The following is a 129,674-nucleotide window of genomic DNA, read 5'->3' as shown; positions in this document are numbered from 1 at the left end:
TCCTAATTATGTTATTTCCTTAATTTACGCCATAATTATACTTCTCTAAATTAAAAAGATTCAACAAAGATTTAAATCTTGCTGACTACACCATATTATGTTTGAATTTTAAATTTCAAGTATTTATGTTAATTGCATATTTTTGACATTTTAACAAAATTAAGGATATTTTTTTAAATTACATGTAATCCTTTAAAAATAAATTGATTTATTCATACTCAAAATAATTGTTCTGTTTCCAAATTACCGATTAACCCATTAAATGAATCATAATTCTATAATGTTATAAATACCATAATGTGATGACAAAAACATATAGGATTAACTCTTCTGCATCTTTTGGTAAAACGTTTTTACCATCCAAGTACGTTTCTCTTTTTTCCTGCATTGATCATCATATTTTGTAATATTTTATTAATTACCATACACAACAAATTAGGTAATTAATTCTTCTATCAATGTCTCAAATACGTAATGGAGCTAAAAAATTTTGATTACATTGAGAGACTACGAATAAAACCAAACAACAAATGTGCTAACGAAATTTGGTAAATTGGAATGATTTTAATGATGAGGAGCTAACTATTTAACATCATTTTTTATTTATTTAATATTCAGCTATCACAACTAAGTTAAACTTTTATGGAATGATGATCCAAGTAAGCGCGTTCAAACCTTACTTTCCTAAGTTTGAAGAACATCTCCAAGAGAATTCATGCTACTTTATTTATAGGCTCGCACTACCTGACAACAACGCAAAGCCCAAACATTACTTTATTTATAGGCTCGCACTACCTGACAACAACGCAAAACCCAAGCATGTGAAGAATGCCCGGAAAATCTTCCGTTGGCAAAAAAATCTACAAAATGCACCAACTTTTAAGGGTCTAAGTACGGTTTCATTTTAGAAGACCTTCTAATTCAATATTCTAGACTTGGGTTGATTATGCATTATTGTATTTGTTATTCACATTTAATTTTTTAACAAGTATTTATTTTGTGTTCGTCCATTTAATATTTTGCATGCTTTGTGATAAATGTATTATTAAAAAGTTATATATTATTTAACTAGAATGTATAATTTTACCTTTTATAATTAATACTTAAATTTGTCTATCAAGACTTTTTATTATTTATATTTCGAATGTTTTTAACTTATAAAATTAAATTTGTTAAACCCGTGTTTTACACGGGTATCTAACGTAGTTATATATATAAGATAAATAGTGGCTATCAGTGCCACATTACATTTTCCATGGACTTCACCTAGACATTAAATGAAATTATTCCGGTCATTAACAAACGTCATTTGTTACTTTGATGGCTTGGTTATATATATATACATGTCTGAAATTTTTCCTTCCTCCGAGGTCCGACTCATGCATGTTTGCTGGTCAGAAGTTCCTTTTCTTTCAATGAATTGGTGGACCCATGAGCTTAGTGGTGCTAAAAAACAGAAAAACAAAACTAGATTGATATGTTGTTATATATATATATTATTGAGCAAATTACCAAAATAACTCATTTCATGAGAGAGAAAATACAAAATAGCACGTGAGATTTCATTTTTTCAAAATAGCCCTCGAAATCCAACTTCCACGTGAGATTAGGATATTCCCCGTGAGTTTTCGTGGATCAATCAAAATCTGCCATGTGTCAAGCATCCTTACCTACCACGCAAGTTTTCATCACAAATCCGTCTTAAACGTTACTTTTCGCATCAAATCTAACATTATGAAAACCAACTTTAACGTGATGTTTCAAGTTGTTTTCGTCTCCAACGTGAGTTTTCAAAAAAGATGATTTTTGAGTTTTTTTTAAATTCATCTCCGAAGATGAATTTCATTTGAATTTCGTCTTTTTTAAAATAATTATATTCTTCATCTTCTTCATCATCTCATCTTCTTCATCATCTTCATCCTACCGGACACCACCACCACCACAACCACCCACCACCACCATGAAATTTGAGCCGAACCATGTTCCACCGCCGCTATCACCGCCACCACCGCCGCCATTAACAACAATATCGTGGATGTATGTGGTGGCAGTGACGGTGACCGGAATAATCACTGGCGGTGATAGCGGCGGTGGTGGCGGTGGAACATGGTTCGGCTCAAATTTCATGGTGGTGGTGGGTGGTTGTAGTGGTGGTGGTGTCCGGTAGGATGAAGATGATGAAGAAGATGAAGAATATGATTTTCTTAAAAAAGACGAAATTCATTTACATTTCATATTCGGAGATGAATTTCAAAAAAACTTAAAAAAACATAATTTTGAAAAATCACGTTGGAGACGAAAACAGCTTGAAACATCACGTTAAAGTTGGTTTTCATAAGGTTAGATTTTATGCGAAAAGTAACGTTTAAGACGGATTTGTGATGAAAACTTGTGTGGTAGGTAGGGATGCTTGACACATGGCAGATTTTGATTGGTCCACGAAAACTCACGGGGAATATCCTAATCTCACGTGGAAGTTGGATTGCGAGGGCTATTTTGGGAAAATAAAATCTCACGTGCTATTTTGTATTTTCTCTCTCATGAAATGGGCTATTTTGGTAATTTGCTCTATATTATTTTATATGTTTACGATTAAATGCCAGTATCATACTAACCATATTCGGGTCGATTCATCGCAGTAATGCACGGATTAAGTTATTTTTCTTGACTCGTCACCAAAAAGTATAAGTTTTTTTTTACCGTCGATACCGACCTAATTCGTATCGGTTCGCCACAACATTGATTTGTTGATGCTATTATTTGGGGTTTTTTTGTCTGTTGATTCCGGCGAATTTCGCATTAGTTCACAAGTTTTCATCGCAGGATTTTTCCTTTTCGTTATAAACATGTTCATTTGTTGCATTTGAGTATGGACAAAAGTATAACACCTCTTTAACTGAACTGAAATATGATGTTGTCGGCAGTGGCGGGCCTACCCTTGTGGTAGGGGGGGGCGACCACTATGAAGAAAAAATAAATAGTGTTATTGTAGTGTTAAAATCCTAATAGACCCCTGTGAAATTTTGATACAAACCCTGTGAAATTTCTGAGAACCCAAACCAAGTAAGTATAAATCCTGAAAGTATGGTTAGTTGTTTTTCGGTCACGACACAACTGGATATGGGTGAGAGTGAGACGTTGATGATGAAGATGCGAAATGACCTAATAATTTAATATCAGTATATTCGGCTTTTAATTGGTAAGTATCAACCCACTAAAAAATAATAGACAGGTACATCACAATTCAAAGCCACACTATCTGACCATCACAATCAAAGGTGTATTAAAGTTCTAAGTAGTTTTAACTCAACCTTATTAGTGAAAAGTATATATTAACTAGTTTCAGCCCCGTGTATTACATGGCAGGAGCGGACTTACATGAGAGGGAGGGTTACCACCCGCTACCCCTCAACTTTCCGGCGAAGTGAAAATTTTTAACCTTTTTTTTACGTTTTATGTATTTCGTTACCCCTGAAATTATATTATGTTACCTATGAAAAAATCTAAACCTTTCAAAGTTCAAAGAAAACCTGCATTTAGCTTGAAATTCATGGAGTATGGATATCTTGGAAGATAGAGAAAGGGGAGTGGAGAAGATAAGAACCTGGGTTTAATAAAATAAATTAAAAGCAAATTTATAATTAACCCCCTTCTAGTTGAACACAATTATAAATATTACCCTTTAGTTTGATTTGAATTTTAAATCACCTTATAGTTAAGCATTTCACATTAGTTATTTAACAGATATTCTAGTTAAATTGAACAGATAAATATAATATGTTTAAATGATATGATTTGTTGTTAGATTAGTTAACTTATTTATAATTTTTTTATTTGTTATTTTTGGTTTACAATTGTCTTTTTTATTCTTATTTAATTAAATATTATGTTTATCAATATTTTTGTTGAGTAAACTTAAAAATCACTCATTAACAACATATGTTCGATATGATCAAAAGATATCAATAAAATCATTGTATTAGTAAGTTAATAAGTTTGAACAATTTTACAAAATATCATTAATCTAACAAGTTTGGGTTATTTTGGGGTGACCCATTGTAGGCTAACTTGCTAACTTGTTTTGATCCACCATTGCAAATGGGTTAATCAGGCGGCGGTATACTTGTAACACGAATCCGGGCCTAAGACAAGCCAAACGCGTAACCAAACACTTGTATGAGCAAAACGCTATACTAGGCTCCATTACACGCGAAAAGCGTAATCAGGACATGCTTAACGTGAAACCGGTAAAAAAAAATTTCTTAATGTACGATAAATTTTTTTACGTTAACCCTAAAATTATTCTCTGGATCCGCCACTATTACACGGGAAATTGGTGAACATTTTAAAATTTGAACATTTATCAAAATACAATCGACAACACAATTATCATATATTGTTAATTAAATTATAATTTATATTAAAATTATAGAAATTACTAAAGAAGCATTACGCAAATATTTTATAATAAGAAAAAATTACTTGTACAATACGTTTGCGGTTGTGTTGATCAGTATACATAGTTTATCAATAGTCAAAATTAGTCAATGCCTGCCTGTAAATCTTGACAAAGCGATATAGATATCCGTGTGAAAACAAGGGTTCTTTTATGTACAAGCCAACCATATATTACAAAACAAGATTATATATTAAATCTTAATCTTAAATATATATATAAACGACATCTTCTTAAATTCTCTCAAACCACCGGATTGCTTTATTTGTAAATGAAGGTTTATCATGCATTTAAACTGAATTCACGGGTATGGGTCTCACCAAACCCAGGTAGCCTTTTAAACCGGTTATAACATCACATTATATTAAAAATTAATCTCATCAAATATTTTATATGAAAATCCTATAAAATACGGATATACTAAAAATTAGTATCCGTTTTTTTAAATATACTATTTATAATTAAGAAACAATTTTATAGTAAAAAAAATGGGTCATGGGTCTCACCAAACCCATATAGTTTTTTAAACCGGGTTATAACTCATTTATTTGTGAAACCCTTTCATTATCAAATCCTAAGTATATTAATAACTTCCTTACAATAAATAAAATTAAAATCCCAAAAAATATATTAATATTAGAAATGAATAATAAAAAACAATCTCGTATTACAGGGAATAAAAGCTAGTTATATACATATATATATGATAGCTAAGAAAAGAAGAATATGATTCTAGCCTTCCAAAACAAACCAAAAGAATAAATTTAAATGGTTAGTATGTCGATAAACAAATTTATGATATTGTAGTCAATGTATATAATGAAAATTTTTAAAGAAGAAAGTATTTTAATTGACTTTTATTTTATATACCTGAAAATACTAAAAAATAATAAAAAAAACAATGTTCCGACCACTTTAATCTCATTTGGCATGTTGTTTTTTATGGCTAAATTGCTTCATATTATTACTTAAAGATAAACATAACGTTTAAATATAAAATGAAAAAAAAAGAAATAAATAAACATTAACACACTTGCTTTATATATATATAAGAATAAGACTATTTTTGGTTAGGTAATAACCCACATGGGATCCAAATAACAAAATGAGTTTAAAAATGTAAGAATGGTTGAGAGAGTGATTTTTTTTTAGAGTAGTAGATATTTAATGATAAAAATATAAGAGTTCTTTTTTTCTTTTCTTTCATCACCGAGACCACCGACCAGGTAAGGGTTCCGTTACCAGGTTCGTCCTCCTAATAATTTCATTTTATTGATTGATGTCTTAGGTAGTGTCCAGTTATTATCATCGTGATTCGTGGAACTGATTTTGATACTATAACAATCTTAAGGGACTTACTTTTGTTCATGTGTGGAAGAAACATAAAATTATGTGTGCCGTTATTATGAAACGATTAACCTAAGTATTATTTTTTTAATTTTTGTATACTCCTCTTTGTTCAGTTCTGATAGTAACCTCTGTTCATCTTAATCAAATTGGTTTCTTACAATAATAAAGGCTACTTTTATTGAATATATGCTACTATCTATCGAATTAGTTTTATGAATTTTTTTCATATAAAATAACTATGCTTTGGTTACTGTTTTATTGTTATTAACATCTTACAGATGGAGCAGAACCACATTTCTTGTGGCTCAATATGTGATCAATTGCCTGCCCTGTCTGAAAACTATCCATGGCTGGTTACTCAAAATCTCGAAGGCGAGGAAGACGATACGAAACACCAGATTTTCTACACCATGCATGATCCACCGTCTCATTATCGTTCTGAGTTACTCGGGAGATGTATCCGAGGGTACTTCCATGGATGGGTGATTCTCTCGAACCACCCACACAACGTCACGTGGTCTCTTTGGAAGCCTGCGACTTCTCATACTATACGTCTCCCTCCATTGGTTTTAAAGGATGGAGATTTTGAATCAATCAAACAATCTTGTTTGTCGTCCCCTCCCGATGAAGATCCTAATTCAGTTCTCATGTTAACGAGAACCAAAACACATACCATTGTTTTTTGCCGGCTAGACCGTAAAAGAAAGAGGTTAAGATGGAAGGAAATGACATATGCCAAACAACTCAATAGCATAGTTGGTCACACTGGTAATTTCTTAGACCGCCTAACTTGTTGCAATGGTAAAGTATATGCCTTAGTTAGTAGCAGTCGTATTGTTATACAAGTTGACATCATGGTTAATGATAAAGAAGTTGTGATAAGTCTATTGGCATTTGGCGAAGTCCCTTCTCCTTTCAATTATGGTTGTTACGCCATGAAGCCTTTTCTAAGAGGGTATTGTAAAGATTTGTTCTTCATCAATTTAAGCTTCGATGGGATGTCAAAGGAAACACCTGGTGCTATATACTTGTTTAAATTCGACACGACTAGTATGATCTGGGAAGAAATGGAAGATCTCAAAGATGCAATATTATTTTTAGATCTTGCTCGTGATTGCGTAGTGTTTTACCGTGATGCAATCGCCTCAAAGTTAGGGAGGTACGTACACATTCTTGGCAAGATGGGCAAAGTATTATACTCATATGATGTCAAAGATAAAACCATCTCCCTATCTTCTATGTCATTTTTAGAGCAATCAACCAATTTGTCATTGTGGGAATGCAGGTATGCATTTGTATATCTATCTTACATGTTATATTTTTAGAATGAGAAAAGATTTCTTCAAAGTAATTTGATTTGTAGGTTACACGGTGATCAGGGAGAAATCGAGTGTGGAACTGGTTTTAAACCAGCAGCAGATGAGATCATGGTAAGGCCAGTTCGGGATTGTAAGGTTGATATAAGCTTTACAAGGAATGAAGAGCCACACCTTCTCAATATTCCGCTTGATGTTTTGGGAATGATTATGAAGTTTTGTGTTGGTGTCGAATACCTTTACTTGCGTGCCACATGCAAACATTTTCAATTAGCTGCACCTATAAGGAGATTGCAGGCATATTCATTATATTCACCATGGCTGCCAGTGATAGACAAACATAAAGGCATCATTACTTTTACAGATCCCATGTTTGATGGCAAGTACTATATAAAACTGCCTCAAAAATTGATTGGTGATTTGCGAGTATACTGTTCAAGGGATGGTTGGTTGCTTTTGTATAAACTCAATGGACCTGGAGAATTGTTCTTATTTAACCCCTTCACAAAAGATATCCGTGAGCTTCCAAATGTGCCTTACCTCGATAGCTTATACTTCCTAGCACCACCAACTTCCCCTAACTGTAAGATTTTTGGATTATCGGCATCATTGCCCGTGAATTTTTTCATCCACTCTTTAACCAAGGAATTTTGGGCTAGGTATCCTATGGATTTTGGTGGTACGACTCCGCATTCTTTTCTTTTTTCAACTGTGTGTGGGGTACATATTTTCGCCTTGAACCAAGGAGCGCTTAATCTTGTCTTGCCAAATGATGCAAGAGATGCCTATTGGAACACTGTTGTAGCTGAAGCCCCAAGAGGAAGCTCAGCACAATATTTTTTAGTAAATCGTGGTCTACACCTTCCGCTAGTTGTCATGGATGATTTGGGAGAGTTTGTTGAGGTATTGAAGCTGAAGGCATCTACGTTAGAATGGGAGAAAATAGATAGCTTAGGAAGGGATATGGTCTACATTTGTGGTGCTACGTGTCTTCGCATGGAAGCCAAAACACCTGAAATGAAGAACAAGATCTATTTTCCACAATTAGATTCCAAGTATGGGAAAATAGTGTTCTATTCTCTTGAAACACGCAGGTATCACACTTTCAATGGCAAAGACATCCAACTATGTTTTGAGGATTCATTGGAACTAAATACCATGTCTCCCCTCATGCGTGGATTCAACCAAGTTGGTCTTAGACACTTAACTTCATTATTAGTACCAGTAAGATATGTTGTTCTATGATACTTTGGGGCATTTTTGTACATGTAATTACTCTCATCCTTTTTGACTGATACTAAAGCATAAATAAAGTTTGCTTATGTGTGTGTAAGTGGTTTCAGTTTAGAATGCAGTCTTTGTGTTAGCATTACAGGCTAAAGAGGTACTTCACCTAAAACCTTACTGCCTAGAATATTTTAGCAGTGTCATTTTCCGACTTAGCTTGTGTGTGTGTGTGTGTGTGTGTGTCGTGCATAGGATTGGCAGACAGGTCCGGTCATGGGTCAGAACGGGCTAGGGTCGAAACAGACCAAATTAAGAAAGGGTTTTTTTAAGTCAAATCCTAAACAACCAAACTGAAACAAAAAAAAACAAAATGAATTCGAAAAAACCGAAACAGATCAAACTGAAACCGAAAAGAAAGACGAAAACTTAAACCTAATATATATGTTGAGTACATTTAACTGCTCCATCTCATCAAAAAGTTCCAAATTCTCGTGCAAATCATCCTTCATACAAACCAATAAAGGTTTATTAATATCAAAGTTAATATTCTCAAATCATGCAGCATGTCTTGTATCATATAGTAACAGATAACTAAAAACATCTGACTTCTCACATGAATTCGATACAATTACGCCTCAATAACACATCCTGCCAACATCCACACAACCATAAATGTTAAAACTCAACCTACATGTATCCATTCACGTTTTTTTCCCCGAAAGTCAATTTTTTTTAAAAGAACACCCAACCGAGGTATGGAAAACAACGCAAACAAATTACAACATGCCTAAAAATACAAAACGAGAAATTATGCCAATCAGATAGACTTGTGTTTAGACCTATTATTTATCCATAGATATCCAAGTGATTTAATATCTTATTTGTTTGAGATTGAACATCGTTTCTTATCTCCCATATGCACCAACATCCAACAATATTATGATTTGCGATATAGAATGTCGTTTTGACCAACGTCTATCCACCTTGGGTTATGAAATTTCAATAAGTCTCTAACCATGAATGCAAAGATTTGATTTATCTTGCACCAGATATTGATTCCTTTATCATACAACCAAAGTGATATAGCACGAGGCAATGATACGATCCACTGTCTCGAAACAAAATTAATATGTGCGTTTCTTTTTTATAAGGCCGTTAAATTTGGTAACCTATCCATCTCCCCTCTCCATCCGAACACGTTACACTTGCTCGGCATCCACTCACACCATTTGAAGTTGTAATATCTTCCAAAACTACCTTCTTTAGCAATCAAACATCTAACTTATTTGACCAAAAACTAGTTCAAGCCATCTCCCGTCCACATCCATTACTCCATTTATCACTTTCCATCTTTACATGCACCTGTTCAATCAAAGAAGAACACGGTTGCCATTCGTTAAGTTCAATTTGATTAGTGATTATCTCATCCACCTCCACTTTTGCCTTATTTTGCAAAGAGTTAATGACCATTTTCGTCCTGGTGATTTGCTACTTTCGCCACTTCAGTCCAAAGTTTGAAGTTTGTCAATTTAGTCTCATAGTTTTAAATATTAGCCAATTACGTCCCATCTGTCTAATGGTATCCAACCATGCCGTTAGTTTAAGGGTATTTTTGTCTTTCTTCTTTTTATTTTGAGTTAATGGTCATTTTAGTTCATGTGGTTTGATAGTTTTGCAACTTCAGTCTAAAGTTTGAAATTTTATCAATTTAATATCTCGTTTAATTCAGTTATTTATTTATTTTTTCGTTTTTTTTCTATAACCCTGAAGAGCATAATCCAAGCCCAAAACATCGAGCATCAACCAAAGCAGGTTTGCATTTACCATGTCGACAATAGTAATCATACCCCCTCCATATTTAGTTTCTAGACGTTTCCTAGGCTCTCCCACATGGTGGAATTCAACGGTAAAGTGGTCAAGGCAAATTCCCTGAAACCGGATTGTACAGGAAAAAACTAAAAATCGTTTCTTTGATTAATGTATACTAGTTGATTTCGACCCATATGTTTATTTCGACCCTGATGTTCGCTATGATATGTTAATCTCTAAACCCTAACTATTATGCATTCATCAAAGAAACAATTTTTAGTTTTTTTCTATAAAATTCGGTTTCAGAGAATTTCCTTGACCACTTTATCGTTAAATTCCACCATGGGAGAGAGTTTAGGAAACGTCTAGAAACTAAATACGAGGGGTGGGGGTATGATTACTGTTGACAACAGAGTAAATGCATACCTGTTTGGTTGATGATCGATGGTTTTGGGCTTGTATTATGCTCTTCAGGGTTATAGAAAAAAAACTGAATAAAACTGAACATTAAATGATAAAATTTCAAACTTTGGACTGAATTGGCAAAAGTATCAAACCACGGGGACAAAAATGACCACTAGGTCAAAATAAATAGAATAAAGACAAAAATACCTTTAAACTAACAGCAAAGTCGGATGCCGTTAGACAGATACGATGTAATTGGCTAATCTTTAAAACTATGAGGACTAAATTGACAAAATTTCAAACTTTGGACTGAAGTGTCAAAAGTAGCAAATCATAGGGACGAGAATGGCCATTAACTCTTTTGCAAATGATAACATGTATGTAAAGTTGTAAACATATGCATTCAATTTCAAACAAACCCTAAACAAGATTCAACTCCATATATATTCAATTTACAAGTTTGATGCCGCAAAGCCCCTATTAGACCACTTTGTGGCACCCTACTGGTAGTCCTTTTTTTAGTTACGGTCCGTAATGAATGCAATGAAGACCTATCGTATGTGAATTTTGTTTTTGTTCTTTTTTTCATTATTTTGTTTAAGTTACGGTATTGCACGTGTCGAACTTGACGGAAACCGGCCGAATTCACGTAGACTCACCGCGTTTAGCTTTAGTTCCAGTACCGTAACGAAAACCGACCGAATGCTGATTTCTGTTTTTTTAGTCCCGGTACAGTAACGAACATGACGAAAACCGACTGAATTCGCGTAGACTCAACCGCCTCAACGCCCGGGATCGATAACAGCCGGGTTTTACCAACTATCGAATTTTACCTACCGACGCCACACAATTGGTCCACCCCAAATTTTATAATTGTTTTTGCTTAGCACACGTAACCGAAGCCAACCGAATTCGCGTTGACTTATTGTATCAACGCTTCAGCTTTAATACCGCCCGAGTTACCATAAAAATCTAAAGACCAAAATATAAAAATAGTCAAGGACAAGTTACAAAATAAAAAAAAGACAGAATTACAAATTTTGTCCTTTAAAATAAGACGAATTACGGTTCGTGTCATTTTCTAAGTTTCCTTGCAGGCGGTGTACTTTAAACTTTTTTTTCCTACAAGTTTTGTCCTTTACGCTAACTGGGTTAGAAAAAGTCAGTTAAGTATGACATGTGCCATACATGTGATGGGCATAATTGTAATTTTAATAGAGGAATGTATTATATATATTTTCTTTTCTTTCTCTCTTCTTTCTCTCTAAGCCACCACCATCACCATAAATTCCGGCCACCATAACAGCCACCACCGTCGGCCGTACAAAACAGTAAATAATAATAATAATAATAATAATAATATCATGTCCTAATGCCTCCTACTCCGGCCATCTCATCTTCCTCCTCCCTTCTCCTCATCGCCGCCGGAACCCTAGCCTTCGGCTCTCTCCTCTTCCTCTCCCGCCGCCTCCTCCCACCACCAACCTCCAACAGCCGCCTCCACCGCCAGTACCACACCAACCTCCCTCAACGCCGCTTCAACGTCCGCCGCCTCGATCTCAGCTTCCGAGTCGGCCGCAACCGCCGGATCGTCTTCCTAGTTCAGGCCGCCACGTTCTTCGTCAACGAGAACGGAAGCAGGTCGCAGCTGTGGTTTTCGATTAGAGTTGGAGGAAGCTCGGTTGAGAAAGAAGTCAACGCGATGATGGCTTTGATGGTGATACGGTGGCTAATGATGCCGGTGGTTGTGGAGATGATGGAGGATGTGGGTGCGACTGATCTTGGTCAGTGGGTGGGTTAGGTGAATTGGGTTTTCGGATACGGGTTTTGGAAAAGGATGGGTCGGGTTCGGGTGATAGGGATCGTTTGCGTTTGTGAACGGAAAGTGTGGTGGCGGTTTGTGAGATGGAGAGGAGGTGGTGGTGGTGGGTTGAATGGAATCTGCAACGAGGTGGCCGGAATTTATGGTGGCCGGAATTTATGGTGATGGTGGTGGCTTAGAGAGAAGGAAGAGAGAAAGAAAAGAAAATATATATAATACATTCCCCTATTAAAATTACAATTATGCCCATCACATGTCTGGCACATGTCATACTTAACTGACTTTTTCTAACCCAGTTAGCGTAAAGGACAAAACTTGTAGAAAAAAAAAAGTTTAAAGTACACCGCCTGCAAGGAAACTTAGAAAAGGACACGAACCGTAATTCGTCTTATTAGAAAAGGTCAAACATTATGGCCCAATGTTGATTTGGGGTCATTTATACTTTTACATCTGATGATACAAATAGGATATGAGAGGCTGTAAATGTGACTTAGATTTAGACTTAAAAAAGTTTTTGACAGTGGCTACCTCAACTCAACTTCACCATCTTTTAGACTTCATTCCAAAGTTTCCTTTTTTGTACTTATTTTGTTTTCTTTTTTCTTCTATATTCATGATTTCATTCCTTATGGCTCTTAGTAGATATCGGGGTTTCATAAATCGTTAAAACCGATGACTGTACTGTCCAAATCAAAGCAAGTTTGGTCATTTTGAGATTTGTTCGGTTTGACAGCTCATCTGAAGATGCCGGTCAGACGTTTTTTTTACTATTGGACATCCCTAGAAACATTACAACAAGGTGCTTAGAAAAAATCAATCTAAAATCCAATTTGAACTGAAGGGCCAATCTTGTAAATACCCAAAAGTTATCTCTTTCACAAATTTACATCATATCCATTTTGGGCTCCTCTCAGTCAATAAATATCACCTCTCTTCAGTTCATTTATAAAAACATTAATTTCCAATCCTACAACAGTTTTATTTATAAAACAAACACCCTGTATAAATTCATGTATAGAATGTTTGAAACCAATCATCTTTCAAGCAGCAGTGGTCCAGAACCGAAATTGAGACAGCAAAATCTGTGTTTTTTTCTCTTTTTCTGTGTCAAAGAACTTTCACCACTGTCCTTAACTTCTACATTATTAGCATCATTGTTTTCAGCTAATGTTGATGTTACACCCTCATTTATGGCAACAAATGAGAAGGAACTCCGGTGGGTCCCACGTGAACTCGACGTGTCATCTTTTTCTTTGTGCCTGACAAAATAAAAATGTGTGACATGTCAGCATCGTGTTATAAAAATGATAACTTTTCCAAACTTCTTGGAGATTTAGTATATGTATTATGTACCTTGCGCGGCGGCTTGAAAAACTGTTTCTTGATTCTTGTGAGTTTCTTATCTCGTTTACAAAATGTTTAGAGCCGTTTGATTTGTTGTCTTCAAGATCAGTAAACACGTCGTTGATGAACCGAGAGAAAGATAATGAACTTGGATTGAATCCAAATTCTCTAAAGACGGAAATGACCTTTTCAAGTGTTCCTAAAGCTTGACTCACTTCAGGACTTATAATAATTTCCTTTTTACCGTCGATAAATAATCTGTCACTGTTATCATTGTTGCTGTCACCTTCATGTGAACTTTCTGTTTCTTCAATTTCTTCGATTTCACTAACTGGCCTATGATCGTTGACTTCTTTTTTGTTTGAGGTACAATGCTTTTCAGGTTGATCAATGTTGACTGTTTCTTGTTCCGAAACCTCATCAAGAATCTTGATTTCTTTTGGAAAATTTTCATTTTGTAAGTTGTTTTCAGAGTAGAGTGCCTCGCGAATTAGACCATAAAATGGGTCCTCTAAAACTTTGTTGAAATCTGCATCGCCATCGGTCACAGAGGCCACTTTCTGTTGTTTAATGTACAATTAGCATATAAAAGAAATGCATTTTGACCTTTAAGGTCAAACCAGATTCTTTTTAAATACAATACTGGTAATCTGTTTTTTTTTCAAGCTTGTATGCAATAGCAAATCATGAAAAAACAGTTCTAAAACTGAATTATTCTGAGCTTGGAAATAATACATTTGACCATAAAAAGTCAAATGTATGATGTGTGTGCTATTAGCATGAAAGAAATGCATTTTGACCTTTGAGGTCAGATCAAATTATTTTTAATACAAAACTGAGACATGTTTGTATGTAATTCATTTCGTTTAGCCAATCACGACAAAAGGGTTCTAAAATATGCCATTTTTTAGCTCGAAAAATAACGCACTTGACCAAAAAAACAGTCAAATGTATAATGCGTGTGCATGCTTTCTGTTTTGAAGTGACCAAGATGTACACCTTTTTATAGAGCTTGAAGCCGCTACCTATAAGTTGTCTTGAAACAAAGTTGATAATCGCCGGGGGAACAAAATCAAGTTTTACATCTATGTTTGCAATCGCCCTGCAAATATTGAACTTATTAAACTTTTATAAAAGTTCCTCAAATAATTTTTTTTCCCACAATTAAAAAAAATCTTTAACCTGAAGTAGCTTCTGTTGGCACTCACTTTTTGTAAAGCAAGGCCTCCCACAACATCGATCCTTGTCACATTTTCCACATCGGGTATGCCATCTCTCGTGAATCCATGAGTGCTCATATCGATGTTTTCTGTCTCAGGAATCTGACACAAGATCGTCATCGTCTAACTTTCATTCCCGAAAGGATATTTTAGACTTTTCACAAATACCCAATCAAACAAAATGTATAGACAACACATTGAAAGTTTTCTTGAAAAAAGTTTAAATTCTTGATAAAGTGACTAAATTTTGAAAAAAGGTAAAATTTTAGACACGGGACCATCTTACTTCTTGTTCCCAAAAGGGTATTTTAGACATTTCACATAAACAACATATTGAAAGTTTCCTTGAAAAAAAGATTAAAATTTTCAAAAAGATATATAATCTTGTAAGTTTTCTTAGAAAAGGATAAAAATTTTAAACACAAGACCGTCCTTACTTCTGATTCCCGAAAGGGTATTTATGATGTTTCACATATACCCAATCAGACAAAATGTATAGACAACATATTGAAACTTTTCTTGAATAAAGATAGAATTTTTGAAAAAGATACTAAATATTGAAAGCTTTATTGAAAAAGATGAATTGCATAATAATTAGTTTTATCATTTTTTACCGTGTTCAAAAGAACTATAATCAGATCATCTTGGAAGTAGTCGAGGCTAACAAAATGAACTAGTGCCTCTCTTGCGGATACGGGCCATGAAAGCTTCATCCTTTCTTCCACATATGTAAAAATGTAGATATCAACATCCATAATAACAATCTTATACAAGGTTCAATAATTGATGTGATTTAACAAATTGCAAACCTCACTAACGATATTTGTTCGCCCATCCTGACCTTCTTCACACATTCCGAAGATATAATCCTAAATGTTGGGATATTAAATTGAGGCCACCTGTAATAAACAATAATCATAACGGTACTTCTAAAAAGTACAACAGGTTGGGTTGACTTGCAAACACTTTTTGTCATTTCTTTTGGGTGGCTTTCAACCTTTTTGGCCCGTTTGACCCATTTGGCTAATTCACCATTTGAGATAAAACAAATTTATTACAACTTTTGAAATAATTCAGAAGGTCAATAAATCAAGAATTTCCTAACCATTTTTGGAAAAGCCCGGCCTCCCACGATAAGCACATGCCTGTATTCAAACATATTATTTAAATGAAAACGTGTGAACAAACGCAAGAAATGATATTAATTGAGCTTACAAACATCTAGAGGTCCATCGACATATCCTTCCACAAGTAATGTATGAAAGGGGGTACCACTTGGTCCCTCCCTATACATAACACGAAAATCTTGATTATCATGTTTTATCTATAAAACACAGTTAACAAGCATAAGCATCATACAAAGATCATTACAAACAAACTTTGGAATATTAAATGGATGAAACAAATCACAAAAATATATACATAATTGTGTGACATACTTTCCAACCACCATGTGGTATTTCATTAGTTGTTGACCCTTCAACCGCGTTCCCGGAAGCACTTCTAAGCATACTTAGAGAATTAGCAACTTCCTTGGTTCTTTTCTGAACCAAATTATCCAAAATTTCTGCAAGATCCAAAATATTGTAATTAATATATATACCGAAAATCATAATCATAATTATAATCAAAATCAAAACTTTGTGCTGCATTATATCTAGAAATGAAAAAAAAATTAAGAAACTAAACAACCTTGATCTTCACATTGTCTTGACTTTGACATTTGACTTTCAACTAGGACTTTTAAGGATTCCACATTAACAAGATCATGAGACATTAGCGTTGTGTCGAGTTTATCTCGGTACTGACGTATATCCTCTTTTTCATCCTCCATTTGTAAACTTCACAGCTCCAATATAACCAACCTGCTCCTCTTTAAAACTATACAGTTTAAAAAATAATTAACCTTGAAATCATCAAGAAAACTCATGTGATGCCACATTCATGAAATATGAACCAAAAAATTATAAATTTTGTGTCTTTAATCAGACCCATATGCCAAAATCCATAATTTCAATTAATCAACACAAGGGGTCATCCTAAAAATGACAAATAAATCAAGAAATAATAAAAATCCAATATATGTGACAAAGTTCAAATTTTTAGTCAATGTATACCCTTATAAAGCTGAATAAAACAATACCCATAATCTGTAATCTCAAGAATCATCCAAAAAGGTGAAAAAAACCATGAAAAAAATGAACTTTCAGAATTTGGGTTTGTTCAGATAAACTGTAAGCAGACAAATCAGAGGGTTTTTATGAGGAAACAGGATTGAAAATCTCAAAAAAAGAGTGAATGATTTGGGAAGATGAAAAGGAGACAAGATTGATGGAGTTTAGATTGCCAAGATGGGTTAATATTTTCTTGAATTAATCGATGATGATTAAATCAAAAGGTTGAATTGGTAATGGTTTGAATAATAATAATAATAATAATAATAATAATAGTAATAGTAATAGAATGCGTGCTTGTCAACTTAAGAGAATGGGAATATGGGATTGTGTCTGGTTACAGTTAATATTCGCTGCTGTTATAAAACACCATATATTCAAATAGTTATGACTTGTGAGGCGTTGTTTACTATTTATATCAATCAATAAAAGAATCTCCAAAAATGTATTTTCTTTTATAGTTTTTATTATTTTTTCTATTATGCATGATTACATAAGATGTAATAATATATACTCTCTCCGTCCCATTTTAAATGTCCATTTTTTCATTTTTTGTTGTCCCAATTTAAATGTCATTTCTATACATATAAATTTAATTTTCAATTGTGCTCTTACTATTACATATACTAGATGTTTCATTTTACAAAACAAGTGGTTTTTAACCATAATAACTTAAAGGACAATCAATCAATCAATCAATCATACCCAGTAAAATCCCACCGACAGCAAAGCTATAGGTAGGGTCTGGGGAGGGTGGGATGTAGGCACACCGTACCTCTATCCAAAGGAATAAAGAGGTGGCTTCCAGAGAGACCCTCGGCTCTAAGTACATGTGTATGAAGCAAAATAAAGGAAATCAAAGTTTAACCGTTATATAAAAACTACTACTAATTATAATAATATTAATAATAAGGTCACAGTTTAACAGCAATATAAAAGCTAATAATAATAATAATAATAATAATAATAATAATATATGTAAGGGAAATACCATTATGGTATGTGACCTAAATAAGTTAAGTCTAAGCCCTAAGTTATTCAATTCTCTCTAAAAATCCTTAACTTTAATTCTACTTCTCCACGAATTCCTATCCTCAACCATGTCCTCGGAGAGGTTTAGGTCTATCAAATCATGCCTAATCCTCTCATCCCAAGTCAATTTAGGTCGTCCTCTACCCCTTCTCCCCTCTATAATAACTTAAAGGACATTATTGTCATTTTACAGCTCATAAAATAAAATGATCAAATATTTCTTAATTTGTGTGTTTTGGGTCTATGTCATTTAAAATGGGACGGAGGAAGTATTTATTAAGTTATATTATTAAGTATGTAATTTGTGGTGTGCAAATCATTTCTTTCGTATTTATATACAACAAATCTAGTCAAACAAGAAAACTTTTATGTGCTAATTAAGTATAAGTTGATCTTGATATTTTTTGTGCTAGTGTGTCCAAGTTGACTAATTATAACGTTTCATTTAGAATAGATTTAACCTCGCGTTTAAACCTATTAAATTAGTGTCCAACGTATAACGGTGCTTTCAAATCGACTAGGCTTGACGCGTTAATTGACTGTATTGTGTGAACATATTGATTTGTCCAAACTTTTGCAACGATGTCTATGAAAAAAGTAAAATGTATATAGCTCATTAGCTCTCCTAAAGTGTGCACTTTCTTATTAATGTAAAAGGGAGAAAAAGAAAATTGTTATGAATATATATTATTATTATGGTTATCAACACCTAAAATAGACTAGCTTCTTCTACAAGTTTTCCTCTCCTATATATACATTGTATCTTATTGTAAGAGACACATTATTAATCAAATCTCTCACTTTCTCCATACATCTCATTCTCATATGTTTTAGCTATTAGGCTTGTTTCACAACACGTTATCAGCACGAAGCTGTCCACTAAGCTTTGGCGATCAAAGTTGCTATAAGAGACTTGTCCATCAAGTAGGATCGTTTTCCAATTCATGGTGACAAAATCAATGTTAATGCTTTAACCATATCATCAGGTATTTATTTAATTTATGCTTAAATCATTGAAGTTTAATTTACAGATTGCTTTCTCATTAATGGTTGTCTTTTAAGGTAATCTATAAAAATCCTTTGTTTATTAAAATAAAAAAAACTAGAGTTCAATAAGATTTTAATTATTAATCGCCAGCTTTGTGATTAGTAATACATTATGATATTGGTATTTAATGTTTGCAATATTAGAGAATTAATGTTATTAACAGTTTGCAAACTACAAGTATAAATCAAAGTTTAATTTATTTAAAACGATGCATTCTTTAATTGATTATTTGTTGATTCCTTTTATGTGTATTAAACTTTCTTTGATTATTTTTTATTATATAAATTATGGCTTAAGTATTATGTAACTGTATTCTGTAGTTAATTATAGTATTGATATTTTAAAAGATGTATCATAATTATGGTATAAATATGATAGCATGGTATTGTGTATCTTTGGTAATGTATATTGTAAAATAATATTGATATTTTTTTGTAATAATTTTTGTTTTTCTAATAAAAAGCAAAGAAAAAAGGAAAAATGTGCTACTTGTTCATTCATAAATAATATTGATTGAATTATTGTATTTACCTCATTTGATGTGTGATGATCAGTTATGCTATTAATATGTCTGATTAATATAACACTTAAAGAATTAGAAAGTATTTGGGGTATGATGATTTATATTTAAAGAATTAGCAACTATTTGCATATCTTTTGTGTGAATGCTTAAATAATGAACAAAATAGTGATTTGAATAATAAGTAACATGAATATCGCTACCTTGTTACTTTTAAGTAAAGTAAAAGAAATTGAAAACTAGTTAAGAAAATAAACTTAACGAAAATCAGAAAAAAAATGTTTATCCGCTTATTTTCCTTTCTACTGAATTACGCGTACGTGCATATAAAATTTGTCTATATGGCTATTTGTTTGTTTATTTGGTTTGTTATTATGTGAGCCAAGTTATTATGTGAGCCAAATAAAGCTGAGTAGCTATATTCCATTAGTTATACATCAGCAAAATATAAAGTTTAAATAATGTATAAATTATTTATTTGCGTGTATTAGATGAATCAAAGAACATCTTTTTTCATACTGTTTTAAAACTTGTTTTATATGAAGACATCTTATAAGATCATGCATTATTTATTTTTAAAGAATGAACTATGTGTATGTTATCAATCTTTTATATATATATGCAGTATTTAATGGAACAATTAAACCATCATGTTAGTTGTTATATAAACATACGTGAAACTTCAATGCATACTTTAGTTATCTATAGAAGTTATCAATTGTATTTTTTTTTTTTTGAAAATTGACTTTCATTAAAAACAAACACAACCAACAACTATCACCAAGACGGAGATAGACGCCGAAAGCCAAAAACCAATAACAACAATCACGTTACATCAAATAAACGTCATCTTTTCCAATCCACTACCCCTATCTTAGATCTATTTTTGTACCAAAGAAAACCCAAAGATTTTATATCCGCAACCATTTCTACCACCTTAGTGTTCTTGCCCGAAAAAATCTTTTCATTCCTAGCCCGCCAAATCCTCCAACAAGTAATGATGACAATGCCATGAATAATCAATCTCTTGTTCCCCGTCGCACCACTAACCTTATGCACTTCCACCAAATCATTGACATGGAAAACAAAAGATCTAGGGATGTTGCACCATGAACCAATCGCATTCCAAACGGCCATAGAAATGAAACACCCGGTTAACAAGTGCTCGAGCGATTCCACATTACTCTCACATAAAGCGCAACTATGATCATCACAATGCAAATGACGCCTAGCTAAAGCCTCCTTGGTTGGAAGACAATCCAGAACGGCCCTCCACATAAAAATATTACATTTTTTCGGGACCGAATCGCTCCATTGAAAACCGAAACTCCCAGCATCCACAACGGACCGCACCATCCATCTTTTAATCGACGAAACCTCGAACTCTTTGCAGCTACCAACCGCCCAAAACCATGAATCTTCACGGTCAACCATCACCACCCCTTGAAGGAGATCTTCCAACTCTTGCTTCTCGATCACCTCCTGTTGGAAGCAAGGAGCTCTAAGCCAATCCCACACAATGCGACGAGAGGATCCAGTGACCACCAACCGATCTGCTAACAAGACATTTTTATGTTTTTCTACCGCATATAAGGACGGATACTTGTCCATAATCGGCGCCGAACCCAACCACAAATCCATCCAAAACCGAACTTGGCGACCATTCCCAACTGTGGCCCGGATCACTCTATTAAAACCCACACCATCAACCTTAAATTTGTTCCAAAACATAACACAATTCTTCCAAACCCCGGGAATCCCATTATTAACCGGAGCAAGCCCCCAACAGCGCGAGGACCCGTGAATAGACAACACTACTCTTCTCCACATCGCGTGATGATCGTTTAGAAATCTCCCAAGCAATTTAGTAATCAGCGCTTGATTATTAACCTCTAAACGAGCGATACCTAAACCCCCTTCTTTTATAGGTTTGGTGACTACCTCCCAAGCCACCCATGACATCTTCCTCATTTCATCCGAACCACCCCATAAGAACCTTCTCATCAAAGCTTCTAAATCATTGATAACCTTCTTGGGTGCCTTAAAAAGCGAAAAATAATAAGTGGGAAGACTATCCAGCACCGATTTAATAAGGGTTACCCGACCGGCAATAGATAACGAATTAACTTTCCATTTAGAAAGCCTCTTCTTGAACTTGGACACAACCGGTTCCCAATTAACCACCCTATTCATGTTAGCACCAACCATAATCCCTAGATAAGAAAACGGGATTCTACCCGGCTTACAACCCATGAAACCAGCTTGGATATCAATCTCACCATCTTCTACACCTACTCCAAATAACACTGATTTATGGAGATTAATCTTTAGCCCTGAACACAAGTAAAATATGCGAAGAATACGTTTCAAGTTATCAAAATTAAAAGAAGACCACTCTCCCATAATCATAGCATCATCCGCATAAAAAAGATGGGATAAAGTAGGACCTTCATTAGGAAGAGTAATACCATGAAACGCACCTATATCACATGCTTGTTTCAACATACCTGAAAAAGCCTCCATCAGAATAATAAAAAGAAAAGGCGATAGCGGGTCACCTTGACGAATGCCTTTATGACACCCAAATTCGAAAGTAGGAGATCCATTAACAAGAACAGATGATCTGGTTGCCAACAAAATACCACTAATCCAATCACACTAGACCGAAGGAAAACCCATCTGAGAAAGAACCGACAACAAGAACTCCCAATTCACATTATCATAGGCTTTATCGAAGTCAATCTTGAACATAAAAATTCTTCTCTCCCTCTTCTTAGCCCAAGCAATAACCTCATTAGCCACCAAAGGGCCATCAAGAATATATCTTCCTGATAAGAAAGCCGACTGATGCTCTGAGACAATTTTATTCATAACCGTTTTGAGTCGATTCACTAACACCTTCGACACAGTCTTTAAAATACAACCAATGAGACTTATCGGTCTAAAATCCCCCAAAGATGACGGATTGTTTACCTTAGGAATTAAGTTATCAATTGTATGCCATAATATTTGTGCATGTTATCATATGCATTTGTATTTTAAACTTCATTAAAAGTCTTATCAATTGTATAAGATTTAAATTTAAATATTTAAAATACTTTTATGTCAAAAGAATACTTATAGCATTTAAAGAATATCTTGAAATAACTATTTAGCCATAAGTTATTTAATGCTATTATTAAATCATCATGCAGAATTGATGTAGATATTTGTTTGTATACAATGATGAAAATAAGTTTTATTATAATTAGTTTTATATGGCGAAAAGTTATATCGTTTTTATTGTTATCATTTTTTTATAAAGATAATTCTGAGTAGAACAACTCAACTAAAGTCTGGATGTATTATCACTTTTACAAAAAAGTACAAATATGTTTAGACAAATTTATAAACGGTCATAAGATTCAAGACCGAGACATCATACGTGACTTGGTCATGTAACCACTTCTCACTTTATATTATGTGCAGAGAAGATTACTTAAAAGAAAAATATGAATGGTGTTTGTCACACCCTAAATATGCTACCGAAGTAGCATATTATTATAAAAAAGAAGTGTACAAGGTGTGAATAATTTAATATCCATATTTCTGTGAAAAGTTTGAAGTGATTTTGTATTCATTCTTCAGAATGGAAATGGTTTGGTTTTATATCATTCCCTGAAGTGAATGTGACTATAATTGATCGTTGTGATCATGGATATAATTTAGTAACTGAAATGATGGTCATGTTAATAATGAGATCGACCATCAGAAGTTTAAAAATATTTACGTAGATAATGAGATCGTCCACCAGAAGTGGCAAAGATATTGATCATATATGAGAACAAATTATGACAATAAATAAGTGAAACCACAAGATCACTTGAGAAGATGATACAGTGTTCTCTCATAAATATAGTCATGTATTAAAGAAGCATGATACATATACAATCATAAACCTGAAGTTTATTGATCATGTATATATTTGGCATGATCGTTTTGACCACACCGAGTCAATGATGTGAAATTTGTTGAAGAACCAAAAGATTATTCCTAATAACTATAAATGTAATTTTGCTCTCAGTGGATTTATATATTTACCAAATGAAGGAGGGTGTGAACCCCTAAATGTCATGGAATTGAGAAAAGGATACACATATCCTAACATGATACCATTTAGTGTTTTCAAAATTGATGCATCGTCTAAATGGTTATCAATTTCACAACCTAAAATTTGTGTAATTTGTGGCTTAGCTAATGAGATAGCAAGCACAAAATTCTAGATTTTCATATTTATTTTTGGTTATAATAATGAATTCGATTCCCAAGTTATTAATAATCATTGGGATAATTGTTGAACTCCATATATTTTATGTTTACAAATAAATTGCTTTTGTTGTGAGACAATTATTGAACGTCTACAATTGATTTCAAAGCAAGTGATTATAAGAGCAACAATTCATGTTTACATTTGGGTACATGTATGTTACAATATCATAATTCACATCAAGCCAATAAGTTATATTAATTACTCCCCATTAAAGTTGGTTTTTGGTCAGGAACCAATTATTTATCATCTAATATTTGGTGTGTGTTATATATTGAAATTAATCCACCATAACACACAAAGATGAGACCACAAAGGAAGTTGAGAATTTATGTTGGGCATTAAATATTATCTTTGATTAAATACTTAGAGCCAATTGTGAGATATTTGTTTAAGGCTCGTCGGTTTTCACTTTAGTGAATCAACTTTCCCAGAATTTGGGGGGAGATAGAAAGCAGTAGTTGGAATGAATTATCATTGATCCTCAAACTAAATTATATGAACTAAAAGTTCAAAGGATAATTCATGTATAAAGATTAACGAATCATCTACCAGACGATTCACTGACCAAAAGAGAGTGTCTAACTAAGACACCTATATGAACTGCTAATGCTCCAATTAATAAATGTCCCAAATGGACAAACACGTATTGATAATAAGTCTAACGCACGCGTGTAGCGTGGTAGACTGATCGGTTCCAAATGTAAAATTTCCTAGATAATTGGAGCAAGTAATGAAGATGGTCAAGTCGAGGTGCAGTAAAAGGTCTCTTGAAATGTATTAGACATGATGGTTCTTGAGGAACCTTAGGTACCTGAAAACAAAGAGCTCTCAATAAATTATATTGTATCATGTCTACAAATATATATGGAATCGAAATAAAGTCGACTTCGCTATATATAATCAGCGCTTGAAATGATGACGATGAGGATCAAGATTTTGAATCTGCCTATAAAAATGATTGGCCAAAGTGAAAAGACGCAAACATGGCAGAGTTTAATTCTCTAAATAGCGGAAAGTGTTGGACCAGCACTCCGTACAACTAAAGTTGTAAAATGTGTTAGATACAAACGGGTCTTGTATATGAGTTATAAAAATTCATCAAGTGATATAAGGCAAAATCGATGACATAAGGATTTTGCAACGACCCATGATTAATTATGAGGAGACACATTCTCCAATGGTGGAATCTATGATTTTCCGATAACAAAACAGTCTAGTAATATAAAAAGAGAAATGATATGCGTCTAATAAATATTGTTATTAAGTTGATACTGAAAGTTTACAAGAAAATCTATGAAGGATTTGAATTATTAAATAATGTAAAGTAAGTTCTCGAGAACATAATGATTATTGTTGTGTATAGAGTCATATTTGAAAACGTTTGAAAACGTTACGATTATTGAATATGTTGAACATTAATGGAACTCCAGAAGAGTTTCCTAAGGTTGTTGTATACTTGAAACGTTACTTTATACATATTAATGATGAAATTCTTGTGCATCAATAAACATATACATAGAAGAGAATGCACATGATAAGTACAATATCTCAATAAACAAAGAAATTGTACAAAATGGATTTTTGATATGTGACACAAAATTATGTGTTAATAAGCAAGTTTATGTAGCAAAAATCCCGAAAAAGTGAATGTGTATTTATAATTTGTCAAGTTGACAAGAAGTCTATGATGGATTGGTGAATGCATGGATTTATGCATATTACGTATGGACTAAATTATTCGAATTGAGTTTGGCACAAATCAAGAGATATTTTGATAAAGGGGGAGAAAAGTTAGATATAATTAGTCATACTTTTATCAAAATGTCACTCTTAAAAGGTCATTATAATCACAATTTACAATGATTTCATTGTACATATCACCGAGAGAAACTTAAGAGCTTTTAAAGAGATGTTTTTTTTTTGAAAGACATTGACACAATGTGATTATTGTTCGACTTATAGTTCGAGTATATGTTTATAAATCCATTAAAGTGCATCTAGAATATGGTGAGACATTTTACCATGGGCAAATTTAATCCTTTTAGCATGTTAAAGGATGTCTAACAATGACTCTATATCATTCTCTATCTGAATATGAAATATTATTGGTTCGGAAGTACCATAATTAAATTCATATGTGCATTATGTCGTACTGTTGGTTATATATGATTATTATTTTCTTTATTTATTTTATCGGCATGTGCCCAGCTAGGAGACATCAGAATGGGTTAAAACATATATTTCAGGTATGAAAGATATATGTTTATATTTTACTAACCCATCAAACAAGTTTGGTTAGTCTTAATTATGCAGAGAAACACAACAGGATCATAGTGTCTATCAGATGAAGTAATAGAAGTTTTCACCTGAATTCATACAACATTACTCAACTTAAGGATTCGAATGTCAAGAGACGAAGACGTAAATGATTGACTAAAAAAAGTTTTGGGCAACTTTCACAGAAGATCCATATTTAGTTTTTTTTAACTGATATATAAATCAGGGGGAGACAATACGCGCTGCACTCTTTTTCCCTTAGCTATGGTTTTGTCCCACTGGGTTTTCCTAGCAAGGTTTTTAATGAGGCAGCATCTCCAGGCGTATTAAGTTGATAACCAAAGGGGAGTGTTATGAATATATATTATTATTATGGTTATCAACACCTAAAATAGACTAGCTTCTTCTACAAGTTTTCCTCTCCTATACATTGTATCTTATTGTAAGAGACACATTATTAATCAAATCTCTCACTTTCTCCATATATCTCATTCTCATATGTTTTAGTTATTAGGCTTGTTTCACAACAAAAATCACCATTGATTTGTTATATGATCTTTTGTAAACTTGGAAAATTTTTATATCGAATTCATAATAATTTTAGTGGATATGATTGAAAAGAAAAGGTCACGTTTGACTTATTTATTGAAAAAAAGTTGCTCCTACTTAATATGAGCTACACCTATTTACTTCGAGTCCCACATCTGTGTTTTTTGGGTGGTGAAATTATTAGATATAATAAATTGATTTAATTATTGATCGGATGAAATGATTATGTGTAGGCTACACCTATTTACTTCGAGTCCCACATCTGTGTTTTTTGGGTGGTGAAATTATTAGATATAATAAATTGATTTAATTATTGATCGGATGAAATGATTGTGTAGGCTACACCTATTTACTTCGAGTCCCACATCTGTGTTTTTTGGGTGGTGAAATTAGGCTGAGGGGCGTGGGACGCTAACCTGGGCGCGTGAGCCCCTCCGCTCGCGCCCCCAGGCGCTAACCCCATACCATCGGGGCGCGAACCGGGGCGTGAACGGGGCGCGAGCGCGAGCCCCCAGGCAGGCATGAGTGTGATCGCGGGAGAAGAGAGAGAAAGAGCCGTTGTGGAGGCAGGAAAGAGCCGTTGAGCTCTAATATTTAAAAAAAAAAACTTTAAGAACCTCTGTATAATACCCCAAATTACTCCCATTTCAACCATATCAAAACACAATTTCACCTTACAAACTCCTATATAATATCCCAAACTCCTATATAATACCCAAAAATGTCTGGAAATTGGTACCCAAACCTAGATTCAGATTATATTGACGACGATTTATGGTCGTCACCAGACCAACCGATGTTTTATTCGGGGCCGAAAGAAACATCCGGCTTTCAACCATCCAACATACAACCGTCTCCTAACTTTGTTGTTCCAGAGACACAAGAATCACACGGTGATGCTACGGGAGCAAGAAGACGCGTCCACCGGAAAAAACAACTTGCAACGGACGGGCCGGAACCGGCTTCGACTCCGAGGACGAAACGGAAAACCACTCCGTGGTTATCGGATGAGAAGGAAGCCTTGTGTCGGGCTTGGATAGTCATTTCTGAGGATCGGCGTTGCGGTAATTGTTTTAACGTTTTTAAAAATGATTTTTAATAAAAAAGTTAAATAAAAAAGTTAACTGGAAATCTAATTTAATTATTCATTTTGCAGCCGACTACCAAAAAAGCAAGGTTTTTTGGACAAAGGTTAGGGAGACAATCTATACGCTCGTTGGGAGTACAGAGCGAAACGCCGATATGATTTCGGGTCGGTGGTCCGAAATCAGAAAATTTGTCGGCTTGTTTACTAATCTTTTCAACAGGAACGCCGGTCGTATGAGACCAAGTGGCAGTGATGATTTGGCGGTTTACAATTTCACGGTCGAAGAGTGGAGGCAGGAGTGTTTGCGGAGGTATGGGACGGTGAAGACGTGGGACGATTTAAAGTTGTGGGAGAGGTTGAAAAGGTGTTCCAAGTGGGTTGAGCTTGTGGCGCCGGACCATGATGCGGAAGTAGGGCCGAAACGGACTAAAACTAGTTCGTCTGGAGCGTATAGCACTTCTGCCGGGTCGGATTGCCGCGTTGGATTCGACCTAAACATTGCGGGGGAGGAAACGTCTTCACCGCCGAGGAGGCGGCCATTGGGACGGGACGCCAAGGGGAAAAAACCGGCTGAGGGGGGAGCCGTAAACATCGTCGATCTTGTTGAATCCCTCAATAAATTCAGCAAAACCATGGAGGTGGTCTCTAATGACAAAAAGGAAAAAAGTCGAATGAGAGATTTGGACTTCCTTACTAGAGACTTCAGTAACCTAAATCCGGTCGATCAAATGCTGATGGAAAAGCAAAAGGAACGTATCCGAAAGAGGTTGATCGAAGAAGACCAAGCCGAAGAATAAGAATAATGTTTTTTTTAGTACTTTTATATTTATTTTATTTTTAGATATTAATGTATTTTTTTTAATGTGTGTTTTTTTTAATAATTTATGAGTTTTTTTAATAATACGTTTTTTGAATATATTTATAAAAAAATAAAAAAAAAATCCGCTAGAGCCCCTGCTGGAGCCCCTCCACACCAGGGCCAGGGGCTCCAACGGGGGCTCCAACACCCCCCTTATCCAGTTTCTCTCTCTGTCACACGTTACAATATTAATGGCTGGAGCCCCCACTCGCGCCCCCATTAGAGCCTCCACACCCCTCAGCCTTATTAAGCTGAGGGGTGTGGGGCTTCAACGGGGCGCTAGAGCCCCTCCGCTCGCGCCCCCAGGCGCTAACACCACACCACCGGGGCGCTAACGGGGCGCTAACGCGAAAAACAATGCAGGCGTGAGTTGGTTAGCGGGAGAAGAGAGAAAGGAGCACACCTTTTGAGGTATTTTGGACCGTTGGGAGCCGGAAAAAACAAAAAAAAAATATATTTTCTATATAGGTTTACGGAAAAGAGCCGTTGAGCTCATATTAAATTAAAAAAAAAATATTTTCTTAAACTATAAATATATACCTTTATAAAATATACTTCATTTTACAATTATACACCTTTCCTCCTAAAATCCTCTCAAAACTAACACAAAAAAAATGTCGTGGTACTCGTCTGATTCCGACCCGATGATCTTGTATTATATTAGTGTTATTATTAAGTATTATTGTTTGTTTAATTTTTAGTATGTTTTTTTTTTGTAATTTGAATTTTAGATATTAATGTGTGTTTTTTTAATAATTTATGAGTTTTTTTAATAATACGTTGTTTGAATATATTTATAAAAAAATAAAAATAAAAATAAAAATTTTCGCTGGAGCCCTTGCTGGAGCCCCTCCACACCAGGGGCCAGGGCTCCAACGGGGGCTCCAACAACTCCCTTATCCAGTTTCTCTCTCTGCCACACGTCATAATCTTATTGATTGGAGCCCCCATCACTAAAGCCCTCACTAAAGCCCCCATTAGATATAATAAATTGATTTAATTATTGATCGGATGAAATGATTATGTGTAGGCTACACCTATTTACTTCGAGTCCCACATCTGTGTTTTTTGTAAATAAATTTTTGAAAAAAGAATTAAAAAAACAGATAAATATGTCATTTTTAGCTAGGTTTAATACTTATTTTGGTGTATATATTAGGAAAAAATATAAATTTTGCTCAAGCTTTTACAAGTATGATATATTTATAATTTGATTAATGCTGACCAAATTAAATAATTACACGACCAAATTAATGCAAAAATTATATATCATTTTAAGTGAATACAATAATACTTGTGTATTTTTGTTACATACTATTTTTTTTTTAAACTGTCAATCCTTTAAATAGGTCACTGGCTAAATTCACCACATCGAGATACTAGTATGATCACAGAAAATTCATCTAATTCTTTCTTTTAAAAACTGTTAGCCTTGAGCTCCACATATAAACTTAGTTTTAGTTTATTATACGTTCAATATTAGATCCAGGTTCGTTTATTAGACAAAACTTCAATCTAAGCTTGAATTCTGACTTGAGCCCGTTTGATCTCTGTTCGTTTTAAACTCTTAACAAGTTTAATCTCGAGTAGATTACGAACAGGCCATTACGAAGCTACCCAAACTCATATAATAGCCAGTTGCATGGATTTTTAAAGAAATAATCATGTTTCAGGTTTTACCCAAATCACGCAAACTCTTACGTATAAATGAGAGCAACTAAAGAGACGTATAATTCAAATAAACGAATATTTTCATTATATTTTATCATCGCTTAAAATCACGGACCAATGACGAAGCTCATCCTAACAAATACAGTGCAATATCGTCCATTGACGAAAGCAGTTGTTTAACAAAACTTAGGATATGTCGTGTGCTACACAACAGAATGTTTGGTCATGCATATCATGTGTGCCATTCATTCATATTACTTTCCTTATACGTAATACCTTTATTTTTTCAGCTTTCCTTATTTTTCTAAATCAGTATAACTTTGTTAAAATTATAATTAAACTTACCTGCAATCAATTCTTATCATTTTTAACAGCCCAAAGTTAAAAAATATACTACTCGAACCACATGTAGAACAAACCTCGCAGAGGTCTTAAGTTCAAATCCAATTTTTAGTCCTTTTTTTGGTCATTAACCCCTTACATGTCACCTGTCTTTAATATAGTATCAGTGGGGTTATTATAAAGGTTGCGGGCGGTATGCAAATTGACATAGGGTCTGAATGGTAAAATCTACAGAACATACAATCTTAAATGGGCATATCGGTGCTTCGATATCTCATAATCTCGACACCCAAATAGTCTAGAGGGCCAGGAACCGCAACATGAGGCTTTCCGACAACAACGCGAACAGCAGTGATTTGTGAGTGATTGTTTAAGGTTGCTGTTGCAATCAGCTGAGCCACCGATTCTAGTAGGTTTTGAGATGGACCCTCTACAACGCTTTTCGCAATGCTGTAACACAATAAAAGAAACAGAAATTATTTCACTTTGGTAAATAAAGGACAATTGCAAATTGGTCAAATCTAAAGTCAACTAAAATATAGAGAGTGAAATACAGGAAGATCGAAAAAGGTGGAGCTTGAGCTTAGCTCGTTTCAAGCTCTGCTTTATAAGCTAGAGCTCAGTTCATGAATAGGTTTACAAGCTCAAGCTCAGCTCGTTTACTATTTATTAATTTATATAGGTTTATAACTATCTTATAAATATTACTCAAAATTTTTATATATAATATCATATATATTATTTAGTCATTTTTATCATAATTTATATATAATAATAATAATTATTTAATATATAGATTTAATATATTAAAGAATCATACAAATAATAGGCTCGTTTATTAAAAATATTTATTTTTAAGCTCAAGCTCTTTGAGCTCGGCTCAATTTGAGGTTTTAGCGAGCTTGTCTAGAGTAGTTCAAGAGCAGCTTGCCTGGTTTACACCCCTAGGTAGCAACTAGGGGCATGCATGGGTCAGTTTGGGGCTCAAACCAAACCAAAAAAATAAATTTTGGGCTTTGAATTCTTGAAAATGGTTCAGCTGGGCTTGAAAATGGCATCAACAGTATTACCCGTTAACTAATTTTCAAGCCAAAATAATATGTGCCTATTACCTGATTTTCAGTTTGGAACTTTGAAAGAACACAAAAAGACCTATAAATTATGTGTGTTTGTTGCAAGTTGTTGCAAGTTTCTGCCTAGAACTAAACGTTTCTTCTGGGATTACCCCATTGTAGATTCCTTGTATCCCAAGGCATTGACACGATAGAGATACTAGTTTTAAATATTCATCCAAGTCAATCATTGATTATTATTACGCCTTGCTCAAAATTTCTGATGTTTACGTGACTAAAAGGTCATATATGATTGAAAAGAAAGTTGTACAATAATAAAACTTTGGCTGCGCTTTTGGTGTAAGGAACTCTTAATTTTACTCGGGTAACTTTTTTAACTTTAAGAAACATTATGCGGATAAATGTGGCAAATTAACTGGTACTGACTTTGAAGTTGACTTGAAATTAAAAAGTAAAAGATAAGTATTACCGGTAAATGTCGGCGTAGCTGACTGTATCAGACATGTTGTCAGATTGACCAGGTGTTCTAAGATCCATCCAAGCATCTACATCAATCAAGAACTTTTGACCAAGTTTTTTTTCCTCTTGTTTCACTCCATGATAACCATGAAACATTAGCCCCCTTAGTACCAATTTGTCTCCTAACTTTGACAAATCTGACGCCATTGCTCTCACAAAGTTCAGGATGTTCATGCATACATTATTCCTATGTGCAATGGTGCATTATGTGTGAGTACTAAGAATAACTAGACATTTAGTTGTCATAAGAGATAACAAAGATGCTATCCATGCGCCCCGTCTTACTTATATATTGAGTTCCATTAGTAATCAGTTTTGGTATTCACTAGCCAACCAAGCAAATGAAAAGAAGTCACAAAAAAGAAACTAATAACTAACAAATAAAAATAGCCTGGACTAGTTAAGTACAAATCTAAGTTATAATATTTATAAGTTAGACACTTAAATGAACAGAAACACATTAGTATTGTGTAAACTTTAGTACACGACAAAATGATCAAGTTGAGCTACCCGCAAACACTTCTATTGAATGTTATTAGAATCTAATGTATCGAATATGATAACACAAGTATATTAAGTCAATAAGAATATGAACGTTTTTGGTAAAGCAATTTACATAAGCTTTATGCATTTCAAGACCATTCTGGATGACTTGCAACCTGTTTGACCAGATTGACTCACTTCCTTTTTTAGTTATATCTTTTAGCATGATAAGTGTAATCAGAGAACAAATTCTGAATGGTTTTGTATTTCACACAACTTACATTGTACAAGGTGTATATGTATAGCGAGGAACCAGCTATTTCTAACCTAAACCCTAAGCTCATTGAGCTACATATGACATAAATAAAACATATAATTTAACAATAAGCATATAACATAAAGTATTTTTTTATAATATGACTAAGCACTAGGCACTGATTCGTCGACTATAATCAGTCCCATGCCCTCGTATTCAACTAAGCAACAGAAACATCAAGTTGACTAATTATAGAATTCCAACTATTTTTAAGCTAAACCCTAAGCCTATTGAGCTACATATGACATAAACGAAACATATAATCTAATAACAATAAGCATAAAACATAAAGTATTCCTTTATAAATAATATAATTTAACTTAAATGGATATACTCTTTCTCGACTCAGCACTAGGCACTTAGATTCATTGACTATAATCCATCTCATGCCCTCACACTAAAAAAAGTAACAGAAACATCATGCACAGCAGGACAATATCCGATGGCATCTCAATTATCAAAATAACAGAAAATGATGTGTTAGTTAATATAAACAATATGCATCTAGCTCATTGAATTGAATACAAAGTTCAAAGTTAAAACCCCTAGGACCAGTACTAAGTAACACAGTATCAATAAACCTAAGGAGATAGTGATATAATAAGTCATTCAGCAACCATAGCTTGGATTCGGTTAGTAATATACTAATGCTTTCATTATCGAACACTTGGTGCTCACAATATAGACATAATCAATGGCTATTCATCTACATCTAAATGATGCAGATCCATTCATTAAACAATTAATATGCTAACAACTTACAAACTGAACACGGAAATTAGCATACGAATCTCGAAGAACTTGCAAATAAACCGAAATGGAACGTACCAGAAAGTATCGCCTCTCGATTTGAGGCGTCAGTAGAAACAGTGGAGACTAGTCTACTGATAAAAGCTACTCCGTACTATTTCCCTTGATATTTTTTACCGTGCTAAAAAGTTTAACTGACATTAGCCCTGCAAGGGTCATGCCACAAGACTTATAATATAAATTGCTTGTCTCAGCTAGTCATGTGACACGTTACTAAAAGTTAATGATTCGATTTCTGGTCCTTTGACGCATGATTTAAAATCTACTAGAGTCAGTCCTATAAAAGTCATACCACAAGACTCGCCTAGATGGATGTTTATCTAAAAAGTGTTGAAATAAATAAAATCATTTATAGTCAGTCATTTGACACATGATTAAAAATCCACCTGACGCCAATCCTATAAAGGTCAACAAGACTGGCCTAGATATTGACCTAAAAGTTTTGAGATAAAATCATTTTAGATCATTTGAATTTTGACACATGATAAAAAGTTTAGATAATTAAATTGTACATTTTACATAATTATTATAAATTAATTTAAACAGTTGAACCCTTCTGTTGGGTTTTGGGTAATTGTCACCTCATATTTAAAAACATTATGGTAATTCTTGGACATTGTTAGAGTTGTATGAAGATTTAAAACCAATCAATCACAACACGCACAATCATTTCAATCGTAAACAATTCGGGTAATGGAACCTGGTTTGCTATGGAGATTTGATAGGGGTGCCTTGGAGATTGATAAGGACCAGCTCTATTGACCAACGCGATCGTGCTCCTAATTACCGACCAACTCTATTGACCAACCCGATCGTGCTCCTAATACCCGTATATGTGTTAAGACTTAAGATATAACCTCTAAAACCCACACACATTTATATTCGTGTGGCATAAGAATTATAAACTTAGATTTCTCAATATTTATATTTATATGATGTAATAAATAACTCAATTTATTGTTATAATTAATATGTTTTCTACTATAGTTGCATGTTTATAATTTCACAAAACCTTTTACAAATTAGTAGTAGAAGCATATGTGTATTGGAGCGAGTTCAATCAAATGTAAAATTTATTCTACAAATTGTTTGAACAGCTACAAGCATTACTTAAGTTGTGGCTTGATGGTTTCTAGCTTATTTCTATCCCGTTGAACTTAACATTGCCACTTTTATCCAAGTAGTCCAACTTTCGAATTTGGAATCGTACCAGTTGTGTTCACAATCATTATGCAACTTAAGAATAATTAATATTTAACCTATACTACATCAAACCCATATATAATCTCCGTCAAATGAATAGCCCCATGTCTAGGTGGCATAAATGCGTTTAGCATGTCCACGCCCAGATAAAAGAATAGAGAGGTGTAGCATTTCTTGAAATTTGGATCGGTTAGTACCCGTACCGAAAATCAATAAATCTGGGTATCCGTACATCTACCGAATTTCATGGTAGAGGCGCGGGTACTTTGGGTACAGTGCTCGCTTTGGTAACACTTTGTTTTTTTTTAAATCTCCATTAAACTTGGTATTTATACAGGTACGATACCGACAAATAATTATCTATAATACCCAACCCGTAATTCCACTACCTAATCCATAATAATATAACCAAAACATAATACCAAAAATAAAAATGAAACAAATCAACCATAATACAAAATCCATTTATAATCGACTGAAACCAGGGATAAGATTTTTCTATCGATCGATCGGAAGATTGGAGACACAAGACAATTAGATTTTGAATAGCCCACTTGAAACCTTGAACTACCTTATGATAAAAAAAAACATGTGTAGTTAAGCCATGAATGTTAAAAACCTAACAAAAATCCCTACAAATTTTAAACGAGTACCAAGTACTCGTAATGCCCGTACTGAACACTGAACAAGTACATTATCATCCATATTTGAAATTAGGGATGTCACTTTTATTCGAAACCCAACTCGAGAAAGCCCATACCCGAACTAACCTGATCCGAATAACCCGAACCCGAATCGAAATAATTCGGGTTGGTTCTCACGTTTGATTTATAAGTTTCGGGTCAACCCGAATAAAATTTTAGTTTTGAAATTAAATATAACTTTTAGATATAATAGACCTAGTTTTTACCACTTAAGTTATCATAATCTTGTTCAAATCAACTGTTGTCATCACAACTATTATAGAAATCGTAATTGAACAACCAAATCACGTCTAATTGAAGATGATTATGGTTCAAATTAGTTTTACTCTCCTTTTAGACTGTTTTATCAAATTATTTTGGTTTATTATGTGATTATTTGCATTACAAGCAAATAATAATATGTTGTTTTATTTGTAGTAGTGTAATTTTTAAATTATTTATTTTTTTTGCTTTTTGTTTTGTTTTCCGGAACACTCGAAACCCGATTAACTCAATCCAAAAAACTCGAACCCAAAACTCGTAAAAGATTTGGGTCGGGTTTCGAGTAAAGATTTAAAACTTTGAAACCCGAAAACCCTGATCGAAACCCGAAACCCGAATAACACCCTATTGAAATTGCAAAGTAGAAACTAAACCAGAACCTCTTACCGCTTTTGGCATGTAGAAGACCTGCTTTGCTTTAGGATCAATCTCAGAAAATGTGGAACACACTAATAATCAGAACACCATTATCAACCTTCAGTCGCAAAACCCTAACTCTAACTCTAACTCAATCAATTACCCTCCAATTACTCCAACAATCCATCCATCAATCACAAAATCAACCTCATTTCTCTACTCTCTACACCTTCAACACCAACCAACCACCTAGGGTTACTAAAAACCCCCAATTCCACTCCATTCGGACCTCCGAATTTACCGGAAACAGTTATGGCTTCTGCTCTTCAGTATCCGTTAACCAAACCAGCTCCTGCTGGAACTGTAATGCTCAGAAGCCGTTTCTGATCTGTCAATCATGTGGAAGCGTTCAGCCTGTTGATCATTCAGTTGATTACTTCATGATATTTGGTTTGTGAGTGTTGTTTTGAAACCCTAGTTATAAAATTTGTTAGTGTTTTGTGATTTTAATTGTGATTGATTATGGTTTTTTATGTAACAGAGAGAGGAAGTTTGATATTGAAGATGGGAGTTTAGAGGGGATGTATAAAAACTGGCAGAAGAAGCTGCATCCTGATTTGGTGCATACAAAGCCTAAGGTTTGTGAGTGTTTGATTATTAATATGGTGTTGGTTTAGTTTCTGATAGTTGATGTATATGGTGTTGATGTTATGTAGGAAGAAAGAGAGTATGCAGCTGACCAGTCTGCTAAGGTTATTGATGCTTATACTACACTGCGTAAGCCGTTATCAAGAGCCATTTATCTAGTAAGTGCGGGCAATATTTTCATGTCTTGTAGATAAAAATGGGGTGTAGAAAATAGTTCTTGAATTCACTTGTGCTGTTTGAAGTTGTGATTATTATGATTATTATATATAATCAGCTGTTTTCAGTAGTTTGAGTTTAGGAAAGTTCTGATTGTTTAAGATGAATATACATGCACAATTAACATACAAACATTTGTGATACAACTTGTAGTCTTGTACCATAACTTTAGCCAATTTGACAAATATATATATAACTATTCTTTATTAGCGCTTATAGGAAATATGACGTGACAGACAATACAATTAAACACTTTGTTATTACAAAAAAATATTACCATTGTTGATTGGTTGAGTATGATCTCTTAGTCAGAACCCTTTTTACATCAATGCTTGTTATCTATACGTTTTTAAATTGTTTTGGTATTTATGAGGTGTGGTTCTACCATCTTAGATGAGGCTTGAAGGTGTTGAAGTAGATGAAGAACAAACTGTCTCAGAACCGGAATTGTTAGGCGAGGTATTATATGTTTTTTGCATTTTTTTTAACATCTATTTCTCATTGTAGGGCTTTTTTTTCATATCATCACATCAAACCCGTAGTCAAATTTGCATTTTTTTTAATATAAACAAAACCCATGAAGTTGAACCTTTTAAGGGTGATCAACTAATTATACATTATTCTTGCAGATCATGGAAATTAGGGAAGCTGTGGAAGAAGCTACTGATTCTCAAGCACTAAAAAAGATCCAATCGCAGGTACGATCGACACACATATGCATCCAAACTTGTGTGAAAAGAATGAAAAAGATTGATTCTTGGGGTTAATGATGATTAATTAGTGATGACTAAGAAACTAGTGAATATGTTGTGAAACTGTATTTCTTGCAGATGGAAGAAAAACTGAGGCATTGGTCCAACTGCTTTGCAAATGCTTTTGGAAGTAAAAGTTTTGATGAAGCCACAAAATCAATTCAGAGAATGACATATTATCATCGTGTGAACGAAGAGATTGTTAGGAAGCTATGATCCTGTTACACATTGACATGTACTAACTTCCATCTTAATTTATTTTTTATTTTCTTGATTTATATAAACCAATTGAAGGCAATAACATGGATGTTGTAGCCGTTTGCTGGAAGCGATCAAGTGAATAAAGAAAATGTTTGTGTAATTCTTTTTGGTTTAGACTTATTGTTTGGGAAGTTGTTCACTTGACTGGTTGGTTATTTAATTATACTTTATGTGGTTATCAAACTATTTATATAATTAATTGCATATATAAGCCTAGTCAAGCTTAAGCTAGGACTCGAATATGTTTCTTAAATGATGTCTGTAGGGGTATGGTACTAAACCCGGTTTACGACCCTAATTTATTATGTTTGGCTTATTTTATTATATGGACTAATACAATGTTATTGGGTTGAGGGGGTTTTGTGGAGGTAACCCTAACTGGGCTAGGCCCATTAGGGTACTATGATGGTGGCCATGAGGCTCCCTATATAAGGAGGTCTCCACCTCCTTATCATGGGGGTTTTTTGGATTGCTCTCAATAAGAGCCACCATCATACTATTTTTGTGTCTGTAAACAAGAGATCCTCAGGATTTCTTAGCAGTCACCTCCACACCCCCGAAAAGCCATTGCAGGTCTCAAGCAATCGGAGAAGAAGATCAAGTTGTGGTTCGTTCATCTCGAAAATCCGTGGGAACATCGTCATGGATCAGGTCAGATTCATTTCATGCTTCGACATTGGCGCCATCCGTGGGACGGCAACGAACTACCGATTTTCGTCTCGGCTCTCAGATCTCTCCCAAGAAAAACCCAGATCTGGAAGTTTACAGAAAAAGGCTTCAAGGCTTGTTCTATTAAAGCTCAAAAAGATCCATAGATCTAAAAGAGGCTTCCAGATCTGTGCAAAAAAGAAACTACCTGATTCGGATGATCAAGCCTCCGGATCTATGATGGTTTTAAATTCTCTCCGCTCCGAGCTTCAGATCTATCTAGATCTGATTTACAGATCTAGATCTAGATTACAGACCTGGATTTTAGGTTTAAAGTTACAGATCTAACTCTCAAATTGCAGATCCAAAAATTACCAGACTTCCGCCGCCATGCACGCGCGCCCGCGGATTCTCACTCCGCAGCCATGCATGTGCCACCGCGGGAACCACCATGTGGGTTTCGCACAAAAGACCTCCACCATGTGGGTTTTGCGCAGAAGACTGCCACCACGCATGCTCGCCAGCGGGTCACCATTCCGCCGACATGCGTGAGCGCCCGTGGAAACCACCGCGGAAACCACCATGTGGGTTTTGCGCAAAAGACTGCCGCCATGCACGCGCGCTCGCGGATCCTCACTCCACAGCCATGCATGCGCGCCCGCGAAAACCACCATGTGAGTTCGAAAGACGACTCCAGGCTTTTGGTTTTACGTAAAGTCTCCAACGCCATGCAGATGCGCGCAACCCTCTACCATGCGTGTGCGCAACTCTCCGCCATGCACGCGCGCCCGCAAGTCACCACTCTGTCGCCGTGCATGCGCACATAAGGCCAAGCGCCAAACTAAAAGGTTGGGAATCCTCATAAACCCATAAGGCCACGCGCCAAACTTAAAGGTTGGGAATCCTCATAAACCCATAAGGCCAAGTGCCAAACTTAAAGGTTGGGAATCCTCATAAACCCATAAGGCCACGCGCCAAACTTAAAGGTTGGGAATCCTCATAAACCCATAAGGCCAAGCGCCAAACTTAAAGGTTGGGAATCCTCATAAACCCATAAGGCCACGCGCCAAACTTAAGGGTTGGGAATCCTCAAACCCATAAGGCCAAGCGCCAAACTTAAAGGTTGGGAATCCTTAAACCCATAAGGCCAAGCGCCAAACTTAAAGGTTGGGAATCCTCAAACCCATAAGGCCACGCGCCAAACTTAAAGGTTGGGAATCCTCATAAACCCATAAGGCCACGCGCCAAACTTAAAGGTTGGGAATCCTCATAAACCCATAAGGCCAAGCGCCAAACTTAAAGGTTGGGAATTCGCATATCACATGTGCTCACACATCACATATGCTCACGCATCACACGTGCTCGCATGACATATGCTCACGCATCACATGCTCACGCATATCACATCAGCGCATGCAACATCTGCGCGTGGTGCATGACACAAAGTCTACGCGCAGGCGCATGCAACGTCTGCGCTTGGCGCATGACAAAAAGTCTACGCGCAGGCGCATGCAACGTCTGCGCTTGGCGCATGACAAAAAGTCTACGCGCAGGCGCATGCAACGTCTGCGCTTGGCGCATGACAAAAAGCGCATGCAACGTCTGCGCTTGGCGCATGACACAGCCTATGCGTAAGCGCATAAAACATCTGCGCATGACACAAAGCCAAAACCTATGCGTAAGCGACGCAACAAATGAGAATAGTCTAATCCAAATCAGGATAAGGACAACATTATTTAGCAGCAATGAACTAGGGGACTATCGTGGTATACCACCACTACATTATCGCGATGGAAGACATCCGAATCTTAGGGCGGGAGCCTAACAATATCCCAAACGGCCACGCGCCAATTTGATATGTTTTTGCAGGTTCGGCTACGAGTCGCACAAGCACATTTGACATTATTATTATCTGGCCGATTGCGCCTCCATTATTATTTTGAAAACAAACGGGGATAGTCATCCTGCGTAGGAGAGGCCCTTGTGGGCCAGTCATTATCATCATATTATAGCTCATAAGCCGCAACTCGCGCATGCTTCATAGCTCGTAAGTCGCCTCGCGCGCAAGCTTCATTATTCTTATAGCTCATAAGCTACCTCGCGCGCAAACTATTAAGCATCATTATCGAGATGCGCGCTGTATCTTTTATCAGGCCTCGCGCCACTATCGTAAGTCGACATCGCGCGCAAACTATTAAGCATCATTATCGAGATGCGCGCTCTATCTTTTATCAGGCCTCGCGCCACTATCGTAAGTCGACATTGCGCGCAAGCTTCATTATTTTATAGCTCGTAAGTCGCCTCGCGCCACTATCGTAAGTCGACATCGCGCGCAAACTATTAAGCATCATTATCGAGATGCGCGCTCTATCTTTTATCAGGCCTCGCGCCACTATCGTAAGTCGACATTGCGCGCAAGCTTCATTATTCTTATAGCTCATTAGCTACCTCGCGCGCAAACTATTAAGCATCATTATCGAGATGCGCGCTCTATCTTTTATCAGGCCTCGCGCCACTATTGTTATGGTGCGTGCTATATCTTATTCATGCCAGGGCACCATCATCATCATAAAGATCACAACATGTCACCATCATGGAGAAAACCTCCCAAAACTCAAAGACAATAAAGACAAGGCCGAAGAAAAGGGTAAAAACCGCCTCGTGTCCTAACATACCTTATAAAGTCCAGCGCTCCACCTAAACGCTTGCACGCCTAGGAGCAACACTGGACTTGGGGACTTGTAGGGGTATGGTACTAAACCCGGTTTACGACCCTAATTTATTATGTTTGGCTTATTTTATTATATGGACTAATACAATGTTATTGGGCTGAGGGGGTTTTGTGGAGGTAACCCTAACTGGGCTAGGCCCATTAGGGTACCATGATGGTAGCCATGAGGCTCCCTATATAAGGAGGTCTCCACCTCCTTATCATGGGGGTTTTTTGGATTGCTCTCAATAAGAGCCACCATCATACTATTTTTGTGTCTGTAAACAAGAGATACTCAGGATTTCTTAGCAGTCACCTCCACACCCCCGAAAAGCCATTGCAGGTCTCAAGCAATCGGAGAAGAAGATCAAGTTGTGGTTCGTTCATCTCGAAAATCCGTGGGAACATCGTTATGGATCAGGTCAGATTCATTTCATGCTTCGACAATGTCACTGTTAGGTTTGAGCCCGGCTTAATATAATTTTTAGAGAGCCGATCCCAAGTAGCAGACGAGTGCCTTCACTTGTTTACATTCAACTTTTGAGGGACATTTGGGTGTTTTCCACCATCTTGAAGAGGTAGGTCCCAGCAGGGCTCAGTTGGTCCCGCATGACTCACCTTGAACAGGGATGCCTGCGCAAAGACCATCTACTCCCGCAGGACCCACCATGCTCAGAGAAGCCTATGCGCAGTATGCAAGCTGCATACGCAGGGAAAAGCCTCCCAATGGTAAAGTAACCCGCCTGTTCCCGCAGTTGCGGATACAAGCCATCAGGGAAGGCTACCCGCACAGCATAGCTACACGCATAAGGCTTAACACTTACAAATTCAGTGTCACCTGAAAGAATGAGCAAAGGCGGGAGGGGGAAAACTCCCGCCAAAATGGGCCAGTCCGTATGATGGAGGATCTTTTGCGTGATACCTGACGAGGTAAAGACAAAAGATCTGACCAAGAATGCGACAGCTCACTGACAGCAGCGTGGCAGACAGCACGCCACAGCACTGTGACCAATAGCCGCCGCCTGCCCACCAACTCCTGCCAGACCACGTGCCTAGCCTGCAGTTGGTAGAAGACGAAGAGTGCACGGCACGCCTGCTCTGTGTCAGCCGCTACCTATCCACCACTCACAGGTAGGGCACGTGCATAGGTTACAGTTGGTAGCGTGTTGGGCCGGCTAAACCCCTTGGAAACCCACCTTCGGCTATAAAAGACAGCAAATGGTATTATCATTTCATCATCTACTATCTCGTATAACTTACTTGATAACTGCTCTAATAGTATTCACATACTTTTATATTCAAAGAGCAATATAGACTGATTCTCACGCCGGAGGGTGGTCACAAGGAGGAACCCCCCCCTTCTCAGTGACGAGCTTACGGTGTCTGTTTTGCAGGTTCCCTGAAGTACAACTTACTCTGCTGGACCTAACCTTCGTGGGAAACATTACTTAGCCCCCAGATTACCTATAATCTGCCCGGGGTCACTTAGTGTTTCTTCATTGGCGCCATCCGTGCATAAAGCTAGAACTACATCTTTCTCCAGTTTTTCAAAAACTTCCAAGATGACTAGAGAAATTCCGGTAACCACAACCCCAGCCACTGGGGTAAACACCGGCAACACAATGTTTACAAACACTACCCCAGCCACCCAAGCTGGGGCAAGTGAAGTACATTTTACGAACACTACCCCAGTCACTCATGTAGGGGCAAGTGGAGTAAATATTCCACTGGGATTCACTGATACCCAGCTGGAAAAACGAACTCGAGCCCCTCGCCAAACACTTGATCAAGTGAAGGCATGGGCCGAGGCACGTCAACGAGAATTTCAGGCTGAGTTGGACGAACGCTTGCGTTCAGTCCAACAAGCTGAGGAATTCGGTAGTACTCGCCAGCACCTCAACATGAGTAGTGAGTACGAGCACTCGGACGACGAGAGGGAAGACTCCGACACCGACGCGAACCCTCGCCATAAGGCGAAAGGGAAGCGTAAGGAAACGGATCCCCAGCCAAAAAGGAATTTCGGGGAAGCATTCCAACCAGTCACGGAAAAAAGCTCGCGTGACTTCTCCAAGGCCTTTAGACCTACTGCTACAAACGCAGGAAGGTCAAAATTTGCAAGGGACATTGCAGAAGCAATCGCCCCGAGGAGTGCCAAACAAATGTCCAACATTGGCACATACGATGGTCTATCCGACCCAGATGACCATCTGAACAGGTTCATTGCGGGGGCAACCGTCAGTAACTGGACGGAACCCACGTGGTGCTACATGTTCCAGATGACTCTGGTAGGAGCAGCCAGAGCATGGTTCGACCGTTTACCGGTCCACCACATTTATGACTGGGCAGACTTCCAGAACAAGTTCAGTCAACAGTTTAGTCAACAGAGGAAGCACACTGAGGAGCAGTGGACGATCCTCAACTGTGTGAGAGAAGAGGATGAATCCTTACTGGACTTCATCACCCGCTTCAACTCCAAGAAGCTGAGTCTGGGCAACATCAGCGAAGACCTCGTTCGCGCCGCTTTCATTCAGGGCGCTGAGTACCCAGAACTTATCCGCACTCTGACGGGTAAAGACGGCATGCCATCCACATGGGATGCCATAATGACGGCAGCCAAGCGCTTCGCCGAAACGGAGAAACAGCTAGGAAGAGATCTCCCCCAGAATACAAACCTCTACACACAGAGGACAAGGGAGAACAATGTGAGAACCGCCCGGCTAAACAAAAAGAGGCGGCAAGGTATTTGGCAGTCAAGGATAAACTTTGACACCCCCTCAAGCTCTCGCCCTCTGGTTGGCGGAAGGGACAACACGCACCCTTCGAACCGGAAAAACCGTTGGACGCCACTCACCAAGAGCGTCACGGAGATATTTGCCACGGAAAAACTGCCATGGCCAAAAGCCCCAGCGATCCGACAGAAACCCAATGCGGATCAGAGCAAGTCTTGTGACTTCCATGGGACAAAGGGCCATAGCACTGAGGAGTGCACATCCTTGAGGGACATCGTCGAGACATTCGTCAAGGATGGGAGGCTCGCACACCTCGTGGCATCTATCAAGAAGGGAGGAAGGAACGACAACAGGTACAGGGGTAACGGACGAAAGCCCGTCGACATCAGCATCAACATGGTCCATGGTAAGGTCAGAGGAAGAAAGAGACCGATGACCGAACCATGCGCATGGAAGGAAGCAGAAGTGCGCTTCCCGCGAGTGCCGGGAGGCCCAAACAAAGAAGGCCCCATTATCATTAAAAGCCAGCTGGGGCACTACATCACCTCCCGCACCCTCGTTGACAATGGCGCATCGTCGACAGTGATGTACAGGCAGTTCTTCGACAAGCTCGATGATGAAGACAAGGAACGCCTGGAGACGGTCTACGCTTCAATGGAAGGGTTTGACGGCAGCATGAACACTCCCTTGGGCATCCTATCTTTCCCCGTCACTCTCACCGATGGGAATTATTCACGCACGGAGGATGTGGATTTTGTTGTGATGAAAAAACCACATCATACGTATGACATCCTATTCGGGAGAGACGGGATGGCAAGATTCAACGCCGTGGTATCCTCAGTCCACGGCATGATGGGATGGCCAACAACTGAAGGCGTAGCGATGATCACGGGCATTCCCCAGGTATGCATCGCATCTGTCTCCTCTAAACCCAAACCGAAGATGGCCAAACAAACCATCACTGAACCTGAACAGTGGGCATTCAATGGGAAATATCCCGATCAGGCCGTTACCATTGGCCCGACAATTGTTGATCCAACACGCACCTTACTCAAGCGCTTACTGCAGCGAAACGCAGACATCTTCGCGTGGACACCAGCCGACATGACTGGTGTACCCCGGGGAAAGGCAGAGCATAAGCTCAAATGCGATCCGGCCGTTACGCCGATCGTACAAAAGCGCAGAGTAATGGGGCCCGAGCAAACCAACGCGTGCAGAACCCAAGTCAAGGAACTCCTTGATGCGGGCATCGTGCGCGTCAGCAAATATCAAACATGGGTTGCAAATCCCGTAATGGTACCGAAGAATAACAAACAATGGCGCATGTGCATAGATTTCAAAGATTTGAATAAAGCATGCCCCAAAGATTGTTATCCGTTGCCAGAAATTGATCTCAAGGTGGATTCGGTGGCACCATTTCGCCTTAAATGCTTCTTGGATGCGTATAAGGGGTACCATCAAATCCACATGGCTGTAGATGACCAGGACAAAACCGCCTTTCGGACGCCCGATGGCACATTTTGTTATAAAATGATGCCGTTCGGACTTAAGAACGCGGGGTCCACGTACCAACGACTAATGGACAAAGAGTTTCACGCCCAAATTGGGAGAAACTTGGAAGTCTATATGGATGATTTGGTCATCAAAAGCCCCGAGCCAGAGGTGATGTTGAAAGACATTGAGGAAACTTTCAACACGCTCAGAAAGATAAACATGAAGCTCAACCCGAGCAAGTGTTCATTTGGGGTGGAAGAAGGGAAGTTCTTAGGAGTCATTATTACTAAAGATGGCTTCAGAGCGAACCCTGAAAAGGTCGAAGCCATTGTCAAAATGGAATCACCTACCACCATAAAACAGGCTCAAACACTTAATGGACGACTAGTCGCGCTTAACCGCTTTTTGGCAAACCATGCGGATAGGTCGTTCCCTTTTGTGTCAACGCTAAGAAATTGTTTAAAGAAAACGCACTTCCGCTGGACACCAGAAGCGGAAGCAGCTTTTCAGGAGATTCGATCACGCCTGATCGAACTCCCAACACTCACGGCACCACAAGCGGGGGAGGAGTTAATCTTATACCTCTCCGCAACAGATAGAGCAACCGGGGCAGTCCTGCTTGTAGAACGAAAAGGCATCCAGATGCCAATCTATTATGTTAGCCGCGTGCTGGCAGACGCGGAAACCCGGTACTCTACCCTGGAAAAACTGGTCTTGGCACTTATACACGCTTCACGCAGGTTGAGACGATATTTCCAGGGTCACCCAATCACTATTCTCACCAACTTCAAACTCTCAAATGTTCTAGGCAAACCCGAGTTATCGGGACGTCTAGCCAAATGGGCAATTGAATTGGGAGAATATGCGATTCAATACAAGCCGAGACCAGCCATTAAAGGTCAGGTCCTGGCTGATTTTATTGCAGAAGTCCCCGCTTCACGGGAGAAAGAGTGCCAGGAGGAGGTTCAACCCTCCCCAGCACACGAAATCGATGAAGTCTGGCGACTCTACACTGATGGAGCAGCTAGTAACGAGGGTTCAGGCGCAGGGTTAAAATTAACAAATCCAGCAGGCCAGGAATATACTTATGCTATTCGGCTGGATTTTCCAAGTACGAATAACGAAGCTGAATATGAAGCATTCCTGGCCGGATTGAGGATTGCGCGAAAGATGGGTGTAAAAAATTTGGAAGCCCACGTAGATTCCATGCTAGTGGCAAACCAAATAAACGGGACGTGCACGGCTGTGAACGACACAATGGCCCTGTACCTTGCCCAAGCCAAAGCCATCATGCGCGATTTTAATGATTGTAAAGTGATACACGTCAAGCGCAGCGAAAACAAATCTGCGGATGCGTTAAGCAAGCTTGCATCACTGGCCTTCACCCACTTGGGGAAGGACATCCGCGTGGAACTCCTCGAAACACCATCAGTCCCGCACAAGGAAATTTGTGTCATCCAAACCGGTACAGAAACATGGATGACCCCAATAATAAAATACCTTGAAGCAGGAACGTTACCAGAGTCGAAGTCACAGGCAAGAAAACTACGCTGTAAAGCACTGAATTATCAGCTGGTCAATGACACCCTTTACAGACGTAACTTTCTTGGCCCATTGTTAAGATGCGTGGACAACCAAGATGCTGACTACCTCCTAAGGGAGGTTCACGAAGGCATCTGTGGAGTACACGCAGGCCCCCGCGCTGTGGTAGCCAAGCTAAACAACGCGGGATACTTCTGGCCGGGGATGCATATGGACGCGTTGGCATACATCAGAAAATGCAGATCTTGCCAGCTTTACGCACCCAACACGCATCGCCCGAAAAATGAACTTGTTCCTGTCACTTCCTCGTGGCCATTTCAGAAGTGGGCCATTGACGTGACAGGCCCATTTCCAACAGCAGCTGGGAATGTTCAGTTCCTAGTGGTAGCCATTGACTACTTCACCAAATGGATAGAAGCGAAACCTTTAGCCCAAACAACCGCAAAGCATATCAAAAAATTTATTTGGGAATTTATTATTTGTCGTTTTGGACTTCCACAGAATTTGGTAAGCGACAATGGCACCAACTTTGCTGACAAGAAGCTACAGCATTGGCTGAAAGAACTTCAAATCACCCACACCTTTACCTCAGTGGCACACCCGCAAGGTAACGGTGAGGTGGAAAGAGCAAATAAGAGCATCGTCGAAGGCATAAAGAGAAGACTCTTGGAACATAGATCCGGTTGGGTGGACGAGCTTCCACACGTCCTTTGGGCAAACAGAACGCTGAAGAAGACCAGTACGGGAGAAACCCCGTTCAGTCTCACTTATGGCACTGAAGCCATGATCCCAGTCGAAATCGGTTTACCCTCACCAAGGGTCTTAATCCAACCAGAAGACAATGATGCGGAAAGACGGTTAGACCTTATGCTAACCGAAGAGCGCAGAGACTTAGCCGCCGTGCGTGAAGAAAACTACAAACGACAAATGCAAAAATACTACAACACGCGGGTAAAACTCTGCAACTTCAAGGAAGGAGACTACATACTGCGTAACAACGAGGCTTCGAACCAACAACGCCCAGGAAAGTTGGCCCCGATTTGGGAAGGGCCATACATTATCAAAGAAGTTCTGGGAAAGGGCGCGTACCGGCTCGAAAGGCTCGATGGCACTCCCATCCCTAGAACATGGAATGGAGCTCAATTACGCAAATGTTATATGTAGATCAATTCCAACTTGTAAAGAAAAGGCCTAGAGCCACTTCTAATGGAAATGATTCTCCTTTCATGATGTATTAATAGCTTGTAACCTATGAACTTCCCTTACGGGAAGAAGTAGTTGCGTGTGGAAGGCGGCAATACCCGCATAAACACAACGCCAAAATGTTAAAAAGTTCTAAGAAAAACCTACACGCAGGTCAGATGTAGGTAAAGTTTAGCCATCCTTGTAAGTGCAAGTGACGGTCTTACCCGCACAATCACGAACAAGGAAGCCAAACTTAACTTACCGTCTACCACGTTAAAAGGTTAACTTATGAACACTTAAAAGGATAAGAAAAACCTACACGCAGGTCAGATATAGGTCTAAAGTTAAAGCCATCCTACTAAGTGCAAGTGACGGTTACACCCGCACAATCACGAAAGAGGAAGCGAAAACTTTAGTCCATTATCAACCACGTTCAAAGGTTTAACTTAATGCCTTAGAAATTTCGAAAAGGAAAACCTACACGCAGGTCAGATAGAGGGTAAAGATTAGCCATCCTACCAAGTGCAAGTGACGGTTTTACCCGCACAATCACGAAGGAGGAGGCGAAACTTTAACCCATCATCAACCACGTTCAAAGGTTCTTATTCTAAACACTTGGGAAATTGCTAATTTAAACTAAGTATGCAAGTCATAAGTTTATAAAGCAAAGAACCCAAGGAAATAACAATCTTATACGCAAAGAGATTAATATTTCACAATCAATTACAAGAATGGCTGGGTAACTACCCGCCTAAAAGAAATCTATACAAGGCTGTCTATCCTAGCAGGGGGAAGGGATCTTCAAGATCAGGCTTCAGGGCCACCTCCGCTTGGACCAGCACCGTCAGAGCGCGGCTGCCCAAGGAAAGCCTTAAGGATGCTTAGCCCATCATCAGCAGCAGCAGCTTCATTCACCTTCTCCACCACTGGATGCGGGAAGGCAGCGTACTGATTCACAGCTTGGTCATAAGCAGCTTCAGTATTAACATTGAATAAAGGGAAGTTGGAGGGCGGAAAGCCTCTCTCAGCAAACCCTAGACCAAGCAGGAAGCCAGTCTTCTGCCCATCCTCATGAGAAGCGTTGAGGGCTGCGCTCATTGCATCGTCGTAAGAGGTCTCTGAAAGGACCCGACGCACAACCTACAAAAGAATATTACAAGTTAGAACATTTTCTAATTACGAGCGGAAAGCGTAAAGAAAAAGATAAAGATACCTCAGGCAACGCTTCTCGAAGCAGCCATTGGAGGGTAGCTTGACTTTCTTTGTAAGCACGTTCGGCTCCGCTTTTATCAAGGTTGGCAAGTTGAACTTCCTTGGCGGCAGCTTCTTCGACGCTTTTGAGTTTCCTTTCAGTACGGTCAAGCATCCCCCTCTGGTCAAGGATCTCCTGCAGCTTCTTGGCATCTTCCATTGCCAAGGCGTCATGAGCATGCTGAAGAGCCTTTAATTTGCATTTAAGCTGCTCATTCTCTTCGCGAAGTGGCTCAGCAACAGCTTCAGCCTTGGCAGCCCTCTCAGTTGAGTTTCGCGCAGTCTCCTTGGCCAGCCGAAGCTGTTCATTCACAGCTTGGGCAGCCTTGGAGCGGGCCTCGAGTCGCGCCTGGACTTCAACCTCGAGGGCCTTGAATGCCTTCTCCTTCTCGGCTGCGGCAGCGGCCAACTGCCGGTTCTCCTCCCGAAGAGCCCGCGCTTCAGATACATCTTTGGCGCGAGCTGCTTTTAACTTGTCGTTTTCACGACAAAGCAGCTCGACGCGGGGCTGCGTTCGGGCCTGGAGAACCCGAAGCTCATTGGTTAGCCTACCCTCTTGGTAGCTAGCCATGGCTTCCCCCAACGCACCATGAGGAGCAGCGTGGCGAGCCCAGTCCACGCACTCCACAGGGGTGCGAAGGGTTGTTCCTCGGCGTATGTTCCATCTTGGAACATACACTTCATTGGAATCCGACACTGCAAAAGAAACAAAGGCAGTTAGGAAAAGATGACAAAAATATACAAAGAAAAAAAGAACCCTACGTACCTGTAGGGTCAATAACAGGCCGATAGCCGCCAAACCCATCACCTGAACCTAAAGGAAATCCATCCAACAGGTCAGGCAGACGGGAAGGTGGCGTAGATCGGCGGGAAGCCCGGCGCGTACCTGATGGTCCGGCCGTCGGTGCCGGTGGCGCAGGTATAGTGGCAGCCGCCGTGGTAGCCATTGTTGGCGCCGTCTCCTCAGCAACAGTAACCGCCGGCTCCGTGAAAGATGCTGTAAAAATTGCACTCACGGCCGGCGGAGACACCTTCTCAGCTGGAACAGCCTCAGGAAGGCTGGAACCAGCGGAAGCAAGCGTAGACGCCTGGGTCGACGCCTCGGGAAGGCTGACCGAGCCTACCGTCATTGGCGGGGGAATACTTACTCCAACTCCACCCTGGAATGCGTCAACATCCACACCTGCACAAGCAAAAGTGTTAGAAAAATTTATTTGAAACAAATATAGACAGGAATTATGGGGGTACTTACGGGGTTTCTTGAGCTTGAACGCACGGACGAGCGGGGGCGAACCCGATGGAGCCGGCCTCTTGACACCGGTAACCGTCGTCGTCGCTGCCTCCCCGGAGGTAACACCTGCAGCCTCCGGAGCGGTGGTCTCCTCACCACCGGGCTTCCCCGCCACCTCTGCGTTATCTGACTCCGAGTCAGATAGGACTACCGGGTCGGCCGTAGAGGCCACTTTCTCCTTGCCTCTCCCGACGGCAGCCTTTTTCTTCCGCACCAGTGGAGGACCTTCTGCGGATTCCTCAGAAGAAGAAATGTCATGAACTCCAGCAGCAGGCACAGCATTGAGAGGTTCAGGGTAGAAGATAGGCTTACCTGGCCGTCGGTGGCTCAGGATCTCTTGGCCTGGCGGGTAAACCTCCACGAACCGACCCGCAGTCTGCTCTAAGATGGGCAACTCGTTCTCGTCCAGAGCACGAGTACCCATCCGCGCAGGACCATCTTCCTCCCGCGGATTCAGGAGCGACTGAAGATCGTTACCCTCTGAAATCAACAAGAAAGTTAGAAAAAATCGTAGTCAGCAAAAAAGAAACAAGACATACCATAAGGGGTAGAGTTCGAACCATATTCAAGGACGATCGGAACCTTATCCGCATTCGCCGCCTTCCACACCCGGCTCATCCCCAGCATCACCATCGCCGACTCCGGAAAACGGAAAACCGGGGACTGGACCCGGGATATCTTCGCGAACCATTCCGCCTCCTCGTAGTTGATGGCGGGAAGGTTCGGAAGCGGCTGGCCATTCTTGAACTTCATGGCAATAGGGATGGCTCGAGCGGATATAAAGAAGAACTCTCTTCTCCATGAGCGAAGACTCCGCTCGGTGGTACAAATCTTTAAACCCTTGATACGGGTTGTAAGAGTGTACCACCCTTGGATGCACCTCCAAGTATAGAAGGTCATCAGGCGGTCAACAAGGGGCTCAAGGCCCAGTATCCGGCACACCCACTCAAAGTGCCGGACCTTGGCAATGGCCATGGGGTGCACCTCTGTCAGGTGCACACCGTGCCTCTCTAGGACACGGTACACAAACTTTGTCAACGGAAACCTAAGGTTCCCGTAGACAAAGAATGCAGCATAAACCCCGATTTTGCCACTAGGGGCATCGTACACAGTATGGTGGGGCTCAGGAAACTCAGGCTCGAGAGACTCGAGCATGAACTTCCTGACGATATACTGGTACAGCTCGACAGGAAGATAACACTGGCATTCGCCAGCAGTCTTCTGATCATCAGCATCGTGAGAAGACATGGTGGAAGAAAGGAGATTTCAGAGCAATGCTTTACTGAAAAAGAGAAATTCGCCGGAAATTACTGGAGAAGAAGAGATGAAAGTGGAAAGTGTGAATTGCAAATAACCTTCTCCCCCTTTATATAGCAATCGCAATTAATGCGATGAATTTAATACGGAAGAGAGAGAAATCAAAGGTGCAATGAAACTATGACGCGTGGCAAAAGCAAACTGGCAACAGCTGTCAAAAAGGACGTGTGCCAGAGATTTCGCGGCTACGCGCCCGAAATCCCGTGCCCACGCGCCTGAAAAAGCAACTGGAATGACCACATAATGTCATGTCGCCATAACTTCTGGCACGTCCTGACACAGTCAGAAGAAACCGTCGCACGACGTTTGAGGTATTGGGTTGTTATCCATCCAACTCTTCAAATTTCAAAATTTAAAAAAATTTGAAGACCAAGGTTCAAAAAAGTAAGCGGGAAAATATCCCTTACCTTGGCAAACAAGTAACCATAAGCCGGGTGTGGGTACAGTGTAAAGGCAAAACCCTTCACATACCTAACACCCGCAGGGAATTGAAGCCAAAATATTTGGCAACCAAGTAACCATAAGACGGGTGCGGGTACAGTGTAAAGGCAAAACCCTTCACATACCTAGCACCCGCAGGGAATGGACGCCAGGAATACCTTGGAAGTAAAGTAACCGTAAGACGGACGCAGGTACAGTGTAAAGGCAAAACCCTTCACATACCTAGCACCCGCTGAGAATTGAAACCAGGAAGGATCTTCTGGGCAATGCTTGTGAAAACGGAAGTAATATCCCCGCATTGCGGGAACATCGAGTACTACGTTGTTTGAGGCTCCAAGATGGAATTGGTGGTTTAAACATAATTGATCACTATGTTCAAAAACTACCAGAACCACAGGGAGAATCCGCACAACTAAGACTCAATGCTCCTGACTTGCGAGGAGGTTACAGACCTACCCGCATCATACCCAAAGACCAAGCAGGAAACTCGGGAATTTCTGCAAGTGACAAGGACTTCCGCGGGAAGAACCCCCATGGAAAACCTTACAAAAACCCCTTTTCAAAACCCTTTGCTTAAGTCCAAAAGTTCACCTCACTTTATTAGACATTCGTGAGAAGAACATTGGACTGGGGGGACTTGAAGAGGTAGGTCCCAGCAGGGCTCAGTTGGTCCCGCATGACTCACCTTGAACAGGGATGCCTGCGCAAAGACCATCTACTCCCGCAGGACCCACCATGCTCAGAGAAGCCTATGCGCAGTATGCAAGCTGCATACGCAGGGAAAAGCCTCCCAATGGTAAAGTAACCCGCCTGTTCCCGCAGTTGCGGATACAAGCCATCAGGGAAGGCTACCCGCACAGCATAGCTACACGCATAAGGCTTAACACTTACAAATTCAGTGTCACCTGAAAGAATGAGCAAAGGCGGGAGGGGGAAAACTCCCGCCAAAATGGGCCAGTCCGTATGATGGAGGATCTTTTGCGTGATACCTGACGAGGTAAAGACAAAAGATCTGACCAAGAATGCGACAGCTCACTGACAGCAGCGTGGCAGACAGCACGCCACAGCACTGTGACCAATAGCCGCCGCCTGCCCACCAACTCCTGCCAGACCACGTGCCTAGCCTGCAGTTGGTAGAAGACGAAGAGTGCACGGCACGCCTGCTCTGTGTCAGCCGCTACCTATCCACCACTCACAGGTAGGGCACGTGCATAGGTTACAGTTGGTAGCGTGTTGGGCCGGCTAAACCCCTTGGAAACCCACCTTCGGCTATAAAAGACAGCAAATGGTATTATCATTTCATCATCTACTATCTCGTATAACTTACTTGATAACTGCTCTAATAGTATTCACATACTTTTATATTCAAAGAGCAATATAGACTGATTCTCACGCCGGAGGGTGGTCACAAGGAGGAACCCCCCCCTTCTCAGTGACGAGCTTACGGTGTCTGTTTTGCAGGTTCCCTGAAGTACAACTTACTCTGCTGGACCTAACCTTCGTGGGAAACATTACTTAGCCCCCAGATTACCTATAATCTGCCCGGGGTCACTTAGTGTTTCTTCAACACTTTAAACGTACATGATTAAAGTAGTATATGTGGTAAGATATCCTCAATAGGTAGTTAGGCAGGCGCAAGACTCTTTCTCCGGTAGTCCGGTTAATGCCATACCATTCGCCACTGTGAGCAGTGACTAAACATAAAATGCTGGCAAAATAAGGGCAATGTCGTACCCTACCATGCAGATATGGACACCTCACATAGGATACGTCTTAAGCCGGTGAATTGACCAGATGTTTCACGCTTTCCTCCATAAATAAAGTATTGTCATGTTTCCAAAATCGACTATTCCAACACAAGTGGCTTAGTTCAACCATGCCGGAGTGAAAACTGACAACTAGCATACTGCTCAAGAATAATTACAATATAACACTATCAATCACCTAACACAGTTTGATATTGAAGATGACAATCTAAATAGATAACTGTGATCTGATACAACACATGATACTCTGGATCAACCACCGTGATCCGATGCCATGAAAAATCTAGTATGACTTATCCACTTACCCTACCCTGCATAATCAATGTTGATATTAACTAGGTAAAGCACGAACGACATTGACGTATCGTAACAACTAGCATTTATTACTATAGATACGATATAACATCCAGGTTTATGGCATTCAGTCATCGCTCGTCTAGATAGTCAACTACTAGTGGGCTAGTGGCAATATGAATGGGCTGGGTTGGATTGGGTCATGGGTCAGAATGAGTTTGGGCCAGGATGAGTTTTATAAAAAAAAAAGGTTACGATGAGTATGGGTTAAAATGGATAAAGTTAAGTAGTTAACCAATCATGACCCAAATAAAGGTTAGGATGGAGCTCGTTTTAGTCCCTTCTAAATTTTAACCCATAACCAAAAGTCATTAACATTTTCCCAACCCATCTTGACCTCCTTGAAAAATTCTTTTGATCTTATCCGGACTCATTTCAATTTTAAAAGTCATACATATTGACCCAAAACAATCCATTTGGATTTGTTTTGCCACCCATATTAGCAGCGTTGCAAAAATCCCGACTAGGCGCATATTAATCCTCGAATAATTGATAGTCCTCACTTCACTGATTAATTTTGGGTTAATAGGCCAGTTAATCGATCAATGGTCAAATCTGGCCAAAATCATGATTAATCGGAGTTGATCAGCCTTTTCTGATGAGGTTCCGACCGAAATCAACTGCTTCCAATGAGATTCTAGCAAAATCAGCGGTTTCCAACGAGATTCCAACAAAACTCAGGGGTTTCCAGTGAGGTTCCAGCCAAAATGTATTTGTGTTTGTATAAAACTAAAAGTTACATATAAAAATGTGTGTTTACTGTTTATATATAAAATTAAAAACCATACATTAAAGTCCGATTTAATAAATCGCTAGTTTTCACCCCACCGTCTGACTAACGACGAGTGATTTTTACAACATTGCCTATCAGTAGGGGTGGCAATCTTGACCCATGGGTTGAATGGGTTGTATCAAAATGTATAAGATGAGTCAGAATAGGTCAAACTAAAAATAGAAAATGATTGAAACGGGTCAAAACGGGTTGACATTTCTCGGGGGGTTTTTTTTATGGAACGAGAAAAACGGAGGAAACTTTTTGGTATTTTTACTTTTTAAGTTTTTGATTTATATTTCGGGTAATAATTTTTTAATTATTTTTTTGAATTTTTTGGTGAGGGGTTTTGAAATGGGTTTTTAAATCTCAACCCATTTTGACCCATTTCAAAACCCCTCATCAAAAAATTCAAAAAAAATAATTAAAAAATTATAACTCGAAATATAAATCAAAAACTTAAAAAGTAAAAATACCAAAAAGTTCATCTTGTTCCATAAAAAAAACCCGAGAAATGTCAACCCGTTTTGACCCGTTTCGATCATTTTCTTTTTTTAGTTTGACCAATTCTGACCCATCTTATATATCTTGATAGAACTCATCCAACCCATAAGTCAAGATTGACACCCCTCCGTGTGTGTACAACTATCCAATCCATAAATATATTTGAGGGTGCAACCAATCACAAGAAGAGAAAAGTAAAAAAAGGTTTCTAAAATCAAAATAAAAAACCCGAAGGGCCTGTTTACAGTCAATATACACAAATTAGGCCTTGAGCAAAAAGAAACACATTCTGTCTCGATAAAAACCGACGTTTCTGGATTCCTTGAGAAGCAGCAGCATCACCAAAACCGAAGAAGAAGAAACCATGGGTTGGGTATGGCAAGACGATGACGATGATCATAACAATAATAATAATAATAACGGCGAAATCAATGAATTTGAAGACGTAAGCCCTAGATCTGAAGCTCGATGCTCCACGAGGAAGATAATTTCTTCGCAGTGCAAAACCGAGGAGGTGGAGCCTGGCAAATTCATCAAAAAGTGTGAGAGAACTGAGCAACTTCTTAAAGACTGCGTTGGAAGGTAATCAATCTGTTGTTTTAATTAGCTTTTCTCTTCATGTTTTTGCTTTAATTATTGATTCTAGGGTTTAATATGATCATTGAGTTTGGTATTATCCGTTTGTTAAGCTTTTATCAAACAACATGAACAGCTAATTGAACGGAATTTGTTGTGTAACTTGTGTTCATTCGTTAAGGAAATGAATTTGTTCGTGAATGGTTCACCAACACAAATGAACGCAAACAATGTTTTATTTGATTTGGCTAACCGAAAGTGTCAAGTTTGCGTTGTGTGTTTTTTAAATTCATATTCATATGTTAATTTTACATATAAGTTAATCACAATAGTCAAATATATATTTTTGTTATTATATAGTTAATATGTTTGCTTATATTTATATGATAAGAATATAAGATTATAAAAGTCATTAAAAAAATACTAAACAGATGAACAAACATTAACGAGCACATTATCAAACATTCACGGACACAGTTAAACGAACATGGCCTTTGTTCGTGTTCATTTAACTACTTGAACGGAATTTCTTGATCATGTTCGTTCATTTATTAAACGAACTTCCGGCCGAATGTTCGGTTCGTTTACAGCCCTAAAATTGACATTAGGTATAATGCATATATAGCTTACAACTTACTAGATTTCTTTTCATTTTAAGAATTCGTATGATCATATCAAATAAGTGTTAGGTAATAAATCATTGTTTTCACCTGTTCAGGCAACCAGAGGTCATTCAATCTAACAAGGAATACACTGAAGAAGATGTAACCGATCAGATGAAAAACGGTTCTTTACCATCACAAGCTACACCGTTTGATTTCCCGGGACTAAGAAGTGATATTGAAGCAATTGAAAGAAACTTGTTTGGCAACATGAACCGGTTCTTTGAGGCTGCTGAAGATATGAAAAACGAGTTTTTGAATATGTTTGGGTCACCTCATTTGTATGATAGAGATTTGAAGTCATCATCGCCTTCTTTTAAACAGGGTGTACCCATTGAACCGCCTTCGCCTCCACTTCTAAGGTGATTGAACCCGAGACGAGTGATGGTCATGTTGACCTTTCGGGGTTGGCTCGAGATGTTTAAACTTGTGTGGACAGGTTATGAAACAGTCTTGATAGTTATTACTGAGGTAGAGTAATGAACTTGGATATGAAATATATATGCTGGAAGGTTTGATCTTTGTTTATGAACCAATATATGTTTTGATGCAAAGTTTGAATAGCTTTAATTTTGTGAGTTGTTGAATATTTTGTACTAGATTAGGGCACTAGGCAATAGGCATAGCGTGCACTATTGGGCCAAGACTTTTATTTATGGGTTGCTTTAGAGCATGGTGCAGAGGTAAAAAAAAAACGAACAAGTAACTGGACCTAAAAAAAATCAAAACCGGGTTTTTTATACCCGGCATGTACCCACTATACCCGTAGGGTACAGATACGGTATGCATTTCAGTACCAAAGCCCATACCCGGAACCGGACCTGGTATGTACCCGAAAACCAGAAATTCCATACCCGAACCGGGTTTTACAAATGACCGATATTACCCGGAAAAATAATCCTAAAAGGTGCAAGCCTTTAAAAAATCCAATATATATCCGAATAAACTCGAAAATAAGGTTTTTCCAATACCCGAAATAGTGTATTCAAATACCCAGTTTTAAATATTCGGTTCTATACCCGACCTGAACCCGATACTTTGGGTATGGCTTTAAAGACGATACATGGACCAAAACCCGCCCCGGGTATTGCCAATACTTGATTTTTCAATACCCGGTTCCATACCCGAACCCGGGTATTTGAAAAACCCGGTTTGTGTACCTCTACTTAGGTGTAAATGGGTCGATTTTTGGCATTTTGAGTTTTTAAAGTTGTTCGATATCGGTTTTGGGTTTTCTCATTTGAGCTTGAAACTTTTTGGTCCGAAAAAAAAAACCCAAAATACTGAATTTAGGTCGTTTGTGTTAATTGACAAGTAATTGATTAATTTCATAAATTGCTTAAAATTCAAAATTAGAAGGGAAAGTAAACAAATTCTATTCGGTTGGAACATTTTTTTTGTTTTAGTTATATGTAAAAGTGTAAAACTGAATCCGACCTGAATATATGTTTGTTTTAAGTTTTTAATATAACCAAACTGTTGGTTTTTGTTTGAATTAGATTATTCAAGATTTTGATTTAGTATTAGTTTTTCCGGTTTAATACACACTCGATTGTCTACTGATCTACTCTACCGATAATATCTTCGCCTGAGTGGACGACCCACTTAACCAAAATATGTTTTGAGTTAGGCCTATTTAACACGTGGTGTGGAAGCTTTTTTAGTGGAGAAACATTTGATGGTCAAAAGTTAAAGGCATAAAGCGTTTTTAGTCATATGATTCTTGAACCCCATATTATGCAAATGAAGATTACATCTATATCTGAGTGACAACCCCTCGTTTTTCCCGCGTCAAGTTGACATTAGTTTCACAAACTAGACACATATCTAACTTTATTCATTTTTATTAATTTTGAAACTAATCTTTTTTAAAGTTATTTTAACGCGGAAATGTCTACTTAATTACTTTTTGATGCAAAAACAATTTTATATGATTTTGCTTCTTTTTTTTTCTTTTCGTGTTTCCTCTATAAATAAAACCAAAAACAAACGAAATCTTTTTGATTTTAAGGAAAACATAAAGCGAACCTATGAGAGATGGCTTTTTTTAGTTTTAAATTTCGGTAAATGATTTAAAGTATTATTTTGTCCTATATACCCAATTGCATGTATATGCATGTGTTATGGTTGTTACTTGCCTGTTAGCATAATAAATACAAAAAGTTAATAAGAATAGTAAATTTATCATAAATTTTATGAAAGGAGATTATATTAGAAAATAAAGTGTCATACAAAACATGTTGGTAAAATTTTGTGGCTTTAACTTTTGAGTAAAGTGTCATACAAAACAAGGAGATACTATTCGACACGGAATTATTATACTAACAATATACTATTGAGTAATTGAAATTACCTCAAAAATTGGATTCAAATTTCCGAAGTCGATGTACTTAGGGTTTGATATTCAATCATTATACGAATTTCAAAGCGTTTATCGACCGATTTAGTTTAGAATATTAATATTTGTTTAAGTTTATTATCAATGGGTAAATTAAAGATAGTCACTTATTAAGTTAGATTCTCATAAGCATATCCTTGCCATTAATCATTAGAAGCATAATCTTATTTTTCAGTGACATTTGTGGTAGATACATCTCTACAAAAAAAAATATTATACAAAAAAAAATTATATTGTATTATGGAGTATTTAAGGTAAACAAAAATACAATTAAGTTTTATAGAATAAGAGATATTATAAAGAAGTACATTAAATATATGGGAAGTGTGTATACACATACATAAGAATTAAATATCAACATTATTTAGTTAACAGAAACCATTGTAACAAATACAAGAATTTGGCTATCTACGGCAACGGCCGGCCAGCCAGCCAGCGGCTGACTTAGCTGGACATCCAACACAAATTTTTATCGTTAATTGTATAGATAGATTATGTTTTAAAATATAAATAAATGGTTATTAGTTGTGGATTATATCTAGGTAGTGTTAAGAGGGTTTGTCTTTATTACTATTATAATAATTTTATTTCTATTTGTATATATCTTTTTTATAATTCGATTAGCAGCCGTTTGTCAAGCACCCATGTCGTGAAAGTGCACCTCCACTTTGTAAGTCAACTTCCTATTTATTAATTTATATTTTTATTAAATTGATTCATAAACAGTTCTAAACTTATAATCAATTTCGAATTCGATACTATAGTATATATCGCCTTCAAAGATACTTAGATATATACATAATATATTATGATCAGTAGAAATTTATAGAAACATATATACAAAAAAGGTAATAAATAACTGACATGTAATATAGAGAGTGAGATTCACAAAGTTATTTATTTATTTATTATTTAAAATTTGATATGTTATGTTAAATTCTTTAAACATATTTATTTCTTTTACATTAAAAAACATATGTTTTTATAATGTTTTTTAAAACTTTTTTTTTTAAACGTAATTGGTGATTTTCCACTGGCATTTATGTTAAGACATTAATCATCTCAAGATTTTTACACATAAGGAAACTTTTTATAAAGTCGTGATTTTGATATAATATAGAGATTTTATTCACTAAATTCATGCTAAAAGATCCTTCAAAATATATTAAAATTTTACAATATTCCCCTTTAAAAATGTATTCCACATTTTCTTTTTTATTTGTCCCATTACAAATGTCCATTTTCAAAATTTATTAGCCAATTTTCAAGTTTACCCTTAAACACACACAACTAACATTTCTTAATTTGAGTGTTTTGGGTCCCATGACATTTAAAATGGGACGGAATGAGTAAATATTTATGGACTCATTTTTCAAGGACATTATTGTCATTGATAGGAAAAACAAATAATCATTCAATCCGCCTTAAACTTTGTGTTTTTCAAACCCGAACACTTATAATAGGACGGAGGGGGTAATAATAATAATAAAGTACTTTACATAGTTATAACATAATTGAATTTGCTATTTAAAAGTGGGTTATCGCGTGGCTTGTTGCTTGTTTATCGCGTGGCTTGTTTATCCGTCCGTTTATTGTAATGTAATATATATTACTAAAAAAACGAACTTTACGTCTTTTGGAAGATATGTGTGCCTAACGCGTTTGAAAACCATCGTCAATATCCGCGAATCCACTCGGCTCATTACTGTCATCCTCTGTATCTATATATATTAACATACATTCAAATGGAGAAACATTCAAACTCACCAAAAGTCTTGTTTTTTCTCTTTAAAGAAACGTATACTAACTTACAATTTGTCTGTCGATCATACCCACCAATCTCATCTTCTATCCTATGTTCTGTGTGATTTGCACACCAGGTGTTTGTTTAAATGCCTAAAAGAACTGCTTTGTTCAATTGTCATTGAAAGTTGCTTTGTGGGTGGTGAAATTGGATAACAATAAGATGGGGAATGTATGTGTAGGATCATGTTACTCGAAAGATGGATTCTTTCAGTCAGTTTCGCACCCGTACTGGTGGTCTCGGTCACCCGATTTGATCGATTACAAGAACAAAGAGTTTAACAAACAACCACAGTCAATAGACCAAGATACGAAACCACCAATCCCGATTCATAAACCACCTCCACAGTTAATAATTATACCTCAAAACAACATTAAACCATTTCAAGAAACAACCCAAGATGTCAAACAATCTGAAAAGATTGTAGTTTCACATGTGAAAAAGCCGTATAATGTGAAGAGAATGTTAAGTGCAGGGTTAGAAGCCGACACGGTTTTGAAAACCAAAACCGGGCATTTAAAAGAGTACTACAACTTGGGTCCGAAGTTAGGTCATGGTCAGTTTGGTACAACTTTTTTATGCACAGAGAAAACCACAGGCAAACAGTTTGCCTGCAAATCAATCGCTAAACGGAAACTATTAACCGAAGAGGATGTAGAAGATGTAAGAAGGGAAATTGAAATAATGCATCATTTATCTGGGCACCCGAATGTGGTCTCGATTCAAGGGGCGTATGAAGACTCGGTTGCGGTTCATTTGGTTATGGAACTTTGTTTTGGTGGTGAATTGTTTGATAGAATTACCAAAAAGGGTCATTATTCGGAACGAAAAGCAGCCGATCTTATTAGAACCATTGTTGGAGTGATCGAAGCTTGTCATTCTTTAGGAGTTATGCATCGCGATCTTAAGCCCGAGAATTTTCTTTTTGTTGATGAAGATGAAGATTCACCTCTCAAAACTATCGATTTTGGGCTGTCGGTTTTCTTTAAACCAGGTACTTTTGTTTTTGTCTTTTTGATTATACATTTATGAATTGTTATCAATGATGTGCATGAATCTGTAAAAACCGACAGTTTGGGTTTATATATTTGTAAAAACGGAACTTTCGGTTATGTTGAGGGTTCATATGTAGTTAAAACCGAAAGTAGCGAACCAAATGCATGGATGTTCATTTTTAATTCAGAACGTTAGGCGGTTCATAAGGATTTAATATTTAATGCAACCCGAATATATGAGCCTAGATATAAGATAATCAACTAATCATTAATTAACAAAAAATTTGGCTCCAAATTCATTATTTTGAGCCAATTTTTTTTTTACACAAAAATTTCAAGCCCAAATGGTAAAACCCAAAAAAACACAAATTGAACTGTTTTTAAAAATCTCATAAAACCGAATTTCCGGTTTGAGTTGGAAACTGACCCAAAGTGAAAAAAAAGGGGAACCGAACGGTTTCAAACACTCAAAAGCCAATTTTTTGGTTCGGTTTGGCCCAAAACTCGCCAAACCGAAAAAACCAAAACTGAATCAAAAACTCAAAAGCCAATTTTTTTGGTTTGAGCCCAAAACCGACCTATACACACCCCTTGAACTTATTGGTTCGATTTGATCTGATGAATTATTAAATTTTGGTCTAAATTTCAGGGGAAACTTTTTCTGATGTGGTTGGAAGTCCTTACTATGTTGCACCCGAAGTTTTGCTAAAAAACTATGGTTTAGAAGCCGATATTTGGAGCGCGGGTGTAATTCTTTACATTCTTCTTTGTGGGGTGCCCCCATTTTGGGGAGGTGAGTCAAGAAACTATTATAAGTATGTAAAAATTAAATTATTTTTCACTTGGGTCATCAAAATTTACAATCTTTATTTCATTTACAGAGTCTGAGAATGAAATCTTTGAAGAGGTTTTGAGGGGTAAACTTGAATTTTCCTCTTATCCATGGCCTAGTATTTCTGAAAGTGCTAAAGATTTAGTTAGGCAAATGCTTATTAGAAACCCTAGAAAGCGGATCACGGCTCATGGAGTTCTTTGTAAGTCTTAATATCCCATTATTTATAATTGTTTCGAGTTTACATTATTATTATGTTTGTCTGATTAATGTTTTTGTCATCATAGGTCACCCTTGGATCAGTGAAGATGGTGTTGCTCCAGACAAACCACTTGATTCAGCAGTCTTGACCCGGTTGACTCAGTTTTCTGCCATGAACAAGTTCAAGAAAATGGCTCTTCGGGTACTTATTTCAAAAAACAAGATGATTATCTAACAATCTCACTGAAAAATGTCAATTTTACCCTTACACGTCTGACGTGACGTCTCGTACTTTCAACAGGTTATCGCATCAAAACTCTCGGAGGAAGAAATCGCGGGACTAAAACAAATGTTCAAGATTATAGATACAGATAATAGTGGTTATATCACATTCGACGAACTTAAAGCTGGACTTAAGCGTTTCGGTTCCAATCTTAACGAGTCTGAGATTTATGATCTAATGCAATCAGTAAGTTTTCCTTTTTTCAAAGTTTTCAGTTTCTATTTTTCTTGTTTCATTTCATTGATTTTTGATGGATTAAAACTGAAAATGCAGGCGGATATTGATAATAGTGGTACCATTGACTATGAAGAATTTGTTGCTGCAACTTTACATATTAATAGAGTCGATAAGCAAGATTACTTGTTTGCCGCCTTTTCATATTTTGATAAAGATGATAGTGGTTATATCACTCTTGATGAACTCCAACTAGCATGCAAAGAATTTGGAGTAGATGATTTTCATTTGGAAGAGGTTATAAAAGAAGCTGACCTTAATAATGTATGTCTTGATCACCAACATATCATTTATATGATCCAGTTAAGACCTTTTTAATAAACTTTTTGTGTTGTTGACTTGCAGGATGGCCGTATAGATTATAATGAGTTTGTAGCAATGATGCACAATGGGGGTACTCCCAAGAAACAATTGAAGGATGAATTTAGTGTCGGGTTAAGGGAATCGGTGCCAGTTTGTTGATATGATTCGTTTTCATTCTCTTTATTATTTCATCGAAATGTCGATGATTGCATTCTTAACAATAGATGTTATTAGATTTTTCCTCTTGAAATGTCAAAAATACTAAGATTTAAGCTTTAAAGCAACCGTATATAAGAGCATTTTTAGTATATAATCAATTTAAAGTAAAGGTTGTGTGCATGTTGGTTAAAGAAAAAGATATAAATGTTTATTATCACACTTGTAAACTTGAAATTGTTGTAGATTTTTACTCCCTTGGAATATACATATTCCTTTTTAGTGAACTAGTCTCCTTTGTTATGATATCCATTTATAATTTTAAATGATATTTTAAGCATCTGATTGAAGTCACTTTCAAGTTCAACACTATGAATTATTAACCTTTTATGTTATAGTCTTATCATGCTTTAGTTAATTTACATAATTGCTTTATATATCATCATTTTAAAAGTTCAATTTAGTTGGAAAATTTACATATACACTGTGTACACTATTTGGACACATTTGTTCCACAACCAATAACAAGAGGATAATTATGAGGACCGTATAAAGAATTTGTGTCTAAGTGTTACAACTAAGGATGCTAAATGTGTCATTATCACGGGTTAGAGGGCCAAACCTAACATGAACCCATGAGTTCTATACGAATTTGAACATGACACGAACCCAAAAAACGTCACACATGAACACGAACATGAAACGTGTATTTTTGGGTTTAGGTTGGAGGGGGCACAAACCGCAACCACCCGCCGGACCACCAATCACCGACCGATAACACATCACCTCCCCAACTACCTGCTGGAACCTGTTGCCACTGGCGTCCAATCATCCAGAAAAAACTGTTATCTTCTCTACACACACAAACATGTCTCTCCTCTCCTTTGTTTAGGTGTATCACCCGGAATCGATACCCATAAAACAAAATGGTGAGGGTGGCAATGGTGTATATGCCTGCGGTGGTCTACCCGTGTGCCCCCACCACCCATACACAGTGGCAAAGCTTGGACGTGAACGCCGAGGGGGGGACTAATGTATAAAAAATTTCACAAACTAGAGGGGACGGGCTTAAAATTTTGGTCGAAAACAGGTAAATTTACACTACGTATAAAATACTTCGGACGAAAAACAACTAAATTTACACCAACGCGCGAAAAAACAGGGGGCCGGGGCCACCTCTGGCCCTCAATATCATTCGCCTCTTCCCATACACGAGTGCAATCCGTTTATTCTTATATATAAAAAAAAAACCTTGTGCAAATTAATACATTAAAATTCTATAAAATTTCATATATTAATTTTTAGTTAAAAAACTATAATAAAGCTATTACACTTTTTTTTTCTAAATATAAAGGTCATGGGTTTTTTACCCTTGGAAAAAAGAAGCTAAATGTCACTCACGGGTTAAAACCCATGAATGTTCAAATTAACAGTTTAACACACTCAATGATGGATACAGCAACCACCATCACCCCATGCCTATATAAGTTAATAACCGTAAATTGGAAGCCGTTGTTGATGTGACAGAAAATACGGTGCAAGTTGTGACAGCTCACTTTGTAGTGGTTGTTGGGGCACAAGACGTGGGCCCAATCATATCGCTTTGCTGTGCCACGTTGGCACCATCACCCCTCACGTTCCTTCATTCTTTTCTTTTCCATAAATAATATATATTTCAACCATAATTCTTCTTCTTCTGATCATCATCATCATCATCATCATTATCACCAGTTAACCACTAATTCCATTAATCCAGCAGGTACTTCCTTAGCCTAATTACGTTAAAATAATAATAACTGTTTTTTATATTAATTTGCACCGGTTTTATTACTACTTCATTTTCTGTATTTGCACCGGTTTTTATCCATAATTAATTTTGTTAGATCTTTGCGATTACTTGATCCTTTGAATGTTAATCCACTAATTATGTTACTTATATTGATTAAAATTTCAGTTTGTTTCGCTGTTATAAACTAAACCACTGTTCGATCTTCAACTTTCATAACCGTTTTTTTTTATTATTATTATTTTAGAAACCCTAGTTTATAAGTTACTTCGATTTAGGTTTTGTTTAATATCTCTAAATCGATTTTTTGTTACTGAAATGTTATTATTATTATGTTTTTAAACAGGAATGGAGTCTGGAAATGAGGTTCCTTCAGAACCAGAAGTCTCTGTTGATCAAGTTAATGAAGGTGTGACAGATCCAGAGAATGTGAACAAAGTTGATGAGCAAGTTGATTCATCAACAACAACAGAAGTCAATCAACCTACTGAGAATAATAATATTGTTGATAAGACTAAAACTCAGAATCAGGTTAAGGCTTCTTCTACTTCTACCAAAGGGAATGCTTTGAAGAACACTAAATTGAGTAAAAGCAGTCCTAATATCGGCACATTTGGTCGAACACAGAGACCGGGTTTGTCTCAGAGCTTATCTTTCCCTGCAAAGACCCGATCGCTTGACTCGACGTCTAAACCGGTTGTGGAACCTACATTATCCACGTCTCGGTCACACCCTGCGAGTAGAAGAAGTTCAAGTGGTTTGAAGCCGGTTAAAACATCGGTTAAAGAAGATGATGGCACCAGTTCTACTGGCTCACCGTAATTTTTTTTATCTTACTTTGATTCATTCATTGTTTAAAATTTGTTTTTTTATTCATTGTTTGACTTGAATGTTGACCAGAATAACCACCACCCCTGGCGGCCGACGAAGGACCAGTACCGGTTTTACTTCCAGGTTGGATGAGCGGGCCGAAAGGCGAAAAGAGGTACATTTTTGTATTCTTTAGAATCATTTTTCGAAATATAAAAAACAACAGTTATTATTATTTTATTTTTTATGTTGTAAATTTGATGTTTTTGTCACTAGTTTAATTCAAAGATAGAGGAGAAAGTTCATGCAAAAGAAGTGGAAAAGAGTAATTTGCAGGCAAAGTCAAAGGTCTTGTGGTTCTTAAAGTCAACAAAAGATTATCTTTAACTAGAGGCTAATTGTTATATTTTTAACTTGTGAAAATACAGGAAAGCCAGGAAAAAGAAATCAAGAAATTAAGAAAGAGTTTAACATTTAAAGCTACACCAATGCCAAACTTTTACAAAGAGCCACCTCCCAAACCTCAACTCAAAAAGGTATCTTTTTGATCTTGTTAATACACGTCTTGAAAGCGATTATTCGTGTAATCGTGTTATGATTGTTATTTACTAAACTGTATTCCAAACACTCCCTCTTTTGTGTGTTTGTGTAAATATATAGATACCAACTACGCGTCCCAAATCACCAAAGTTGGGCAGAAGCAAGAGCTCATTGAGCAAGACCTCTGAACCAATAGAGGCAAGTAATAGCCCACGAGCCGAGAGAGACCAAACAATGTCACCTAGGGTCAACTCCACGAGCCGTAACAAAGGTTCCAGCTTGCACAACAGAAAGTCTTTGACCAAAACGTCGGAAGTCAATACTAAGTCAAAAGAAAAGGTTGTAAAACCGGAAGTCAAAGAGGAGAAACAAAGTCATGAAGTTGATGCGGTGCAGGAAAGTGGGATTGGTTCGAGTTCGGTCGATCAGGATACGACGCCTCAACAAATTGTTGTTGGGAGTTGAAGTTTTATTTTTTTCAAGTGTATGTAACTGGGAGGTGGTTGGTTTTGTTTTGATGTTTTAAAGGGTTCTTGTGCAGTGAATTTACTGTGAAAAATGGAGCTGTTTGTTACTTTTAATGGAATTTGAAGATGTTACTTTGCTTGCGTCAAGTTCTTTAATCAACAATCACCAATTTTTCTTTTTTTAAAAAAAAACCTTCAAATTTGTAATCTTGTGATTGGTAAAATTAAATTGACGAATAAAAATTACTAAAATTATTAGTTTAAATGTACCAAACTTACAATACCTTATGCTATACAATGCACGTTTGTTTGTATGTTTCAAATGTACCCTTTTTTATTTTTATTTTTTGCTAACTTCAAAAAAAAATGTTTAAACTTCATGTTATCTTACTATTATATTTATAACAAAATCAATAATTTTATTTTGTAGTTTTTTGCTTTTAAATTATAAAAACTGTATAAAAGCAACCGTACATAAAGATGAGTATATCACACAATTACCATTTACCATGCACATACAGCCCTAAAAAAACCAAAGGAATATTAGATTTTAATAATCTCTATTAAATAGTATTGACCGATAATAATCCATATTCGTTTTATCGCCACTGGCGGTCTCAAATTCAAAAAAGTTGGCCCTCAATGGTCCCCCGTTAAAAATGACTTAACGGCGTTATAGTTTTCTCTGAATTTTAAACCAATGTTTTAGTGATTTTGATCGTTAGGAGGATACGAGTTGACTGGTGTAAAACTTAGCTCAAAACAATTATCAAAACGACTCGATTTTGGTTAACTGTAAGTTCAAACACCATAATTGAAGCATTGTTTCGTCATTTTGAAACACTATTTCAAACTAAGTTTTACACCAATCGACTCGTATACTCCTAACGATTAAAAGCCCTAAAACATTGGTTTGAAATTCAGAAAAAACTATAACGCCGTTAAGTCATTTTTAACGGGGAACCATTGGGGGCCAACTTTTTTGAATTTGGAACCGCCAATAACGATAAAACGAATAGAGATTATTATCGGCCAATATGATTTAATAGGGATTATCAAAATCCAATATTCCAAAACCAAAAGACAAATATTTTTTTCTCATTGAACGAATGTTTTTACGAATGCGCAGCGATCACATTCTCTGACAAGTTAAATTATTTGTTGTACAAAATGATTTATATATTTGCATAATAATTTGCTCCAAAAAAACCCACTTGGACTAGTAGTAATTACATTACTCATAGTAACACCACCCAAAAATAATCAACTAAATGAAATTTAAAAGAAAAAAAAACTTTCTTCTGTAGGAAACATTCTTGAATGCAAACTGCAGCATCCATCAGAAAGCATTTCATTTATCTGCAAGATATATCTGGACACCTGCAAGCATTAAAATCCAATTAATTCCATATTTATCTACAATAAAAGATTTTTTTAAGAAAGAAAGATACCTAAATAAAAGAAAATGACACCAAAGGGCAAAAGGTCATTTACCAAATGAGTGTATTCTATTAATTAAAAAAATTTAACATCCGTTGGGATGATATGCGTGTATGTGGAGGTGTTAACGGTCTGGTTTTGACGCTTTAAGTTCATAGCACGAGCCAAACCGTTAAGAAGGGTTTTCTATTACTGAAACCGAAACCAAACCATTACTAATGGCTTGATTCCGCTTTGGTTTCACGGTTTAGGCTTATTCAGCTTTAATACAAGTTATCCAAAATAATAAATAAGATACATAAGAAATGCTAAAAATAAAGTTGTCAAGAATTTTATAACAAAAGCTATCATAATAGAAGCAAAACTGGAATGGATTGTAAACAAATAATCAGGCCAGTTTTCAGCAAGAATTTTGAACACTTAAATATTTTGTCAAATCTCACTATCCGGCCTAGTTTTATACGGCTGGTTTTCAGCATATACATTAACAAGATTTAATCTAGCTCAAGCCCAAACCTATTATTTATATAGATGTAGCAAATAAATAATTACATACCTATTTTTTGAACGTGTGACTTATTTTCTTAAAACAAGTGAAAATATTTGTACACTTATGACATTTCTACCGATACAAGAAGATGAACTAGACAAACTAATTATTGGCTTATTGCTATAGATATATAATTTGATGTCATGTGTTTGCTCACCTTTTAGTCTGCGGCAATATGGCTATTCTTTTTATGCATTTTGTTGCAATTATATAAAATACATTTATCTATCAATAACAGCTTGTAAATTGAGTGTCTTTCCCCAATGCTCCAAGAACCGAACACGCCACTTCCAGTAACCTCCCTGCAATTTGCAAACAACAGCTTGTAAATTAAGTACAATGTATTGGTTATAATGCACAATGTACAACTTGTCATACAACGGTATTGTCAGCAAAAATATTTACCAACCCAGATGACAATTGATACTTGATAAAGATGACAAGAACAAAAGAAAGCAAAGGGCCCCAAATAGGAAAACATCAAGGATCAGTGACAGTTAATGTTTTTGTCCTAGAGTACAAGCATCAGTACACGTGGTACAACATGGTGATGCATGATTACAGGTCATACAAAAACAGGTTGTTGTCAAGGGAGATACTGCAATCTGTTGTGTGGTAGAGATTGAAGAACATGGGTTCCAGCTGGATTTATGGAGACAACATTATGACCAACTTTAACCATTGGGATTTTTAGCAGATTTCATTAGTTCATCAAAACAAATAAAAAATAAAACATGTCTCTAAGACATTATTATAGAGATAAAAACATTTTTTAATCTCTTGATTTTCTCTACAATTTTAAATAAACACTTAAAAAAGAAATATACGACGGGTCAGCCAAACCATTAGCTACCGTTTCAGAAAACGACAAATCAAACCTCTTAGGTTGGCGGATTGACCCAAATTTTTATATTTTTCAAAATCATAAATTTGTATAAAAACTTTTAAATTATCATAAATATAATAAATTATCATAAATATAAAAGATATGTAACAAATTAGATATGCAACAAATTAATTATCAAACCGACCAACTCATATGAATTGCTTCAGTTTGGTCGGGTTAGATCGCCGGTTCCAAGTTCCAAACTATCTGCTAGACCATTAAACACCTATTAACCCTATGGCATAAAATTAGTTAACCTAAAATAACCTAAACTAACCAAAATGGCATATTACACTTAACCTAATAGACCCAACAATCCTAAGGTAAATTGGGATTTGTTCATATAATTTGTAAACATTAAACAGGTTTTCAAATAAAATCATACAAATACACCTCTTTTTTGCTTAACCACAACATCACCAGCCGGCTTCGGCTTCTCCTCCACCGGAAACAAAACCCCATCAATCCCCTGCACCGAAATTCTCCCATCCGTATAAATATCCGGATCAAACAAATACGCCGACTCCTCACCCGACCCAAACTTAACCGACCCATCCGCCTCCTCCGCCACAACCTTATGCGGCAGCCGCAACGTATCATAACTAACTTTACCAAACCGCCTAACCGAATTATACATACTCTCCTCCGTCTGATACTCCGGTATCAAATGATAATACATAATCTGCTCCGGCGCACCGGGGTCACTAAGCTGATCAGTCGTTAACTTCGCCATTGCCTCATCGTTCGGCGCTAACACCGTTAAAACATAACCCTCGGATACTAACTTCCCCATCTCCGTCGCTAACGCCGTTAAGTTCACCAATATATCCGCTAATTCATTATAACCGCCGTAATGTAGTAGGGTTTGGATAAAGTCCTTCACCTGACTCTCGCCGTCGAAGTGGCGGCGTGCGCCGCCGGGTCCCGGCGCCGGCGCCGGAGCTAGCGACGGACCCGGAGCTAACGCGTCGTAAACCGGTAGCTCCGGCGGAGAACCCGCCGGAACCGGAGCCGGTTTTTTCAACCGGTTCGTTCTCGGATCCACCACCGGAGCTCCTTCCGGTAACACGGCGGAGATTGACGTCAAGCTTCTTCTCCGGTTAAACTCTTCTTGTACTAATCTAGGTACTAATAACCGTTCAATCCCATGGATCAACCCGTCGTGTCGGACCACGTCGTCGGGTCGGGTCAGTTTCGCTAACCCGCCGACAACTTTCTCGCCGGAGCTTTCTCCGGTTAACTTTAACCAGTTATCTTCTTCTTCTAAGCAAAGGGTTTCATAGTGGGTAAACCCGGATTCGGATCCGGGTCCAGACCCGGACCCGGGCCAGTCATCCGACCCGACCCGGAACGGAATGACGTGAAAAAGCAGGAGATTTTGAAGCGATTTGAGATTACCGGGTTCGAGTAAGAACCGTTTGAAATCCGGATCTAGGTGTTTATCGAGGGCTTCATTAACCGGTGCGAAAATGGTGATGTTGTGTTTGGAAACAGCTTCTTCTAGGGTTTGTAACAGCAAGGCTTTCTCAACGAGTTCTGATAACTCAGTGTAGTGCGAGTCGAGTAAAGCTACGAGTACCGAGTTGGAATTGATGGGTGTGGAAGTAGAAGAAGCATTAATGGGTGTTATCAGTATGAGATTGAAGATCAAGAACAAGATCCCCAATGCACCATAGATCTGGGTGTCCATGGTGTGTTAAATCTGGTGAGAAGACGATTGGTGAGAGTATTGAGGTTAAAGAGAAGTGGGTTTGTGTTGGTTTTGAGTTTAGTGGTTTCTCTCTCTAGAAATGCAGAGTTTCTCTCTCTAGGTTTTGGTTATGGCGGAATGAAGGGGTAAAGAGAGAGAGAAGAAGAAGAAGAAGAAGAAGAAGGGTGAAACGGCGTGATGTGGTGTCGTTTTAGGACAATGGCCCGTGAAGAATGAACATGTACAAAAGATATACTGACGCCGACTCCACTTTGTCATGTTATTACATTAATACGTGAACCGAATTAATATATATGGTAATTATTTAATAATATTATTAATAATGCCTTTTTATATTTTTTTATTTTATAAATGGTTACTTTTTAATTTGTTTTGTTAGTCAATATGGTTTACTATTTTGGTCAGGCTATGTATTTTGTCGTATAAAGTATTATTACACGTTGTTCAAATCATAAAAGAGACGTTGAAGATTGTTTAAAATGAGTTTATCTACAATAATGTATTACGGTTTAATTATGTTTCAAGCAAGTTTTATACAATAATGTTGATGATTGATGGATTGATGATGATTTGGAAGATTACTTGTGTTAGGGGCTTAGGTCTAGGTTGATGATGTGGAAGATGAGCTTGGATAGTCCCGGTAGCCGGTACTGATCTCGAAAATCTTAAATATTTTGTACCGGTACCGAAATGTTCGATTCGGTACTTTTATTTTGTGCAACATTCGGGAAATACCGATACCGTACAAAAAACTCAAAATTTGGTACCAATTCGGTACCAACTATACCGAATCTTCAATACCGGTCCGGTACTGCAGCCGGTACCGAAAACGTTCATCTCTAATGATGTGTCACGGGCTCCTTAATCGTTAGTTGCAAACAAATGATAACGATGTTTCACTCATATGTGTATAGTTAGAGCTTACATACTCATATGCTTGTTTGTATATCTAGGTATCTACTTGTTTGCTTTGCTAAGGATTTTTACTTACTCTTTCTGACACAAGGACGCATAGTTGATTTTTGAAAGCGGTTTTGAAGCATATTGGAGTGTAAACTATCTGAGTCAGTTGTGAGCTATAGTGATCGGATAGCTAAAAGCTTGAATCGACCGAGGTTAAACGAACTTAAGATTTGTTTAGCTCAGCTGAGCTCGTGAGCTTAAACGAGCTTATTATTCATACAACTATTATTTAAAATACTAGTTTTATGTTTGCATAATAGTAATACTACTTATACAATTATGAGAAAATTAATTAATGCATTATAAGAAATAAATAAAATATAAATAAATTAAATTATAATTATTAATAGGCAATGCCGAATCAAGTTTTAAAACCACTCACAAACAAAACTCGAGCTTTATAACAAAACAACTAAGCTAAATTTTAGGAACATAGCTTTAAATGGGTCAAACTCAAGTTTATACATCATCAGAAAGACACAACAAAAGTACTTGTTTATAGCATAATATTAAACAACCTCAAGTCTTTTGTCCCATCATGAATCATTGGTGGGAGTGTGCCTTCTGTCTATTTCTATATTCCGTTATTGGTATTATAAATATAGAAATGTTACAGGATGTTTGAAGTTTTATATTCAAGCCTATTTTTCAACAAACTCTAAGAAATAGAAGCATGTTATAACCCAAACCCGTTCGGACTAAAACCAAGCCCAGTAAAAGCAGAAGCATGTTTGAACACCAATAGATTAGCCGAGTTACTAGATTTATGGGCGGATAAAGTCTCACAAGTAGAAAATTTTCATCAACACAACAAAAGTTTTGTCAGGTTATACTGCCACTAATATAGCCCGACAAAACTAATGGTTATATAGTTCACAGAGATTTAATAATACGATAAAACATTTCAGATTCTGGCCAGTGATACGAATTCAAAGCAAAATACCAAAAGATTTACAAGCAGAACGTAAAGTTTTACAAGCGTCCACCAGATAATGTAATGCAGAAACGGGTCTCAGACAATCTGCAAACGAAAAAAAATAGAAATCATCAACAAAACAGAAACACCATGATGAGAAAAGAATATATACGGCCCGTTTGACTACCAAAGTCAAAATGCATATATAATCAAGAAACATAGATGTTATCAGAGAATGAAGTATTGCACTCGCCTTTATTGGTCAAACATTAATACCAGCTGTCTCAACACAATTATGGTTACGTTCTCGTGCATCTGAAACCCGTTGGACTAAATTACTCGATTCATCATCATCCTCATGATCCTCGTCATCATGATCTTGAATATTATTTTGTTGAACATTAAGGTGTTCGATCATGCTAGACATATTAGTTATTCCACCATTAACTTCTCTTCTTGCTTCCGACCCAATATTTGACATGGATGGACTTTTGTTAAAAAGTTTATCTTTCCACCCGCGTGTACTCTTCGAAAGTGATTCTTTATATCTTTAATAAAAATATAAACTTGATTTAGAATTCAAACATATTTTCAGATCAAACAGGTTAAAGAACTTAAATACCTCGTTGAGAAAGCACTGAATCTTGATTTCCATGTATCTGAAGCTGCTTGCGAGTCTGATGGTCCTGCCTGATCTTGATCAGGCAGGGAAGATAGACTACTCGAGCTTCTGTAAATAAACGTAACAATTTTTAATGTTTAAAAAGAACTACGGAAGTAAAGAATCGAAATTCCATATATACCCCTATAAACTTACTAGATAAGATATATGCCAAAATTCAAAAACCAAAATTAAAATAGAGTAAATTACACTTTTTTACGCCCTGCTTGCGGTGCGCGCATATAATGTATATATGTGTGAACCCTCGGGTGGGCAAAAGTAAAATTGCACTAATTTTGACGTTATTTTACTAATCTCGTGAAAATAACGTTAAAAGTGGCGGAAGGTTAATCAGGCATCATGTGGTGGCGTTGATAGCCGAAAGACAAGGGCACATGCACCAATCAGCCGGTGTCCCGATGATTGAGTGCTATGTGCCTTATGTCCAAGGCTTGATGCAAAACTACTATCGAGCCGGGGTCTCACCGGAAGCAGCCTCTCTATCCCTATGGGATAGAGGTAAGGCTGTCTACATCTTACCCTCCTCAGACCCTACCATAGCATTGCTATTGGTGGGATATACTGAGTACGATGATGATGATGATGATGAAATTACACTTTTTGTCCTTTCGGTTTACTAAAAATTGCAGGTAATGTGATATCCTTCAACTAAGGTAATTACATAAATAGTCCTTTGAATGTTAAATGACCAAAATGTGTCCTCATGTGCGAACCAAGTGATTGGACTTAACGTAGAAAGTTAACGCCAATTAGTGAAAATAATGTAATGCGTTACAACTTTTCAAATAAAGGACGTTCTTTGTAATTACCTTAGGTAAAGGATAGAGCCTTAATAGTTTAATCTAAAATTGTCACTACAAAAATTACCTAAAAGTTATCCCTTTTGTAACATTAACAACCTAAGAATGTATAGTTATTGATACACGCTATAATTGAACAAATGTAAAATACCTATGAACAATCGAGGTCAAATGTTGACTATTTGACCCGTTAGCGGTTCCAGATGAGGTGATATGTTGGACCGTCGCACCCTCACGAGCTGTAAATAAGGCCGGTACCCTAACAGAGTCAACAGCAGCCGCTTCAACTTGCTCTTGAACGGGACCGCCAGAAGCTCCACTAGGGTTAGCTGAAAACACCAAGAACTGTGGACGACTTTGACCTGCTGACCCACGGTTCCTAGACCCATCCCTTCGACCCATGTGTTGGTGGGTCCTACCCATGGCAGCTGCAGCTGCCAAATGTTGGATGATTCGATCCTCAAGTTCACTACCGTTAACACCAACCGGCAACTGAAATCAAAAGTCAATCATTCAAAGTCAAAGTCAAAACGTTAATATCAAAAGACAACTATTTGCTTTGCAAAAGTGGCATACATGTTGTAGCTCAAAATCACCAAGAGTCGGGTGATGAAATATTGTCGAATTTCTTGTCGGGTTGATCCTGACCCGTCTTTCTTGTTCAACCGCCTCCAATAATTCTTGACTGCAAATGTCACACGCGTTAGCACATCAAAACATGCGCACACAACGTGAAAGGCTAAATATAGATAAAATAAAATATACAAAGGCGCCACCTTGATGGATCTTTTAGGCTAATTTCTTGCCAACACATAGGACAATTAGAGCTTCTTTGACACCTGTTATCGACAACATATCAAAACCGTCACATTTTAAGTTTTAAGCCGTATTATATTTGACATTTTAAAGAATGTTTTGTACCATTCAAGAATGCATTGAAGATGAAACTCATGCTTGCAGCCAGTGACCTGAAATTACATAAATTAACATGAAATGTGTATTCATAACATCATTTAAATCAATAAACATGAATAAAATAATAAAATCAATACAGTTTTTGGATCATTATCACAGAAAGCTTCAAGGCAAATGCTACAAGAATCATCACAAGCTTCTTGAATCCCTCCTTCCACAAAAGCTGCAGGTGAAGTCAAATGACTCTCATTCTTTCCATCTGCCATTTTTGGAACCTAACACCACAAAATCCAATTAAATTATAAAACTTTAATAATAATACCATGAAGGAATACAAAATCCAAAGTTTCCCAAATGCAATCTGTATTTATATACAATTATAAAACCTTAAACTCAATAATTATGTGCAACTGGTAGCAAAAGCCTTCACCTTTATACAAAATTTGATAACTATATAACTCATATTCAATCCCATCTCTAATTCTAAAACAATAAAACTGAAAAAGACTCAAATACACCATAAATTATGTTAACAATAATAGCAAAACAAATCATATACAACACATACAACAAATACCCATCTGAAAAAACACAATAAAACAAGAAAATCTTGAAACAAAATTGTATGATGAATTCTTAAAAAAAATATATGAGATGAGTTCCCATATGTTGAAATTGTGAATTTACCTCCATGGGAAAAGAAGAAATGTTGTGATGAAGAAGCCTAAAAAGCTTTGGGTTGAAATAAAGATCAAATTTTTATTATGATTTCCTAAAAAGATTATTATCAAGATTTGTGGAAACCATGAAAGATTTGAGAGGGAATTAGATAGCGTTTGGTTTGGAGGGTTTGAGGAGATGGAAGATGATGGAATGGAAGGAAGTACCACTTTACCTTTTGATTCTTCCAATAACATTGGTCCACTTTCTTTTTAATTTTATTATATCATCATTATAATAACAAAATATTATTTAGGGTTGCTTAAAATACTAGGTTTCTCCAAAATTGGTGGTTATGTATTATTGCATAGAGGAGATGGATATGATCGTGTGGTTCTGTTGATGACACGATGATACTCCAGTGGTCCGTGAGTGATCCTAATTTGTCGTTCAAAAGAAAAATAAAGGGTTGCTTAAAATATCTCTCACAAGAAAACAATTATAAGGTGTTTAGGGTTTACGGATTTCATTTCTCGTGTATCAGGGGGTACGGTCTTATGACGGTTGATGAGTTGATTTTGAACTTAGCTCCGAATTGAGAGGTTTACATGTGAGATTTTTTTCCGTGAAAAAAAAAGAAAGGAAAACAATTATAATTTGACTAAATAACCTTTAGGTGTCTTAATGTATGTGTGTGAGTTACTTGTGATTTGCTTTCGCTTAAAGCCGAATTTAGATGGGCTTTAGTTGAACCTTGAGTTTAAAGTAAGTTTGTTTAATAAACGAGATTGAGACTTAGCTTTATTTACCGAGCTTAAGATGACTCTCAAGTCTAAATGTGTGATATTTATAAGCTTTTACTGTATATGTATAATATATTTATCTTATAAATATTATTTTATATAAAAATATGATAAAAATACTAAATAGTATATATTATGTCATATAAGTATTTTTATAATTAAAATATAAATACATTACGGTTAAAATAAAAAAGTATATAAATCAACTCATTAGTACTAAATTAGTTGAGATCGAGTTTGAAAACTATTCACTAGCCGAGGTTAAGTATAATAAGCTTGCTCAACTCAGCTCCTTTACTCCCACAAATATAAATATTATTAGACTAATAGCAGGTAACCATCAATTGATTAATGCATTTTCACCATTCAAATTTACATTAATAAAATTATTTAAATTGATATCATATAACAATATACCCTTACAAATATCAACTTCCATTGAAGTGATCAGACAAGTTTGTTTTATTTTACTAAAACAAATGCGTTTAATTTTGATAATAACGTTTTATATGCACTTGAAATTTGACTAGCTACAATAATATAAACTTTTTGTGGAATTTAGACAAAGTTTGGCATTTATAAAGAAATACAATTAATTGTAAAAATTATTTGAAAATGACTTACAGCGCAACTTATAATACAACTTGTTGCTCGTTTGCCCTCTATCATGACATAAACATTTCATATTTAGATGATTAAAATGACAATTCTAATTAAAAAACTACTTTAAATAAATTTTAAATTTTCAAAAGCAAAGTTTGATTGTTTCTTGTAATGAGTGGGTGGTGCTAATGTGATTTCATGGTGTTTGAAAAGTCAATGAGCATCAAAGGGGGTCCCAAAGCAAAAGGTGGGATCCACTCTTTCTCTCAATAATCGTAATAATTGTGAATATATTATTTTCTTTGTATTATACGTGTTTGACCTAATTCGAATCCATCAAATAAATCAAATAAAACGTTTGCTGTCCGAAAAAAATAAAGTTTATTACCCAACGTCACATTCTAAAATGCAAGCCCATCTATCTAATACAGTACAGTCGAAGTTTGAATCGTTGATTACATATTTACATGTGTAAAAGATGGGCTTATTGAGCATGTGGTCTGGGTTGGGCCTATAGATATGGAGCGTCAGGTACTTTGGTGACCCGGTCCTGTTTATCAAAAGAATTATAGTAAGTTTTGAAGTTAATTATATAGATTCATTTTGTGGTTGCACTTTAACAACAATAAAAATCAAACTCAAAACCTTAAAATATTTATTTTATCTCATAAATCATAATCCTACTTGAATTCAGATGAATCTGGTTTTTAAACAATAAAAACATCCAACCCAATTAAAAACATCAAAACCAATGAAATTAGAAATATCAAAGCTGTTATTAGACTACTTATGATGTTTTATCGATAGAAACATTCGTGGCGAACTACACTACTCTTAAATTACATCTATTTCATTAAACTAACGTTCTATTCTAGAATTGAACTTGAACTTCTGCCAAAAGGCATAAACATTTCACTGGGCCAACTACCCAGATAATTAGTCAATTTATTTATGTAAAGTTATAATTATCTAATTGAAGATATAAAGTTATTTAATATATGAGAGAGACGGTAAGAAAAAATTTAGACTTACGTCTGAAATGGTTTTTTTTGGCTTCCTGTTAATCCATGCTAATGTTTTTAACTGTATATCGACGACACGATTACATAAATCACTCGTTTAAAGCCCCACGTTAAGTTTTCTCCCTTGCGCAGATAAGAAACTCAATTATTTTAACAACGTTGGCTTAATTTATATAATACGAGAAAGTGTTACAAGTATGATTGATAGAAGAAATAGACTGATATTTACGTACCAGTGACAGTACAACTCTTACGCTTTGTACAGATTTTTATTAAACTTTGTTATTTCGTTTGAAAATCATAAACGTGTAATTAATTAGTTATCACTAAAAAGGTACAAAAGTATTCATTTACCAAGTATAAAATTTATTAATCCACTTTAACTGAGAGAATCATCATAACTATTTTTATACAAATCAACCCGTTAGGTTAGTTCGTTAATCACAAACTTCACAATCAAAACGTAATAACTGAACCATCGATTTCCCAATTAACTCGATTTCTCAAATACAATCCGAATAACTGGTTTTTCATCTATCCCAAACATAATATCACCTTCACATAATGCATTAACAACTTGTACATTATGCACACTACATGGGTTTTAGTATTTCACCCATGCCTTAAGGGGTGTTTGGGATTTCTTATTTACACCAACTTATAACTTATAAACTTTTTGAAAAGTTAATAATGTGTAAAAAGTGTTTGGCAAACCATAAGGACTTATGGTTTTTAACTTATGACCAAGGCAAAATAAGAGGGTTTTGAAAAGTTATGATTCTGTAACTTATTAACTTAAAGGGTATAATATTCCCAAACACTCCTTAAAAAACAACTTATTAACATAAGTTAATCTAAACACTTTTATACAAACTCTTTAAAAAGTCATAAGTTTATAATTCATTTTCACATAAAGTCCTTTTGGATTTAAATAAGGAATCCCAAACACACCCTTAGTGTTTAAAAATGCCACAAAAGTAATCATTTGACGGAGAAAGGTAACATACAAATTAAATTAACATTTAATTGTGATAATCAATCAAGTACAATAATTGATTCTCACAATTAGCATTTTAATTTAATTTGTATTTGAAACAACACGCGATATTACTTCCTTTGACACGACGACGTTTCCGACGTTGGACGGACTCCTCCAAAACCCGGTTTCCGAGAACTTATCCCACATTTCATTCTCAAACGCCACCACATCTTTATCCGCCGGCGCCGGCGCCATAAACGTCTCCACCGTCGCCGACGTAAGCGCCCCAAGCTCCTCATCCACGCTCCGACCACCACCATTATAACGCATCATCAACCTCCGCCGCCGCCGTTTACGCATAGCATTCCGGCAAAGCCCCGCCGGAACCTTGTACATCGTCAGCACCATGAAATCAACCACCGCGCACGGGACGCAGCAGCAGACCGCGGCCACCTCCGCCATGGCGCCGCCAACGACCTCACCGACGCGGTTGGTTCGACGGGTGGGGTGATTCTGCAGCAGTTGACGGCGGTCGTCCGGTGAACGGCGAGAGATGATACATTGGGGCTTTGTCATGGTGAGGGTTGAATTGGAGATTGGTGGGATTAATTTGATGGATCATGAACGGTGAAGGATTTGACGGTCGTCGGAGTTAGGGTTTGGGTGAATGATTCGACGACCGATTAATATGGTGGAACGTTGAGTGGTGGTGCTATAAAGGAATTAAGACGGAAGTAATGGAAGGCTAGGGTTGGATGGTTACGTATTATGTGGAAAGAACTCAGATTATTATGGTTATATATATGGTTTGTTGTTATCATGATATACGTACTTTTTTTTTTAAGTAAAAATGTCAAGTAATTTAAATTTAAACCCATAAACAAACCAACCATATATGTAAATTTTATTCTAATTCATATGGTTTGGATGTGATCTTTTTAAAATTCCATCGTTTAGCTTGTCATCACCATCGAGTGTTGATGACGGGTTTTATAATGACACGGTTAAACAAGCCATGAATATAATGGTCTAGCCGTACAAACAGCAAGTCGGTGTAAAAAAGGTAACAAGAGTTTCAGTGAAGAGGATTGTGGAGCCTTACATGAACGTAGGGGTTTTCAATTTTCGAATCAGACTCGAATAATTCAAAATTCGATTCGGCTCGCATTTGAATTTGACGGTTCGAACTCGATTTTCAGTCATTCGAATTCGATTCGGTTCGAACTCGATTTAAGTAATTGAATTTCGAATCGGTATTCGATTCGAAATTCGAATTCAAATTATACATTTGTATTTTTATTATATATATACATACTTATGACAAGATAAACTATATAAATCTTTTGAGTTAAAAAGATTAAAAATAGAAAGTCATCATTTTGGTTAATAATTAATGTAATTGGACACTGATAACTTTAAATGAATTATTTATTTTATAGAATTGTATTTTTGTTGTTAAAAAGCTCATATTTATGGTGATTTTGAAATTGAAATATATTTTTTTAACTGAATTCGAATCGAATTCGATTCAAACTTCATTTTCGAATCGAATCGAATTTCGAATAATCTATTCTGAATTCGAATCGAACCGAATTTGTCGAATCTATTTCGAATTCGAAATTTCAAAATTCGAATAATTTGATTCGAATACATTCGAATATTCGAAATTCGATTCGTTGAACACCCCTACATGAACGGGTGATAGAGAGGAAATTATTGGTTGAGATCACAGGAAGTTTTACATTAGCAATGTTTATGTTTATGAATGTAAAGAGCAGAAGAGTAGATTTAAAACATATTATTATTGAGCTTTCTTCGTCCCGCCATTTTATATAAAAATGAATAACTAACTATTCTAGGTGATGTTAGTATTTGTTTTTAAAAACATGCTATAACATAAAGACTTTTATTTTCTTTAATTTAAGTATAGTATTGTAATAGTTTAAAAGGTGATTCTTTAAAACGTTGATGCGTTGTGCACATATGTGTGTGAAATTATTAATGTGCATGATTATAAACACATTGTCACGTAATTATAAACATGAGTTGCTTCTTTATTATATTATATTCATTAGGTAACCATTTATATAAGGCGTAAGATATTTTGCATAATTAGGTATATATGTTGCATAATTTGTGCATGGGTATGTAATATTTATTAGTTATTATGTAAGAGACGGGTTTGCCCCTCGCCCAAGGATATGTGTCACGTCCGATGGCTTTGTACCTTTTATAGAATGAAAGACGTGTCTACATGTCACACACACATGCATGTATGTATGTATGGTAATTACGTATTAGCTAGCCGGATCAAAGATATAGTTGTTTTGTTTTGCGTCATTAAGTGGACCCGATTGTCTCAGCACCACCAAGTCTAGCAAGCTACTCCTAGGTGTAAGGTGTTGACGGCGTTGTTGGGTTCGAAATGGTCGTTTGCACAAAACTACAAACCACTTCTTTCGTTGACCAAATTCAAATCATAAAATGGTAAATAGTTTTACTGTTATGCCACTCACGCTATCATACCATGCAAACATGACGGAAATTAACCATAATTTTACTTGATAAATGGTCAAACTTTGTAACTTTTTCTACATATTAAATCTAAAAAGAACATGCATGTAAAATGAGATTTATCAATTCTATAAGCTTTGTTTGATTAATTAATCGAATAACTCCGTAAACTTGTCTGTCTTATTTAAAATTCAGTTACATTGTACATGTTTGAATAAGACAAGCAAACTTTAATCTTTGACGGTGATAAAATAAAAGGTTATATAGATTTTATTCCTTACCGGTATAAGAACTATCAAGTTTTTTTGTTCTAAGTATAAAAATATGAATAAAGTAAGAAACCTTTCTAAGCATGCATTAAATCTGTCTAGTTGTTTCTATTTAATTTCTACCAGTTATCCTAACAAATTAACATCCATTCAAGCTAAAATAAATATTGACATTACTCAAATTAATACCTTAAATAGGTAGAACAATATACTTAGTGTTACTTACTATATTACCTTAGTATGTATTGTATCCTTATTTTAAAAAAATAATAACAGTTCAACTGCAAGGTTGAATGTGTTGATCAAGTCATATATTGATTACTCTTCCAGAAGGACATAACACTATATGGGTGAACTAACTACATAACCTAGCCGGCATTTTACCATGCAAAGTTGCAAACTATATAATATTATACTATAAGACTTTTTCAAGTTGACCAAGCTATTTCTTCTGGCCTGGCTTCTTCAATACCTTCACTCTCACAAGTATCATATATAAACAATTGCTCACTAGATAATTTTGCAAATATCAAGCTATAATCAAAGATCCAAATATAAACTTCGAACATGACTACCGCTACCGCCACAAAGTTGCAACGACTGAAGGGTCCAAATCCCTCACCTTTGATGATAAACAAGAACTCCTCAAAGGTTATCAAGAAAAGTAACATCAATAATCGGAACCATAAGCATATGAATAGAGGTGAAGTCTATAAACCTCCGGTGATTATTTATCTTAAGTCACCTGATGTCATTCATGTGCACCCTCATGAGTTCATGGCCACCGTTCAAAGACTCACCGGAAAACTAACCGCCCTGTCTTCACATGTTCCAGATGGTGCTATCGAGTATAACATTGACATCAATCGACGATCGGACTCCATAGTTTATGAAATTTGAATAATGGAGTTAAAATGTTCAGGCGTATTATTGTTATTTGTAAACAGTCAAACATCAAAACTGTTTTTTAATATTCGTTAGAAACTTAGAAGATAGAATAGAAACAAAATCCTAATCAAATGCACAAAAAATGTATTGATTTACATTTACTTTTGTCGCTATCATGTAACTTGTGATTATGATGATTGATTTATTTTATGACAATTTTGTAAAATACTTTACATAATAAAATAGTACTTGTTGTGAATAACTTGAATTAAAGTTGTAACTTGTAAAATGATATCCTGAAAGTTATGTCACTTATAATAATTTATAAGGATTTGGTAATTAAATGATACCTATAATAAATTTTAATAGTTGGAGTGAATGTTAACTATCACATCTTGTATTTATTTAGCTTTACGAACAGATCACCACTAACTATCTAGCTTTTCATGTGATGTTTGTTATGTCAGAACTAATATACGTAATCAACAAGTCTAATACAAGTAATCGGTATGTACTGATTACTATAAATGTTTGTTCGTTTTCATTACTGTTTCCGTCCCTCAGCCAACCTTCTTAATACATGTGTGTAATCAGTACGTACCGATTACACACATGCATAAAATAATAAGGTTTGGCTGAAGGATGGAAACAGTAATTAAAACGAACAAACATTTATAGTTATGGTTTAATAAAGATTAGGTTGCCATTGCGGGGAGGATTATTTCGCTCTTTATAGACAATAACATCGAGGGATTTACATGAGCGGTCTCTCGGTAATGGGCACACTCCGACAATCACCTATAAAAAACATGTGTAGTGGGAATCTTGATGAGATTATAATACCGACGTGTTACCAAGAAAATTACGATTCAACGTTAATCCATGGTAATATGACCCACACAGACAGTGGACCAAAAAGCTTGGGTGTAAATCTTATCGGAAATTCAATCCAAATTTAGTGACAAATTACCTACAGATATATCATTGGCAGGAGATCTCACCAAAATTAGCAAAAACCAAGTTGTTGGCGGACTTTTTACTTTTATTTTGTTCCCTTAGTGATCTCTCACTTATTAGTGATGTAAGTATATCATTAGTAATTTCTCGTCCATGTAACTAATTTGTTTAGTAGCGTGGATGTGGTGACCGACAATCGACGGTGGTAGGTAATGGAGGCTCTTAGTGGCAGTGGCTATGATGGTGAATTTGGTGATGAACAAGTAGTTGTACATGATGGTTGGCCGCACTGGTGTGTTTCGTGACAACTTTGGTCATGGTTGTCTCGTTACTTGAATCACCAACATCGGGAAGTAAAAAACCATGCCACAACAACCACCATTGCAAATAAATGTCACAAATAATTAGCTATCCGTGGGTATAAGAAGAGTGAGATGTAAACAAACCTTGCTTCTATCCCTGAGAATAGATAAGCTACTTCTAGAGTGACTCGGCTCTAAGAGACACATAAATAGACAATATTTATAAACATAACTAAAGATATATAAGAAAAAAAATTACCAATAACAAAGAAGTGATAAAAGAACAACATAGTAATTAAAAGCCTATGTAAATAACATTAGAAAACAATATATAAACATAAATATAAGAAAACGGTCACATGTAAAGTCAGACCAAAGTAGAAGAACATAGTCTACACAAAGTTAAAACATATACCCAATAATCTATGGTTTGTTATATGGGAGAACCATTATAGCGATGCTTGTTGGTATTATGACCATTAAAACAAAATGGGGTGAAAAAATGGACAAGTGAATATTAGTACACGTTGGGTTTATATGATCACCAAGGTGTCACTAAAAATAAACAATTTGAGCATTACACTTGCAGTAGAGTGAACATGTATCGAGCTAGAATTGGTTTAAGCTCAAACGTATAGTAATTCTAATCACAGAATAATTACATATACAAGTGAGCATTCCATACCCGTTTGAATTAAAGAATGTGCACAAATCCCATGTAACCGGCTAGTATGTGTGAGCTTATCTAATATGATAATAAATGAAGACAAATTTCCACTGAATTTCTAAATATATATGTTTTTTTTAAAACAAAGGTGTCTAAGGAACATAAAATATAAAATATAAAGACATCTCTAGGAGACGTATCATTAAAAAAATAATCACAGTTTTACTGCAAGGTTGAATTTGTTGATCCAGTCATTTTCGAGAAGGACATAACACGACATGGTGAACAAACCAAATAACCGAGCAAGAATTTATCATGCAAACTATTATTTAATAATACCTCAAAGACTTTTTCAAGTTGACTAGGCTACACTTGGTATGACTGAGTGGTTTCTTCAACACCTTTACTCCCCCAAGTATCATATATAAACACATGTTCACTAGATTTTTAAATACCAAGAGAATCAAAGATCGATAAATGATGTCGGACATGACCAACACCACCAGCACCACCAGCACCACCACCGTTGTCGCCGCCACAAAGTTGCAAGGAGTGCAAGGTCCAAAGCCCTCACCTTTGATGATAAACAAGAACTCCTCAAAGGTTATCAAGAACAGTAACGTCAATAATCGAAACAATAAGCAAGTAAGTAGACGTGAAGGCCCTAAACCTCCGGTGATTATTTATCTGAAGTCACCGGAGGTCGTTCATGTGCATCCCCATGAGTTCATGGCCACGGTTCAACGACTAACTGGAAAACCGACTGCTTCATCTTCGCATGGTCCAAATGATACTATGGAGTATAACATTGACATGAGTATGTGATGGAAATCAAGGAAATAGGCATAGAATTGGTTCGTTGTGTTTGAAACTTGAACATTTAGTCAAGTAGTTTAATTATTGTATTTTTTTTATTTGTAATTAAAGAGTAATAAACAACATTAGAATTGTCTTTTAATATTAATCTGAAAACTTGGGAGATAGAACATAAAAAATAACAATAATAATCAAGTGCTCAAAAAACTGTTATTTCAAAGGATAAACGCATAGAAGTTAATATTTCTGGAAGTATATATGCATAGATATAGATATATTGATTATTGACTCTTTGAGACATATCGCTATCAATTAAGTAACATAGGATTTTTATGATGTTTGAAAATGAGATTATTATAAAGATAGTGTTATAAAATAATATGAAGAGTATGGAAGAAATTAAGAAAATATCGAACGTAAAAGTGTATTACATATAAATCTTTATCATGCTATAAAATAATATGAAGAGTATTACAAAACAAAACCAGCAAAAACAATTAAAGATTTATATGTAATAAAACTAATACATGAAAAATAATTCGAGCAAAACGAACCGAATCAGACCGAGCGAGATTGCTCGTGCTTGGATTGTTTTTAAACCAAACGAGCATTTTTCAAGCGAACGACGAGCAGTTTGGACAACCATAACATGATCTAATCATATCCAAAAAGGTATTTCTAGAATATGAAGTAGAAGTCGGTCTTGTTCATATACCGAAGTCCAACTAAATTAAATGTGATCCATTTAAGGCTGATAGCAAATAGCCAAATAACGTATACCGCAATTAAAATCTCATGAACACACTCAATGATTAACTTTCTTGTAGTATATATATAAACAATTAAACACAAAAATCTTCAAATGATTTTTGTTTGTTATTGTTCTCTTGGAGTAATTTAATATATTATAATAAAACTCAACATATATATAGTTATATAACACAATAATGAATTGAGTGACTCAATATTCAATTTTAGTAAACATGGCTTGCAAGTTGCAATTGCAAGTATCATGCATATATTGTCTTATTTTGAAAATTCTTGAGTATTAATTGCCAACTAATTCTAGCATAAAGTTTATTTCTCAAGCGTGGTCGAGGATCCCTTGGCTTTGACGCAGCAATGTGGGTGCCAATCAATCGTAATTGTTAACACCAATGCCAACAAGTTATCATTATTTTTATGCTTTTGAGTTTTTAGTACCAGTTGTTGTTTCATTATATCGTGATGGTACTCACAGTGGCAGATCAACAATTTCTTTTTAATCGTTGTTGGGTTTCTACGATATTCAAAGTTGATTGAACAAACTGTATAGTTCAAGTGTTCAACAATATCATAGTCGTCAGTGTGTTGGTACACACACATTAAGATTTAAACATATAATTTATTCTTTAAGCAGTATACAAATCAAGTAAAAAAGAACCATATACGCAAAAGTTTGTTAATATGCAATCAATTATACATACAAAACAACGATAAACATAAAGAAATTTATAGTTGTTACTTTAAATATTATATATGAGATATTTCGAACTTAAAAGTTGTTCTAAAGTTGTTACTTTAAATATTATATATGAGATCTTTCATATAGCATATGCAAAATATTTATACGGTTTTACAATTCTTTACTTAAAAGTTGTTCTAAAGGGTATTTGAGATTTCTTTTTTTTACCTTCTTATGACTTGTAGAAAAGTCATAAGTCATAACCTTATAACTTATGAAATTTTTCCTTTTCCATAGCAAATCCAAACTCTATTTTTACATGAAAAAAAAAAATATTACATGAAACTTTACTATAAAAGTAGCCAGGTAACGGAAACCAGTAACGACGTTAATGAAACGAGGCCGAGGGAAGACAAACCAAAACTGTTCAAAATGAAAGCCCAAATCCCGCTTTTTATAAATTATAATATCCCACTCTCATTCTTTCAACCTTCAAATGTTATGTTGTCTTATTATTATTATTATTATTATTATTAGCACTGTTTCACTCTCAGGCCAATAATCGGTGGTTGACTTACCGTTGACCACCACTCTTAACACGAATCAGTAGATATGGCCAAAGTAGCAACCCGAGGACCGATTATACCGCCGTCAAACTCTCATCTCTTTTCCGACGGTGCATCCGCCGGCGGCTCTTTAAGAAGCACCGGAGCAACTAAAACCAAAACCAAAAGAAAGACGCCCTCTGAGTTAAGAGTGAGTATTATTATTATTATTATTATTATTATTATGCAATTAGGGTTTATATACTTGGTATCGATTCAAGCAATACTATTAGGGTTTGTGAGATTCAGGAATTAGGTGCAGATTAATTAAAGATGAGTAAATTAGGGCAAATAGCTTAATTGGCAATTGGATTGATGTGTTGTGAGCTATGGCTGAATAAGTTAAGTAACTAGATGTTAATCTGACAGTTAGAGGATAATGCAGACATTGACAGATAGTGTGATTCATGTTTTGTTTAGTCAGTGGAGTAACGTGTGATGTTAGCTAATAATATTGTACCTAAATACTATTTAACCAGAACGTGTGTTGGTACCGTGATGAATTTATTAAAATTACTATACATAGAAAGTTAGAAACATTTTGTCATTTTATTTTATCATTTTATGGATGCATACAATTTGTCACTTATATATGATTGCTTAGTAGTGTAGTGGAACTAAAGATCACAATAATTCAATAAATAATCTGACTCATGATATAATGACAGGCTGAGCAGTTAAATGGCAGGAAATTTGTTGAGAAAATGGATGAATCGCCAGCATCTGAGCCTGGTTCGATAAGGTATCTAGTTAACCACTCATAACCTTTGTTTTTTTAAAAAGTTGTATCTTTTTTTGTACTTAACTAACAATCACTTTTATTTTTGGATAGAAATGCTAATGGAGTAACATCTGGGCCTTTTATAAAACCTAAAAATCCCAGATATGTTGACACTCGTGTGGATGAACTGTTTCCCAGTAGGAAAAACAGTATGAGGCTTAAAATGCTACCTGTGAAAGAGACTGCTAAGGTACTCATTTTCTGAAATCTTGTTAAATATAATGGCATTCAAGTTTCTAATTTTCTCTTATTATTTCAGGAAAAGATTGATGTTGATCATACCGATAGCTTAAATAATTCTTCAACTTCTGTAAAGATTGCTTCTGATAGGCCAAACAATGACGCACATGCTTCAACTGCAGCAACACAATCGCACATCACATTGAGAAAATGTAATGTAAGCACATTTCGGAGTGTTGTGGAACTATTAGCAGGAGGTGATAAATCATCTGACTTTTCTTTTAATATGGTACTTTTCTTTTATCTTGCATATACACATGTGTTTTAATAGATGACGTGGACATGTAAAAGTCAATATTACCCTTTTTATAGGATGAAGCCTTCAAAGGGCTTGCTGCTCGTCCACCTCTCAATTCCTCAATAGCACCAGATGGCAAAACAAATTCCACATCAGCAAATTTTTGCTCAGAGTTTGATATTTCTGGGCATAAAGTACCACTGGATTTCACGTTGAAAACTAGCATGCGTGTGGTTGCTTCATCCTCTGTTAATTGGTAAGTGTTCTTGAATTCTTACAAAGTAAAAGGATCTATGTTTAAGTTTGTAAACTAGCATGCATATGATCGTTACTTTTTTTTAATTATTTAGGTTTCACCGGATGATGAGCTGTGGCACATTTAACGGATCAACAGGTCAAATTTCTAATGCAAAAGCTTTGTATTCTTGGGTGTATCCACAGAGTTCTTTACCTCCTTCGGTCATAACTGCATTAACTTCAACTTCAGAAGGGGAAGGTATTAATATTGTATAGGCATGAGGCTATCTTATTTTCAATCTGTTTAATAACAATTGTTTTATAAATATAAAAATATAGGTCAAATGGATTTCTTGACCAAACGCCAACTGGCATGGGAAACCTCATTTCGCAGCCTTTATATCATGTTGCGGAAGAACATTTGCAGCTTATTTTATGGTAGTTATTATATGATAGAATAAATATTAGTTATTAGTTATTTGTAATACATTTTTCTGACATAAATATATTCTTGCAAGTTTACAGTCTGCACAGGACAGTTTGTGGCAATGTTCACCAACATCAATGGCTCTACAGGAAGTAAACCTGTGTGCAGTGCATATGTGTCCCAATCAACAAGAAACTTAAGGTCACTGTTAAAAGAACAAGTATGTTTCATTGTTCCATCAAGGGTATTTTTTTATTTTTTTTTTACTTTTTTTGTTCTTATATGGTGCTAAGTTGATTTTATGAATTTAAGGATATATCATTTACTATGCCTCTGTGCCATTCTAAAGTGGAACAAGTAACTACAGAAGACCTCTTGGAGCTCTCAGAGATTGAAAAGCATAATCTTGGAAAGGTATGATCTGACCCATGACCCATAACGGCATAACCCATGACTCATTTCCATGTTTATGCAGACTAGGCGTACAGTATCTCTATCTGACGTGGATAATAGTCCGGAATCTTTATTGGTGTTTAGTGACAATAACGTACACGGGTTATATGAATTTTTGCTTAATTACAGGTTAGCATAAGTTCCCAGTCAAAAAAGATAAAAACTTGTATAGTTATTCTTTTCTTACCGCTTAAATCTTTGTAATTTACTTTCTATTTCAGGTTTCTTTTACCATCTTTGAATACTTTAGACGTTCCTTTACTTTATTCACCAGTACCATTTGAAAATGCTGCTGTTTCTGCACCAGAGGTTTGTTTGTTTATGACTTTGTAGCATTTAATGTTATCAAGCAACTTGTTAAACTTTTTCCGTCTTGGATAGGTCAAATGTAAGGAGGTGAGGAAAATTGACCATATGTCTGGTCTAACCACAATACAACCTAACCATGATTCATCTTCTACTTCCCATTACACTATTGAAATCAAGGATACTTATCTTCCTCCATGGATAACCAGCTGTGTGTGTGATGCAATAAGATCCAATGGTGATAGTAGCTTTGAAGCAAGGTATGATGGTTTCTTTTCCTTTGTGATTTGTTTTTGGTTCCTTAAATGGTTCCTAAAGTTGGTAAGCCTTTTGCAGTTTTGTGACGGAACCGATTTCAGTTGGTTTGAACGTTGGTCTTGATGTGGTTAGCTACAAGCTTGAAGGGTTGCAAGAACTGAGTTGCCCATTTGGTGTTAAAGACACTGTTGTTTCTCATCACTTGAGCCGTGGCTTTCTAAAAGGCTTAAAATACTGTAATGATTCTTATGCTGTTTCTCTCTCACCAGTTTGAGGTTATTTTGTTGCAAAATGTTGTTAATGTGTTCTGTTCTTAAACCTAACTAACATTGCAGTTGGATCAAAGGTATCCTGCTTTTGTTGCAAAAAAATTTTGTTCTTGTTAAATCATGATTGTTAAAAGAGTATAGTCAAGTGCAAAACCAAGTTATCTTTTCTTCCAAGAAGAAATTTTCCAAATAGATCAAACAATTATTTTATCCTTAATTCATTTTCTTATAAAATTGGTACTTCTATAATAATTTGGTTATTTATGAAAATTGTGTAAGTTTTATAATTGTGAGTGATTAACTTTTTTTTTACTATAACATTTTAATTAATCATGTCTTGTTTAACTGTTTCAATTCTTGTTTTATATGCGACATCGATTGTGGTTCTTCTGTTTGAAAGTCTATGAACTCTGAGTGGTGGTGCTGTTGTTTTGCAGTTGATATGTGGCGTTGACTGTATGCTTTTGTAATCTTTTAATGAGGTGTTTGGTGGTTTGATTATTAAAGGGGATAGTGTTACAAACATGAGTATTTGTAGGTGGTAATAAACTCAGATGTCAGCGCTTGTAGAATCAAGAAAAGTGATGTAACATTACAACATCAACAAAACTTTTTTGAAGCTGTAACACATGATAGTTGTGAGCCAAATACATTGGGGTATGACACCAAAATATGTAAAATATAATATACAGTGAGCAATTACATTTTGTTGGTTTGAGCTAAATTCCAACATCCTTAGTTTCCTAATCCACCAGAAAACCAGTTGAAGGGAAAAACCATTCACACAACTCATTAATCCAACAACAATCCCCACAAATTAAATAACTACAAAATCAACAAACAATGTGTAGTTTAGGATATTACAGTTTCACCATCAACTTGGTGAAAGGTGTGTTTTGTGTTCTGGTAACACACCTCCATTGCCCCACCAGAGATCCCTTGTCCAAAACCACCATCAATCCTGGATTACTTGGGGTCATACCGAACATATACCTAAACAACACGAAAATGGACCTCTTTAGTTGATAGAACTATGAATTACCGGTGTTCGGGTAATACAATGTTGATAATGCATACACAATACATTTATGTTATGTGCACACAGGACATGGTAAACCTTTTAGGCTTTTAAGGATAATTAAATTTAAAATTTTTGATTTTTTTTCCTATTTTTATTTAACATTTAATTAGTTTTTTTTTTCTAGTAACATACGTAGTCTTTTTTTCTACATTTCAATATAAATTTTATTAAAATCAAAGTCGTATCTCACATAAAGTATAGTTTAGTATGATTGCTCAATTTTCATTATTGTTTCAAACCTAAAACTTCCCAAGCCGAAATACTTTAAAACCACACCAAATTGCATATTTGGTTTTTGGTTGAAATTGAATTGGGTTTTCGTTTTTGTTTTCGGTTTTAGAAATCTGAATTAGGTTTTGATCAATTAAATTTGATAACTGATAACAAGTAATAGTTATTTAAGTTTTGTTGTTTTTCTAAATTTAATTACAACTTTGGATAGCCTAACACATTCCAATTCAATAATAAATTTGAGAAAGCATTTATTTAGTTGAAAACCAAAAATAGAACTAAATACGAATTTGATTTTTGATTGGGTTTTTAACTTTATAAGGTTGGTTATTAAAACAAAATAAAACGAAACCCGAACCAATAAACACCCCTAGTTATAGTATTGTGTATAAAAAAAAACTTTATATTTAATAAATTCAGTTTTTAAAAGAATTCTTCAGGAAACAGAACTTCATATATAAATGAAAATAAAAAAAATTAAATTAAATTTTTTGTGAGATTTGGAGACAAATTTCACATTTCCAAAAACTCTTTAAACAACTAAAAGAAAAAAATTCATAAATCTACTTACTTGGTTTGATTAGCATTTCTTCTCCACAAGACAAATGACACAACAGTTTGGCCAAAAGTCTTGAAATAAGATTTCTTCTTTGCAGGCATCCTGCTTGTTGCTGACATATGATCTTTACACAAATTCTGAGCTATCTCCTTCAATAACACCAGTTGCGCCTTATCTGTTCGCATATTAATAATTGCTTGCCTCATCGATTCGCGATCAGCTTCAAGCGCATGAAGTCTTGCATAGAGTTTCATAACTTCTGGATCTTGAATCTCATTACGAAACACTGAATCCTTTATGGCGCTAATACAATCATCATATGTGTTGTTAATGTTAATGCTAGCCTTTTGGTCATTATAATATGTTGCTGGTGCTGGTGCTGGTGCATTATAATGTATCGAGTCAACTGTGTATATTCTGTCCCCACTCATTTCACTTCCAAATTCCGAGCCATTTTCGACCTTTTTAAGGTTGGAATCTTCTTCTTTAATCGTTGCAAAGAACGAACCCATGCTGTCTGACGAGAAACGAGTCGAGGGCTTCTGCTTTCGTGGGGAGTGACCGACGATTACCTATGAGATAGAATGATATAAACTTTGGTTAATTTTCATATCATTGTCATGATTAGACGATATGAGTTTATTAGGTTTTTAAAATGATCAAAATAGCCATTTTGACTGTTGAGTTAGACAAATTCTCAAATATCTTTAGACTTTCACTTTCTAATATGTTTTGCCATTTTGAATCTGTTGCGTTATAATGTACAATTTGTTGTGCCAGACTAAAAGTTTAAAATATGTTGTGGTAGATCATCCATGTTGCGTATTGATTTGTTTGTTATTTTAAAGAGTAAACTAAGGTTTTCGTCTATGTGGTTTGTCCAAATCTCGGTTTTAGTTCAATAGTTTCAAATTTGCGATTTTCATCTATGTGGTTTCATTTCACCTGCAAATAAACCTGAATTAATTAAACTCGTTAAGTCTGGTCGTTAAACCAATCAGCGTGCCCCTCAAGTGAGGGGCAATTTTGTCCTTTTCTCTAAAAAATAAACCTCAGTTCTAATTTGTAAGCCCCCATCATGTGATGGGTTGGGGTGTATTTGGGGAAAAAAATGACAAAACTGCCTCTCACGTGAGGAGCACGCTGATGAGTGTAACAACCAGACTTAACGGGGCCAATGAATTCGGGTTTAATTGCAAGTGAAATGAACTACATGAACGAAAATCGAAAATTTGAGTACTGGACTAAAACTGTAGATTTGGACAAATTACATAGACAAAAACCACAATTCCCTCTATTTTGAAAATTCCATCGCTAATCTTAAAAATATCATTGCTATTATAAGAGACATGGCATAAACTTCTCCTTTTAGAAGAAATTTCTGGACTTTAAACGGCCCAGATTTAATTTCAGTATGATTTAACGATGACAATTCATTCAAATGTTGATTACATTCACCTGAATCAATATATTATATAATATAATTGCTATTACATCTATTATCTTGGTTAACATGGATAACTTGTTAAAATGAATATTTTGGTGATTTCGATTTTTTAGTTATCTCACTCAAAATAACTAATTTGACGATTTTTTTTTATTTATGTTTTACAAAATATTTAATAACATGGAATACGTTACTAGGCTTTCATCATTCTATATTACCTTCTCAAGGACCGGTTGATGGCGCGGGCTTCGTTCTAACTTATTGATTCGGTGCTCTATGTTTTTTATAGAACATGGTGTTTGTGTTTCGCTAAACGCGTATTTATCAATGTCGATTATTTCGGTTTCAGCCTCGTCCGGGTACATTTGTTGCTCATTTGTGTGGCATTTTAGAGGCGGGTAATCATCAAACTGGATAGATTGAGTATCCGAATTTGTACCAATACTATTACTATGTGTAATCACACCTTTTACACCTTCGGCTTCGGCTTGGGTCAGCCCATAACTCATCATTCGGTATTTATACGCTTGCACCTCACACGTTAACGACTGAATCGTCTGTTCTCGTTTATACAACAACTCTTCCAACGCCGCAATCTCTTGTTGATCATGGCTCGATTTCTGCTCCGCAAACCGCTTAAACTGCCGTGCCTCCATCTCAATACTCGCCTTCTCACGTTGCAAGCGAAGGATCATCGACATTGCCTCGTTTGCGGCAGAGGAAGACGCGTTGCGCTCTTCCTCTAGCTCAACCGCGAGTAAGTTAATAGAGTTTTGTTGGGTTGAAACCATTTCTCGGAGTGCGGAGCACTCATTTTCTATATTGACTCGGGCCACCTGGGGTACAGGTAGGCCCGGGATCAAGAAACTTTGGGTCTCGAGCTCTAGCTCGTGGAGCTTTCGCTTAATGGATCGGAACCATGTTTTGGTGCATGATCGGTTAGTTGTTGGGAAACAATAGTTGCAACCATATTCACATTTTGATTCCATATATGATAATGATATATTATAATGAGTTTATAAATATAAATTGAGATTGAATTGTTATGTGATATATTTTTTTTCCTTTTACTAATTATCCGGCAAATCATCAATCCTTCAATATCAAGAAAGCGACTACAGGACCCTGAAATTGGAATAAAAATAAATAATTAAGAGAATGATTAATGTTAATAGTTAGGGATTATTAATATTATTAATAATGGGTTACCTTGAATGATTTGTCTTATAAAACAGGGGCCTGAAGGGAGCTTAGGTTATGATTGTTGAAGATTGGAGGTGGAATTTCCCCAACAACATGGGGAATACTATGAGACCAAATATGTACGACATTAAGATAAGTGAATGGTGGATCATGTTTTTCGAGGAAACAGAGGGAAAACAGCAACATTTTTCGATTAATTGATTGGACGAAATCCGAATTATTAATTTAACTTCGGTTTTTGAGTTTTTGAATCATACAGTTTACTAATTTAAATTCGGTTTTCGGTTCAGATAATCGTCTAAGCAAATATTCATATAAGCACATGCGAACGATACAACTTTGCTTCTATTCATAAACGCAAGTATTTGGTTTCCGTATATTTAATATGCATACTTCACACTCAAATTAAAACACAATGTAGAAGGATCCAGTGAGTTTATGAAATGGTGTACGCAACTTTACTCTACACTATGTGCAAGAGACTGTTTCACATAACTTGAACTTATAACTTTAAGGTCGCAGCAACAATATTTAATCCAAGATCTCATTTCTTTGAACAAACATTTAATCCAAACAATATTTGTTGGAAGAGATGCATGTGCCGTTGACCTTAATTCTTGTTTGAAACCCGACTTAAATGGGTTTTCTCAAAGTAATGAGTTTTATGGATGACAATGGATCGAGTTTTGGACACTTTTATGCATTTCCGAAACCATACCCGATTAGTAAACCTCGTCCCAAACCAGTAGGGTTTGGGTATACCCTTTACTTTATTAAAAATTGCCGTCGAGTATTTATCGTGTTTTGAAAAGTTATAACTGGTTGATTACAAACAAATGAACAATAAAATGATAAAATGGCAGTACAACTATTTATGAATTACAATGGAGGTGGCACAGCCTTTCCTTAATCCTTACTTTCTACCACCCTAGCCACCAACCATTGATATTATATATGTCACATCATTTGAACCAAAACTAACCGTGCTGCTGTTAAACAACAATTATTTTCCTTGGCTTCATCCTCAACTTCATGAACCCGTTCAACCCGATGGCTGCACCAGATCCACTCGCGGTGGTGTTCCGCCCAACCCTAAACAACCAAATGGAAGCCGAATTATTCACAGGTTTATGCCTCGACCATCCTTTTTATAAGCATTTTACGTAAAAACATATTTTATAATTGTTCTTTATATAAGTTTTCATCTTTTGAAAATGAATTATTAGGTTAAGCTTTCCATTGTCCTCTCTTGGTCAAACTATGTTGTCTTAACCGGACACACGCTAACGTCAGAGTTTGACATGAGCGTTTCCCTGGGAAATTATACTATCGGCTTCCACTTGACAATCGTTGTGCCGCAACAAGAGCAAAACACTTTGGTATTATAACACACGGTGGATTGAAATTTTGGTTGGGCTCGTGATTTAAACTAACAACCCGATCACAAGATTTAGTTCAAATCTTTCATTAACATAATCATCAAATATGTCACAACTAAATATCAAACTTAAATCTCTATTGAATAATCTAATCCTTCTTACCACTATCACAATAATCAATCCAATACTATTAAGCTTTAACACCATTTTAATAACAAATTAAAATTTAGGTCTATCCGAATAATATTTTATTAAGAAAATCCAAATAAATTAAAACTACTTTTGATGGAAAGGGACATAAATGTAATTAGTATATAAAAAGTTACAGTTGAATTTTAAAAAGTTAATGTTCATCATATTTAACTAATACAATCATTAATTTAATTGAAGACCAAATAAACATTTAGGTCTATCCAAATAATATTTTATTAAGAAAATCCAAATAAATCAAACTGCTTTTGATGGAAAGGGACGTAAATGACTCAGAGTGGTTTATCTTATAAATTGAATAACATTCTTATACGTATATATGAATATGAGGCTCTTTCTAACGTTTTTTAGACACGTAATGATTTATAAAAAAATACAATCATTATTTAATGCCCTAAATTCTTGGCTGTCGTTAGGGCCGTAAACGAACCGAACGAACACGAACGATTATTAAGGAAATAATGTGTTTATGAACGATTCACGATCACTTATTGAACGAGATTTTATGTTCGTGTTCGTTCATTAAGGAAATGAATGTATTCACGAACGGTTCACAAACACAAACGAATATATATAAAATCGGCAGAGCCAAGAGATTGCGACCGATGTATTCATTAATGTGAATAATAAGAGCGTATAAACGAATCGAATGAACATGAACAAGGGCATGTTCGTATTCGTTCATTTCACTTTAAACGAAAATGAACACTTAATCGAACAAATATTTATGTTCATGTTCGTTTATTTAAAAAATAAATGTTTGTGTTCGTTTATGTTTCTTTGTTTAAAATCTAAACGAACATTATTGAGCAAAGATAAACGAACATAAATGAACAAATGTATATGAACACAAACAAACATAAACGAACATAAATGAAAACACTTAAAAGAACACAAATAAACATATATAAAAGAACATAAACAAATGTTCGTGAACATAAATGAACGAACGGAAGATGTGTTCATGTTCGTTCGTTTAATTAAACATAATTTTTTTGTTCATGTTCGTTTATTTATTAAATAAATAAACTTCCCGACGAACGGTTTACGAACAGTTCATCTAACGTTCGGTTCGTTTACAGGCCTAGCTATCGTAATCCCCACCCACTTTTAATGTAATGGTGTTTAACGTATAGCCACCCTAATACACTTAGTCTAATAAGTGTATGAAAACACAGTTAAATTATATAAAAGTTTCTATTCATAAGATATAATTACTATAATTAATTTAAGAAAATCATTCTTAAAGACCAAATGAAAATTTAGGTCTGGCTAAATACTAATATTTTATACAGAAATATCAAACTGCTTTTGAAGGAAAGGGACATAAAATAATATTCTATAACGCGTGTAAATCCATTAAAAGGAGTCTCCCGCATCATCATTAATCGTGCTACTAGTAACTTTTATACACGTTTTGTTTTTTATTTTGTGATTTGTGTCTTTGTAACTTTAAGTCACCCAAACGAGTCACGACTACTTGTATAGTTTCATGAAGAGGTAGGTCCCAGCAGAGCCCAGTTGGACCCGCAAGACTTACCTTGAAGAGGGACGTCTGCGCAGAAACCAACTGGATCCGCAGGACCCACCATGCTCAGAGACGTAACGTCCTTACGCGCAGTACGCAAGCTGTTCCCGCAGGAAATGCCTCCCAATGGTGAAGGACTCTGCCTGTTCCCGCAGCTGCGGATACAAGCCATCAGGGAAGGCCACCCGCGCAGCAAGGCTACACGCACAAGGCACTTAGCTCTCAATCACTCAGTGTCACCTGAAGGAATGAGCAAAGCCGGGAACAATCCCGCACAAAGGCGGGAGGGGGAATACTCCCGCCCAAAAGCCAGTCCGTACGATACGGGAAGATCTTCTGTACTGTACCTGACGAGGTATGGGCAAAAGATCTGACTAAAGATACGACAGCTTATTGACAACAGTATGGCGAGCAGCATGCTCCTGTACTGTATGTCACTATTAGCCGCTGCCTACTCACCAACTCCTGTCATACCACGTGCATAGCCGGCAGTTGGTGGAAAAGGAATAGTACACAGCAGGCCTGGTCACTGTCAGCCGCTGCCTACCCACCAACTACCAGCAGGGCACGTGCGTAGGCCACAGTTGGTGGAACAGGAATACTATTCAGCCGGCCACACCTCCTTGGAAACCTACATTCGGCTATAAATACCCCAAATGGTATGATCATCTCATCATCTAATCATATCTTATCACATTATCATCATATTATACCTGATATCTGCTCTAGCAATCTCTTAATATACATTTATATTTAAAGAGCAATCTAGTCTGATTCTCACGCCGGAGGGTGGTCACAAGGAGGAACCCCCCCCCTTCTCAGTGACAAGCTCACGGTGTCTGTTTTGCAGGTTATCAGAAGAACCATCTTTACCGGGTCTAACCCCTCATGGGAAACATCTATCTAACCCCCCAGGTTACCCGTAATCTGCCCGGGGTCCGGTTAGTGTTTCTTCATGGGGAATGACATGACAAAACTACTATGAAGAACATGCACAGCATTATGAAAACAGTAAACAACCAAACTTTTTTTTTAATCTAAATAAGATGACTATAGCACAATAGTCATATCGCGTATAAAGGCCAAGAATATTGGTCAAAACCTTATCGGGTGTTGTCAATTGTCACACAACCTTATAAGTTACAACAATCGTTAGGAGTTTACCTTAGGTTGAGAATTTATTCTATTTGAGATCAAATGTTCGAATTTCACTCAGACACCATATTCCCGGTTCTAAGCCTGGTTGGAGCACCAGGGTGGATTAGGGCTCACGACATAGAACCCTCCTGAGAGTTTTCTAGCGTTTAGCCATTGCTCGTCATTAAAAAAATAGTATAATCAAAGCTAAGGGTGTGTTTGGGATTCCTTATTTTCCTCTCCTTATGACTTGTGATGGTTAAATAAGTCATTTTTGTGTTAACAAAGTGTTTGGGAACACATAAGGTCTTTTCCATTTCTCCTTATCAACAAAGCAAAAATAAGAGTTTTCAATAAGTTGGAGTTTGCTAACTTATCTACTTATAGGATTAGAATACTCATTCCACCCTTCCAATTTCCATTCCACCCATTGCTTACTTATGTCCTCTTTGGTCATTTAAATCACTAAGTTAAACCAAATACTTTTTAAACAACTTATTATCTTATGTTAATCAAAACACTTTTTTGGAAACTCCTTATTAGAAAGCCATAAGACCTTTTCAACTTATCACAAAAAGACCATTTCACCTTAAATAAGGAATCTCAAACACCCCTTAAATACCAATTTCAACAATTTGTTTGTGTCAACTACCTTTGTTTTTGTTGGAGTTAAAGCAATATCTTTCTCTAGTTTTAGGACAATATCTTTTGGCTGAAGACAAATACGTAGTTTACTTTAGATTTATTTTGTTTGAATCGGGTAATGTTTTTAGACCAAAATGGTTGATTTTCAAGAAAATGGATTGTAACTTTGTGAGTGAGTAGAGAGAGAGAGAGACAAAACATGAATGGTGCCAAAATTCTATTCCAAAATTCTTTCATCCTAGTCAAAAAATAAGGCATATCTTTCAATCAAATCAAAATCTCCAATTACCTTCTTTTCTTAACCCCATGTGCCGATCATCAATCAAATCTTATTTTCCATTGAACAATCTTGGATGACGTTTGAATCTACTTTGCATCAATTTCCGGCCTTTAACCTTGAGAAAGACGCATGTCTACTGCTGTAAACGAACTGAATATTTAGTGAATAGTTCATGATGTTTGACGGAAAATTATTTAATAAATGAATGAACACGAATAAGAAATTTTGTTCGTTTAGTTAAATGAACGAACATGAACATGGGTTGCATTCGTGAACGTAAGGTTATTTGCTCATTTATGTTTGTTTCTTTATGTTCGCTAGTTAGGTTTATTTTATTTTTTAATAACATTATATTTGTAAAAACCAACCTAACATTTAAATTGTAAAAACTTGTTTTTTATGTTCATTTCGTTTCTGTGCTTCGTTGACATTATTAGAATAAACCCGTAAATTGAGGATGCTTGTGTTTATAATTGTTATTATCTCAATTGCTTAACCTTATGTTTAATTAAGGTAATTATGTTCAATGTTTTTTTCATCAAGAATGCTGCTTTTTTCTTTTAAGCAGTACATGTTTGTATGCGTTCGTGAAATGAACGAACACGAACAAGATTTTCCGTTTGGTTAGCGTACTTGTCTAGTGTGGGTCTTGTTTTACCGAAATCATTGTGGTATTAGCAGGATTCGGTGATTTTTTTGATAACGAGCTTTTACATTAAAATTTTTTTTAAAAAAACTAGTTACTAGTAGATTTAGATCACTTATATAGCAAACGGGGCTTATAAAAGCATAACATATTATTACATGGACTCATACAAAGAGGCTATTTTTACATGATACAAAGGCTTTAAAACATTACCAACATATCTAACATCTCAAAAAACAAACACACACATGACCAGCTTAATTATTCAAGTTGAATGTGCTAACATGAAATTTTTTACTAAACTCAAAACCGAATCCGAGACATCTGAATAAGGCTCGTTAACGAAGAACCCATGTTGTTTTCCATCGAATTCAACGTAACGTGCTATCTTTCCAAGCTCTTTTAGCCTATCTGCATATAGTTTCACTCTATCTTTCATAATCTCATTCCCTCCTGCCATTATGAGTATCGGGTCAAGCTTAACGTGCTCAAGATTTGAACTTTCACGCCCAATTGGGTTTGCGAATGGGTGATCCGCCTTTGCGCCTATCGGTAATGACATTCTCCAGAACCTGCCATTGAAATTAGTCAAAAGTTAAGTACCATTCACAAACCAATTAGAGAAAAAAAAAGGTGATTTGATAACTTTTAATCATGATATAATGCATAATTATCCACTAAATTAGTAATTAAGTAAACATATTAAAATGAAAAATAATTATAAGTCAACACAACCAATCTTTTTATTGACAAAGACATGTTGTGGGACCACCATATCTGGTTACGAAACCTGTGTATGAGGATGAATTTCATTTCGCTTTTAGTAGTAAATGACTAAAATTCATAATGATCCAAATTCATGTATAACCCGGATATTTGGTTTTCACAAATATGATATTATTATACATATTTATTTATACTTAATAAAAAAAGTTTTAATATACATGTTTATACTTACAAATAAAATAAAATGCAAATACTTATGTTATTCAAATATTTATCATTTTTAAGTATAAAAAACATACTATATGTATACACATATACAGGCAAAATTAAACAATTTTGTTATATATAAAACTTAGGATACAAATCCTTACTTATTTGTATTTGGACCATATTTGAAAAACTAAAGTTAGATTTAGTTAACTTGATAAAACAATTTCTTTCCTTTACTTGCGTGTTTAATTTAAAACCTAAAGAAAAAACCAAAGAAACTAGTTCATTTATTCAAACATCTATTGATTTTCTAGATTGTTTTGTTCTTTATATCATGCTGATTGTAAACTCATTAACTCGGTTAAATAATCGAATCGTGCCATGGTGGATCATAAGATTCCGAGTTGTTTTAACATGAACCAAATTAATATACTAATTAACTTTCTATCACGAATGAATTTAAAAGTTTTCATGTAACATGTTGAGACTTTTAGATAATGCATAGAAGATGATTAAAGTATGGAAAGAAAGGAAAAAGTATATATGATAGTTACTTAACACTCTACTCATATGAACAGTTATGAACATGTTTATTTCATAACCAATAATACGTTAAAATTTAAAAAAAAAAATATATTTGTTGACAAAAATATATATATGCTTGAACTTAGAATCTAGGGTGAATCTATCATGATACTTACATGTCAAGAATGTCCACGGTCAACATCTTCTCCGGCAACCCTTCGGCCTCAGATTTCGTCCTCTCTTTACCGCCAAAAAACGGTGCCATCATCACATACCCTCGTATCTTAACCGGCGAAAGCTCGGGCGAGCCGGGTCCCAGCCGAACCGCCAAGTAGTGAGCTATGTTCCCACCGGACGAGTCACCAATGATAAAAACCCTATCAAAGTCAAACAAGTCAACAAAACCCTTCATATCACCGTTAGGGTTATCCGCCACCGTTTGAAGCCACTTTAGAGATGCAAATGAGTCGTCAAGAGCTGCCGGAAGCCTATGCTCCGGTGCAAGACGGTAGTCTGGAGCCACCACAATGGCGTTTAAGGCGGACGAGAGGCGGAGGCAGCAGTTGTGGTAGTTTGGCCATGCGAATGAGCCGAAACAGAAGCCGCCACCGTGGAAGAAGTATATGACCGGTAGTTTGTCGGTTGTGGTGGTGGTGGCGGTTGTGGGCTTGTAGAGGCGGAGGTGGAGGTCATGGAGTTTGTTGTAGCAATAATCTTGATACACGACGGAACCGTCGTCTTTGACCGGGTAGGCAGACAAGTCGATGTTTTCGTGACGGTGAATGGAACCGTCGCTAAAGATTTGGACAATGCCATGACAGTCTTCCACGACATGAGGAAGAGAACCCATTTGTGGTTATTTTAGTTATTGTAAGTGTGATTAATTAGGAGGATTAAATGAGGGTATTTATAGAAGTTGGAAAGTGTAAGGGTGTAAGTGTAGTAATAGAGATTTTATAAGGTAACTTCACCAAATTCAAATATTTTGAAATTGTCTGTCGTTTACCAAAATAAGAAAGTAAAAAAATGTACATCGAACAAACGTGTTAGTGATAAAATATAGCATAAAAACATAGGTGACAAATGTAAATTTTATCATAATTACCTTTAAGTCGATATCGACATATAAAATATAAACTAGTTTAAGATATATAATATAAATCTTCATATCATTTTATAGGATATTCGAGTAGATACAAGACATTATCAAACATGCATTTTTAGGGTGTACTTGAGGATTACTTTTGATGATTGATCAGGCAAAACTGAAAACTCGATTGATTATAAGGTTAGATGGGTATTAACGGGCACATCAAATATCAAAATTACAAAAAATGTGTGTATGCCCTAATTACTAATACAGCTTTTAAAAGGGTTATATAACATCTTTCCACACTCAAGGAAGTAACAGGAACCGGTTGTTGGATTTCAAATCGGGTACTTTTATGTAATATACTGACTGGCAATTAAGTTCTATTATTTTACGACAATGATATGTTGACCGTCCAATCAGAGTCCCTAAGATACTTTAGGTGAATTTTGATTTACATCAAGTATTTCTTAACCCTAGGGAAATTTGACAACCACCAACAAAAGAGATCCAAAACCATTAACGTGTTTTATGCTCATTGGCTATGATTGAAAGAAATATATTGTTAAGCGTTAAGCGTGGTTAAATTTTAAGCAATCACTGAATAACTAACCTCCTAGAAAGTTTCCACTTTGAAAACCAAATCAATTATATGTTTGCAACGAACAATCTTTATGGTGCGCTAGAAGCCGAATCATACACAAGATGCCAAAACCACTCATCCCTTGTTTTGGATGATGGGGCAATACTCAGCAAGGATGACAAGTCCATAACGATTAGAGGAGTGTGTAAACACCCTAGGCAAATTATACATCAGTTGTGAATATGAGAGAGATTCGTGTTTATGAAAAAGATATTTTTAAGTCTTAAATACAATTTGGGTACGTTGGTTGTGAATGAAACAAAGCTTCAAAGCATGAATTAGATAAGAGCGATTCAGGATGGATGACTCGATCGTCTTCATCCATAAATTGTTAGTGCAAAGTGAATGATAATTACTGGTATGAAAAAATTGAATCGAACTACAGTAAGTGTATATGACCAATATTTCCTATGACCATTTCATAACCTTCTGGTTGAAATAAATTATGATGGATAGAGACATTTGTGGAGTAGCCACCATATCTTGAATCTAAAAATAAAAAGGATATGAGGCCAAAATGGAATGCAAATCCTTTTACACCTGTCAACAAAATAATCATTAAAATATAATTGGCCCATCAACTTTTCGCCTCATTGGTTGATCACATTATTATAATTTATAATATATTTCTTAAATACTCAACAAATTGTATGTGACGAGGGTAGCCATTTTTCCATCCTGTTTAAAATTTTAAATGTTTTATGTTAGGTATTATCTAATTATCTAATAGATATAATTTACAAGTTTGCCGCTAAGCTGTTATTGGGCCATTTGGCGGCACTTTATTTGTCCACACAAATTTAGGGATGAGCAAATTTGGTAACAGTACTGATTGGTACCGGTACCGAAATCGGTACCGATTTGGTACCATCGGTACTGAATCGGTACCAAAGTTTTGAGTTTTGATACAGTAACGGCATTTCCCGAATTTTTACCTTCGGTACCGGTACTATCCCGGTATCGTACCGGTACCGCTACCAAGAATTTGTGATTTTCGGGGTCAGTATTTTCGGTACCGTGTGACGAAAGCCGACCCAATTCGCATAGTCTCAATGTTTTAACATCCGGGACCGACAACGCTTGGTTTTATCAACGCTCGAGTTTACCGACCGACACCACCCGACTGGCACACTCAATTTTTTTCCCTTTTTTTGCTCTGGTACCGTAACGTACATAGCCGAAACCGACTGAATTCGTGTCCAGTTACCGCCTCAATGTCCGGACTGACAACACTTGGGTTTTACCACTGTCCGGGTTTACTGACCAAACAAACTTCGTTTAGATAATTTATTTTTTTATATGTTAATTTGACGTAAATATATTTTTGGACGCTAAGGTTTTACCAATGATGTCTATATTGTAACAAACGTCAACGATACTAACTAAATTCGCATCAACTTACCGACGTAACGCTCGGGTTTAACCAAGACCCAAGTTTCACGTTAAGGTTTTTTCTAATTGCCCCGGCACAAAACGCCCAATGAAAATCTAGTTTTGAATAAAAGTGATGACGCATTTATTAGTTACATATATAATAGCTTGACACGGCGTACAACACGAGTAACTAGTGTACTACATGAGTAACTAGTTAAAATAAAATATTTAATAAATTAATAATCTAATTACAAGTTAACAATATAGTTATCATATAATGGAAATACAAAACCATCATACAAGAAGTCAATATAATGAAAAAAATCAGTGGGTGTGCGATATTAAATTTAGCAAAATTAAATGCATGGCTTTAAATAATTTACCGTCTAATATAAATAACATAAATTAGTTAGTTTATGAAATAATGAATTATGAAATAACATATATTAGTTAGTCTAATATAAATATCGTAAATAGTTTATGAAATAATGAATTGAGCAATTTACAATTATTAAAGACTACTAAAAAATAAATAAAATATTTAAAAATTGATAAATAAATACTACTAATGAATTACTAAAGCCAAAATAAAAGAAATTCGTCGTTCTCAAAATAAATTAATTGAATATATATTAATAGTCAAATAATTTATATGATTTATGTAAAGTGACAAGTGAAAAAAGATAAATTATTATTAGGGATATGCAAAGTTTGTTCATGTAAGGTTTAATTTAATGCAAACTAATTTTAAATAGAAAATCACAAAATCCTAAATTAACCCATACACTTATTATATAATCTACAAAAATCACTCAACAAAGATAAAAATTCATATGCATTATATAAATTCATAAACATTATATACACGTCATTCGACTCATATAACACCTTAAAGCATTAATATTAATATAGAACATTATATAGATTAGTTTGAAAATTTAAAAAAAACATATATACTATATACCGTTGTTAAGTCCTTTTCAACGGAGTACGATTGTGAGCCAACCTTTTAATTTAGAAACGCCAATAACAATAAAAAGACTTGGAATTATTAACGACCAGCATATTAGTAGAGATTATTAAAATTCAGTAAACCTAAATTAAAGGATTAAATGATGATAATGATAAATTGTGTCATGACATTATCATGACATTAAAATGGGATGACCCTTTCCACTTATAGAGACATGTTGTAACAGCATTCACAAAAGTTTTTTTGATAAATATGCACGTGTGATGTTCATATTTTGTAGAGTAGTTGTTAGTGAAAATGAATAAAAATGTTCTTGTAATACACAAATTTTGAGAAACATTGTTAAGCATTTATAATTTATTAATAATTTTTTTAAAGTCGTTAAATTTTTATGATAAGAGTATAAACAAAATATAATTTAATTAATATTCAAGTGAAAAGATAGCAGTTTCTAGTGTAATTATAGAGATAGTGGCTTTTGAGAATGTTTTAAGAGCCACCGAAGAAGTTGTGTGTATTTATGCTTTTTTTTAAAACTCTTTTCCAACTATTTAGACCCTGTGTAGTGGTAACTAAGTACATGAGGTTGTGACATGTGACGTCCTAATCAGTAATGGTTAGTTTTGTAAAAAATTGTTCACTAATAAAAGAAATTTCAATACTACCATTGCAATCATTACACAATTATTATCTTTTGTTTTCTTTAATATAAATATAAATTAAAATTTTAAAAAAATTGTTGGACAAGGCATTCCACCAAGTTATTGAGTCAGTTTTGCTCAAACAACATGACCATTACGTATGATTTTATTGTAACAAAATGTACACGTTTTTTCTTTTTTTCTTTTTTTTTAATGACCAATGAATCATCTAAGTGAGTTGTTGGCTAAATTCATCACATCGGGATGCACTTGCGTTCCAATCCGAGGAAAATCCTCACCTAAGGCCAACATCGACGACCGTCCAAAGGCACGGCAGTGCGGTGAGATAAAACTCATTTTGTTCAAGGATCTAACTATCCAGTCTCCTATTATCACTCGATACCGCCTAAACTAAATGATGAAGGCATGAATCAGCTAACGTCGAATATAGGCTTGTAACTTTTGATATTAAAGTGTAGTCCAACTTAAAATAATGATTTATAGGACCAACAAGAGGGTGCCAACGTAGTCAAACCGATGTAAGCTCTCGCATATTTAGTTAATAAGATAAAGTTTGGAAGGTGGACATATGAAATATTCAATGGATAGGATTTTGATTAAATAATTTGTGACTTTGCCAACAGCTTTGGTATAAACAAATAAATGAATAATTACTATCATTATATTATAAAGGTTCCTATTCAAAAGATTACGAAGAAGATCGAAGATAACTATGTATCTTGGAAAATTACGATTCACGTGTAGTTAGCTAGGGTGCAAGGTGTAGGAAAGGTGCGAGGAAAATTAGGTGGCAACACAAGCCAGCGGTAACCATCTCATGTAGTCGTATTACTGCGAGGGAGGTCGTACGCATGAGAACGAGGGGGGGGGGGGGGTATATATCTTTAAAAAAAAGGAAGAAAGTTTGGTTTTACTTTAAGGGTCGTTTTATATCTTAAAATTAAAATTCTTAAATAATTATCAAAACCATATTTGAGCTTCTTGGCTAATTAGCATTTTAATATGAATTAACCATTATAAAAAAAGTGCATTAATTTGAACCAATGTTTTCCATCCCGGATCAGACATTGAACCGTCGTCTTACTAGGTTAAAGGTCAGATGAGATGTTAGACCCGGATGACGTCATAAATACTATATATAAAGATAAGTCGGATTGTTTCATATATGTAATCACATAAACGGTCCGACCTAACTTATACAGATAGGCTCCCAAGCATCGCAACAAAGTGTAATTTCATGTGTAGAGAAGAAGGGGGTAGCGGCGCAGCTTGTTGCCCGTCTATATGCCGTTAGTCTGTAATTGTCTATCTAATAGTAGACAAACTTTTTTTAATAAAATATATGTGTAACACAAGCAAGGATCGTCATCCACAGTAGTTCTATGTAGAGAAGAAGCTATCTATGTAGTGACAAGGAGAAGAAGCGAGCTAGAGTTTGGAAACCATGGCTCACTACACCTATAAGGCTAAGTGTAGTGGGCGACAAAAGCATGGCGACAGGGGCGATTTTCGGGGGGGGGGGGGGCACCGCCCCCGGGCGATTTTGGGGCGAAATAGTGCGGGGGCGAGAAGCTCTTGTCGCCTGGAAGAAGAAAAAAAAATAAATTCCCACTCTTTGCTAATTGGGCGTCACATGACGCAAAACGCCTATTTTGTAGCCTCTCCACTACACATAGGCTAAGACTAGTCATAATGAGAGGATAAATAGATAAAATATGCACACACATTATTATTATTATTATTATTATTATTATTTAAAAAAAGGTTAGCTAATGTTAGTAATTAAAAATACATTTTTTTATTAAACGTGATGATCGTGTGGATTTCCATCAATTAATAATATTTTAGAAAAATGAATAAGTTAATTAGATGATAAAACTTATAATGGCTGATGCCCCCCAAAGTATAAAAAGAAAAAGAATATATAAAATAGGTATGCATACACTAACCTAATTTTATAACTTTTCTTAAGTACTTGAAGTCATTTCAATATGTTGTTTAGTTGTTAGTTGGTTAGAGTTAATTATAGTTTATTTGATTTGTTAAAAGTAATAACTTTGGGCATTAAGGATTTAAAGTAACATGTTTGGGGTTGTGTATTTTATTTTGTAACGAGTTGATTAAGTATTAACACTAACTTCCGGTAAGTTTTCTATTAAATTTAGCTAAAATGACTCATTCATACAATAATTATTGCTGGAAAACATAAAGTTCCTTACAAATTTTCTTCGTAATTCAACAATATAGCATTTATTCATATGTGAACTACTGTAGAAATGACAACCAAACACAAACATAAAAGATAACTACGATTATCCAAACATATCAAATGAGATAGAGACACTAAAAATAAAAAGTTCGATAAGGTTAATTAAACACTAACAACTCTTTTAATTAAACGTGAGGATCGTGTACACTAGTGATGTAGGCCCACTCGTTATTTACATGGACTCAATTTTTAGGAGAAAAAGAATCTATTAGTGTTACATGATAATAACTAGGCTCGGGTTGTCTAGGCGTTATACATGTTGCGTGAGGGCATTAAATTGTACGAAAAACAGGCGTAAGAATGTTAAATAATGTACTTGCGTTGCAAAACAAATGTGAAGTAATAAAATGTGAACCGAAACGTAAGAATGATCGTATAAAAGAATATCAAGGCGAAACAGTACACATGCATAAACAAGGAAAAAGGGAACTAAAAAAAAAAAAAACTTTCGCGACTTTTTCATCTATGCTTAGATGACTTGCACCTTATCACACGCAACTAGTTATTTTATTATTTTGTTGTTATTATTATTTGTTTATTTTAAGTATTTTTTTACTTCAAGTGTTTGAACCTGGATTGATAATCAAGAGACTTTGATAAGATACTACAAATCTGGTATCGAAACCTGTTAACAAAGAGAGGTTACAATGAATCTATGTTTTTGAAGAGGTAGGTCCCAGCAGAGCCCAGTTGGACCCGCAAGACTCACCTTGAAGAGGGACGTTTGCGCAAGGACCAAATGGTTCCGCAGGACCCACCATGCTCAGAGATGAAGACCTTACGCGCAGTACGCCAGCTGTTCACGCAGGGAAAGCCTCCCAATGGTGAAGTACCCCGCCTGTCCCCGCAGCTGCGGATACAAGCCATCAGGGAAGGCTACCCGCACTAATAGCAAGGCTACACGCACAAGGCACTAACTCAATAATTCAGTGTCACCTGAAGGAATGAGCAAGGCGGGAATACTCCCGCCCAAATGAGCCAGTCCGTATGCTTCTGGAAGATCTTTTGTACTATACCTGCCAAGGTATGGACAAAATAGACAAGATCTGACCAAAGCAGCCCATGAACCAATCACAGGGTGACAGCTCACCGACAAACAGTACGAGGAGTATGCTCTAGTACTGTTTGTCACTATTAGCCGCTGCCTACTCACCAACCCTTGTCGTGGCACGCACATAGCCTGCAGTTGGTGGAAAAGGAATAGTACACAGCCGGCCTGGTCACTATCAGCCGCTGCCTACCCACCAACCAGCATGGCACGTGCGTAGCCCGTAGTTGGTAGAACAGGAATATTATACAGCTGGCTGTACCTGCTTGGAAACCTACCTTCGGCTATAAATACTCCAACACCTTGGAACGGTATGATCATCTGGTATTTTACCTTCACTAGCTATTTCTCTCAATATACACTTATATTCAGAGCAATCTAGTCTGATTCTCACGCCGGAGGGTGGTCACAAGGAGGAACCTCCCCTTCTCAGTGACGAGCTCACGGTGTCTGTTTTGCAGGTCATCTGAAGAACATCCTTCTTTGCCGGACCTAACCCTCGTGGGAAACATTACTTAACCCCCAGATTATCCATAATCTACTCGGGGTCGATTAGTGTTTCTTCATTGGCGCCATCCGTGCATAAAAGCTAGAATTAATTCAGTTTTTTCAAAACTTCTGAAAAAATGGTTAACGTTACTCCGGTCCCAAGGCCAGTAAGTGACCAAGAAACCCCGGTAACCACAACCCCAGCTACTGGGGGGAACACCGGCGATTACACAAATTTTACGAACACTAACCCGGTTACCCAAGCCGGGGCAAGTGCAGTAAACAATATTTCACTGGGGTTCACTGATGCCCAGTTGGAGAAACAGACGAGGCTCCCTCGCCAAACACTCGATCAAGTTAAGGCGTGGGCCGAAGCACGTCAGAAGGAATTCCAAGCTGAGTTGGATGAACGCTTGCGTTCACTCCAACAGGCTGACGAGTTCGGGAGCACTCGACAACAGCTCAACATGAACAGTGAGTGCGAGTATTCGAACGATGATCGGGAGGAATCCGACACTGACGCGAACCCTCGCCATAGGGCGAAAGGGAAGCGTAAAGAAACGGACTTCCAACCAAGAAGGAATTTCGGAGAAACCTTCAAACCAAGGAACGCGGGGGGAAACCCACACGACTTCTCCAAAACCTTTAGACCAACTGCTGCAAATGCGGGAACATCCAAGTTTGCAAGGGACATTGCGGAAGCAATCGCCCCGAGAAGTGCCAAACAGATGTCCAACATCGGCACTTATGATGGTCTATCCGACCCAGACGATCACTTGAACAGATTCATAGTGGGGGCAACCGTCAGTAACTGGACGGAACCCACGTGGTGTTATATGTTCCAGATGACGCTGGTTGGAGCGGCCAGGGCGTGGTTTGATCGTTTACCGGTCCACCACATCTATGATTGGGCGGACTTTCAACACAAGTTCAGCCAACACTTCAGTCAACAGAGGAAATATACTGAAGAGCAGTGGACGATCCTCAACTGCGTGAGAGAGGAAGATGAATCTTTACTAGACTTCATCACTCGCTTCAACTCCAAAAAGCTGAGTCTGGGCAACATAAGTGAAGATCTTGTTCGCGCCGCTTTTATCCAGGGCGCCGAATACCCAGAGCTTATCCGCACGTTGACGGGTAAGGATGGCATGCCATCCACATGGGATGCCATCATGACGGCGGCCAAGCGCTTTGCCGAGACGGAGAAGCAACTGGGTAGGGACCTTCCCCAGAGTACACATCTCTACACGCAGAGGACCAGAGAAAACAATGTTCGGATCGCTCGGCAGAACAAAAAGAGGAAGCTAGGTATTTGGCAGTCAAGGTAAACTTTGACACCTCATCCAGCTCTCGCCCTCTTGTTGGCGGAAGGGATAACACGCACCCTTCAAGCCGAAAACACCGGTGGACGCCACTCACCAAAAGCGTCACGGAGATATTTGCCACCGAAAAACTCCCATGGCCAAAAGCTCCAATGATCCGGCAACGACCTAATGCAGATCAGAACAAATCCTGTGACTTCCACGGGACAAAGGGTCACAGTACAGAGGAGTGTACATCCTTGAAGGATATTGTTGAAACATTCGTCAAGGATGGAAGACTTGCACATCTTGTGGCATCAATCAAGAATGGAGGAAGGAATGATAACCGGTATAAAGGCAACGGACGAAAGCCCGTTGACATCAGTATCCACATGGTTCATGGCAACATCAGAGGAAGAAAAAGACGAACGACAGAACCATGCGAATGGAAGGAAGCTGAGGTGCGCTTCCCGCGAGTGCCAGGAGGACCCAGCAAGGAAGGCCCTATCGTCATCAAAAGCCAGCTGGGGCATTACATAACTTCCCGCACTCTTGCTGACAACGGCGCCTCGTCAACGGTTATGTACAGGCAGTTCTTCGACAAGCTAGACGACGAAGACAAAGAACGCCTGGAAACGGTTTACGCCTCAATGGAAGGGTTCGACGGCAGCACAAACACACCCCTGGGTATCCTATCTTTCCCCGTCATTCTCACAGACGGAAAATACTCCCGCACAGAAGACGTGGACTTCGTCGTAATGAGGAAGCCACATCACACATACGACATTCTCTTCGGGAGAGACGGGATGGCAAGATTCAACGCCGTGGTATCTTCAGTCCATGGCATGATGGGATGGCCAACTGCTGAGGGTGTAGCGATGATCACCGGTATCCCCCAGGTATGCATCGCATCCGTCTCATCTAAACCCAAACCAAAGATGGCTAAACCAACCATCACCGAACCAGAAAAATGGGCCCTCAATGGCAAATACCCTGACCAGGCTGTTACAATTGGCCCAACAATCGCTGATCCTACGCGCACCTTACTCAAACGCTTACTACAGAGAAACGCTGACATCTTCGCGTGGACACCAGCTGACATGACTGGTGTACCTCGAAGTAAAGCAGAGCATAAGCTCAAGTGTGACCCGGATTTTACGCCAGTCATACAAAAGCGCAGAGTAATGGGGGCGGAACAGGCTAACGCGTGTAGAACCCAAGTCAAGGAACTCCTTGACGCGGGCATCGTACGCGTTAGTAGATATCAAACATGGGTTGCAAATCCCGTTATGGTACCGAAGGCTAACAAACATTGGCGCATGTGTATAGATTTCAAAGATTTAAACAAAGCATGCCCCAAAGATTGTTACCCGTTACCCGAAATTGACCTCAAAGTGGATTCATTAGCACCGTTTCGCCTTAAATGCTTCCTTGACGCATATAAGGGGTACCATCAAATCCACATGGCTGTAGATGATCAGGACAAAACCGCATTTCGGACGCCCGATGGCACATTTTGTTATCAAATGATGCCATTCGGACTTAAGAATGTAGGGTCCACATACCAACGCCTGATGGACAAAGAGTTTCATGCCCAAATTGGGAGAAACTTGGAAGTCTACATGGATGATTTGGTCATCAAAAGCCCTGAGCCAGAAGACAATGACGCGGAAAGACGGTTAGACCTTATGCTAACCGAGGAACGCAGAGACTTAGCCGCAGTGCGTGAAGAAAACTACAAGCGACAAATGCAAAAGTACTACAACACGCGGGTAAAACTCTGCAACTTCAATGTAGGAGACTACATATTGCGTAACAACGAGGCTTCAAACCAAGAGCGCCCAGGAAAACTGGCACCGGTCTGGGAAGGACCGTACATTATCAAAGAAGTTTTGGGAAAAGGCGCATACCGGCTCGAAAGGCTCGATGGCACTCCTATCCCAAGAACATGGAACGGAGCTCAATTACGCAAATGTTACATGTAGATCAATTCCAAACTTGTAAAGAAAAGGCCTAGAGCCACTTCTAATGGAAATGATTCTCCTTTCACATTGTGTTGATAGCCTTACCTTTATACTTATGAACTTCCCACGCTGATATGCCGGTATTCACCGCATAAATATGGGAAGAAGTAAGTCGTTGCGTGTGGAAGGCGGCAAAACCCGCATAAACACATAAAACGGTAAAAATTTCTAAGGAAAACCTTCACGCAGGTCAGCTATAGGTGAAGTTTGGTCATCCCAATAAATGAAAGTGACGGTCCTACCCGCACAATCATGATAGAGGAAACTGAACATTGACCTATTGGCAACCGCGCGTCGAAAGGTTAACTTATTCAAAACACTTAGAAAATTTCAAAGGAAAAGATGAGGAAAACTTCCACGCAGGTCAGATATAGGTAAAGTTTAGCCATCCTACTAAGTGAAAGTGACGGTCTTATCCGCACAATCACGAAAGAGGAAGCAAAACTTTAACTTATTATCTGCCACGTTGAAAAGTTAACTTATCTAAGTACTAAAGAAATTGCTAAGATAAAACAAAATATGAGCGAAATAAACAAGGCAAGGCATTAACAAATAATTTTTATTCCATCAACATTCAAACATTACAAGAATTGCTGGGTACATACCCGCATACAAGATTAGAAGTCTACAAACATAAAAATCTACTCTAATGGTGGAAAGGAATCTAAAGTATCAAGCTTCAGGACCACTCCCACTTGGACCCGCACCATCAGTAGAGTGTGGCGGTTCAAGGAAAGCTTTGAGGATAACTAGCCCATCACCAGCAGCAGCAATCTCGTTTACCTTCTCCACTACCGGATGCGGGAAGGCGGCATACTGATTCACTGCTTGGTCATACGCAGCTTCAGTATCCACATTGTAAAGAGGGAAGTTGGAAGGCGGAATGCCTTGTTCAACAAACCCTAGACCAAGCAGGAAGCCAGCCTTTTCCCCATCCTCATGAGAAGCGTTGAGGGCTGCGCTCATCGCATCGTCATATGATGTGTTCGTGAACACCCGATGCACAACCTAAAAAACAGAAGTATATCAAAAACTCTTCTAAGGAAAAGCGTAAAGAAATTGTGAAACTACGCATACCTGCGACAAAGCTTCTCGAAGAAGCCATTCCTTGGTAACCAGAGCCTCCTGGAGGGCAGCTTGAGCCTCATTACGGGCGCGTTCGGCTTCGTTCTTTGTAAGGTTGGCAAGCAACACATCTTTGGCTGCAGCCTCTTCGACGCCCTTTAGCTTACGCTCAGTTTGGTCAAGCACCCCCCTCTGGTCCAAGATCTCTTGGAGCTTCTTGGCATCTTCCATGGCCAAAGCATCATGAGCCTGCTGGAGCCTCTCTAATTGGCTTTAAGTTCCTCATTCTCAATGCGTAGAGGCTCAGCAACAGCTTCAGCCTTGGTGGCCCTCTCGGTTGCATTCCGTGCAGTTTCCTTAGCCAACCGAAGCTGTTCGTTAACAGCTTAGGCAGCCTTGGAACGGGCCTCGAGCCGGGCCTGAACTTCAACCTCGAGGGCCTTGAAGGCCTTCTCCTTTTCCGCAGCAACGGCGGCAAGCTTCGCATTCTCCTCCCTGATAGCCCGCGCCTGAGCCACTTCAAGGCTACGCGCCGTCTTTAACTTGTCGTTTTCACGACAAAGTAGCTCGACTCGCGGCTGCATCCGGGCGAGGAGGATTCGGAGCTCGTTGGACAGCCTACCTTCCTGGTAGCTGGCCATGGCCTCCCCCAGCGCACCGCTTGGGGCGGCGTGACGCGCCCATTCGACGCACTCCTCAGCAGTCCGGAGGGTCGTTCCCCGGCGGATCTTCCACCGAGGAGCGTACACCTCGTTGGAATCACGAACTGCAATAAAACAAAAAACAGTTAAGAGAGAGAAATGATGAAAGGGATATAGGCCAAAATAACCCTACGCACCTGTAGGGTCGACAACAGGCCGATAGCCACCAAACCCATCACCTGAACCTAAGGGATATCCATCCAAAAGGTCAAGGAGACGGGAAGGAGGCAAGGATTGGCTAGACGCCCCAACCCCAAACGTACCTGAAGGACTGGCCGTAGTCGCAGGCGCCGGAGGAGGCATGGTGGAGGCTGCCGCGGTGGAAACCAACGGAGGTGAACTCACAACTGTGGCCGCGGCTGCGGAAGAACCCGCAAGAGAAATCACCGCCGGCTCAGTGATGGATTCTGTGAAAATGGCACTGACGGCCGGCGGGGATATTGTTACAGCTGGAACAGTTGGCTCAACGGGATGAGCAACTGAACCAGTACTGCAAGCAGGCGTAGCCGCCTGGGTCATCGCCTCGGGTAGGTTGACCAAACCTACCTTCATGGGTCCAGAGCTGCTCCCTCCCGCTCCACTCTGGAATGCCGTAGCATCCACGCCTGCACGAAGACAAGATATATAAGTATAATAGCGGAAAGATATGAAGTTAAAGTTATGTACACTTACGGGTATTTTTGAGCTTGAAGGTGCGAACAGGCGGGGACGAACCCGATGTAGCCGGCCTCTTCGTACCGGTCACCGTCGTCGTCCTGGGCTGCTCGGAGGTGACAGTCGTTTCAACCTCCGGAGCAGTGGTCTCAACACCACCTGGGTTCCCCGCCGCCTCTTCACTCTCGGTCTCCGACTCAGACCGGTTCACCTGGTCGGCGGTGGAGGCTACCTTCGCCTTGCCCTTCCCGCCAGCAGCCTTCTTCTTCCGCGCAAGAAAAGGACCATCTGCGGATTCCTCATCAGAAGATGACAAGATTAGAGGAATTCCGGCAGAGGTTTCAGCATTCAGAGGGCGAGGGTTAAATAGTCTTTTACCTGGCCGCGTGGCGCTCAGTATTTCGTGGCCTGGCGGGTAGGCTCCACAAACCGATCCGCAGTCTGCGCAAGGATGGACAACTCGTTCTCGTCAAGAGCGCGAGTACCCAACCGAGCGGGACCGTCAGTTTCCCGCGGATGCAGGAGGGACTGCAAGTCATTTCCCTCTTAAATAAAAAGAAAAACAGTTAGAAAAAACCTTAAATCAACAAAGAAGACGGAGCATACCGTAAGGGATAAAGTTCAAACCGTATTCAAGTACGATGGGAATCTGTGGCGCATCCGCCCCAGCATCCTTCCACACCCTGCTCATACCGAGCATCACCATCCCGGACTCCGGAAAGCGGTAAACCGGAGTCTGGATCCGGGAAATCTTGGAGAACCATTCCGCCTCCTGGTAGTTGGAGGCGTGAAGGCTGGGGAGAGCTCTCCCGTTCTTAAATGTCATCGCTATAGGGACGACACGGGCAGAGATGTAAAAGAACTCCCGCTTCCAAGACCGAAGACTGCGCTCGGTAGCGCAGATCTTCAAACCCTTGATCCGGGTGACCAGGGTGTACCAGCCTTGGATGCACCTCCATGAGTAGAAGGTCATCAGGCGGTCGACGTGGGGATCCACGCCAAGAATGAGGCACACCCACTCAAAATGGCGGATCTTGGCGATCGCCATTGGGTGTACCTCCGTCAGGTGCACACCGTGTCTATCCAGAACACGATATACAAACTTCGTCAATGGGAACCTAAGATTCCCATAGACGAAGAAGGCGGCATATACCCCTATTTTGCCCTTAGGGGCATCGTACACCGTCTGGTGTGGCTCCGGAAACTCAGGCTCGAACGGCTCGAGCATGAACTTCCGGACGATGTACCGGTAAAGCACGATGGGAAGAGCACACTGGCATTCGCCAGCAGTGCTCTTATCGTCCTTATCGGACGTAGACGTCGGGTTCTCGACATACAAGTCAGACTCCTCGACGATAGCTTCTGGATCATGAGTAGACGACATGTTTTGGAGGTAAAGAACGATTTCAGGAGAATGCTCAGTATTCGCCGGAAATCGCTTAGAAGGAGAAGAGAGAAGTGAAAGTGTGGATTACCAAGGACCCTCTCCCCCTTTATATACTCATCGCAATGAATGCGATGAATTTAATGCGGAGGAGAGAGAAAAGAGCTGGTGCAATGAAACTATGACACGTGGAAAAAGCAAGCTGGCAACAGCTGTTGACGGGACGCGCGCCGTAAAATCCGCACCCACGCGCCCAAAAAATTGCGCCCCGCGCCTGAAAAAGCGTCTGGAATGACCATGTACTGTCACGTTGCCATAACTTCCTGCACGTCCTGAAACTGTCAGAAGAAACCGTCAGACGACGTTTCAACAGTTTGGACTGTTCTTATCCTTTCACCAACTCTTCGAATTTCAAAAAGATTCAAAAAGATTCAAAAGTAAGCGGGACTATACCCCTTACCTTGGCAACTAAGTAACTATAAGACAGGTGCGAGTACAGTGTCAAGGCAAAACCCTTCACATACTTAGCACCCGCAAGGAATTGAAGCCAGGAATACCTTGGAAGTAAAGTAACTATAAGACGAGTGCGGGTACAGTGTCAAGGCGAAACCCTTCACATACCTAGCACTCCGCAGGGAATTGAAACCAAGAAGGATCTTCTGGGCCATGCTTGCGGAAACGGGAATAACATCCCCGCATAGTGGGAACGTCGAGAACTAAATTGTTTGAAGCTCCAAGATGGAATTGGTTGTTTTAACATAATTGATCACTATGTTCAAAACTACCAAAACCTCATGGAGAATCTACACAAGTGGAACTCAACGCTCCTGACTTGCGAGGAGGTTACACACCTACCCGCATCATACCCAAAGATCAAGCAGAAAAGTCGGGAATTTCTGCGTGACATTAGGGAAACCGCGGGAAGAATCCCCACGGACAACCTTAAAACTAAATCCTTTTCAAAACCCCTTGATTAAGTCCAAAGTTCACCTCACTTATTAACAATTCATGATAAGAACATTGGACTGGGGGGACTTGAAGAGGTAGGTCCCAGCAGAGCCCAGTTGGACCCGCAAGACTCACCTTGAAGAGGGACGTTTGCGCAAGGACCAACTGGTTCCGCAGGACCCACCATGCTCAGAGATGAAGACCTTACGCGCAGTACGCCAGCTGTTCACGCAGGGAAAGCCTCCCAATGGTGAAGTACCCCGCCTGTCCCCGCAGCTGCGGATACAAGCCATCAGGGAAGGCTACCCGCACTAATAGCAAGGCTACACGCACAAGGCACTAACTCAATAATTCAGTGTCACCTGAAGGAATGAGCAAGGCGGGAATACTCCCGCCCAAATGAGCCAGTCCGTATGCTTCTGGAAGATCTTTTGTACTATACCTGCCAAGGTATGGACAAAATAGACAAGATCTGACCAAAGCAGCCCATGAACCAATCACAGGGTGACAGCTCACCGACAAACAGTACGAGGAGTATGCTCTAGTACTGTTTGTCACTATTAGCCGCTGCCTACTCACCAACCCTTGTCGTGGCACGCACATAGCCTGCAGTTGGTGGAAAAGGAATAGTACACAGCCGGCCTGGTCACTATCAGCCGCTGCCTACCCACCAACCAGCATGGCACGTGCGTAGCCCGTAGTTGGTAGAACAGGAATATTATACAGCTGGCTGTACCTGCTTGGAAACCTACCTTCGGCTATAAATACTCCAACACCTTGGAACGGTATGATCATCTGGTATTTTACCTTCACTAGCTATTTCTCTCAATATACACTTATATTCAGAGCAATCTAGTCTGATTCTCACGCCGGAGGGTGGTCACAAGGAGGAACCCCCCCCCCCTTCTCAGTGACGAGCTCACGGTGTCTGTTTTGCAGGTCATCTGAAGAACATCCTTCTTTGCCGGACCTAACCCTCGTGGGAAACATTACTTAACCCCCAGATTATCCATAATCTACTCGGGGTCGATTAGTGTTTCTTCAGTTTTTTAAACATGTTGCAATCATTTTACCTTTTTAGATCCACATGTATTTTGTCTTTTTAGCACACAAAATCCACAAATCATTCGTTTCCAATTCGCAATCCACGCCTTTAGATTCGGGATATACATGTTCCACGATTTCTTCAACCTATCCAACACTTTTGCTTAATGACAAATGGTTAAATCGCAAACAAATCCCGAGGACGACTCAACTTGTTTATTGATTACGTCTAACTTTGTCACGTTATGGTAATGTCTTGCTAAAAAGTGAAAATCTTCCCTCCACATCCTTGTCATATGCAGAAGTGTTTTCACTATCAATTTTACTAAGGTTATATGTTATGAGAGGTCTGAAATGGTAAATATGAACGGGCCACGTATATGGTGAGAAGCTTCACATTTCACACCAAGTTTGACGTGCTATGCTCGGATGAAATATGAAATGTGGTTGTTGGGTTGGGTGGAGATAAATAATTGTTTAAAAATTAAATAATAATAACAATAATAAATAATTATAATAAAACAAAGACGTATGCCCTCGTGCCTTCTACGCCTTTGTCTCTGTGACCTCTTCTGCGCCAGCGTGTGCCTATTTACGCATCGCTAATTGCCACAATGCCTGGTCACTGCTCCTTTACACGAAAGCCATACAACATGGCCTATAGTACGCAATGATTTCACTCATACATGTTATTTGTTTAATGATTAACTAATCATTGTCATTAATTAAACTAAAATTATATATAATGAGTGAAACTTATAAAATTAAATAAAACAAAATTTACAAATAAAACATTAATTTTATATAAAAAGAACTAAAAAAATACATAACGCGTCAAACAAATTACTAAACTATCACTACATGTACATATCCCTAATTTTTTTTGTTTAGATTTCAATTGTTGAATGTGTAGAGTTATTTGTTTTTGGTCGTTTCAAACTAAGGACAATAAACATAGTTAGAACATGGGGTTGTAGAGATTTAAATTGAATAGGTTGTTTCAAAATTCAAACTCTAAACCACTGATGATGTCCAACATGCAAATTGTCATCGAAAAACTTATTTTAACAATAAGTTGAATTTATTCAACATATGTAATACATCTATACATACTATTAAAGCAAGATGCATTCTCCACTTGTCAAGCTTCTAGGGCCTCTACATCAATGCCACCTCAAGGCCATGTCACCAATGCCTTTTATATCAATGCCATATCATCTACTTAACTATATTTAAACCATAATATTTCATATTTTTCCCCTAATCATTTTTTCTCTATTTCTCAAAGACCCGGCTCTTCTTTCATTCATCTTCTATATTCCGGCCAATCCTAATGTATATTGTTATTAATTAATTTCAGGTAAGTTAATTTTCCGGCAATATTTCATAAGTTTTTCCTCTAATCATTTTTTTCTCTAATTCCCAAATACCCGGATCTTATTTGTTCCTCTTCTATATTCCGGCCAATCCAAAGGTGTATTGTTATATTATCATCCGGCAATATAATATTATTTTCCGGTAAGTTTCTATTATATATATTTTTTTCCGGCAATATATTATCATCGGGTTATTGTTTCATCCAATTTTGTTATGTTTCTTTTAAATCAGATTCGTGTTTTTAATACAAATCGGCGTTGTTTATTATTTTTGGTCGTTTTTACCTTTTTCCGGTAAGTGTTGCCGATTATTTTTTCCGGTTATGTTTATAACTATGATTAAAAGTCGTTTTTTAATTTTTGTGTGCTTTTGTTTGACATCCTGTTAATCTATGTTGTAGATGAAAATTTTGATAATTGATCGACTGTTTCTGTTGAATAATTCATTTAACTTTGTTAATCAAAAACTGAGATTTCATGGTTAACAATCATATTTGTTATTTACCGGTAAGACATTCCACATTAATATTGTTCTTTTATAATTTCAGGTTAATGGCAAGACTAATAGATGCTCATTTCGCTTTTTCAGTATACCATGGTAATTCCGATAATATAGTTTTTCCTGTAACAACTTTTAAATTTTCCGTGTTTTAATTATGTTCAAAAGTCCATAATATCAATATTAATTCTCGAATTTATTATTTCAGGTTATTGTCCGACTCATCTGTACTAACAGCACCATTGATCAAGACTTTAGTATATGTATTTTTATTATATATTCATGTATAGATTTAATTTTTTTAATATTCATGTATTTCAATATTTGAATTTCATATATTTTAGTTAAAAGTTAATAGTATTTTTTTTTCCTTTTTTTAATAAATTACACCATTGACTATTCCATTAATCATAATTATGTAGTTTAAGTTTCCTAATGTGTGTTCATAACCGAATTATTTGTTATACATTGACTTTCCTCAATTAAGTATTTCCTAATTTTTGTGGTGTTAATACAATTAATTACATTTATATTTTTACACCATGACTTTCCTTAATTTACAAATAATTATAAAATATCAATTCTAATTATAGAATAACATTTAGACATATAAAATAATTTTATTACTTTAACAAAATAAAATAGTTTTATTACATTTAGACATGTTAACGAAATAAAATGTAAGTTAAAATTAATTTAAAATTATTTGACCAAACTCAAAGTTAATCTTAGTTTACCGTAATTGTATATAGTTTTGATATATAATAAAAACACGGAAAATTTTTTTAATTATCCGTAATATACATAATAATAATTTCTTTAAAATTAAATGTCCATAATCTATAAATAATAATACATAATACGGAGTAACAACTTTACTAATTTACATAAATAAGTAAATCAAGTTATATAATTTATCTATGGTATCTCTATACATTTTTGGTATATGATTTAATTTTTAATTTAAATTTTTAATAAATGTCCATATTAATTGTTTGACTAACAGCTTTCCTTTGTATTCATTAACGGGTTTCCTATTTAACAGGTTTCCTTTAATTGTACAACTAACATCTGAATTTGCAATTAAATAATTTTTATATGTTCTTTGACTAAATAATTATTATATTTACTATATTTAATATAATAATAATTACTCCGTATAATTCAGAATATCTTAAGTTTAGACATTATTAAAATTATACTTTATAAGTATGTTATTAGTTGTATTTTTCTTATTCGGATTATGTTAAATTTGCATATGATTTAACCTATAATTTATAAATAATGATCCATAATAATGATTTGACTAACATTTAAATGGAATATATATTCTCTTTACAATAATAACTTATAATACATTTAAATTTTGATTATAGTGTTAAGGATGGTATTTTCATAAATTACAAAAATATCTCATTCACATTATGTTTAATTTAGACATTATTAAAAATACACTTTACAAGTTCGTTGTTATTTATATTTATCTTATAGAATTATATTCTAATATATATTCTAACAACTTCGTTATTATTTACAATAATTTACAATAGTTGCCAAATGTTAGAGATGGGTTTATAATTTACAATATTTACAATAAGTAATTTCAATTTATTTCCACAAATTCAAATTCAAATTAACTTTTCGATAATTGTATACATATTTGGTATATGATTTAGACTTTATTTTATAATAATGATAATGAATAATGATTTGACTATAATTTTCAACCTTTATATGAACTTTACAAAAATAAGTTATAGATTTTAACATTAATAAATTGAAATTCAAAATTATCTTCCCATCTATTTAAATTTTAAATCCAATATTATCAATCAATCAATCATACCCAGTGAAGTCCCACCAATAGTATAGCTATAAGTAGGGTCTGGGGTGGGTGGGATGTAGGCACACCGTACCTCTATCCACATGGATAGAGAGGTGGCTTCCAGAGAGACCCTCAGCTCTAAAATACATATGTATGAAACAATACAAAGGAGATCAGAGTTCAACAGTAATAGTAATAATAATAATAATGATGATGATGATGACAATAATAGTAATAACAATAATAATAATATTAATACTAAATCCAATATTATAATCTCTACAACAACTACGAATTATTTCGTACTTTTGTTTTAAATATTATCCGGGTTTGAAATATATTGTTAGTTCAAATACTATCATTTGGAACCATATTGAACTATGACACGTGTTTGAAAACTTTAAGTATATATTTTACAACTTCTTATGTTATTGTTTTTATATTTTCAACCGTGTGTAACATGGGCTCTAATCTAGATAACAATACATATTTTCAACCGTGTGTGACACGATTTGATTTTCATTTTTGTAATTTTTTAAATTAACATATTAGTAGAATTAATTAGTATATTTATTCAAATTCGGTTTTTGAACAAATGCTGAAAGTCAAGCCGTTTCGGTCAAAAATTAACAAACTAACTTTTGATCAAATTAGTGCGTGAGGCGAGGTGCTTAATGGTAAAAAGATTGAACACGAGGATATGATTACGAGGGAAAAAACCCTTGATTATGATAATCTTCGTTTCGGTCAAGAGTTTACAACGTAATCTTTAATCGAATCTCTTCGGTTAAAGATTATGAACTTAACTTTTGGTCGAATTACGCTTGATTATTATGATCTCCGGCACAAAAAACCCCCGGACGGTGAAAACTATCACCGTCGGTATTATTAATAATGAAATTGGTGATTACAAAGGTTGGAGCTGATTAGTAATCGTGAACTAAGTGATACAATGAGTACTAGCTGCTAAACAAGTGAGTTGTGTGTGACCTAACAATACTATCAGCTCATATTAATAATAAGAAGATTACAACTGTTATTCCGATTATTCCGGAAACCCTAGACTAAGTCTTCATTGCTGCCCACGTTTGAGTTGACGAAGCCTCATTAATATCCGTTACAAACCCACGTTCTTATTAGCACATTAAACACGTGGTCTTATCTGCAAACAAAAATAATAAAGGACAGTTGGATATCCCAAAGTATAATCCTCAGAATACTTGTATCGGCAGGATATGTTGAAATCCCTAACTAACTCTCCGAGTATCCCGGAAATGAAAGAGTCTTCCAATATAGTCGTTGGGGAACTCTTTTTTGAGTCTATTCCCATTCTTCAATGTTCATCTCATGTCTTTGACCGATTCTTTTGGGAGTTACTCATCAAATGTGGTCCCACACGTGCTAATATTAATTATAAGTGCGAGATTTCAGGATAACAGTCAACATTTAACCATCAACCATTACTTGGCCCTTAATCCTAGCTGTTATAACTCATTCCACACGTTTTATGTAACCACCAACCATGTATTTCGCATGGAGTAAATCAACAATTAATAACTGCAATTATAAATCAACACCAAGAGAGAAATATCTATTTATTAGCATTAATACTCGGGATACTAAACTTATTCGAGAATCCTGAACATATTCGGGATCCTAAGCATAGATCCGACTATAAAATTTGGGCCCTAACAATTGTCCCCAAAATTTGACAGCTGTTTTTTACCAATTTCAGCTGTTAAATTTTCTAATGATAAACTGTTTTCCATGTAGCACCAAAATTTTATGATCTAGCACCGACTAAAGTTGACATAATTACGAGAATAGATCATTCATTCGAAATCCCTGTTTATTAAATCTTTAGAAAATTGAGTTTATTAGGAATGGAATTCTTTAATAACAGTTTTAGTTTAATTCAATAATCAATATCAAGTCATAAACTTTATCTTGTAAATAATACGAAAGATAGAATATTCACAAATAGTAAATCATACCAGAACCGTTTATCAATTAACCTGGATAATGTCTAGACCATCTTATTTTTGCAATAAGACCGTTGTTTAGGATGCTCATTTAATCCTGGGGATATAGCGATGAAATTGTAATATCAGCATTATCCTGAAAATAATTTTAGAAATTCTGGCGACAAGGCCCTTTAGAAGAGATGAAAAATCTCTTAAACCATTAGAAACGAACTTGCGACAAGGCCTTTTAGAAGAGATGTAAATCTCTTAAACCTTAAGAATGAACTGGCGACGAGGCCCTTTAGAAGAGATGTAAATCTCTTTAACCTTAGATTATGGTACGTCTACCATAAACTTGTGATTCAAACCAATAGCCGAGGATAACGAGGTAACAAGTCACTATATTTCATGTGCTAGCCCCGCCTCTCAAACTAAGGCCGAATAAATCATCCGCTACAGGCGTCTTAAGAAGAGATGAAGATCCCTTAAACCTCAAGATCCAAACCAATAGCCGAGGATAACGAGGTAACAAGTCACTATTTTTCATGTGCTGGCCCCGCCTCTCAAACTAAGGCTGAATAAACGTGCTCTACAGGCGATCTTAAGAAGAGATGAAGATCCCTTAAACCTTAGAAGAGGTGAAAACCCCTTATACCTTAGGAATAAGCCGGCGACGAGGCCTTTAGATATTGGCGACGAAGGAAGGCCCAAGTTAACTTTATTCTCTCATGTCTACAAAACAGTCAACTCTAAGTGAGGGGGGGGGGGTGTTAGCCTTGCTAACACCCCTCCAATGCTTAAGTCAGTACCTTGTTTGAAGAATAATAATATTAAAAATGAATAAAAGTATAAATTTGAGTACATACCTTGACTGTTTAGTATAACAGTTATCCTCGAGGTAGAAGTCTTACATGAAATATTTCTTGAGATGTATGGCAATCCAAGCCCTTGGTAGTAAGTTACCATCCAAAGTAGACAATTTGTATGCCCCCTTTCCTGCTTCCGAATCAATCAGGTAAGGACCTTTCCACTTTGGTGCGAGCTTCCCATCCGTAGGATTGGTAGTATTTTGAAAAACTTTTCGGAGAACCAAATCCCCTTCTTGAAACCTCCGAACTCTGATATTATTGTTGTAGGACTTTGCTATCTTCTGTTGATAAGAAGCCATTCCGATCTTTGCCAAATCTCGGAGTTCTTCTACCGCATCTAGATCTTCGAGTAGACTTCGAGTGTTATTTTCGGGATTTTGATGAGTGTCGCTGGCCGTCGGAATAACCATTTTTATGGGGATAACTGCTTCAGCTCCAAACACTAATGAGAAATGAGTATGACCAGTAGAATTCTTCGAAGTGGTTCTATCTGCCCAAAGAACAAAAGGTAGTTCCTCGGCCCACTTTCCTTTCTTAGACCCCAACTTTTTCTTTAGGTTATTGATAATGATTTTGTTGCTTGACTTAGCCTG

The 129,674-nt window shown here is 36.9% G+C and overlaps 12 protein-coding genes across 15 annotated transcripts; 5 read left to right on the top strand and 7 right to left on the bottom strand.

Annotated features, from left to right (window-relative positions):
- Positions 1 to 13,626: 13,626 nt before the first annotated feature.
- On the bottom strand, positions 13,627 to 16,970 carry LOC143627947 (uncharacterized). Its single transcript, XM_077097650.1, has 10 exons — positions 16,856 to 16,970; positions 16,642 to 16,814; positions 16,389 to 16,516; positions 16,165 to 16,273; positions 16,055 to 16,094; positions 15,759 to 15,848; positions 15,564 to 15,663; positions 14,912 to 15,051; positions 14,729 to 14,831; positions 13,627 to 14,289 (listed from the first exon to the last, which is right to left on the bottom strand). The coding sequence occupies exons 2-10, from the start codon at positions 16,781 to 16,783 to the stop codon at positions 13,627 to 13,629; spliced, it is 1,515 nt and encodes a 504-aa protein (XP_076953765.1). The 5' UTR covers positions 16,784 to 16,814; positions 16,856 to 16,970.
- A 13,936-nt stretch (positions 16,971 to 30,906) lies between these two features.
- On the bottom strand, positions 30,907 to 32,573 carry LOC143627908 (dihydroneopterin aldolase 2-like). The gene is made up of 2 exons (XM_077097625.1): positions 32,360 to 32,573; positions 30,907 to 31,267 (listed from the first exon to the last, which is right to left on the bottom strand). Exons 1-2 carry the CDS (start codon positions 32,554 to 32,556, stop codon positions 31,063 to 31,065), a joined length of 402 nt encoding a protein of 133 aa, XP_076953740.1. The 5' UTR covers positions 32,557 to 32,573; the 3' UTR covers positions 30,907 to 31,062.
- Positions 32,574 to 36,620: 4,047 nt separating this feature from the next.
- LOC143627907 (iron-sulfur cluster co-chaperone protein HscB homolog) lies at positions 36,621 to 38,541 on the top strand. Its single transcript, XM_077097624.1, has 6 exons — positions 36,621 to 36,997; positions 37,085 to 37,181; positions 37,260 to 37,349; positions 37,801 to 37,866; positions 38,037 to 38,105; positions 38,238 to 38,541. The coding sequence occupies exons 1-6, from the start codon at positions 36,624 to 36,626 to the stop codon at positions 38,373 to 38,375; spliced, it is 834 nt and encodes a 277-aa protein (XP_076953739.1). The 5' UTR covers positions 36,621 to 36,623; the 3' UTR covers positions 38,376 to 38,541.
- An 18,245-nt stretch (positions 38,542 to 56,786) lies between these two features.
- Positions 56,787 to 58,043, top strand: LOC143627906 (fra a 1-associated protein-like). The gene is made up of 2 exons (XM_077097622.1): positions 56,787 to 57,006; positions 57,719 to 58,043. The coding sequence occupies exons 1-2, from the start codon at positions 56,789 to 56,791 to the stop codon at positions 58,026 to 58,028; spliced, it is 528 nt and encodes a 175-aa protein (XP_076953737.1). The 5' UTR covers positions 56,787 to 56,788; the 3' UTR covers positions 58,029 to 58,043.
- Positions 58,044 to 61,848: 3,805 nt separating this feature from the next.
- LOC143627975 (calcium-dependent protein kinase 26-like) lies at positions 61,849 to 64,886 on the top strand. 3 transcript variants are annotated; one of them, XM_077097677.1, is made up of 7 exons: positions 61,850 to 62,858; positions 63,509 to 63,652; positions 63,741 to 63,893; positions 63,979 to 64,094; positions 64,194 to 64,361; positions 64,449 to 64,673; positions 64,755 to 64,886. In XM_077097677.1, exons 1-7 carry the CDS (start codon positions 62,027 to 62,029, stop codon positions 64,869 to 64,871), a joined length of 1,755 nt encoding a protein of 584 aa, XP_076953792.1. In that variant the 5' UTR covers positions 61,850 to 62,026; the 3' UTR covers positions 64,872 to 64,886. The 3 variants fall into 3 exon arrangements, with proteins under 3 accessions (XP_076953790.1, XP_076953792.1, XP_076953791.1); XM_077097675.1 differs by having other exon boundaries at positions 61,849 to 62,858; positions 64,194 to 64,673; XM_077097676.1 differs by having other exon boundaries at positions 64,194 to 64,860.
- A 2,116-nt stretch (positions 64,887 to 67,002) lies between these two features.
- LOC143627905 (uncharacterized) lies at positions 67,003 to 68,628 on the top strand. Its single transcript, XM_077097621.1, has 5 exons — positions 67,003 to 67,472; positions 67,555 to 67,639; positions 67,741 to 67,812; positions 67,893 to 68,000; positions 68,125 to 68,628. The coding sequence occupies exons 1-5, from the start codon at positions 67,003 to 67,005 to the stop codon at positions 68,467 to 68,469; spliced, it is 1,080 nt and encodes a 359-aa protein (XP_076953736.1). The 3' UTR covers positions 68,470 to 68,628.
- A 997-nt stretch (positions 68,629 to 69,625) lies between these two features.
- On the bottom strand, positions 69,626 to 73,657 carry LOC143627973 (fasciclin-like arabinogalactan protein 17). 2 transcript variants are annotated; one of them, XR_013152676.1, is made up of 3 exons: positions 71,741 to 73,657; positions 70,619 to 70,763; positions 69,626 to 69,851 (listed from the first exon to the last, which is right to left on the bottom strand). XR_013152676.1 is itself a non-coding variant. In XM_077097672.1 (2 exons), the coding sequence occupies exons 1-2, from the start codon at positions 73,035 to 73,037 to the stop codon at positions 70,690 to 70,692; spliced, it is 1,371 nt and encodes a 456-aa protein (XP_076953787.1). In that variant the 5' UTR covers positions 73,038 to 73,043; the 3' UTR covers positions 70,546 to 70,689. The 2 variants fall into 2 exon arrangements, 1 of the variants encoding a protein (XP_076953787.1); XM_077097672.1 differs by lacking the exon at positions 69,626 to 69,851 and having other exon boundaries at positions 70,546 to 70,763; positions 71,741 to 73,043.
- A 1,507-nt stretch (positions 73,658 to 75,164) lies between these two features.
- On the bottom strand, positions 75,165 to 78,218 carry LOC143627974 (E3 ubiquitin-protein ligase RHF2A-like). The gene is made up of 8 exons (XM_077097674.1): positions 78,022 to 78,218; positions 77,472 to 77,609; positions 77,341 to 77,387; positions 77,196 to 77,258; positions 76,996 to 77,104; positions 76,571 to 76,911; positions 75,560 to 75,667; positions 75,165 to 75,485 (listed from the first exon to the last, which is right to left on the bottom strand). Exons 1-8 carry the CDS (start codon positions 78,025 to 78,027, stop codon positions 75,200 to 75,202), a joined length of 1,098 nt encoding a protein of 365 aa, XP_076953789.1. The 5' UTR covers positions 78,028 to 78,218; the 3' UTR covers positions 75,165 to 75,199.
- Positions 78,219 to 81,500: 3,282 nt separating this feature from the next.
- Positions 81,501 to 81,977, bottom strand: LOC143627946 (uncharacterized). Its single transcript, XM_077097649.1, has one exon. It carries the CDS (start codon positions 81,975 to 81,977, stop codon positions 81,501 to 81,503), a length of 477 nt encoding a protein of 158 aa, XP_076953764.1.
- A 7,830-nt stretch (positions 81,978 to 89,807) lies between these two features.
- On the top strand, positions 89,808 to 93,304 carry LOC143627903 (uncharacterized). Its single transcript, XM_077097619.1, has 13 exons — positions 89,808 to 90,014; positions 90,532 to 90,605; positions 90,696 to 90,834; positions 90,904 to 91,113; positions 91,197 to 91,378; positions 91,473 to 91,618; positions 91,699 to 91,797; positions 91,885 to 92,006; positions 92,099 to 92,200; positions 92,262 to 92,368; positions 92,461 to 92,548; positions 92,621 to 92,805; positions 92,882 to 93,304. The coding sequence occupies exons 1-13, from the start codon at positions 89,871 to 89,873 to the stop codon at positions 93,075 to 93,077; spliced, it is 1,794 nt and encodes a 597-aa protein (XP_076953734.1). The 5' UTR covers positions 89,808 to 89,870; the 3' UTR covers positions 93,078 to 93,304.
- Positions 93,305 to 94,906: 1,602 nt separating this feature from the next.
- On the bottom strand, positions 94,907 to 97,798 carry LOC143627904 (myosin-binding protein 7-like). The gene is made up of 2 exons (XM_077097620.1): positions 96,609 to 97,798; positions 94,907 to 95,515 (listed from the first exon to the last, which is right to left on the bottom strand). The coding sequence occupies exons 1-2, from the start codon at positions 97,377 to 97,379 to the stop codon at positions 94,952 to 94,954; spliced, it is 1,335 nt and encodes a 444-aa protein (XP_076953735.1). The 5' UTR covers positions 97,380 to 97,798; the 3' UTR covers positions 94,907 to 94,951.
- A 5,822-nt stretch (positions 97,799 to 103,620) lies between these two features.
- LOC143627902 (strigolactones hydrolase CXE15-like) lies at positions 103,621 to 105,766 on the bottom strand. Its single transcript, XM_077097618.1, has 2 exons — positions 105,056 to 105,766; positions 103,621 to 103,990 (listed from the first exon to the last, which is right to left on the bottom strand). The coding sequence occupies exons 1-2, from the start codon at positions 105,727 to 105,729 to the stop codon at positions 103,684 to 103,686; spliced, it is 981 nt and encodes a 326-aa protein (XP_076953733.1). The 5' UTR covers positions 105,730 to 105,766; the 3' UTR covers positions 103,621 to 103,683.
- Between the last annotated feature and the right edge of the window lie 23,908 nt (positions 105,767 to 129,674).

This window comes from Bidens hawaiensis, unplaced genomic scaffold (genome assembly GCF_021521415.1).
Source record: "Bidens hawaiensis isolate Kalapana, Puna unplaced genomic scaffold, B.hawaiensis_p1.1 tig00004748_1, whole genome shotgun sequence".
Classification (NCBI taxonomy): Eukaryota; Viridiplantae; Streptophyta; class Magnoliopsida; order Asterales; family Asteraceae; genus Bidens; species Bidens hawaiensis.
Note: the sequence above shows the minus strand (reverse complement) of the source record. Positions and strands in the feature narration are given on the sequence as shown.

What these genes read in the sequence shown, in the direction of transcription:
- LOC143627947 (XM_077097650.1), bottom strand. Translation starts at nt 16,783, where the DNA reads ATGGAGGATGAAAAAGAGGATATACGTCAGTACCGAGATAAACTCGAC. An exon ending in AAGACAATGTGAAGATCAAG is followed by an intron (nt 16,517 to 16,641) that starts GTTGTTTAGTTT and finishes TGGATCTTGCAG; the next exon opens with AAATTTTGGATAATTTGGTT. An exon ending in GCTTCAAGCTCTATAAAAAG is followed by an intron (nt 14,290 to 14,728) that starts GTGTACATCTTG and finishes ATTAAACAACAG; the next exon opens with AAAGTGGCCTCTGTGACCGA.
- LOC143627908 (XM_077097625.1), bottom strand. Translation starts at nt 32,556, where the DNA reads ATGGCGTCAGATTTGTCAAAGTTAGGAGACAAATTGGTACTAAGGGGG. An exon ending in AGCTACGCCGACATTTACCG is followed by an intron (nt 31,268 to 32,359) that starts GTAATACTTATC and finishes ATTGTGTTACAG; the next exon opens with CATTGCGAAAAGCGTTGTAG.
- LOC143627907 (XM_077097624.1), top strand. Translation starts at nt 36,624, where the DNA reads ATGTGGAACACACTAATAATCAGAACACCATTATCAACCTTCAGTCGC. An exon ending in AACCGGAATTGTTAGGCGAG is followed by an intron (nt 37,867 to 38,036) that starts GTATTATATGTT and finishes TTATTCTTGCAG; the next exon opens with ATCATGGAAATTAGGGAAGC. An exon ending in TAAAAAAGATCCAATCGCAG is followed by an intron (nt 38,106 to 38,237) that starts GTACGATCGACA and finishes TATTTCTTGCAG; the next exon opens with ATGGAAGAAAAACTGAGGCA.
- LOC143627906 (XM_077097622.1), top strand. Translation starts at nt 56,789, where the DNA reads ATGGGTTGGGTATGGCAAGACGATGACGATGATCATAACAATAATAAT. An exon ending in CTTAAAGACTGCGTTGGAAG is followed by an intron (nt 57,007 to 57,718) that starts GTAATCAATCTG and finishes TCACCTGTTCAG; the next exon opens with GCAACCAGAGGTCATTCAAT.
- LOC143627975 (XM_077097675.1), top strand. Translation starts at nt 62,027, where the DNA reads ATGGGGAATGTATGTGTAGGATCATGTTACTCGAAAGATGGATTCTTT. An exon ending in GGTGCCCCCATTTTGGGGAG is followed by an intron (nt 63,653 to 63,740) that starts GTGAGTCAAGAA and finishes TTTCATTTACAG; the next exon opens with AGTCTGAGAATGAAATCTTT. An exon ending in TCAAGAAAATGGCTCTTCGG is followed by an intron (nt 64,095 to 64,193) that starts GTACTTATTTCA and finishes TACTTTCAACAG; the next exon opens with GTTATCGCATCAAAACTCTC.
- LOC143627905 (XM_077097621.1), top strand. Translation starts at nt 67,003, where the DNA reads ATGGAGTCTGGAAATGAGGTTCCTTCAGAACCAGAAGTCTCTGTTGAT. An exon ending in ATTTGCAGGCAAAGTCAAAG is followed by an intron (nt 67,813 to 67,892) that starts GTCTTGTGGTTC and finishes GTGAAAATACAG; the next exon opens with GAAAGCCAGGAAAAAGAAAT. An exon ending in CCAAACCTCAACTCAAAAAG is followed by an intron (nt 68,001 to 68,124) that starts GTATCTTTTTGA and finishes GTAAATATATAG; the next exon opens with ATACCAACTACGCGTCCCAA.
- LOC143627973 (XM_077097672.1), bottom strand. Translation starts at nt 73,037, where the DNA reads ATGGACACCCAGATCTATGGTGCATTGGGGATCTTGTTCTTGATCTTC. An exon ending in TGTGGTTAAGCAAAAAAGAG is followed by an intron (nt 70,764 to 71,740) that starts GTGTATTTGTAT and finishes TGCAAATTGCAG; the next exon opens with GGAGGTTACTGGAAGTGGCG.
- LOC143627974 (XM_077097674.1), bottom strand. An exon ending in CTTCAATGCATTCTTGAATG is followed by an intron (nt 77,259 to 77,340) that starts GTACAAAACATT and finishes TGTCGATAACAG; the next exon opens with GTGTCAAAGAAGCTCTAATT. An exon ending in AGCCTAAAAGATCCATCAAG is followed by an intron (nt 77,105 to 77,195) that starts GTGGCGCCTTTG and finishes TGACATTTGCAG; the next exon opens with TCAAGAATTATTGGAGGCGG.
- LOC143627946 (XM_077097649.1), bottom strand. Translation starts at nt 81,977, where the DNA reads ATGACAAAGCCCCAATGTATCATCTCTCGCCGTTCACCGGACGACCGC.
- LOC143627903 (XM_077097619.1), top strand. Translation starts at nt 89,871, where the DNA reads ATGGCCAAAGTAGCAACCCGAGGACCGATTATACCGCCGTCAAACTCT. An exon ending in AGACGCCCTCTGAGTTAAGA is followed by an intron (nt 90,015 to 90,531) that starts GTGAGTATTATT and finishes ATATAATGACAG; the next exon opens with GCTGAGCAGTTAAATGGCAG. An exon ending in CATTTGCAGCTTATTTTATG is followed by an intron (nt 91,798 to 91,884) that starts GTAGTTATTATA and finishes GCAAGTTTACAG; the next exon opens with TCTGCACAGGACAGTTTGTG.
- LOC143627904 (XM_077097620.1), bottom strand. Translation starts at nt 97,379, where the DNA reads ATGGAATCAAAATGTGAATATGGTTGCAACTATTGTTTCCCAACAACT. An exon ending in ATCAACCGGTCCTTGAGAAG is followed by an intron (nt 95,516 to 96,608) that starts GTAATATAGAAT and finishes TCTATCTCATAG; the next exon opens with GTAATCGTCGGTCACTCCCC.
- LOC143627902 (XM_077097618.1), bottom strand. Translation starts at nt 105,729, where the DNA reads ATGGGTTCTCTTCCTCATGTCGTGGAAGACTGTCATGGCATTGTCCAA. An exon ending in ACCGTGGACATTCTTGACAT is followed by an intron (nt 103,991 to 105,055) that starts GTAAGTATCATG and finishes TTTCAATGGCAG; the next exon opens with GTTCTGGAGAATGTCATTAC.